The 110,231-nt window shown below is 48.3% G+C and overlaps 2 protein-coding genes across 3 annotated transcripts; one reads left to right on the forward strand and one right to left on the reverse strand.

The window, feature by feature from the left end:
- Nucleotides 1-6,378: 6,378 nt before the first annotated feature.
- Atp5mc1 (ATP synthase membrane subunit c locus 1) lies at nt 6,379-9,069 on the reverse strand. Of its 2 annotated transcripts, none has more exons than XM_051158379.1 (5): nt 9,049-9,069; nt 8,396-8,442; nt 7,355-7,432; nt 6,854-7,032; nt 6,379-6,599 (listed from the first exon to the last, which is right to left on the reverse strand). In XM_051158379.1, exons 2-5 carry the CDS (start codon nt 8,432-8,434, stop codon nt 6,485-6,487), a joined length of 411 nt encoding a protein of 136 aa, XP_051014336.1. In that variant the 5' UTR covers nt 8,435-8,442; nt 9,049-9,069; the 3' UTR covers nt 6,379-6,484. The 2 variants fall into 2 exon arrangements, with proteins under 2 accessions (XP_051014336.1, XP_051014337.1); XM_051158380.1 differs by lacking the exon at nt 9,049-9,069 and adding an exon at nt 8,979-8,995.
- A 48,602-nt stretch (nt 9,070-57,671) lies between these two features.
- Nucleotides 57,672-99,870, forward strand: Ttll6 (tubulin tyrosine ligase like 6). Its single transcript, XM_051158382.1, is given in 16 exon segments — nt 57,672-57,715; nt 67,931-68,146; nt 69,308-69,348; nt 69,963-70,081; nt 70,199-70,329; nt 73,325-73,481; nt 74,353-74,496; nt 75,304-75,389; nt 80,543-80,768; nt 83,330-83,505; nt 84,330-84,518; nt 86,210-86,387; nt 87,658-87,933; nt 89,720-90,035; nt 92,458-92,725; nt 99,660-99,870. Coding segments are annotated over 14 exon segments (2,448 nt in total). The 5' UTR covers nt 57,672-57,715; nt 67,931-67,973; the 3' UTR covers nt 92,694-92,725; nt 99,660-99,870.
- Nucleotides 99,871-110,231: the final 10,361 nt, after the last annotated feature.

Raw genomic sequence — 110,231 nt, forward strand, 5'->3', positions numbered from 1 at the left:
ACAAATGAAAAGCCTGGGGTTTAGACACTTGTGCATTTTCTCAAGTGGTCTGGGTGGCTGGAAATAGCTAATACTTCAATTTTGTTTTGAAGCTGCCACTAATTGAGTGCTTAGGGCCACACACTGCTTTGTCTTATTCCTTTCCCCAGCTCTATGACGTAAGGACTGTTATTAGCCTATTCTAATAGATGGAAAGACAGTAACAGGCAAACAGGTTAGTCACACAACAGACAGCAAGCGGCAGAGCTGCATCTGACTGACTCCAGACAAGCTTAAGCCACTTTGTGCCACTGTCACTCTCCACACTTACATTTTACCCTGTCACTTTACTAATGATGGTCTTTTGGGATGAGTTGCCCTACCCTCTACACCCTAAAACTACACACACAGTGGGGCTTATGTGTTATTTTGAATTCAGCATAGGGCTTACTATAGTTTAGCTTAGGAACTTAGCTTGAAACAAAACTAGTTAGTATATTTTATAGAAGCTCCATGTTTTGTTAGTGTATCTTTGGATTCGATTTTTTGTTTAATGAGATAACATTTTATTAAAAGATTATTTTGCCAGGCAGTGGTGGTGCGTGTCTTTAGTCCCAGTACTCAGGAAGCAAATGCTGGAAGATTTTTTTTTTTTTAAGTTCAAGGCCAGCATGGTCTATACAAGTATGCATGTTTCTCCTGAATGTGTGTCTGTGTACCACGTGTGTGCACGGTGCTCAGGAAGGTGACAGGAGGACTTGTTTTTGTTTTTGTTTTTGATCTCCTGTAACTGGAGCTGTGAACCCCGGTGTGTTCTGGAAACCAACCTGGCTCCAATCACAGAAGCCCAAATCCTGCCTTTGGAGTGGAGGGATTCTTCAGTGTGCACCCTCACTTCCACAGCCCAGTTCTCTCTCCCTCCCTCTAGCTATGTAGAAAGACTGGCCTCAAACTCCCCCTGATCTTAGCACCCCAAGTGCTAGCATTATAAACATGCGCCACCATGCCTAACTAAAACAGCTTTCAAGTTCAAAGTCTTCGAAATTACAAGGCCATAACCGGAAGATTCAGAGGGAAGAGCTTAGGTCTTGGGGGTTAGGTTTTGAGACAGGGTTTCGCCTGTAACACGGGCTGACCTCCACTCTGGCAGGATGCTCTCGCCTTGACCTCCAGTGCTGGGCTCAGGTCTCTGCCACCATGCTTGCCTAGTTTATGAAATCTGAGTTTGCTGGGTGCCGTGGCTACTTAGCCTCTCCAAACCTCGGCTCCTCATAGTAAAGTGAGACAACTGAAGACACTAAAGGCAGAAGCTGTGATCGTGAGTGGGCACGGCGACTGCCCAGGGCCAGTAATAACTAGTAAGTGTTATTGCTACACATCCTTGAAAGCCCGTTGGAATTCCACTCTCTCTGCCAAGCCAGAACATATGTTATTATTGCTATGTATTAGTTTTAATTGCTCCCTCTTCTGGTTCTTATGGTGGCTTATTCATGCCTTTATTACAGCACTTACTACTTTTTTATTTCAGTGGTTTGGTTACTCACGTGGGGCCATTGGCTAGGGCCTCCTCTAGAGCAGGAAGCACAGGGCACTTGGCTCTGGGGCCTGATGCTCACTGGATGCTGCACACAGGTGAGCAGGGCGGAAACGAGGCCCAGCGCCTGGCTGAGGCTCTTCATTCACCTCCCCTTCCTTAGATATGCAGGTCTTCCAAGTGCCTAGTCAAACTTGCACAATGAACCTGCAAGTCAAGGTGGGAAGGACTCCAAAGATGGCAGCTGCTTAAAGGGCCAGCCCACCGCCCACCACTCCCATTGGTACTGTGGAGAGTGGAGACAGGGATGACATAAGGGCACAGAAGGGGAACACAAAGTAAGCTGGCCAACTTCGTCTGGTGTCCATTGATTTTTTTTTTTTTCTTTTTTTTCCGAGACAGGGCTTCTCTGTGTAGCCTTGGCTGTCCTGGACTTGCTTTGTAGACCAGGCTGGCCTCGAACTCACAGAGATCCGCCTGCCTCTGCCTCTCTGAGTGCTGGGATTACAGGCGTGTGCCACCTCACCCAGCTGTCCGTTGGCTTTTTTAAGGTAACATCTGGCTACTTTCCATAGGGAACTTGGCCAGAGGGCAGTAGCATGCTTCCTGGACCGCCTTCTGTTCCCTCTGGGGATGGCTGTGGAGCCAGCTTCCCATGGGAATCCAGTTCCAAATCTCCCTTCCCGCCTCAGCTTCAAGCTTCCTCTCCACTGGGCTAACACGTTGTAAGGGTCATGCTCTGAGGACAGGGGTTGATCCGAGTTCAGATTGCCTTTCGGAAAAGATGCCCCGAGAGGATTCTTCTCCGGCTTCCTAGTGGTGTGTCGCCACTGTGGTCTAGGGCAGCCCCACCTCCCCTCCAGCATATGGGTGCCATGCCAGGGTTACACCAACATTTTCCTACTAGATTATAAAGCTTGAACTAAGAAAGAAACCATAACTTGGGCCAGATATTTTATTTAATGATTGAAAAAATATTTTTTTTTCTCTCTCTCTACACACACACACACACACACACACACACACACACACACACACACACACGAATATATTGTTTTGTTGGTGTTGTTTGAAGCAGGATGTCACATAGCCTGCCTGCCTTAGACCTATAGCAAAGGCTGGCCTTGAATTCCTTAATACCTCTGCCTGCATCCTCCAAGTGCTGGGATTACCTGCATAAGCCACCTTGCTCGTCCCCAATAGCTAACAACATAGTAAAAACATTTATCTTGTGAGCTGAGGAGCGGGTAGAGTGGGTAGAGTGCTTGTGGCCCACGCATAAAAACCTGAGTTTGCCGGGCATGGTGGCGCACGCCTTTAATCCCAGCACTTGGGAGGCAGATGCAGGTGGATCGCTGTGAGTTTGAGGCCAGCCTGGTCTACAAAGTGAGTCTAGGACAGCCAAAGCTATCACAGAGAAACCTTGTCTCGAAAAACCAAAAAAAAAAAAAAAAAAAGAAAAAGAAAAAAGAAAAAAAAGAACCTGAGTTTGGCTATCCAGTAACAGTAGGGTGTAAGGGGCTGGACATTCATGTGGTTCCCAGCATCCACACTGGGCAGCTCACAGCTGCTTGAAACTCCAACTGCAGAGGACATAACACTTCTGCCCTCCTCAGGCACCTACATTCATTCACACATAAGGCACAGACACACATACATACACATAATTAAAAACAAAAGTATTTGAGCTCCAGATTCAGTGAGACTCTGCGTCAGAAAATCAGGTAGACAGGGATAGGGGATAGCTCAGTTGGTTGAATGCTTGCCCAAAGTCCCCAGCAGCACGTAAAACCAGGCGAGTAGACAAAAGCAAAATTTTGTATGTTACCTCCTTTACACATATTCCTGTAATATCTCATTTCATTACCGTCATCAGAAATCAGCCTCATCCACATTGTAGAGATGAAGTCATCACTTGGGAGATAGTAACATCTTATCTAGGATGGGGCAGGACTAAGATTTGCATTTTGTTTATTTGCTTTGTTTTTTGAGACAGGGTTTTTCTGTGTTAACAGCCTTAGCTGACCTGGCTGGCACAGAGATTTGCCTGCCTCTGCCTCCCGAGTGCTGGGATTAAAGGCGTGTGCCACCATGCCCGGCGTTAAGACTTGTATCTCTGTTTGCTTCTCAAGCCCATGCATTTCTCATCTCCTGCCCCTCACTGGGAGCAGAACCCAGGGTTTCAAGCATGCTGGGTAAACAGTCCACCACTGAGCTGTACTGCGAACCTCATCGCAGAGCCCAAGACTGTGGCTCCTATGCTCTTTTCATAAACCCCAAAGATCAAAACATCTCTGTACTCGGTTATGAACATTTTGCACTAAGCAAAATGCTCTCACCCATGCTCATATGCCAGACCCTGAAGAGCCTTAGAAGTTATAATTCTAACCTATAGAGGATGTGAAGACATTTTCACCTGCCACAGTCCCATCCCTGCTCATCTGTTACCTTCAGCCAATTCCAAGGCTCCTTGAAGGCCAGGCTGAGATGGAAGGTGATCCTTACCAGGTTCCTTGCATTTCTTTTTAAAAAAAAAAAAAAGATTTATTTGGGCTGGAGAGATGGCTCAGAGGTTAAGAGCACTGTCTGCTCTTCCAGAGGTCCTGAGTTCAATTCTCAGTACTCACATGGTAGCTGACAACCATCTATGACATGATCTGGTGCCCTCTTCTGCCATGTAGGTGTACATGCAGAGAGAGTACTCACATACATTATGTATGCAGTACTCTGCCTACCATAAGAGGGGATTAGATCACATTATAGATGGGTTTGAGCCTGGGGAACATCCCTGGGGAATGTTCCTTGATTACCTCCAAATAAGTGACCTAGGGAGGTGCCAGCATCATGTCCCCAAGGATTATAGTGTTTCGTTTATGTAACAACATTACCAGTTAATCTACTGCCAGGTCAACCTCCGTCCTTTTCCTTGCCTTTGGCTGACATTCTCAGGCTGTGTTGGGATTTACCATTGGTCAGTAACCCTGAGGGAATTATTTTACAGAAAACTAAGAGGGCATTTGTCAGTGGTCCAAGCTTGAGAATCTGTTGCTACTGATATCTAGAGACTAAGTGGGTATGCTATCATCCAGCGAACAGAAACATCCCTCAAGATAACCACCGGACTACCTGGCCTCATATACAACAAAGCTGTGAAAGGAGTAAATGTGAAATGAACCTGGGACAGAAATGTTGGCTTCCTGTATGACCTTGAGCAAGTCACTGACCTGATACAAACTCTTGATGAGTCAGCCCAGAGATAAGAACAAGTTCCAAGAGTTTGAAGGATAGCTTTACTAACCAGCGACGCGACCTAGGCAGGACGCCACACCTCCTTGAGCTTCCCTCTTGGTTTCTTTACTTATAAAAATGACTTGTTCCAGATGGGAGAGCTGGCTTAATGGTGAAGAGCTCAGACGGTTCTTGCAGATGTGGGTTCAAGTCCCAGTAACACATCTGCCTGTAACTCCAATTCCAGGGGATCTGACAGCCTTTTCTGGCAATTGTGAATGCCAGCATGCACATAAAAACTAACTTATGCCAGTTTACAGACACATGTATGCTTCTGTGTGTGTATGTGTGGGGGTGGCAGCAGTGTCGTCTTCATCTTACGTGGGCTATCAGTGCCACTTTAGCCAAATGAGGGTGAAGAGAGGTGTAGGCATAGGCCACAGACACAGAGCTACATGAAGCTGTCTGAGCAATTCATCAGCCCACACCTTCCAACAGCACTTTCAGTTTCAAGCAAAGATTATAGATTCTCTAAGAGGAAACCGTGTGCTCTGTTTAGTCAACATTTCTAAGCTGGGTGTACTGATGGACACCTTCAATCCCAGCACTCGGGAGGCAGAGGCAGGAGGAGCATTTTGAGTTCGAGGCCAGCTTGGTCTACAAAGTGAGTCCAGGACAGCCAAGGCTACACAGAGAAACTCTGTCTCAAAAAAACCAAAACAAATGAACAAACAAAAAGGCTGGAGAGACGGCTCAGCAGTTAAGAGGCTGCTGTTCCAGAGATCTTGAGTTCAATTCCCAGCAAGCACATGGTAGCTCACAGCCATCTATAATGGACTCTGATTACCTCTTCTGGTGTGCATGAAAACAGAGCACTCATATACATAAACTAAACAAACCAATCTTAAAAAACAAAAAAACATTTCAAGCTGCTCTTCCAGAAGACCTGCGTTCAATTCCCAGCATCTACATGGAAGCTCACAACTGTCTGTCACTCTAGTCCCAGGGGGTCCAGTTCCCTCACACAGACACATGCAGGCAAACACCAATGCACATAAAATAAAAACAATAGATATACACACACGTGTATCTATAATATATGTACATATATATAAAAGAACATTTCACAAGCCTGCAAGGTTGGTGATGAAAATGACACTCACAAGCCCTAGATACAAATGAACTAGCTACAGGTGAGACGCCCACCTCCACCTTCATCTTCCCTGGATCCCGTCAACAGGCTGCTGTGACAAGAACCTTTTCTCAGATGGGAGTGGTGGCACTTGCCTTTACTCCCAGCACTCAAGAGGCAGAGGCAGGTGGACCTCTGTAATTTCAAAGCTAGCCCAGTCTACTAGCAAGTTCTAGACCTGCCAGAGCCACACAGCAAGTCCCTGAGGACTCAACAAAATAAAACACCCCCCCCAAACCCAAAAACCAACAAAATGGTACCTGTCAATATGCTAAACTTGAAAAGGGCAAAGCGCCAACCATTATTACCCAGGCTATTTCACAGTCCTCCTGGGGGACAGTGGGACCCATCCATGCTCTGCCCACTTCCTTATCACCAAGTGTCACTTCTAACCATTTCACAAAAGCTTCCCCCACCCGCAGGTGGAAAGACAGGCACAGGCGTATGGTTTAGAGAAACGTTGTTGTTTAATGGTAAAGCTTAGCACACTCCAGCACCGGGACTGGCATGGAGTCAGAGCAGCAGGGACGGCTGGGTGACCCCATGGAGCCTCACATGGCGAAGAGGATGAGGAAGGCAACCATCAAACAGAAGAGCCCCATGGCCTCAGACAGGGCAAAGCCCAGGATGGCGTAGGAGAAGAGCTGCTGCTTGAGAGACGGGTTCCTGCCAGGGACAGGAAAGGGTGAGGGTACAGGTGGGGGAGGGGAGCAGCTTACTATTCCAAAAGGGACCAGCCTACATCTACCCTGGGGACTTGGACAGGAAAGGCACATTCAACATGTGGGATACTTCAACTCTGACTAGGTCACTAGAGAAACAGGAGGTAAAATAACATCAACTTGAAGGCTCCCATCTTGCTAAGGCTCTGCCCAGACGGGGTGGAACTTATTATATACGACAGGCAGCCCCAAACTTACCTGGCATAGCCAATAATCAGACTCCCAAACACTGTTCCGATGCCAGCCCCTGATCCAGCCACACCAACTGTGGCGGCCCCAGCACCAATAAACTTGGCTGCTGTGTCAATGTCCCGGGAAATAACGCTGGTCTGGAATTCCCGTCTGGCCACCCGGAGAGGGGAGCTGCTGCAGGAAGGCTGGAAGAACAGGGAGTAGGAAGGAAGAGAGCACGGAGACAACCAGGCAGCCGGCTGGTGGCTGGCTCCACTCTCACCCCACCCACCTGAGCTAAGAAGCGGCTGGCAGACAGCCTGACAAGGGCAGAGTACTCTGTGTGCAGGGAGAATGTCTGTCAGTCCTACGGTGTTTTCAGACAGGGCTACATATGTCATTTTGAGACTTGAGAGTTACAAAGGCCTCACAGATCCTAATTCTCCTAAAAGCAACTCAGCTAACTGGAGGGACCATTGCCTAGGGGTTCCTGGGGATGGGGTGTGGGGGGGTGTCTTACTTCCTTACCTGTTTAGATGGGGCCTCTGGTCTACTCAGAAGGGAGGAAGACACAGGCCTGATTAGACCCCTGGTACAGGAGCGGATCTGCAAAACCAGAAAAGATATATCCCTCCAAATCAGGCACAAACAAACAAACAAAAAACCCAAAACCCAACCAAAGTGACAAGCACTTGTCATAAACAGTCCAATAAATTTCAAGGTCAACTAATTTGTTCTTATTTCTCTCAGGTAGGTCTGCACCAGAGACACAGCTGTTCTGATCATCTGTAGCAGGCAGCAGCAGCAGCAGCAATCACCATTTGAAATGATGCACCAGGCTGTAGAGCATTCCCAAGACTCTGGGGTCAATCCTCAAACCCAAACCAAGCCAGGTACAAAGTTCACTTCCAAGGGCACAGAACCTTCATCAGTTTTCCAGAAGAAAAACTCAAAACATCCAATCAGTTACAGGAAGTGTACTGAGATAACAAAAGGCACCAAAGGGAGAAATTTACTGAAAGAAACTCAGAGCTACGAATCCTTCATGTAGCGGGGCCAGAAAGCCGGTTTGGCTCTCAGAACAGCCATCTTAGGACAGGCCCCAGCGATGTGAAATTTCTTGACATATTATTTAGTACAATGACTCTCAAACTTGGCAGAACATTAGAATCACCAGGGAAATTCTGAAAAAAGAAACTGCTTGGGGTTCCACCTCCATTCCCACGGTCTGATGCAAATGGTGTGAGGTGCAGTCTGGGCATCGTGAGTGGTAAGCTTTCCAGATGACCCGAAAATGCGGCCAAGGTTGAGAAAAATTGTTTTCTGGTTGTCTGGCTACCGAGTTATGATAAAAAGGTCAGCTCTAGCCTCTCTGAGGACACTCAGAAAGCCGCGACAGATTGGTTTACAGCCCTGAATAAGCAAAGGTTACCAGCACCACATCCCATAGTTTTCCCCCCAAAAGCCCATCAACACCACGGGGCGCCAGCTCCTCACAGCCCATTCATTAAACAAGACCGCTCTTAAACCACACACGGCTCTATAGGGTAACCCCGAGCCACATCTTACCAGAACTGGAGAAACCAGCAGTGCCTTGGTAGTCTGCATTTTTCAATCTGCAAGAAGAAGGAGGGGGGGGGAAGAAGGGGAGGAAATCTGTAATTCCTATGAAAGCCTGGTGGTCTGCTTATACTGTCGACCTTCTGACGTCCCCCATCCACCCCCAATCGTTCTCCCCACCCCTATCTTCCTATGCCCCAGCTAAGGAGAGCATTAGAGGTCAGAAGGACAGCGCCGATTGCGGGGTCAACCCCTTTCTGCGCAGCGGGTCTGCAGAAGGACAGCAACCGAGTTCGGAAGTAAAAAGGAAGCGGCTCAGGCCCCAGGAGGGAAATGTTGCGAAAAGGAATGGTCTCCTGGGAAGACTGGAGGAGGCCGAAACTGGCAGACGGCCGTGCAGGATCCTGTCCATGTTCCAATTGCTGTCCCCTACTCTCCCCAGTGGCCGTTTATCGCTCATTACCGTTGGTAATTAATATTAATTGATAAGGATTAAAGACTCCTGTCCTCATTCCCATCCTTGGAGGCAAATGCTGCTCCACCTGTCCCACCCCACAGCCTTGCGGACCCCGGGCTCCAGGCCCCAAGTCACCTGCACTCCCACTCCCCTGCAGCCCCTGGTCGGCCCACAGCACTCTCCCTGCTCAAGGTGACTGACTCACCTCCCAGCTTTAGCCCTTGGTCTCAGCGCTCAGCTCCCCCACCCACGTGTCCGGGCTCCCTCCACTCCCATTGGCCGTTATCGCCACGCGTTCCAATTGGTTAGCGTCATCAACTCCTTCTTTCTCATTGGTTTTCTTCAGCTTCTTCTTCTCTCTCCACAGGAGCTTCGTGGCAATTCCCGCCTCCTTGCGGATAAAGGCGGGTTCTTTTTCTGAGGTCGGGGTTACGATTGGTCGAACTCCGAAATGCTGGACCATAGAGTCGACAAGACTCAGAGGTTCTACAACCTTCAACACAAAATGGCGACCAAAGGTGCAAGCGGAAGAAAAAGGCGTGGGAGTGACGACCGGTCACGCCTTTCAGGCGGACACGTGACATGGGCTCGGTGCTCTCATTCGGCCGCTTGGACCTTGGAGCGCGTTGCATGTTGGGCCTTGTAGTCCGGTCCGAGGGTCCAAGGACTACCGAGATCCCGCGAGACGTTGCTTCCCGGCAGGGAGCGCCGACGCCTTTGCGGTATATTCTATCATAGTGATTTGTAAAAATCCCTACTTCCGTCCGAGAATTAAGGCAGGTTGGAAATGTTTCAAGTACTCAGCGTGCTCTTCTGGACCTGTCAATGGTCAGCAGACATGGACTGGTTTTTTTTTTTAAAACATAGTTGAAGCCAGGCTTGGTTGTTTCACATCTGACATTTTAGCACTTGGCAAGTGGACACAGGAAGGTCAGGAGTTCAAGGCCAGACTGAGCTTCATGAGTTTCGGTCAAAAAACCAAGGTGGGGCTACACAATTGTATTGAGAGTTGGGAGAACTCTAAAATGAGAACATAATTGCTAGACAGGAAGCCTCAAAGAAGTCAGGTGGTGTATGCTTGTAATCTCAGACAACAGAATGCTTAGGCAGGAAGACCATGTACGAGTTCCAGGCCAAATCTGGGTTAAGTAGCAAAACTCTGATTTAAAAAAAAAAAAAAAGAAAGAAAGAAAATCACATGTATATACACACAAGCACAAAGTGTAGGGTCGGGAAAATAGGACTGCAGTAACCCCACAACTGTTAAGAATTAGAAAACGTTCCTGGAAAGCGGTTTGGCAGTGTTTTTTTTTTTTTTTTTTTTTTTTTGAATGCTACGAGTGAGCCATCCTCTTTGCCCCAGTAATTCTTGAGTAATTGAGAATCTTTAAATGTTCCATTCTCTTTGACCCAGTATTATCAATTCTAGGAACCTGCACTAAATAAATAATGTTATGCCAAGGTTCTGATGAAAAAGGATGTGCATTTACAGAGCTTTTGGTTTTGATTTTTTTTTTTTTAAAGACAAGGTAACTCTATGGAACCCTGGCTGCCCTGAGCTTGATATGTAGACCAGGCAGCTTCAAGCTCACAAAGATCTCTCAGTCTCCCGATTGCTGGGATTAAAGGTTTATACTACCATGTCTTGTCCAGAACTTACTGAATAGGAAATGTAAATATCACACTGATAGTAAATGCTCAAATAAGCTATATATATTTAAACAAAAATTTAAAGGTATGCAGGTGTTTGCCTGCGTGTGTAGCACATATGTGCCTGGTGCCTCTGAGGCCAAAGAGGGCATTGGATTCCTGGAAAGTGGAATGAGAGATATTTGTGAGTCACCATGTGGGTGCTGAGTGTGAAGACCAGATCCACTGGAAGAACACATCATCATGCCCAGTGTGAGAATATTTCCATCATTCATTAATTTTTTTTCCTTCAGAGGCAAGGCGTTGTTATGTAACCCTGACTGTTGTTGAAGAGTGATCCTCCTGCCTCTGCTTCCCAAGTGCTGGGATTACGGCCATGTACCACCGCTCCCGGCACAGATGTTATTCTATTGAGAAAATTTCCAAGGCTCCAGAGATGGCACAGGGGTTAGGAGCACTAAAGGACCAGAGTTTGGTTCCCAGCAACCATATAGAATTGCTCACATCAGCTTGGAACTGGAGTTCTAGGGGGATTCAATAACCGAAACCCTCTTCTGGATTCTGAGAGCACTTGTACATCTCCCATCCCTCATATACATAATTAAAAAGTAAAAACAGGCCTAGTGAGATGGCTCAGCAGGTAAAGGCACTTGTCACCAAGTCTTACAACTGAAGTTTCATCCCCAGGACCCACGTGGTAGAATGAGAGGACACCAGAAGTCCTCTGCCTACTGGGTTGCTCCCCCTGCCTTACTCACCAAATTTACCTCAAGACACATGATAAATAAACAATTTTAATAAAAATTTAAAGCCAGGCACAGTGTCACATGCCAGTAATCCCAGCACTCAGGAGGCAGAGGCAGAGGCAGGTGGATCTCTGTGAGTTCGAGGCCAGCCTGGTCTACAAAGTGAGTCTAGGGCAGCCAAGGCTACACAGAGAAGCCCTGTTTTGAAAAAAATTAAGACCATTTTTTAATTTATTTACCTTTATTTTGTGTGCATTGGGGTTTTGCCTGTATGCATGTCTGTGAGAATGTCAGATCTTTAAAGTTACAGACAGTTGTGAGCTGCCGTGTGGGTGCTGGGACTTGAAACTGGAACCTCTGGAAGAGTAGTCAGTGCCCTTAACCTCTGAGCCATCTCTCCAGCCCCTGAAACAATTACTTTCTGATACAGGGTCTTTCTGTATAGCCCTGGCTAGCCATATGTAGTCTAGGCTGGCCTTGAATTTACAGAGCTCTACCTGCCTCTGCCTCCTAAGAACTGGGATTAAAGGCATGGTCACCATGTGTGGTTAAAATTATATTTAAAGGCTCCTCATTAGCACAATAAGCAGTGCTTCAGTCTCATAAAATTAAATTTAAAAGAAAAAGAAAAAAATATGGGCCCATAAAGATGGCCCAACAGTTAAGAACACTGGCTGTTCTTCCAAAAGACTCAAATTTGGATCCTACTACCCACAACTCACAGTAGTCTGTAATTTCAGCCTAGGGGATATGACACCCTTGTTCTGGCCTCAAAGGGCACTGCATGCATGTGGTGTACATACATTCATAAACTAAAACACACACAATGTTTTTTTTGAGGCAGGGTTTCTCTGTGTAGCCTTGGCTGTCCTAGACTCACTTTGTAGACCAGGCTGGCCTCGAACTCACAGCGATCCACCTGCCTGCTGTGTCTCCCAAGTGCTGAGATCAAAGATGTGCACCACCATGCGGGTAAGTAAATATATTTTTAAATTGGCAAAATAAAATAGAAAAGTTTCATGATATTAAAAAAATATGAAAGGCTCAAAATGATAAACTGGGTATGCTGGAGTCATCTTACGATCTAAACATCTGGGGAGCTGGAGATAGGAAAGTCACTGCAAGTTGTGTAAGAATCCAAAAATTGTTGAAGGAGCCGGGAGTGGTGGCCCACACTATTAATCCCAGCACTCGGGAGGCAGAGGCAGACGGATCGCTGTGAGTTCGAGGCCAGCCTGGTCTACAAAGCGAGTCCAGGACAGCCAAGGCTACACAGAGAAACCCTGTCTCGAAAAACAAAACAAAACAAAAAGAGCTAACTGTAACACTCAGTGGAAAACTCTTTCCACACCTCAGCCTAGCATATGGGCCTCGCCCTGAGCGCTCTAAGCTGCCTCTGAGCAAGAAAAACAGACCTTGGACCTCCAGGTTCTTCTGTTATTGTCCTGAAGCAAGCCGCACCAGACCTGGCCCAGGCCACTGCTGACCAAGATCATCTTGTTGCAGTCCAGATGAGCACATCCTCTGACTGGTTAAAAGAAAGAAAGGCAGGCCGGGCGTGGTGGCACGCACCTTTAATCCCAGCACTCGGGAGGCAGAGGCAGGCAGATCGCTGTGAGTTCGAGGCCAGCCTGGTCTACAAAGTGAGTCCAGGATGGCCAAGGCTACAAAAAGAAACCCTGTCTCAAAAAACCAAAAAAAAAAAAAAAGAAAGAAAGAAAGAAAGAAAGAAAGAAAAACCAACCAACCAAACAAAAAAATCGTTGAAGGAAAACCCCAGACTAGTATAGTATGTAAAAACCAAGAACATTTATTCTGCAGAAACAACCTGCATGCAGGGGTCAATCATCCCTACAAAAATACAGGCCTTTTATAGGAAACTAGGGGACTTTTTTTTTTTTTTTTTTCGAGACAGGGTTTCTCTGTGTAGCCTTGGCCATCCTGGACTCACTTTGTAGACCAGGCTGGCCTCGAACTCACAGTGATCCCCCTGCCTCTGCCTCCCGAGTGCTGGGATTAAAGTCGTGCGCCACCAGGCCCGGCTTTTTAAATATTTTTTATTTATTTAATTTTTTTTTTTTAAATTTATGTGTGTTGGTGGGAGGGTGTCAGATCTTGGAGTTACAGACAGTTGTGAGCTGCCATGTGGGTGCTGGAGAGATGGCTCAGTGGTTAAGAGCACTGCCTGCTCTTCCAAAGGATCCAGGTTCAACTCCCAGCACCCACATGGCAGCTCACAACTGTCTGTAACTCCAAGATCTGACACCCTCCCACCAACACACATAAATTAAAAAAAAATTTTAAATAAATAAAAAATATTAAAAAAGTCGAGCCTGTCTTCTCTTCTAATTTGATTGGGTGGGCTAAGGTGGGGGAAAAAGCTGATAAGCTGGGGCCAAATGGCAGATCCCTGTAGTTACAGTCCAAAGACATTAGGCCATATATGCTCACATTAGTGGCTGATTGGTTCAGATCTTTTCTGCGAGGTCTTTCTGGGACCAGGAACATATTGTGGGTGCTACGTGACTTGCGATATGGCACCATGGGCCTGGGGCTATGTGACTCTAGCTATGGGACTGTTAACAATGTCTGACCCTCTCAGCTGGAGGGCAGTCTGGTCTACATGGCAAGTTCAACACCAGCCAGGACTATGTAATGAGGCTCAGTTCACAAAAACAGCAGCTAACCAAGCAACAAAAAATCAGATAGATGGCAGGAACCAGAGAAAGAGTTCAGTCATGCAAAGCATGCTTGCAAAGGCTTATACTTGCGTGCTGGAGGTTACAGTTGGGGGTGGGGTTAGGCGTGCATGTAGGGGTGATCTCTGGAGCTCTGTGGCCAGCCAGACCAGTTGGCTTAGCAAGTTCAGGCCAGTGAGAGACCATGTCTTAAAAAAACAAAACAAAACACAGCTGGGCAGTGATGGCATACTCCTTTAATCCCAGCACGCGGGAGGCAGAGGCAGGTGGATCTCTGTAAATTCGAGGCCAGACTGGTCTACAAAGCAAGTCCAGGACAGCCAAGGCTACATAGAGAAACCCTGTCTCGAAAAACAAAACAACAGCAACAAAAACCACCACCACCAACAAAAAGTACCTGATGGGGCTGGAGAAATGGCTCAGAGGTTAAGAGCACTGGCTGCTCTTCCAAAGATCCTGAGTTCAATTCCCAGCACCCACATGGTGGCTCATAACCATCTATGAGATCTGGTGCCCTCTTCTACTGTACATGCAGGCAAAACACTGTATATATGATAAATAAATAAATCTTTAAAAAAAAGTACCTGAGAAAGGATAAATTGTTTTCCGTTTTCTGGCCTACACACACACCCCACACAAACATGAATTGACACACATAAAAATATGTATGATTAAAAGATCAGAAGAGGGCCAGGTGTGGTGGCGCACGCCTTTAGTCTCAGCACTCGGGAGGCAGAAACAGGCGATCACTATAAGTTCGAGGCCAGCCTGGTCTACAAAGCGAGTCCAGGACAGCCAAGGCTACACAGAGAAACCCTGTCTGGAAAAAAACAAAACAAAACAAAAGATCAGAAGAGGATCTTTTAAAATTATATTAATATTGTAATCCTAGCTGGGCATGGTAGTGCATGCCTTTAATCTCAGCACTTGGGAGGCAGATGTAGGAGGATCGCTGTGAGTTCAAGGCCAACCAGGTCTACAAAGTGAGTCCAGATAGCCAAGGCTAACACAGAGAAACCCTGTCTCGAAAAACCAAAAAAAAAGTAATCCTAGTACTTGGAAGCTGAGGTAGGAAGATTGATATGAATTTTAGACTAGCCTGGGCTGCAGAATGGTACCTTGTCTGAAACAAAAACAAAAAGGAGCAAAGTGAATCTGAAAAGTCAAAACTCTGGCTTCCTGTAATGACATTCAAGATGGCTGCTCACAAAGGTCTGTAACTCCAGCCCTTTGGTATCTGATGCCTTCCTCTCACTTAGCGCTGTACAGCTTTGTGTTCAGTCCCAGAATGGCATAGACAGTATGATGGCCAACACCTGTGATGCCACCATTGTGAAACAGGGGCAGGGCACTGGAAGTTACAGCTTCTTGGGCTCAAAGCTTTGCTATGTCGAGTAGATGTAAACATGTTCTTATTTTGATCCCAAGTGTGGAATGTGAAACAGAGTTGTGTGAGGGTGTGCAGTGTTTCTCCACTGAAAACAGACTTGTGAGAGAACAGGTGATGTTTGTTCACTGGAAGAGGAACCGCCTCCTGCGGGGGCGTGGTCTTTGCCAACTGATAAACATTCTAGTACAGGCTCTGAGAGGGTGTATACACACACACACACACACACACACACACACACACACACACACACACACACACACACAGACTCTGAGAGGATATATATATGCCCAAAACAAGAGGTGGGGCTTTTTGGTCTTGGCTGTTCATCACTCTACTTCAAGACGCTCCTAGAGAGAACACTTGGAGGCTCTGTGTTCCAGCTGCTGTGGCAATCACCTCCGCTGAATTGCTGGTGTGCTGTTTAACTGGTCTGTTGGAACCCTGCTGACTATGTCAGTGGAATCGCTCCAAGAAACTGAATCTAAAAAGGCCCACTTCTTCTCTGTCCCTATTAACCTCTTTTCTCTCCTATATAGAGTAGGTGGATTGGAAGGGAGGAGTAAGCATTAAAGAACCACAAATAAAATCGATGTGAAAAAGTTCAAAGCCTACAGGGCTACATCAGTACCTGTCTCAAAAAAGAGGGAGTGAGGGCAGGAGAAAGGAATGGTGGGGTGGAAAAGGCCGGTTTTAAACGTGCACACCAGTCTGAGCTGTATGGTGAAATTTTGTGCTGTCTTGTCCCAGCCCTGCCTCGCCTTGTCCTGGGGGTGAACCTTCCCTTTGTCCAGCTGAGTACAAGCACTCAGCAAGGTACTGAGTAGCTAGGTTATCAGTTCCAGAGTCACAGTTACCAAGTTTCTGTGTACGGGGCTTCAGGCGTCCTCTGGAGTCCTGGAATCCATCCACTGTAGTGGACGTTTTGTTTTGGATTTTTTTGTTTATTTGTTAGTTGTTTGTTTTTCAAGACAGGGTTTCTCTGTGTAGCCTTGGCTGTCCTAGGCTCACTCTGTAGACCAGGCTGGCCTTGAACTCTCAGTGATCTGCCTGCCTCTGCCTCCCGAGTGCTGGGACTAGAGGAGTGCGCCACCACGCCTGGCAACTCATTCTATTTCAATCTGAGCTTGTACACTGTATTATTTTGAGTCTTCTAAGTTTATTGAAGCTCTTTTTTTTTTCTTTTTTGTTTTCGAGACAGGGTTTCTCTGTGTAGCCCTGGCTGTCCTGGACTCACTTTTGTAGACCAGGCTGGCCTTGAACTCATACTGATTCACCTGCCTCTGCCTCTCAAATGCTGGGATTGAAGCTGGCTTTATGATCCAACATACCTGAATATTGATCCCTGTGTGACTGAACAGAACCTGCCCATTTCTGTTCTCTTCTTGCTGATTCTCTAAGTGTGTACTAGCTGACTTTTCTTACTGCTGACACAAAATGCCTGACAGAAACAACTCAAGGGAAGACAAGTTTGCTTGGGCTCACAGTTTGTGGGAATGGCCAGTCATGACAAGGAAGTCATCACCATAGGAGCTGGAGGTAGCTGGTCACATTGTATCCAGTCAAGCAGCAGGGAACAAAAATGCTGACACACCCTTTCTTCTTTTTATTTAGCCCAGGATCCCCACCACCACCACCACATGAATGGTACAGCCAACATTCAAGGTGGGTCTTCCCGCCTAGAAACTTAACCTGGGGAGTCCCTCAAACACACCCAGGGGTTTCTCTTTGTTTCCTAAGTGAGTCTTGATTCTCTCAAGCTGACAATCAATATTAACCATCAAGTAACATGTTAGGTCTTTCCCCTCCTTGTTCGTCTGTGTGAGACAGCTCTGGCTGTCCTAAAACTTGCCTTGTAGCCTGGGCTTGCCTCAAATTTAGAGAGACCCGCTTGCCCCTGTCTCCCAAGTGTTAGAATGGAAGGCATGCACCGCCACATCTGGCTTCTATTGGGTCTGTATGTTTAGTGTTGTTCAAGATTTCTACTCCTTATTCAATGGCCCTCTACTTCTAGTTCTGTAATGCGGTACTGATGTCAAATATAGCTGGGAACGACGGCACACACTCCTAGTTGTAGCTACAAAGAGGCTGAGACAGGAGGATTACATGAGCCTTAAAACTTGTAGCTAGCCTACCCAACACTATGACAATCTTTAAAAGAAAGAACAGCCAGGCGTGGCTACATTTACTACTATCTTTGCACTTGGGAGGCAGAGGCAAGAGAATCACATGGTTCATTTCATTGTTTATTGTTCCGTGTGTGGGTGTTTTGCCTACATTTTTTGTCTGTGTACCTCATAGGTGCAGTATCTACGAAGGCCAGAAAAGGGCACCTGATACCCTGGAAGTAGATTTACAGATGTAGTTAGTGAGTCCGTAGTTTGAGTGCTTGGAATCAACCCAGGGTCCTCTGGAAAAGGAGCCAGTACTACTAACTTGTTATTCCTGTTTCTGCCTCTCCCCTCAGGGTAACCAGGCTTGTTGCACACCGAGCTGCACTGGAGGGAGTGAAGCTTAGCTGGGGTGGGTGGGTATACTGTAGAATCTTGGCTGGTGATGAGTGCATGAGGAACAGCCTTCTCGGGAGATAGCTTCAGTGAGACAGCTCATTTAACTGGAGGGAAGTGGCGGGGGAGAGGGGAACGGGCCAGGAGGGAAGCCAGGCGACAAAGGCTTTTTAAACCTTTGGGGAGTGGGTAGAGGCTTTCAGAGTGAGTGTAACATCTTTGGCTGGGGCCAAGGTGCTGAGAATGCCTCATTTGCATGAAGCTGAATTCCAGGTGCTTGCTGGACATGACCTTATTACTACTACTATTATTATTATTATTATTTGCATTGGTGTTTTGTTTGTATGTATGTCTGTGAGACCGTGTTGGATCCTCTGGAACTGGAGATACAGACAGCTGTGAACTGCCATGCTGGGAATTGAACTCAGGACCTCTGAAAGAGCAGATAGTGCTCTTAACCACTGAGCCATCTCGCCAGCCCCCTGGACATGACCTTATAAGGAGAGAGGAAGTTTAACCTGTAACCTCACCACCAGGTGACTTGACAATCTCAAGGGTAGCAGAGGTAGAGGTTGTTAGGCTGTGTGGACAAGGATGTGCAGGCCCAGGGAAGGGAGGAAAAGGTCCTATTCCTTCTCGCTTTATGTTGTCAGGGTTTGGACAGGCCTCCACCTCACTCTTGCTCCAGGTCAGCACAGCTTCCTGGCCCTACATTAACTGTTAAGCCATCTCTCCAGCCCGGAGGATTGCACCTTTACTTATTTATTTGGTATTTTCAAGATAAGAGTTTCTTGTTTTTGTTTTGTTTTTTGTTTATTTATTTATTTATTTATTTTTATTTATTTATTTTGGTTTTTCGAGACAGGGTCTCTCTGTGTAGCCTTGGCCATCCTGGACTCACAGAGATCCGCCTGCCTCTGCCTCCTGAGTGCTGGGATTAAAGGCGTGTGCCACCACGCCCGGCTTTCATTTTTTGTTTTTAAGACAGGGTTTTTTTTTTGTGTAGCCCTGGCTGTCCTGTAGACCAGGCTGGCTTAAAAAACAACCTATCCTTAAATACTATTATTAAGGAAATTGTTAGGGTCAAAAGGTCAAAGTTCTCCCCTCCCATTGTCCGTTGGCATTCCCTTCCACTGAGTACCCTGCTCCAGCGGCCAGCCCCTTATCTTTACAGCCTTCCTAACCCTGAGACCCCTTAATACCATTCCTCCTGTGCTGGTGTGATCTCCAACCATATTTTATTGCTACTAATAACTGTAATTTTGCTACTGGCATGAATCATAATGTACATATCTGATATGCAGGATATCTGATATGTGACCCCTATGAAAAGGTTGGTTGACTCCCAAAGGGGTGGTGACCCACAGGTTGAGAATCACTGCTTTACAACTCAGCAGTGCTCTTTAGGTCTTGCTTAAAAGCTAGCCTGGTGTCCCTATCTAATAAGGCAAGCACTCAACCTTTATAACCCTTAATCTTATTTTACTTTTATTTATTTATTTATTTATTTATTTATTTATTTATTTATTTATTATAGAAGGTAAGTTTATTTTGGCTGGGGAATGTAGTTCAGTTGGTAGGATGCTTGCCTCATATGCATGAAGTTCTGGATTTCAGTCCTCAACCTCAGGTGGCTGTGTGTGGTGACACGCACCTGGAATTCAGTGGAGGGGAGGATCAGAAAGTTCAAGGCCATCCTGGGCTACTTAGTGATTTTGAGGCCAACTTGGGCTAGAGACCTTATCTCAAAAAGAAAAAGAGGAGCTGGAGGGATGGCTCAATGGTTAAGAGGATTGGCTGCTCTTTCAGAGGACCCAGCAGGCACTCAGTGGCCATGAGAGACCATCGGAATTCCCTGGCACTTGAGTGACAGCGGTTAGAGCTGCAATGATGTGGGTGCTGGGGGCTGAATGGGGTCCTCCAGAAGAACAGCCAGTGCCCTCAGCCACTGTTAGCGTGGCCTCCTGTGGCTGTTAGCGTGGCCTCCTGTAGCTGTTAGCGTGGCCTCCTGAGGCTGTTAGCGTGGCCTCTTGTAGCAAGCAAGCACGATCACTACGGTGTTGCCTTTCTGTCCTCTAGTGCGAGCTTAGGTTTTAAGCTGCTCAAGTGTAGGATTGTTGCCTGTGGTACACACCAGGCTTAAAATAGCTCCTGGCACAGAGAGGTGCGCACTCAGCAAACGCCTCTTGAATGAACAAATCAATGCACTCACTCCAAGAATTAAGATCCTGCAGCTCGGCAATCAGCATTCTGACTTCATCCTTTGGTGTAGGAGAAGTTCCCTTAGGTGGGTTTCCTCATGCTTGACCCTCCCTCCCTCCTCTGTATGGTATGTCTTGGCTGTGAACTGGGTATGTTCTAGTCTCCTCACAGGTCCCTGCAAGCCTGCCATTCATAGAGCTGTTCCTCTCACTCAGAATAGCTTCCCCTCCCTCTCTTCTCTCCCCCGACCTTTCTTCTAAGACAGGGTTTCTTTGTGTAGCCTTGGCTGTCCCTTATGCTCTTTGTAGACCAGCCTGGCCTTGAACTCACAGAGATCCGCCTGCCTCTGCCTCCCGAGTGCTGGGATTAAAGGCGTGCACCACCACTGCCGGGTCCTGTTTTTGGTTTTTCAAGACAAGGCTTCTCTGTATAGAAACTCCTTTCTACTCTTCTTGCAAGTCTGCCATTCTATTGATCTGAGAATATCTATCTATCTATCTATTGGTGTTTTTTGGAGACAAGGCCTGGACTCACTTTGTAGATCAGGCTGGTCTTGAACTCACAGAGGTCCACTTGCCTCTGCCTCCTGGGATGCCTGGAAATGTCAGACACCCTTTTGAGACCCAGTTTGAACGCTACTACCACTGTGATGCCTACTTCTGTGACCTGAGACACTCGGTTTTCCCTGATGCTTCCAGCGGGCTGGGGCGCAAATGCGTTCCAACAGTCATTGCACTGAACTGTACCTACGTGCATAGTGTATTTAACCTCATCTGTTAACAATGAAGGTGAGTGAGGAATGAAGGAGGCGCTCAGTTCCCCACCTGCACCTTCCTGGAGCAACCTCTAGAGGGCAGTCTCACACCGCATTTGGGCGTCTCTACCCCGGGCCCCTCTGACTGGATGAGTTGGTGGGTGGGTGGGTGAATGGACAGGTAACTGGAGTGGGTACAGTCGACTTGGTCTTTGGGTTCGGCAAATTCTGAGAAAGGCAGCTAGCTTTAGCAATGGCGGTACTTATGACCCGTTTCTTAGACTAAAAGTCTGGGAGCCATGATTGAAACTTGGGGAAAAGCCGGGCGTGGTGGCGTACGCCTTTAATCCCAGCATTCGGGAGGCAGAGGCAGGTGGATTGCTGTGAGTTCGAGGCCAGCCTGGTCTACAAAGTGGGTCCAGGACAGCCAAGGCTACACAGAGAAACTCTGTCTCAAACAAACAAAACAAAAAAAAGAAACTTGGGGAAAAATTATTGGCTTCTAAATGAAAAAGAGAAAGCTATACTATGGAATTAAACAAAGATTAAACAAATAACTCTGCTATATTATCTGCTCAGCTGCAATTCACTTTCCATAAAGCTTGGGTATAAGCCACATTCCATGTGGGGGTGTGTGTATTACTTGTTTTGAAGTGTCAAGCCATGCTGGGGTGCCCAGAATGGAGCAGAACTGAGTTAAACTGCAGACTCCAGGCAGAGGGTTTAGGAATTCAGGACAACAGCCAAACCCCCAGCATCAGTGACATAGACTCTCTCTGTCCCGCATCTTACCTCATCTAAAGTGGGACGGGTGTCCACATGGGTTCTAACACCAAGGAGAGATTGAGGGGGAAAGGTTTTGTCCTTTGGCACTCCCAGCTCAGGAGGTGGCTGCACACTGCTCCGCTGTGCACCGCTTTGCTCCTCCACCCTCACTTGTCCTTTCTTCTTCAGCCAGATGCCTGCACCTTGATGTTAGGTCTCTCAGTCTACAGAACTGAAAAATAAAATGCTTTAAAAGTGCTTTCCCTGGTGCAGGCCTGTAATCCCAGCAGAGGCAGGTGGATCTTCATGAGTTCGAGGCAGTTACTGCTCAACACAGTTGCTGGGAATAAAACTTAGGGTCTCCTCAAACCAATAAATAGATACTCTTCATCACCGAGTCACCTCTCCAGCACCCTCACCCTCACATTTCCCCCTTACCACATGAGGCCTGGTCTCTGTCCTCCTCTGCCTGCTGCCACTGTGATACCCAGGGCCGTGTCTCTGCCTCCGACATTATGATTATGAGCTAACGCCCTAAAACTGTAAGCAAGCCCCCAAATAAATACTTCCTTTTATTTAAGTTGCCTTGGTCCAGCCTGGTCTACAAAGTGAGTCTAGGACAGCCAAGGTTACACAGAGAAACCCTGTCTCAAAAAACAAACAAACAAAAAAAGTTGCCTTGGTTGTGGTGTCTCTTTATAGCAGTAGAACAGGAATTAAGATAGCTACTAGTCAAGCCTGGTGAGGTGGCACACCCCACCGGATCTTTGTGAATTTGAAGCTAGCCTGGTGTACAAAGTGAGTCCAGGACGGCCAAGGCTCTATTACACAGAGAAACCCTAACTCAAAAAATGAAACAAAAGAAAAGATAGCTATTATTCTCAGCTACACTGGAACTCAGTGAGCGGGCCCTATCAGGCTGAAGACCCCAGCTACTTACCACAGGACATGAGAAATCAAGCTGATTCAGAGTTGGAAGTGCCCTCCCAGGGCTTAGCATACCTTTAATCCCAGCACTTGGGAGGCAGAGGTGGATTCTCTGTGAGTTCGAGGCCAGCCTGGTCTACAAAGTGAGTCCAGGACATCCAAGGCTAACACATAGAAACCCTGTCTCTGAAGAAAATAAAATCTTGATGTTTTGGTTGTAAGTTATAGCATCTAATGGCTGGGCTATATTTCTAGGCCTAAAGTCAAGTCTTTGTTTTTTAAGTAAGCTGCAAGGTCAGGCCACTGGCAAATAGAGTTACAGAGCACGCTTGTGAGAGAAAGCTTCTGGTCCAGCAGCTCTTATCTTGGATTTTTTTTTTTTTTTTTTTTTTGGTTTTTCGAGACAGGGTTTCTCTGTGTAGCCTTGGCCATCATGAACTCGCTTTGTAGACCAGGCTGGCCTCGAACTCACAGCGATCCGCCTGCCTCTGCCTCCCGAGTGCTGGGATTAAAGGCGTGCGCCACCACGCCCGGCTTTTATCTTGGATTTTTTTTTTGTTTGTTTGTTTTTTTGTTTTTTTGAGACAGAGTCTCTCTGTTAGCCTTAGCGATCCACCTGCCTCTGCCTCCCGAGTGCTGGGATTAAAGGGGTGTGCCACCACGCCTGGCTCAGCAGCTCTTATCTTTAGTGCTGTTTAAGAGCAGTTCCCACTTACAGGGGACTATGAACCCTATTGGCAGAGAAGATGAGAAAGGTTGAGTATGAGGAAGTTAGCCTCAGACTCTGAACCCCCTTCTCTCATGCTTCTACAACTGGGTCCCCCCCCCCTTTCCCTGGATGGTACAGTGCTGAGGCCCCACCCTTTCCCTGGATGGTACAGTGCTGAGGCCCCACCCTTTTCCTGGATGGTACAGTGCTGAGGACCCACATCTCTCAGCCCAGCCTCACCCTAAGCCTCAGCCCTCTCACAACGCTCAATTATTATTTTTTTTAAAAAAATACTTCTTTATTATGTATACAGTGCTCTGCCCACATGTACACCTGCAGGCTAGCAGAGGGCACCAGATCTCATCATAGATGGCTGTGAGCCACCATGTGGTTGCTGGGAATTGAACTCAGGACCTCTGGATGAACAGTCAGTGCTCTTAACCTCTGAGCCATCTCTCCAGGCCCACAACGCTCAACTATGATCAACACTCAACACCCAGCGCATTTAAATAATCAACAGTGAGTCCAAGGCTCAAAGATTGGTACTGAGGAGCAGGAATAACATGCAGAAACAGTCCCTCTTCCTGAAGGGGTTAGAGGAACAAAACGGGCATGTGTCAATAAAGAGTTGGGCATGAGCTGGGTGTGGTGGTGCACACCTGGGAGGCAGAGGCAGGAGGATCGCTGTGAGTTGGAGGACAGCTTGGTCTACAAAGTGAGTCCAGGACAGTCAAGGCTACACAGAGAAACCCTGTCTTGAAAAACAAACAAACCCCAAAATATAGCCGGGCAGTGGTGGCGCACGTCTTTAATCCCAGCATTTGGGAGGCAGAGGCAGGCGGATCTCCATGAGTTCCAGGCCAGGCTGGCCTACAAAGGGAGTCCAGGACAGCCAGGGCTACACAGAGAAACCTTGTCTCAAAAACCAAAAAACCCCCACCCAATATATGTTTACCTGTTGTATACTTTATTACTCTAGGGCTGTAGAGATTGGTCAGTGGTTAGAGCATGGGCTTTTCTTGCAGTGTACCTGAGTTGGATTCCCGGCACCATTGTTGGTGGGTGACTCACAAACACCTGTTAATTCAATTTTAGGGAATCCAGTGCCCTCTTCTGGTCTCCATGGTTCACCTGCACCTACATGCACGTACACATAAATACAAATTAAATTTTTATGTCTGTGCTATATCTGCCACGTGACAGGTGCCTGCGGCAGTTAGAAGAAAGCATCAGAGCCCCCTGGGAGCTGGTGTTACAGACAGCTGTGAATTACTCATCAACATGAGTGCTGGGGGTGGTGGTGGCTGGAGATGATGGCTCAGAGGTTAAGAGCACTGACTGTTCTTCCAGAGGTCATGAGTTAAATTCCCAGCAACCACATGGTGGCTCACAGCCATCTGTAATGGGATCTAATGTGCATTGTATACATAATAAATAAATAAATAAATAAATATTTTTAAAAAGCATGAGTGCTGGGAATCAAATGCAGGCCCTCTGCAAGAACAGTTCATACACTAACCTGGACCTGCATAATATTATCATTATAGCTCCACCGTCAATTAGCTCCTGGACTTCCTTTGTAGACCAGGCTGGCCTCAAACTCACAGAGATCTGCCGGCTTCTGCCTCCTCGAGTGCTGGGATTTAAGGCGTGCACCAACATGCCAGGCTTCTTAGTTTGGGGGTTTTTGCTTGGCTTTTCCCTCATCTGTTGAGAGATGGTGTTTAATCAATGTGCGTCTTCAGAGCTCCACAGGCTGATAGCAGGAAGTAGGTGTCAGCGCAGGGCAAATAGGATGCTGGTTTAGAATGTATTTTGAGTCCACTGCTAGGTTCTAGTGTAGAGTAATGGCTGTTTTGGCAAGCGATCACATCCAAAGACCTTCCAGGTCTTTGTAATCCTGGCTGGCAAGAGATCATTTGCAAAGATCTTCTAGGTCTGTGTGATCCGGCTAGAATACCAGCATGCCTTTAATCCAGCAGACAGAGGCAAACAGATCTGAGCTCAAGGCCCAGCTTGGTATAAAGTATCAGGTAAAGGAAAGCTTAGATCCAGGCTCAGTGATACATGGCTTTAATCCCAAAGTTAGTTTGAACAGGTTTGAAAATGTCTAATTGCGTGGCAGAGATTTGGTAGAATAGGAAACTATTTAAGAGTCAGTTTTATGCCGGGCATGGTGGTGCACGCCTTTAATCCCAGCACTCGGGAGGCAGAAGCAGGTGGATCGCTGTGAGTTTGAGGCCAGCCTGGTCTACAAAGCGAGTCCAGGACAGCCAAGGCTACATAGAGAAACCCTGTCTTGAAAAACCAAAAAAAAAAAAAAAAAAAAAAAGTCAGTTTTACAGAGAGGAGGCAGTTTTCCCCAGGACAGTAAAGGAGAGATAAGTTGCAGAGAGAACTCAGGTGAAGATGTAACAGGCCAGATAATGAGAAGCCAGATTACAGGAGATTGCTGAGATACAGAGTAATTCTGGGTAGAGAGAAAAGCCAGATTGAATAAATCAGCTGGGAGAAGAGTTTGAGCCAGGACAGCTGAGTTGAACCAGCCAGCCCAGAGCTCTGAAAGAACAAAGGTGGCTTCCTAAGCACTAAGTTTCAGAGACTAGATTGTCCAGAGGTTGGACACTCCCAGGGCTAGGCGTAGGTTAGCAGGAGGCAGGAAGCCTCCCAGTTACTTTTACATTCCAGCGAATTGACATGTAATCAGAAAGCATGGTGGTATCAGCCTGTACTCCTGGGATTTGGGGGGGGGGGGGTCTTTAATCCCAGCGCTCGGAGGCAGAGGCAGGTGGATCAGTCTGGTCTATTGAGTGAGTTTCAGGACAGCCAAAGCTACAGAGAAACCCTGTCTGGAAAAAAAAAAAAAAAAAAAAAAGAGGCTAGGAAGCAAGATGAGTCTAGGGCAGAGAAAGCCCTGGGAGGTTCCATGTAGTAGCTGCTCTCCCAGAAGTCCTGGGTTCAAATCCCAGCAACCCTGTGGTGGCTCAGTAAGTCACAGCAAGTAGGAAGGGCCTCAGTTCAAGCAGGATGATTCATCGCCTCCCTACCTCAACATAAGGACAGTCTTTCTTTTTTTTTTTTTTTGTATACAATGTTTTGTCTGCATGTACACCTGCAGGCCAGAAGAGGACACAAGATGTCATTATAGATGGTTGTGAACCACCATGTGGTTGCTGGGAATTGAACTCAGGACCTTTGGAACACCAGGCAGTGCTCTTAACCTCTGAGCCATCTCTCCAGCCCCCATAAGGACAGTCTTAAGTTGGTAGAAGGCAACTGAGGGCAATCACCGGTGGAGTCTGCACTCCCATGGCCTTTTGCACAAATGCACAATATTTTAGATTTACTATGTATACAGCACTCTGCCTGCATGTACACCTGCCTGCCAGAAGAGGGCACCAGATTTCATTATAGATGGTTATGAGCTACCATGTGGATGCTGAAAATTGAACTCAGGACCTCTGGAAGAGCAGACAGTGCTCTTAACCTGAGCCATCTCTCCAGTCCCAAATGCACAAAGATCATAATCAGAATGTCTTCACTTTGTTAGAGGGTGTGTGTACACTCATCTATTTGTGTGGAAGTCAAGAGAAGCTTTTGGGAGTCTGTTCCCCATGTAGGTTCCAGGACTGGAACTCAGGTAACTTTTTTTTTTTAAATTAAAAACATCATCTTTATCGCCTGTATCACCACCCTTCTTAAATTTTTACTATTCACAGCGAGACAGATCAGATTCCCTAGAGCTGGGGTTTGAGATAATTGAGCTGCCATCTCGGGTGCTTGCTCCATCTGAGCCATCAATCCAGCCCTTCAACATTTAAATGTAAGTTGGCTCACAAATTTTATCCCAGAGAGGCAGGCAGGTGGTTCTGTTCCAGGAAAGCCAGGGCTAGGGAAATCAAAACAAAACCATGTCGCTGGGTGTGGTGGTGTCTCGGAAACCAAACCCAAAACCCAAGACCAAACCAAAACCATCTCTTTAAAAGAGTAATTTATTTTATGTTAAAATGATGAACAATAGTCTCATTATTCCATGATTGAGCAGGTTGCAAGCAGCCTGTCCTTCCTACCAATTCCTAATTGTTTTTGAAAAAAAAAAACAAAACAAAACCTCCACGACAATACATTTTACATGCATAAAAAGGAACAGAAAATGCCAATTAGAGGACTCTAGAAAGTCCCCTGTCCCTGCCCCCTCCCCCCACTTCCCTGGGTGGCTTTGAACTCAGCCATCCTCAACCTTCACTTTCGGCCCTTGCGGCTTAGATAAATGATGGTATCAAGAAAATCGAACAAATTTCGGCAGGTGCAGTAGTGGGAGTTGCGAACCGTTGCCCGCAGAACTTGCAATTCGTAGGACACATTCTCTATTTTGTTATTCCTGATTATAGTCATGGCCTGTCAAAACAAAACAAAATCAAAAAGGCTTCTTTTGGAAGCTCACATATCTTTTGAGCCTGCGTTCTCTGCTGCTGTGCTCTTTTTGGATAATTTAATAATACAATCGGCTTTTTAAAAAAGTGGCTACACTCCGGCTTTGCAGGCAGCACTTCTAAGTGACCCGCCCCCCTAATGATTTCCGGCTAGGCCGGCTTCTCTGAGGATAGCTTAGTGCAGCTTAGACCCACAGGGTGGTGGAAAGCCTGCTCTGGCTCCTTTCTCAGTGGGAAGCCCTTGACACAACCAATTCCTTCACACCTCCCACATGACAAACTGAAGAAATGGAGGTCAGTGGCAATGTGAGCTTTTCGGTATATAGCATAATTATAGCTCAGGAAAGGCGCTCAAGGATGATGCCTGGAGCTTTCCTCTCCTCCCATGACTCCAAGCACTCACTACTGCCAAAACAGTCAACAAAGCTCTGGCCTGGAAGGAGACATTAACCAGGGAGGCCTTGCTTGGTGGGCTGCCCCAGGCTACATCTCCTCCCCAGTCACTGCCAACTTGTAGCAGGCAATGCTTGAGGAAAAACGGCTTTTTTCCCCCTCACCTCAGCAGGCTATCCTGGCCCTGGGCCCAGGACAGGTTAGCCAGCTAACCCCTGCAGATATCAAACCGAACTGATCTTTCTCCAATGACTTGGAGCAGGAATGGAGGTTTCTCAGGGATTTTTTTTTTTTAATCTATGAACAAATCTCATGAACCAAATACGTACTGCATTGCGGGTTTCTTGGACAATATCTCCGGGAGCACTTTGGAGACCTAGAAGAACAGCACGTTTTTGCTTAATGAAAAGGCTAGCATACCTAAACACCAGCTGTCTTCTAACCGGATGTGTTGCCGCCCCCTACATTTCACTGTGCAGAGGCCATTCCTGCTTCCTTTCCAAGTACTAGGATTATAGGCACGTGGCACTAGACCTGGTTTCTGGTATGCTAGGGATCAAAACCCGACTCTTGGTGCACCCTGGGCAGGCACTCTACCAACTGAGCTGTATATATACTCAGCCTCTCATCATTCTTATTGCTTTCTGCTCAAGGCAAGTCTTACTAGTAGCATGGCGTCTGGCCTGTGCTCACCATCCTCCTTCCTTAGTCTGCCTTTTTGTGTTTGTGTGCGTGTGCAAGCACCCTGTGTACACTTGCTTACACATGCGTGTATGGAGGAGCCTTCTGCTGCCTGCTACCTTTTTTGTCTCCTGCCCCCCCCTCCCCCAAGTAACCTGTGGCTCACCAGCTAGCTATGATGGCTGGCCAGAGAACTGCTAGGATGCCTGGGTGGTTATATCACACCAGTGGATATGTACTGGTTACAGGCACGTGCCATTGTGCTATTTTATGTGGGTTCTGGGAATCTGAACCCCCAAAGGCTCTCAAAGTGACAAGAGCAAGAACAATCCACTGGGGTTGGGGGGAAACGGCAGCTCAAGAGGTTGACCTATGGGTTTCTGGGAGGCATAATGTGCCTCTAGCATCTCTGTATCTTAATTAGCTTCCTCAGCTCTGTATGCATTTTTTTTTTAAAACAAAGACATTTCTGATTTATATCAGGAAGAGAGCCATGGGACTCAATTTGAGTCTAGTACCTCCAGGCAAATGATCTAACTTGTGTCTTCTGAATTCAGATTTATTTCTCAATTAACACTTCTTTCCTGGCAATCTTTCTTTGTATCGGGTGCTCTTAACAATGCTAGCTTTAATTAGCATCACACACACTAGTGGGGGAAAGGGCCTTCCACTAGTGAGAATATCTGAGTTCTGGTTTCTTTTTAAAAGACAGAAATAAGAATGTTTTCACTTTAATCCCAGGTGTGGAGACACGTGGCTGCTGTGCAGCAGTTGACTATGATTTTGCCTATTGTCCTGGGGCCTGGAGAAGGAACTCAAAGCCTCTAATCAGCAGGAAGAAGTCTGATGTCACCTTTTGTCCCACCCCCCCCCCCCCGACTTAATCTTTTTTTTTACCCGGGACAGGGTTTCTCTGTGTAGCCTTGGCCATCCTGGACTCACTTTGTAGACCAGGCTGGCCTCGAACTCACAGCGATCCGCCTGCCTCTGCCTCCCGAGTGCTGGGATAAAAGGCCTGCGCCACCACACCCGGCTCCGACTTAATCTTTTTAAGAGATTGGGAGGGTGGAGGCAAAGGAGCAGAGGGGTGAACTATAGAGCCAATATAGTTAAAGCCAGCCACACTTCCAGCTACAATGGGAAAGTTGTCTTACAAAGCTGTGAAGCCCTGCTGACGGGGGCTGAACTTTTCTCTGGTTGCTCTTCGTCGTTTGTAAAGTCAGTCAGGCACTTCATCAGCCTCTTGTTCTCCTTCTTCAAGATCTAAGGAGAAAGGAGTTGTGTTGAAAGACAGTAAAGAGCAGCTGTAAGAACTACGTGCATGGTTGGCACTTTGGTTAAAAAAAAAAAAAATCGTTCCACTCCCCCCCTCCCCCCACAGGGTTTTTCTCTGTAGCCATGGCTATCCCGGATTCACTTTGCAGACTAGGCTGGCCTCGAACTCACCGGTGCTGGGATTAAAGGCGCGCACCGCCATGCCTAGCTAAGCTCAGTGTTTGACACCCAGGAAACATTGGGTGCATGAGTAAATGAGTAGCTGCTTCTTGTGACATGACCGCGGGTCTCACCAAGAACTTTGATTTTTCTCTTGTGTTGCCTTGGCTGTCCTGGACTGCCTTCTAGACCAGGCTGGCCTAAAAACTTGAGCCCTCCAAACATGAACCATGTGTGCAGCCCTTCCCTCTGAAATCCCGTGCTTTTCTTCCTCAGACTTACAGAGAGTTCTGCTTTTATTTCCTCTTTCTCGTCCTGTCAAGCAAAGAGACATTAGAATTAGGATCTTATAATGCAATCGGGCCCCAGTGTAGCCTGCAGAGGAGCTGGCTTCCTAAGGGAAGCAGGCTGAGGTTGCGGAGATGGGAAGTAGGGAGGGGTGCTGAGGACTTGTAGCCAAATGCTGAAAGCTCAGGCAGGCACAACAAGGTCAAGGACGGGAGGGAGCTTGACAAAGGTAAGATAACTAGCCTCCTGGAACCCTACCCAGCCGGGACAGTTAGCTTTGAGGCATCTTGCTCTGATGCCTGAGGTACTCAAGACATGGCTTGCTTGGGAGCACTCTTAATGTAAACACAGGGATACTGCGCCTCAGATCCCGCAGGAGACACAGATCACACTCAAGTCTCTCCGGAAGATGGCAGTGATTCAACTGCTTCCATGTTTGCACACATACGTGTGCACACATCTTCATGAACACACCTTCAAGTAATCCTACTGGTTTTTGGTTGCGGGATTTTTTTATTTGAATGCTTGTGTCCAAACTGCTTCTAGCCTGACCCTGAGGGTCAAAAGGGCTACCCCATGACAGTGCTGACTCCCCATCCCCACTGGCTCCTGTTGGCTCTTCTGGTCCTGCTCTACTTCCTCAAGAGGCAGAGGAAATAAGGACCGAGCCTTTGGGAGGCAGAGGCAGAGGCAGGCTCTGAGTTCCAGGGCTGTTAGAGACACCCTGTCTCGAAAAACCAAAAAAACTGAGTCTGCCCCAAACCTCGATCACTACAGAAACTTTCTCCGGAGACTTGAATGGGCTCCTGCCTAAGTTCCCAGGGTCTTTTCCCCCAGAGTTCTTAGTAATAGGGTATATCTTCTGCGCTTGGTGTGTGTGTGTGTGTGTGTGTGTGTGTGTGTGTGTGTGTGTGTGTGTGTGTGTGTGTGTGTATAAGCCCTATCTTTCACATCCCCTACTTTCCTGGGCCCCTTGACTTGGCCACCTACCGTTGTAGCAGCACTGAGTTCCCTGATCTGTTTGTGGAGCTGCTGACACTCTTTGCACTTCTGTAAGTACCAGGCTTTCGCAGCCTCTATCTTGGCCTTTAGGCGGTCCACCTCTTGCACTAACTCCTCCTCCGTCTTTGTTTCTTTCTTTGTAGGCTCCTGAAGTGTAAGATACAGTCCTGGCAGTTAGAGGGCTTTTGAGAAATAAAGATCTATCGTAGGGTTTTTTGGGGGGAAAGATAAGGAAAGCTAGACTGGTCAAAGAGGCTCAAATCCCTATCCAAAACACCTCAGGAACTGGATTAAAGGAAGGAGGTGAAGCCGGGTGTGGTGGCGCACGCCTTTAATCCCAGCACTCCGGAGGCAGAGGCAGGCGGATCTGTGAGTCCAGGACAGCCAAGGCTAACACAGAGAGACCCTGTCTCAAAAATTCCAAAAAAACAAAAAAAGGAAGGAGGTGAGTGAGCAGCAGAGCTGAGGGAGTAGCTCAGTGGAAGAGCAAGTACATGCTTAGCATATGAGACCCTGTGTGTGGTTATGTGCTGCGTAGGCCGCCTTCAGATCCATGCAGGTAAGGAAGAGCCACTGCTCTTACCTCCACCCCCACCTGCAGATGGCAAGGAGGTGCTACAGTATTTTATAGTTGGTTTTTTATTTAAGAGAAAAGGATTCTGTGTAGCCTTGGCTGTCCTGGACTTGCTTTGTAGACCAGGTTGGCCTTGAACTCACAGCAATCCACCTGCCTCTGCCTCCCCAGGGCTGGGATTAAAGACTTGTACCACCATGGTTTTCAAAAACTGACCAAGAGTGACAAGTCCCATCCATTCAGAATCCACACAGCGTTCAGGTACCTGGGAGCAGCATCATGGGGCCTCTTTGTTTTTTTTTTTTATGGTTTTTTGAGACAGGGTTTCTCTGTGTAGCCTTCACTGTCCTGGACTCACTTTGCAGCCTCGAACTCACAGCAATCTGCCTGCCTCTGCCTCTTGAGTGCTGGGATTAAAGGCGTGTGCCACCATGCCCGGCTTCATCCTGGGGCCTCTTTTCCAACAATTTATTGTAGGAAGTCACTAGTTCATTAGGGTCTTGCTTAAAAAAAAAAAAAAAAAAAGACTATGCTACTCAGAATGGTTCACAATTAATGGTGACTGCTAACATTAGTTATAACAATTGGCTTTGGGTGGCTTATTTATTTGTCCCTTGTGTCCTTGGAAACCCTCACATAGTGATGCAAAAAAAAAAACCAAAAATGGTTCACATGCCTTCGGCTCCTGTTGTTTCTCCAGCGTCTGCTCAAGCGTCTTCTCCTGCTCCTCCTGTACAGAGAAGAAACAGACTTTAGTGCCACTGCTGGAAACAGAGGCAGAGACAGGAGAAACTGAGTCCCAAGCCAGCCCGGGGCAGTCATGGAAGGAAAGGCTGCTTCTGAAACTTTCCCGGGCCACTATAGAAAAGCAAAGCGTTTTGTCTTGGGGGTGTTTCCCATCAAGTCTACCTGTTCGGCAAGGCTGAGGGAGAGCAGGCTCTTGAGTGATTTCAGCTGGATGGCCTTTTCTTTATCTTTCCGAGCCAAGGCCAGCATTTCTTGCTGTTGAACTGACAGCTGGTTCTAAAGCAAACAATGAATTTAACAGGACAAAGGAAAATTTGGAACATTCCCTTCTAATGTGTAGGAACAAAGGCCTTTCTCTCCCTAGCAAAGTCCCATTACAAAAACCCCTGAGAACTAACTACTTCCCCCTCAGGGTTTCTCTGTGCAGTCCTGGCTGTCCTGGACTCACTTTGTAGACCAGGTGGCCTCGAACTCACAGGGGTCCACCTGCCTCTGCCTCTCAAGTGCTGAGATTAAAGGCACCTGCAGACCTTTCTAAGGGGGGTAATATAGAAAAGAGCAGAGGTCACATGCCTTCAGAGTCAGTTGTTTCTTCTTCTCAATAATTTCATTCACCCTCATCTTCTCCACGGTCTGCTCAAGCGTCTTCTGCTGCTCCTTCTGTACAGAAGAAACAGACTTTAGTGCCACTGCTGGGAACAGACTCACTCACCCTCGTGTGTGCACACTGTAGACACACCTGCTGAGCTCTTGAGCAGACACAGTGAAGAGGGAGAGGTCAAGTCTTTTAGTTGTTGAAGAAAACCATGCTATAACCTCATAACAAATGGTTTCTTTGAGCTGGTGTGCTGTTATTGCACACTTTTAACTGAGAAGTACACAGAGGCAGACAGGAGAAACTGAGTCCCAAGCCAGCCTGGGCAGCCATTGGTAGGAAAGGCTCCTCCTGAAACTCTCCCGGAGCCGAGCCACTATGGAAAGCAAACCATACTGTCTTGGGGGTGTTTCCCTCCAAGCCTACCTGTTGGGCTAAGCTGAGGGAGAGCTGGCTGTTTTCTTTCTTGAGACATTCCAGCTGCTCCGTCTTTCCTTGGTCTTGTAGACTCGACAGCTGGTTCTAAAGCAACAGTGAAAAACAGGACATAAAGAGGGAAATTAGAGGAACATTACATTCTAGTGTACAGGAATAAATAGCATTCTGGTAGGGTGCCCAATAGGAAGGAACCCTCAGAACTGCTCCCTGCTCAGTGGCTTAGCCTTACAGCAGAAGGCCTGGCTCAATGAGCAATGGCTTGTAATGCTCAGGCTTGTCGCCTTGGTCAGCCTGAAGTGCCCAGGGGCTGAGCACAGCGCCCTTGCCCCTGTAGACATTTCTAAGGGGAATAAGGAGGAGGAGGAGGCAGAGTGAGGTCACATGCCTTCAGCTCCTCTTGTTTCTTCCTCCCAGCACTTTCTTCCTCCCTCATCTTCTGCAGGGTCTGCTCAAGTGTCTTCTGCTGCTCCTTCTGTACAGAAGAAACAGACTTTAGTGCCACTGCTGGGAGCAGTCTCACTCACCCTCGTGTGTGCACACTGTAGACACACCTGCTGAGCTCTTGAGCAGACAGTGAAGAGGGAGAGGTCAAGCCTTTTAGTTGTTGAAGAAAACCATGCTATAACCTCATATAACAAATGGCTTCTTTGAGCTGGTGTGCTGTTATTGCACACTTTTAACTGAGAAGTACACAGAGGCAGACAGGAGAAACTGAGTCCCAAGCCAGCCTGGGCAGCCATTGGTAGGAAAGACTCCTCCTGAAACTCTCCCGGAGCCACTATGGAGAGCAAAGGGTACTGTCTTGGGGGTGTTTCCCTCCAAGCCTACCTGTTGGGCTAAGCTGAGGGAGAGCTGGCTGTTTTCTTTCTTGAGACATTCCAGCTGCTCCGTCTTTCCTTGGTCTTGAAGAACAAGGCTCTCCATTTCTTTTTGTAGACTCGACAGCTGGTTCTAAAAGCAATAGTGAATTCAGCAGAACATAAAGGGAAATTAGAACATTACATAGTCTAATGTACAGTTAGTTGTAAAAGAACCCTCAGAGCTGTATACTGCCTCCCTCCCCATGTGTTAGCCTTACAGCCCAAGGCCTGGCTCAATGAGCAATGGCTTGTAATGCTCAGGCTTGTCGCCTTGGTCAGCCTGAAGTGCCCAGGGGCTGAGCACAGCGCACTTGCCCCTGTAGACATTTCTAAGGGGAATAAGGAGGAGGAAGAGGCAGAGTGAGGTCACATGCCTTCAGCTCCTCTTGTTTCTTCCTCTCAGCGCTTTCTTCCTCCCTCATCTTCTCCAGCGTCTGCTCAAGTGTCTCCTGCTGCTCCTTCTGTACAGAAGAAACAGACTTTAGTGCCACTGCTGGGAACAGACTCACTCACATTCACCCTGTGTGCACACTGTAGACACACCTGCTGAGCTCTTGAGCAGACAAAAATGAGAGGTCAGGTCTTTTAGTTGTTGAAGAAAACCATGCTATAACCTCATAACAAATGGCTTCTTTGAGCTGGTGTGCTGTTATTGCACACTTTTAGCCGAGAAGTATACAGAGGCAGACAGGAGAAACTGAGTCCCAAGCCAGCCTGGGCAGCCATTGGTAGGAAAGATTCCTTCTGAAACTCTCCCGGAGCCACTATGGAGAGCAAAGGGTACTGTCTTGGGGGTGTTTCCCTCCAAGCCTACCTGTTGGGCTAAGCTGAGGGAGAGCTGGCTGTTTTCTTTCTTGAGACATTCCAGCTGCTCCGTCTTTCCTTGGTCTTGCAGAACCAGGCTCTGCATTTCTTCCTGTAGACTTGACAGCTGGTTCTAAAGCAATAGTGAATTCAGCAGAACATAAAGGGAAATTAGAACATTACATGTTGTAATATACAATTGTAAAGAACCTCGGAACTGTCAACTGCCCCAACCCGCAGTGGCTTAGCCTTACAGCCCCCAAGGCCTGGTTCAATGAGCAATGGCTTGTAATGCTCAGGCTTGTCACCTTGGTCAGCCTGAAGTGCCCAGGGGCGGAGCACAGCGCACTTGCCCCTGTAGTCATTTCTAAGGGGAATAAGGAGGAGGAGGAGGAGGCAGAGTGAGGTCACATGCCTTCAGCTCCTCTTGTTTCTTCCTCTCAGCGCTTTCTTCCTCCCTCATCTTCTCCAGGGTCTGCCAAAGCGTTAGCTGCTGCTCCTTCTGTACAGAAGAAACAGACTTTAGTGCCACTGCTGGGAACAGACACATTCATGTTCACCCTGTGTGCACACTGTAGACACACCTGCTGAGCTCTTGAGCAGACAAAAATGAGAGGTCAGGTCTTTTAGTTGTTGAAGAAAACCATGCTATAACCTCATAACAAATGGCTTCTTTGAGCTGGTGTGCTGTTATTGCACACTTTTAGCCGAGAAGTACACAGAGGCAGACAGGAGAAACTGAGTCCCAAGCCAGCCTGGGCAGCCATTGGTAGGAAAGGCTCCTCCTGAAACTCTCCCGGAGCCGAGCCACTATGGAAAGCAAACCATACTGTCTTGGGGGTGTTTCCCTCCAAGCCTACCTGTTGGGCTAAGCTGAGGGAGAGCTGGCTGTTTTCTTTCTTGAGACATTCCAGCTGCTCCGTCTTTCCTTGGTCTTGCAGAACTAGGCTCTCCATTTCTCCCTGTAGACTCAACAGCTGGTTCTAAAGCAACAGTGAAAAACAGGACATAAAGAGTAAAATTAGAGGAACATTACATTCTAGTGTACAGGAATAAATAGCATTCTGGTAGAGTGCCCAATAGGAAGGAACCCTCAGAACTTCTCCCTGCTCAGTGGCTTAGCCTTACAGCAGAAGGCCTGGGTCAATGAGCAATGGCTTGTAATGCTCAGGCTTGTCGCCTTAGTCAGCCTGAAGTGCCCAGGGGCTGAGCACAGCGCCCTTGCCCCTGTAGACATTTCTAAGGGGAATAAGGAGGAGGAAGAGGCAGAGTGAGGTCACATGCCTTCAGCTCCTCTTGTTTCTTCCTCTCAGCACTTTCTTCCTCCCTCATCTTCTGCAGGGTCTGCTCAAGTGTCTTCTGCTGCTCCTTCTGTACAGAGAAACAGACTTTAGTACCACTGCTGGGAGCAGTCTCACTCACCCTCGTGTGTGCACACTGTAGACACACCTGCTGAGCTCTTGAGCAGACAGTGAAGAGGGAGAGGTCAAGTCTTTTAGTTGTTGAAGAAAACCATGCTATAACCTCATAACAAATGGCTTCTTTGAGCTGGTGTGCTGTTATTGCACACTTTTAGCCGAGAAGTATACAGAGGCAGACAGGAGAAACTGAGTCCCAAGCCAGCCTGGGCAGCCATTGGTAGGAAAGGCTCCTCCTGAAACTCTCCCGGAGCCACTATGGAGAGCAAAGGGTACTGTCTTGGGGGTGTTTCCCTCCAAGCCTACCTGTTGGGCTAAGCTGAGGGAGAGCTGGCTGTTTTCTTTCTTGAGACATTCCAGCTGCTCCGTCTTTCCTTGGTCTTGCAGAACCAGGCTCTGCATTTCTTCCTGTAGACTTGACAGCTGGTTCTAAAGCAATAGTGAATTCAGCAGAACATAAAGGGAAATTAGAACATTAAATATTGTAATATACAATTGTAAAGAACCTCAGAACTGTCAACTGCCCCAACCCGCAGTGGCTTAATCTTACAGCCCCCAAGGCCTGGCTCAATGAGCAATGGCTTGTAATGCTCAGGCTTGTCGCCTTGGTCAGCCTGAAGTGCCCAGGGGCTGAGCACAGCGCACTTGCCCCTGTAGACATTTCTAAGGGGGATAAGGAGGAGGAGGCAGAGTGAGGTCACATGCCTTCAGCTCCTGTTGTTTCTTCCTCTCAGCGCTTTCTTCCTCCCTCATCTTCTCCAGCGTCTGCTCAAGTGTCTTCTGCTGCTCCTTCTGTACAGAAGAAACAGACTTTAGTGCCACTGCTGGGAACAGACACACTTACACTCACTGTCTGTGTGCACACTGTAGACACACCTGCTAAGCTCTTGAGCAGACAAAAATGAGAGAGGTCAAGTCTTTTAGTTGAAGAAAACCATGCTATTACCTCATAACAAATGGCTTCTTTGAGCTGGTGTGCTGTTATTGCACACTTTTAACTGAGAAGTATACAGAGGCAGACAGGAGAAACTGAGTCCCAAGCCAGCCTGGGCAGCCATTGGTAGGAAAGATTCCTCCTGAAACTCTCCCGGAGCCACTATGGAAAGCAAAGGGTACTGTCTTGGGGGTGTTTCCCTCCAAGCCTACCTGTTGGGCTAAGCTGAGGGAGAGCTGGCTGTTTTCTTTCTTGAGACATTCCAGCTGCTCCGTCTTTCCTTGGTCTTGCAGAACTAGGCTCTGCATTTCTTCCTGTAGACTTGACAGCTGGTTCTAAAGCAATAGTGAATTCAGCAGAACATAAAGGGAAATTAGAACATTACATGTTGTAATATACAATTGTAAAGAACCTCGGAACTGTCAACTGCCCCAACCCACAGTGGCTTAATCTTACAGCCCCCAAGGCCTGGCTCAATGAGCAATGGCTTGTAATGCTCAGGCTTGTCGCCTTGGTCAGCCTGAAGTGCCCAGGGGCTGAGCACAGCGCCCTTGCCCCTGTAGACATTTCTAAGGGGGATAAGGAGGAGGAGGCAGAGTGAGGTCACATGCCTTCAGCTCCTCTTGTTTCTTCCTCTCAGCGCTTTCTTCCTCCCTCATCTTCTCCAGGGTCTGCCAAAGCGTTAGCTGCTGCTCCTTCTGTACAGAAGAAACAGACTTTAGTGCCACCGCTGGGAACAGACTCACTCACATTCACCCTGTGTGCACACTGTAGACACACCTGCTGAGGTCTTGAGCAGACAAAAATGAGAGAGGTCAAATCTTTTAGTTGAAGAAAACCCATGATATAACTTCATAACAAATGGCTTCTTTGAGCTGGTGTGCTGTTATTGCACACTTTTAACTGAGAAGTATACAGAGGCAGACAGGAGAAACTGAGTCCCAAGCCAGCCTGGGCAGCCATTGGTAGGAAAGGCTCCTTCTGAAACTCTCCCGGAGCCACTATGGAGAGCAAAGGGTACTGTCTTGGGGGTGTTTCCCTCCAAGCCTACCTGTTGGGCTAAGCTGAGGGAGAGCTGGCTGTTTTCTTTCTTGAGACATTCCAGCTGCTCCGTCTTTCCTTGGTCTTGCAGAACTAGGCTCTCCATTTCTTCCTGTAGACTTGACAGCTGGTTCTAAAGCAACAGTGAAAAACAGGACATAAAGAGGAAAATTAGAGGAACATTACATTCTAGTGTACAGGAATAAATAGCATTCTGGTAGGGTGCCCAATTGGAAGGAACCCTCAGAACTGCTCCCTGCTCAGTGGCTTAGCCTTACAGCAGAAGGCCTGGGTCAATGAGCAATGGCTTGTAATGCTCAGGCTTGTCACCTTGGTCAGCCTGAAGTGCCCAGGGGCTGAGCACAGCGCCCTTGCCCCTGTAGACATTTCTAAGGGGAATAAGGAGGAGGAAGAGGCAGAGTGAGGTCACATGCCTTCAGCTCCTCTTGTTTCTTCTTCTCAGTGCTTTCTTCCTCCCTCATCTTCTCCAGGGTCTGCTCAAGTGTCTTCTGCTGCTCCTTCTGTACAGAGACAGATTTAGTGCTACTGCTGGTAACACACACTCACACTTAGCCAAGTATGCTCACACCCTAAACACACCTGCTGTGCTCAAAAGAGGCAGAGTGAAGAGGGAGAGGTTAAGACTTTTAGTTGAAAAAAACCACGATATAACCTCACATACAAACGGCTTCTTTGAGCTGGTGTGCTATTATTCCCTTAATCCCAGAACTATATATATACAGAGACAGAGACAGGAAAAACTGAGTCCCAAGGCAGGCGCAGTGAGGCGAGTGGTATGGAAGACTCCGCCTGAAACTCTCCCAGAGCCACTATGAGGAAAGCAAAGGGTACTGTCTTGGGGGTGTTTCCCTCCAAGCCTACCTGTTGGGCTAAGCAGAGGGAGAGCTGGCTGTTTTCTTTCTTGAGACATTCCAGCTGCTCCGTCTTTCCTTGATCTTGTGGAACAAGACTCCCCATTTCTTCCTGTAGGCTCGCCAGCTCGTTCTAAAGCAACAGGGAATTTAACAGGACATAAAATTACAGGAGCATTACATTCTAATACACAAGGAACTTCCCAGAGGAGGGCCCAATTAATTGCAAAGAACCCTCAGAAGTACTGTACCCTAGTAAGTGGCTCTTGGACTTAACAGCGGAAGACCAGACTCAATCACTGAGCAAAACTGAACCGATGAGCAATGTGCCAAAGACTAATTTGTCATGTTTAGTCTTGTCAATTTGATCAGACTGGGTAGTGCCCAGATGAGAGCAGAGCTCACTTTCTACCTGCAGATGTTTCTAAGGGGGATAATAAAAAGAAGCCATTCTTCTAGGGCCTGGGGTAGAATACATGGGACAAGCTAGCCAGCCCTCGCACTTTTTGCTTTCCTGGATGCTGTCGTGTATGTGAGCAACTCACTGTTACACCCCTTTGCACCACTGTAGGCACTGTGAAGTTTTGTACATCAGTCTGTCATAGCATAAGATCTTACTGTCCTAGCCTTGCTGTGAAGCACTCACTGCAGCAAACCTGCGTCTTTCTGGGCTGCTGACTATAGGCAAAGCTAAGAAACGGCCATTTGCACTGCATCACCTACCTGAAGCCTGTTTATTTGCATCTCCAGGTGTGTCTTATCTGCGGTTAGCCTCTGGTTGTTTTCGTTCGTCCTAGGAAGTGGGAAGAAAATGATTGTCTTCTGGTTCCAGTTCAATATTATCCCAGGACATAAGACTGAAGACTGCCTTAGCCTAAGTCTATAGTTAACCACCCCTAAACTCCAACAGAAAGTATTTCTAATTTTTGTTTTTCTGGAGATCATCATGTGGCCTAGACTGGCCTCGCTGTGTAGCTGAGGATGAGCTTAAACTTTCTAAGCCATGGTGGTCTGGGATGTACACTAGCGGGCATTGTTTAACAGCAGCCCCCACTAAGAATGGCAGGCTAGGCAAGCGTGGTGGTAACACATGCCACCTTTAATCCTGGCACTTGGGAGGCAGAGGCAGATGAATCTGAATTCGAGGCCAGCCTAGTCTACAGAGTGAGTTCCAGGACAGCTAAGGCTATACAGAAAAACCCTGTCTGGTGGCGGGTGGTGGGGGTGGGGAGGAAGGGTAGGGGCAGGGTAGGGGGGGCGGTAGTTGGGGACAGGCATACTCACCGGATCAGCTCCTTCTCCCAGAAGTCTTTCTCCTCCTCCATGCCCTTTTCCAAGGCTGCCACTGCCTCCTGGACACAAAGAGATTGCTTTAAAGGTAAGCTCTGGTATATCAGACAGAGGGAAAACCCATTCACTGAGCACTATGGTGGCATTTCATGGGCATTTGAATGCTGTCCTCAGCAGGTGGAGTAGCATTGCTGGAAGTGCATTCTCTGCACTGGGGGGCAGAGTTTGGGACTTTAAAGCCTTGGTTTTCTTGTATTTCTGATTCATTCTTGTAAAAGGTGTGGTCTGAGCTTCCTGTTCCTGCCCCCATTCTTGCAGTGTGCCAAGGTGGACTCACCACTAAGAACTAACTGTAAATAATAAATAAATAAATAATAAATAAATAAACCCTCTTCCCTGTATTACCTCTCCTTGGCTGGGGCACTATCCCTGCAACAGGAAAGTAACTACTAATGTTTAAACAACACAGCAGAGACTGACAAATCTAAGGTGATTCGCACTAACTATTTTACTGATGTTCGTTGTTTAAAGATGTAGCACTCTCCTTTAGTCCCAGCACTTGGGAGGCAGAGGCAGATGGATATTTGTGAGTTCTGAGGCCAGCCTGGTCTACAAAATGAGTCTAGGACAGTCAAGGCTACAGAGAAACCCTGTCTCAAAGGGGGGAAAAAAAACCCAGAAAGTGATTCAAACCTCCCTCCCAAGTGTTAGGATTAAAGATGTGCACCACCATGCCCAGCTCAGAAAGTTTAAGATATGTACTTTCCATATATGCATTTGTTGCTGTTTTTGTGAAGCCTCACACATGCCAGGCAAACACTTGGCTGCTGAGCTGTCAAAAGGCATCTTAGGACTAGGGCAAACCGCACTTGCTGCTCTTGCAGAGGATATTTATTCAGTTTCCAGTTTCAGGCAAACACACTTAACATTTTAAATGGCTTCAAACTCAAGAGACCTGCCTGCCTCTGCCTTCCAAGTGCTGGGCGTTTGCGGCCACATTCAGCTCAAAATGGTATTTTTAAAAATTGCATCTAACTCCAGTTACTGCGATGCTTGATAGCTTTCCTAACTAACACTCGGAGGTAGAGGTGGCCGGATCTCCAGTTCCAGGCCATCTTGGTCTACATAGCAAGCTCCATGTTAGTCAGAGCCGCATAATGAGACTATCTAAAGCCAAACGAAAACAAAAAACAACCAAAAAACCATGCCAGTGGGTGTGGTGTGGTAGTGACACCAGCCTGTAACCCCAGCATTTGAAAAGCTAAGGCTGGAGTTCAAGTCAAGACTCAGCTACATATTAAGATCCCCACTTAAAAAGGGCGGAGGGTGGGGCAGAGAGACAGCCCAGAAGTTAAGAGCACTGGCTGCTCTTCCAAAGGTCCTGACTTCAAGTCCCAACAACCACATGGTGGCTCACAACCATCTATGAAATCTGGTGCCCTCTTCTGGCGTGCAGGTGTACATTCAATTAGAGCACTGTATACATATTTAAGTCTTAAGAAAAGCATATTAAGTATGGTGGCACACGCCTTTAATCCCAGCCTGGTCTAGGACAGCCAAGGGTACAGAGCCACCCTGTCTCCAAAACGAAAACAAAACACCTCCCCCCAAAGCATCTTTCCTTACCAGGGCATTGTAAAAACAGCGTGTGCCTGGGACATAGCAGACACAGCTTTCCTGTGGATTAAAAAAGCCAAGCCATGCCAGGTGGTAGTGGCGCATGTCTTTAATCCCAACACTTGGGAAGCAGACGTAGGCGGATCTCCATGAGTTCGAGGCCAGGCTGGTCTAACAAAGGGAGCCCAGGACAGCCAAGGCTAGAGAAACCCTGTCTCAAAAAAATAAGCCAAGCCACTTTCTAGTTCTGTCCCATAAATTGATAAGTGCCACATATATGTCATTTTAAGAACTGGCCAACATCCCAGGTGGTGGCTGCATGCCTTTAGTCCCAGGACTCCAGAGGTAGAGGCCAGGCTCAAAACACAAACATAAAATCAGCCACACTAAAAACAATTTTAAAAGGGGTGTGATGCAGCGGTTATCCATCTCTTTTGGCAAACCTGCGTGCCTGCCTCTAAGTTTGCCTCTAAGTACATTAGGATCACAGGAATTTCATGGTGGGGGGGGGGGTCACCACAACAGGAACTGTGTTAATAATAAAGGGCTGTAGCCTTAGCAAAGTTGAGGAAGCACTAGTGTAAAGGAGGGTGACCTGATCACAAGCCAGAGATCATTAACTCTGGGTTAATTACTAGAGGGTTCCATTGTGTCCTACATGCTCCAAGAACACCTGCGGCTGTGACCGGCATCCGTACCTGCTGCAGTTGGAGATTGGTCTTGACCTCTGAGAGTTCCTGCTGGAGGCAGGTGCAGCACTCTCTCAGTTCCTGGTTTTCTTGGCAGAGCTCCTCATTAAGCTGGTCCATCTCCTCTACCCTTCCCTGGAAGAGAACAATGGCACCTTCTCCGTCCAATCCCTTCCCTCCAGCTGGTGGGGAGCTGATGGTGTGCCCACTAACTGACCCTGGCCTACATGCCAGGGAGAGCTCTGAAGTCTGTGGGAAAGGATAGAATGTAGCCGGGCTGTGGTGGTGGCGCATGCCTTTCATCCCAGCACTGGGGCAGCACTGGGGCAGGTGGATCGCTATGAGTTCGAGGTCAGCCTGGTCTACAAAGTGAGTCTAGAACAGCCAAGGCTACATAAGGAAACCTCTCTCTCGGAAAAAAAAAAAAAAGAAAGAAATGAGTATGTACACATCTTTTAGTCCAACATTTGAGAGGTTCTAGGACAGCCAAGGTTAGAAATTAATGAGGAACACTGGACACAGCTGCACATTCCTGCAGAGGCTGAGGCACAAGTGCTGCCCTGAATTCTATCTATGTCAGCCCTGGCCATAGTAGTGAGATACTAGCCAGGTGAGGTGGAGCATGCTTGTAATCTCAGCTGGCAGAGGATGGTGGACCTGAGTTTGGGGCCAGCCTGGTTTCCCTGTCTTCAAGGAAAAAAACCAATAAAAGCATTCCCAAAGTCATCCCTGCCTGGGTTAGAGTGGCACCCGAGGCTACTGACCCTAGCAAGGCTTGAGGGAAGATGGCTACAGACCTTCATGGAGACAACCACTATGTCGTTCTCGGTTTCTGCACGGAATTGGAAAGGGATGCTTGTTCCTTGGAGAACGCCATCCTGATCCACATAGCAGAACTGGTAATGTTCGTCATCCTTAGGCAGATAATAAGCTGAAAGTGGAATGTGGCATTTGAATATAAAGAGCTCTTCCATTTCAAACAAAACCAAACACTGTGTCAGAAGACTCGGGGGGAGTTAGCTGTAGCCAGGGTTCTCAGCACCTTTGACCTAGTGTACTTTCCTACCTTTGAAGAGGACTTCCTGCAGCCTGGGTGATTCCTCGTTTAGGTCCCTGGGCAAGGAGACCCACATGAACGTGTAATACTCCCGGGTTGTCTTCCATCCCACCTGCAAGGACAAAAGGCTCCAATTCAGCAGACAGAACTTTATGAGAAAGCCTTGTTACTGGGGATGATTTCCCTAAAATGCACTCGACCTGTAGATACTGGAAATACGCAAAGAATTCTAAGATCTGTGATTTCCCCCCCCCCCCAGACAGGGTTTCTCTGTGGTAGTCTTGGCTGTCCTGAACTCACTTTGTAGACCAGGCTGGCCTTGAACTCAGTGATCCTCACACCTTTAATCCCAGCACTCTTAGGAGGCAGAGGCAGGTGGACCACTGTGAGTTCCAGGCCAGTTTGGTCTACAAAGAGCACAGGACAGCCAAGGCTAAACAGAGAAACTTTGTCTCAAATAATATTAAAAAAAAAAAAAAAAAAAGACTGCTGAGTTTGAGGCCAGCCTGGGCTACATAGTGAGTTCCAGGATAGTTGTATTGTCCAAATATGCACGGAGAAGCTGTAGTCCCAGTGCAGAGGGAGGCCTGTGTCTGAGTTTTAGGCCAAACTTGTCTACAAAGAGAATCTAGGACAGCCAAGGCTACACAGATAGAAAATAAAAGAATGGGGTGGTAGAGCACACCTTTAATCCCATCACTCCAGAGGCTGGAGCCAGAGGCAGGCAGATTGCTGTGAGTTTGAGGCCAGCCTGATCTACAAAGCAAGCCCAGGACTGCCAAGGCTACAGAAACCCTGTCTCAAAAAACAAAAAACAAAACAAAACAAAGCAGCCAGGTATGGTAGGGTACACCTGTAATTCCAGCACTCGGGAGGCAGAGGAAGGCAGATCGTTCAAGGCCAGACTGATCTACAAAGCTAGTCCAGGGCAGCCAAAGCTACAGAGAAACCCTGTCTCAAAAACCCAAACAAAACCAAAGAAACGGTCAGAAGGCAGTGGTGGCACAGGCCTTTAATCCCAGCACTCAGGAGGCAGAGGCAGGAGAGTCTCAGAACTCCAGGCCAGCCTGGTCTACAAAGTGAGCCCAGAACAGCCAGGGTTACACAGAGGAACAAAAAAACCCAAGGCTCTTCTCAACTGTGTGTGATGACGGAACACTAGAAACTGCAAAAATAACATCCAAGGTAACTAACGTCACTTGGTATTAATGCTCACTTTAAAGATGCCGATCCAATCCCTGCGACGAGGGCTGAACTGCTGGGCGAAGGTATAATAGCAAACGACATCTGCTCCGGGTACGTAGAATTCCTCCACACTGCTAAATGTGACCTGCGAGAAACTGCCTTCTGGCGAGGTAGCCGATACGGGGGTTGTCTCTTCCATGGCGGACTCTTGTCAGGAGCTTTGGAACAGTTGATGTGAGAACTTGCCTGGGTAAAAAGAAAAAAAAATTTTTTTTTTGATTTTTTCGGCGACAGGGTTTCTCTGTCGCGAAACAACAACAACAAAAAGGCAATATACCCTGAGGTCCAAGGAGGAGAGAGACAGAGCTGGGGAGATGCCTCCTTGGGTATAAAAGTGCCACGGGGAGCCCCAGAGACAGGGCCATTCGCCAGGCTGGATACTGGCTCCTGTCAGGGGCGACAGTCCTCCCACGGGGTCACATGCACTACAATCTCAATCCAGCAGTCCCACCTAACTCTGGAGAAACCATCCCTGGCCTCTCAGGATGTACCCCTAGCCCTCCCAGAGTCACCCTCGGTGGAACCGACCCTCCAACACAGCCTGAGGGGAAGCCGGAACCTGGACACCATGCCCTGCCTGCAAGCACCCTACCGAAGGCCCAGAAATCTGAATTTGAGGTTTCCCAAAGGCCCAACCACATCCTTCACTTAAGGCACTCACCGGGGACAACTGCCAGCAGTGGCAAGAGCAGCAAGGCACCCAAAGCCCTGGTGGGAGAGGTTTTAAAGGCCGAGTAGACCGCAGGGCGTGCCCAGGGCGGTACAGCAGTCAAAAGCCTCACCCCTGCAGGAGGGAGGATACCTGGGACCTTTACTGCCTTGGTGACCCTCTGGGGTTTACTTTTTCTTTCTTTCTTTCTTTCTTTCTTTCTTTCTTTCTTTCTTTCTTTCTTTTTTTTTCAATTTCCCCTAGAGCAAACTGGTGTTTTTTGTTTTCGTTGGTTTTGTTTGTTTTTGGTTTTTCGAGACAGGGTCTCTCTGTATTGCCTTGACTATCCTGGACTCACTTTGTAGACCAGGCTGGCCTCGAACTCACAGAGATCCACCTGCTTGCGCCTCCCAAGTGCTGGGATCAAAGGCATGCCCCACCACCGCCCGGCTGTTTGGTTGGTTTTTAATTTGCTCAATGTAGTGGATACCTGTAATTCCAGTATATAGGAGGTAGAGAAAGGAAGGTCAACTTTTCAAGGCCAGTTTTGGCTGTAAACCAAATTTGAGGGTAGCTTGGACTATCTGAGACCTTGTCTCAAAAAAAAAAAAAAAAAAAAATCATGCCTCATTCCTGTACTAAAAGGAAATCTATACACCCCCCCCCTTTTTTTGGTCTCTTGTGACTGGACTCAAATGTTTGTTTTTGTTTTTGCACTTTTATTTTATATGTATGGGGTGGTTTTGTGTGCACATATATTTGTATGTCCACCACTTGTGTGCCTGGTGTCCAGGAGGGTCACAAGAGAACTTTGGATCCTCTAGAACTGGAACCCAACTCAGACCCTCAGAGTGTTGTTATGGCCGCAACCTTAGTATCCTTGCTGTGGTTTTGAGACAGGACCTCTTTTAGGGTAGCCTTGAATTCACTACTATCATTATTACCATTATTATTATTATTTGTGGATTTTGTTTTGTTTTGTTTTTTTGTAACACGGTTTCCCTGTGTAGCCCTGGCTGCTTGGTTTTCTTGGACTAGGTTTGTAGACCAGGCTGGCCTCGAACTCACGGTGGTCCTCTTGCGTCTGCCTCCCGAGTGCTGGGATTAAAGGCGTGCACCACTATTATTTGCTTTTTAAGACAGGGTTTCACTGTGTAGTCCTGGTTGTCCCGGAATTCACTCTGTAGTCCAGGCTGTCCTTGAACTGGAGACCCACCTGCCTCCGCCTCCGGAGTGCTGGGATTAAAGGCGTGCCCCACCACCTCCCAGTTTAGCCTTGAATTTATTTTGTAAACAAGATCTGGTATTCCAGATCCTCCTGCTGCCCTCAAATCCTGAGGCGATAAGCATGTGACTTCAGTTTGTCTCTATCTTAGTCACACATTGAGTAGACTCTCTCCCTTTGAGTCTTTATTTGTTCATTTATTATTATTATTATTAATTACTATTGATTTTTTCCCCCAAGACAGGGTTTCTCTGTGTAGCCTTAGCTGTCCTGGACTAGCTGGATAGACGAGGCTGGCCTCAAATTCACAGAGGTCCACCAGCCTCTGTCTCCCAAGTGCTAGGGTTATGGGTGTGCACCAACACCGTGGTTTGCTTTTCCTTTCAGTCTAGTCTAAAGTCTTAACTGTTTTAACAGTGTCTCTAAGCGACTCTGTCACTTATGGCCTTGCACTCAGAGATCCTCCTGCCTCGGCCTCTCAGGGATTACAGGTGTAATCAGGTGTAAAGAGCAACCAGGATGGCTGCTATTTATTTATTTATTTGGTTTTTTTGTTTTGTTTTGTTTTGTTTTGTTTTTTGAGACAGGGTTTCTCTGTGTAACCTTGGGTGTCCTGGACTCGCTTTGTAGACCAGGCTGGCCTCGAACTCACAGGGATCCGCCTGCCTCTGCCTCCCGAGTGCTGGGATATTTATTTATTTTATTTCATTTTATTTTTTTGTTTTTCCGAGACAGGGTTTCTTTGTGTAGCCTTGGCTGTCCTAGACTCACTTTGTAGACCAGGCTGGCCTCAAACTCACAGTGATACCTGCCTGTCTCCCGAGTGCTGGGATTAAAGGTGTGGGCCACCATGCCTGGCCTGGCTGGTTTTTTTTTTTTTTTTTTTTTTTTTTTTTAATTGCGCGTAAGATACTAAATGCATGCTGCCTATGGAAGGTCAGGGTTAGGAGTGTCCCTTCTCAAAGGAGTCCAGTAGTCTGGACCTGGAGAAAAATGTTCTGTAATGCCTAAGCAGGACATTTGGGTCTGACAGGGAAGGAGACACTCTGATTCCGCCTCCTAGGAGCATCTTGGGTGTCCTCCTGCACAATCTCTGAGTGCCTCCTCTAAAACCCGAGGCAGTCAGACTGGCAAGATGGTGCTTTTGGAGAATCAGTTTCTGCACAATCCTGGAGGCCTACATCCTACCCCAAAGTCTAAGAAAAGGCAGAAGGAAGGAAACCCAACTCCTCCTAGCAGCCTGCTGACCTGCATGGGCACAGTGGTACTAATGCCCGCCACCGTCAACCCATGGGCATACACAATAATAACTAAACATTTTAATTTCTTTGTTTTGTTTTTTGAGACAGGGGTCCTCTGTGTAGCCTTGACTGTCCTGGACTCACTTTGTAGCCTCCCGAGAGCTGGTATTAAAGGCGTGCAATATCTCAGCGGTATTAGGAGACAGAGGCAACAAGATCTTGGAAAGTTTGAAGTAGCCTGGTCTATATTTTAGAAGAGCCAGTGTACATGGCATTTCCTCCTGAGTGATGGCCACTTAACCTTGAGATAGTTGTAAAGCATCTTTACTGGGAGTGTCACATAGCTTTATCTCAGTCACAAGACAGCCCTGACAAAGCAGGAATTTTAATAGAGACCCTGTTTGCTTAGGTAAAGGTTCCCTAAAACTCTGCCTAGATCTGATAAGAGGTTTTGGTATTATGGAATTGACTTGCTGAAAGGCCTTTTGTGTAACAATCAGTAAAAAAAAAAAAAAAAAAAAAAAAAAAAAAAAAAAAATAGCCTGCCTCTGAGAAGTCTAAATTAATGCTACAGTGTTCCTCTTCCTTCCATTGTCTTGCATATTCCAGAACATGGACACTACATAGTCAGTTCTGGGCCAACCACAGCTACATAAGGAGTCCTTGGCCCAAAACAGAAGCAGAGCATGAGGCTGGAGAGACGGCTCAGCCGCTCAGTGCACTCGCTGCTCTTGTGAGAACCTGGTTGTGATACCCAGCACCCACTAGCTCAAGACCATCAGTACCTCCAGGTCTAGTGAATGCCTTCTTCTCACTTAATTGACACTTTCTTGTGAATTTCTTGGAGAACAGGCATGTGCCACCATGCCCGGCAAGCTCAAAAATTTTAACCGCCCCCGCACCCCCCCAAAAAACTGCTCTTAATTACTGGCATGAGGAAATGTAGACCTACTTTTCCACAAGAAATGGAGATCAATGCTTTTTGGTTTTTTGTTTTTATAAGATCTGGGAGGTTGTGGTGCACACCTTTGACCCTAGCACTCAAGAGGCAGTTCTCTCTCAGTTCAAGGACAGCCTGGTCTACAAAGCAAGTCCAAGACAGCCAGGGTTGCACATAGAAATCCTGTCTTGATATAAATAAATAAATAAATAAACAGATATTTTAAGTACTTTGAAGACAAACTAAAAAGGCAGATTTGCTGAGGGCCCTTTTTTGTTGTTTTGTTTGTTTGTTTGTTTTGTTTTTTGAGGCAGGGTTTCACTTCACTGAGGGCCTTTTTGTTTTATTCTTTACTTTATTTATTTATTTATTTTTGGTTTTTCAAGACAGGGTTTCTCTGTGTAACAGCTCTGGCTGTCCTGGAACTCACTCTGTAGTTCAGGCCAGCCTCGAACTCACAGAGATCCGCCTGTCTCTGCCTCCCAAGTGCTCGGATTAAAGGTGTACACCACCACACCCAGCTTATTTTTGCATTTTTTAAGACTGGGCTGTCCTGAGTTGGACAGCCAGGATAGAGAAACCCTGTCTAGAAAAACCTTAAGAAAAAAAAAAGGGGGGGGGGGGGGGGGGATAAAATAAAACAAAATAAAAGAATATGCCAAGTATTTTTCCCTTAAGGTGAGGTGCTTCTGTGGAATGTGTTTAAGAGAACCACCCACACCATGAAAAAGATGCCTAAAACCTGGCAGGACAGGCCTGTAATCCCAGCGCTTGGGAGGCAGAGGCAGACAGATCCATCGATGCCAGTTTGAGGCCAGCCTGGTCTACAAACCCAGTCCACAACAGCAAAGGCTACACAGAGAAACCTTGTCTCAGAAAAAATGTAAAAACTTAAAAAAAAAAAAAAAAAAAAAGGCACTCAGGAGACAGAGGCAGGCAGATCGCTGTGAGTTCGAGGGCAGCCTAGTCTACAGAATCCAGGACAGCCAAGGCTACACAGAGAGACCCTGTCTCCAAAAGCCAAAAAACAAAAACAGAAAAACCTCATTCATGACTGTTCTTTCACCTTTCTGCATTGAGACAGGGCTTCTCTTTCTCCCAGTCAAACCCAGAGCTCACTGACATAGTCAGTCTTGCTGCTCAGTTTGTTCTGAGGAATCCCCGTCTCCACTCTGGGGCCAGAATTACAGACAAGCAGCTGTGCTTATGTAGTTTTGAAGTGGGTTTCTGAGGACCAGAATGCTGGTTTTCAGACTTGTTTGTTTGTATGTTTTGTTTTTGGTTTTTTTTTTTGTTTGATTGTTTTTGGTTTGGTTTTTCAAGACAGGGTTTCTCTGTGTAGCTTTGGCTGCCCTGGACACGCTTTGTAGACCAGGCTGGTCTCGAACTCACAGTGATCCGCCTGCCTCTGCCTCCCGAGTGCTGGGATTAAAGGTGTGCGCCACCACGCCCGGCTTGGTCTTCAGACTTGTGCAGCAAGCATTTTGACCTCCCTAGCCCATCTCAACCTTATTATTATGTTTTAACTTTGATTTACTGCTGGAGGAACACAGGCTAATCTCCAGACTGCAGACCCAATGTCCACACTGGGAGCAATGACCGTACTGGGTCGCTTTAAAGCACTTGATGTTTCCATGATGTGGTTTGAATGGGATTCCCCCCCCACCCCCCCCCCCACCTGTAGTCTCAGGCCTTTGGACACTTGATTCCCAGTTGAAAGGTTTAGCAAGTGTGTGACCTTCCTGGAGGAAAGATGTCACTGGAAGCATGTTTTGAGAGATTAGACTGACACCATTTCTGGTTTGTTCTCTCTGCTTCAAGCTTGTGGTGCATGACTTGAGCTCTCAGCTCTCCCTCCAGCAGCCTCTCCTGCTCCCTGCACTCTGCTACCATGGATGCTCTCTATAACTCTAAGACCAAAAAAACTCTTTCTTTTTTATTTTTTTGTTTTGTTTTTGTTTTTGAAACAGGGTTTCCCTGTGTTAGCCTTGGGCTGTCCTGGACTTACTTTGTAGACCAATCTGGACTGTGCTCTCCTCCCCCCACAAGCCCCCAGTGCTGGGATTAAACACATGCGCCACCACCACACCCGGCTATTACTCTTTCTCTTTTAAATGTCCTTGGCCGAGATGTTTTGTCACAGCAACAGAAAAGTAACTGATCCTTTAGTCCCAGCACTCGGGAGGCAGAGGCAGATGGATCTCTGCGAGTTCGAGGCCAACCTGGTCTACAAAGCAAGTCCAGGACAGTCAAGGCTACACAGAGAAACCCTGTCTGGGGGAAAAAAAAAAAAAAAGAGGAGAGAAAGAAAGAAAAGAAAAGTAACTGAAGCCGGGCGTGGTGGCTCATGCCTATAATCCCAGCACTCGGGAGGCAGAAGCAGGTGGATCGCCGTGAGTTCGAGGCCAGCCTGGTCTACAAAGTGGATCCAGGACAGCCAAGGCTACACAGAGAGACCCTGTCTCGAAAAACCAAAAAAAAAAAAAAAAAAAAAAAAAAAAAAAAAAGTAACTGATATGTCTGACCTCAGGACCAAGTTGGGCAAATCTCTGAGGAGAAAATCCATGTTATCACAGCCCTCCGCCTGGCTAGTGAGAGGCTCTGTAACTGAATCTCCCACTCACACGTCTGAGAAGACGAGCTATGCATCAAGCTCTGGACTCCCTGCTGTCTCTGCCTCCCAGTGTTAGGGTTACAGGCACATCCTACACCGTGACTGGCTATCTACATGGGTGCTGGGAGTCTGAACGTACACTTGTGCTACAGGGACATGCCCCAGCCCAGTTGCACACATTCCTACGACAGCCTCACAAGAGTGGACAGACTTGGGGCTGGAGAGATGGCTCAGAGGTTAAGAGCACTATGTGCTCTTCCAGAGGTCCTGAGTTCAATTCCCAGCAACCACATGGAGGCTTGCAACCATCTATAGTGAGAGATCTGGTGCCGTCTTCTGGCGTGCATACATGTATACATGCAGACAGAACACTGTATACGTAAATTAATAAATAAATCTTGGAAAAGGAAAAAAAAGAATGACAGACTTAGAGGCAGTTGGATCTCTGTGAGTTCAAGGCCAGCCTGGTCTACAAAGCTAGTCCAGGGCAGCTAGGGCTATCCAGAGAAGCCCTGTCTTGAAATAATAATAATAATGATAATAATAATAATAACAGCAGCAACAACAGACTTAAAGAAATACATCTACTGTATGCAGAGTTTCAGCTCCCTCCCACCCTTATCTCTTCTCCCGTGTGCCTTGAGTAGAGTGGCTTTATTTTGACCATCCGGGAAGAAAGAGTTGCCAGGGATGGACTTTGATTTGGGCATCAGAATAGAGATCTTTTTTTTCCCCTAATGGATTACTGGAAAGGATTCCAAGCATGGGAAAGAGCCTGTATGTCAGCTGCAAATGAAGTTTCCAAGGTTCTTTGTTGTTCCACTGTGTTTAATTGAGCCAGGTAGGTGCAATGGAGGAAGCTTGGGACCTGCTCTTGCCTGCCGCGGCCCCCTCCCCTCCCCCGACATCCCTAATTTGCAGTTCTCAGGTGGGACCCAGTCCAAATATTTTGACAGCTGGAAAGACCCTCTGACACTCTGTTTCAACCTCTCACACCTCAGGATGCCTTCGAAGCTCTGATTACCCTGCTTCTGTGATTACAGGAGTGCCCCACACACCCTCTTTCTTTCTTTTTTCGAGACAGGGTTTCTCTGTGTAGCCTTGGCTGTCCTAGACTCACTTTGTGGACCAGGCTGGCCTCAAACTCACAGCAATCCACCTGCCTCTGCCTCCGGAGTGCTGGGATTAAAGGCGTGTGCTACCACATCCGGCATCACATCCTGTTTCTGAGGGTAGGTGAGGGTAGGCGAGCACTCTCCCAGGTAAGCTGCATCTCCAGGCCTCTTGTCCTTTTCTTCTTCTCTTCCTTCATCCCTCTCTTGTTTCATTCTGTCTCTCCTTTCCTGATTTATTTATTTCTTTACTTTCTTCTCCAAGGGGAATGGTGCATGCAGTCTCCCACTATGTGCAGTCAAGGTTCCCACATTTGGGGAAATCACAGGGAACAGTCTCGAGTGCAACGCATGAAAGTATATTTTGAGCCAGGAGTCATGGCTGAGAGCCTTTAATGCCAGCACTCGGGAGGCAGAGGCATGAGGATCGTTGTGAGTGCCAGGCCAGTCTGGTCTACAAAGTGAGTCCAGGACAGCTAAGGCTACACAGAGAGACCCTATCTCAAACCTCCTTCCCCCTCCCCCCAAAAAAAGTATATTTTGGGTCTCACTCTATTATTCAGGCTAGTTTAGAACTCACTATGTAGCCCAGGCTGGCCTCAAACTTTCAGCAGTTCTTCTATTTGTATGTTCTGAGTGCTCGGATGACAGGTACATAAAACCAATATCTGCTTTTTTTTTTCTTCTTGTCTTCGAGTCAGCATCTCCCTCTGTAGCCTATAGCTGGCCTTGAGTTTTCTACATAATCCAGGATATTGGACTCCCAAACCAGGTTTCTAGTTTTATAGGCCTGCGACACTGCATCCGGCTGGTTTTCTGGTCTCTGGTTTACCTACCTAGCACAGGTCACCAATTTCTCTGACTCCTTGGCCCTTGGTCTCCGGCCTGTGGTTATGGCTGACTGTTGAAGCCTGCTTTGGCCTACAGTTGGGGTAGCTCCACCTTGCTTATTTCTGTCATCGCCCTGAAAGGACAGCCGTGCCAGACATTGGCCTAGTAGCTCCCATTGCTGACAATTCTCTTGCAAATAACCAGTTATCAGGGATTTTATGGAGATTTTCTGTAAACATTGGCTGTTCCCTCCTGTATCTTCTTCTTCAGTTCCACCACAAGATCGCTGGACTCCAGAGGGGTGGGGAGGGGCAGGGTGTGGTGTGGTGGGGTGGGTGTGGGTAGGTGGGATACCATTTCTGGGAAACCAAAGCCACTGCCCAGAAGAACAGATTGGTCAAAGACCAAAGAAAGATGGCTGGCGGGGGAGAAGGGAGCTGGAGCAATTGGTCTTAGGGAAAACAACTGCTGGGTGGTCAAGTGACAGCGGTCATCATACGGGCCTGTAGGACATTAGAGAGGAGACAGGAGAAAGGAAAGGGTGGTGTGTGTGTGTGTGTGTGTGTGTGTGTGTGTGTGTGTGTGTGTGTGTGTTATAGAGGTTTCTTTCTTTTTTTCTTTTGGTTTTTGCAGACAGGGTTTCTCTGTGTAAACAGCCCTGGCTGTCCTGGACTCTGTAGACCAGGCTGGCTTCGAACTCACAGCGATCCACCTGCCTCTGCCTCCAGCGTGCCATGATTAAAGGTGTGCGCCACCATATTATAGAGGTTTCCTGAAGCATAACAGACGATGTTGATTTTACCTTGATCTCTTTATTCGCTCCAAGATGAACGTAAACACCAGGTCACAGGCTGTCACTGTCCTCAAGGCCAAGTTAAATCTTTGCCTCTAGCCTCCTGCTTGTGTAGATTAGCAGGTAAGAAGCAAACCTCCAACTTCGGCTACCAGCTTGGGAGCCTAGCTCCCCATCTAGCTGGGAGTGAAGGGTTATTGGTAGCTGTCGCAACCCCAGCACCTCTGGTGGCTTAACGACCAAACCCAGGGCACTGCACACCAAGTTACCACCATTAGGTAAGGTACACCTCATTGCTGGGCAGCGGTGGGGCACACCCTCAGTCCCGGCATTTGGGAGGCAGAGGCAGGTGGATCACTGAGTTTGAGGCCAGCCTGGTCTATAGAGTGAGTTCCAGGACAACCAAGGCTACACAGAGAAACTCTATTTCCTTAAGGGGAGGGGGTGAAGCCTTGTCTCAACACTTTTTCTAGGGTACCCTAGAACAAAGTTCTCTGATAGAGTCAGCCATCTCAGGTTTATGGAGGCTAATTTATTCAGAAAAGAGAATTTCTGATATAACTTCTTTGTGCATGTAGTATAGCTCAAACATTTTCACTTTGAAATGATTTTATGCTATGTTAGTGGGGTTTTGTTCTTTTCTCTATTTATTTTTCTAGACAGGGTCTCTCTGTGTAGCCTTGGCTGTTGTGGCCTTGCTTTGTAGACCAGGCTGGCCTCGAACTCACAGAGACCTGTCTGCCTCTGCCTCCCGAGTGATGGTATTAAAGGCGTGTGCCACCACCGCTCCTCTTCTTTTTCTTTTTTTCCCTTTGTTTTCAGAGACAGGGTTTTTCTGTGTAGCTCTGCCTGTTCAAGAACACACTCTGCAGACTAGTTCTGGTAGCCTAGAACTCACAGAGATCTACCTGCCTCTGCTTCCCCAAGTGCTGGGATGAAAGGCGTGTACCACCACTGCCCTGCCAGTTGTTTCTGACTTAATAAACTTTGCCTTTGGCCGGCACAGTGGCACATGCCTATAATGCCAGCACTCTGGGAGGCAGAGGCAAGTGGATCTCTTGGAGTTCCAGGCCAGCCTGGTCTACAAAGCAAGTCCAAGATAGACAAGGCTGCACAGAGAAGCCCTGTCTTAAAAAAAAAAAAAAAACAAAAAACAAAAAACCAAACCCAAAATCACACCAAACAAACAAAAATAAAACAAAACTTTTGTTGCTTGGAACCTTTCCTCTCTGGGCAATGGCAGAAAGCATCTTTTGGGGACAGAACTATAGTCAGATTTGGTGACGGTCCTGTCTGTTAGGAGGCAGTTAGGAGTTAGTGGGGCCTCCTAGCACCCTTCACATGACATTCACGGGCAAGGCTCACGGGCTAACACAAGGCAGATAAAGTCAACCAGAAGTGGGGATGTGAGGCCTTATCTCCTCTTGGCCTCAGGTTTCATTGGTGAAATTTGTTTGTTTTGGCCTTTGTCCTGCCTTTAATCCCAGCACCCAGGAGGCTGAGGCAGGTGGAGCTCTGAGTTCAAGGCCAGCCTGGTCTATAGCGTGAGTTCGTTCCATGACAGCCAGGGCTACACAGAGAAATCTGGTTTCAAAAAACCAAACCAAAGCAACAATAACAAAAGTAAGATAGAGCCGGGCGTGGTGGTGCATGCCTTTTAATCCTAGCACTTGGGAGACAGAAGCAGGTAGATTGCTGTGAGTTCAAGACCAGCGTGGTCTACAAAGCGAGTCCAGGACAGCCAAGGCTACACAGAGACCCTGTCTTGAAAAACAAAACAAAACAAAAACCCCAGAAAGGTAAGATAGAAGGAAATGAAAACAGTTTGAATCCAGTCACTACCAAGGTTTACCACCATAAATACAATCAAATGATTGCTGAGAGACCCCCGCCTCCTGCCTAAGTCTTACAGACTCCTCCGTCGCTGTGGGCAGCCTTCTTTTCACTGGTCAGCTCATTGTAAAACATGACCCTCCAAATTCTGGAGGCGACGTCATGATTCAATAAGCTTGAACAGCTCATTATAGGTTTGCAATACTCACTGTACTGCGAAAGAAGCCAACCCCTCGGAAAACCTATGGCCCTCACAGGTATACATATGCCTGATTTGTATTCTACTGATTTCATTCTTTCAGTCCACTGCTCTCTCATCGAGCATCTGGGATAAACACCGGCTCTAGAGAATCTAAAACCAAAGTAGACCTCTTTTGCCTCTGACCTAAAAAGAGCAGAAACTTTGGACTGCAGCGTTAGGCCCGCGCCTATATAAGGGGGAGTGCCCAAACGTCCAGACCCGGGGGAGACCCCCCTCAGGGATGCGGGCTGGGAGGGTTGGGGCGGGGTCCAGCGGAGGCCAGCGGTCACCCAGCTCCTCGCGCTGGGCGCCCTAGCCCGAGCGTCCTCCGCGTCTCCAGGGACAACCTTGACGCTACCCTCTGTGGGCGCGGCGACGGTTAAGCAGATTCCCGACCGAGGGGGCATGGCCGCCTGCTGCAGGGGCCAATCGAAAGCCTGGGAGGCCCTAAATACAAAAATGAGGGCCGGGCGGACCCGAGGTTAGGAGGGGCGCAGGTTGGGGGTCGCCGTACCCGGAGTGTGGCAGCCAATGGGGGCATGGCTCCTTGCTCAGAGAAGGAGTGGGCCGGCTAGGATGATTGCAGGAGATCGGAGCCGCCCAGCCTGGGCCAGCCGGGGCAGTAGCAACCGCGGGTAAGGAAGCTTGGAAGCTGGGTGCTGGCCCTAGATCGCCGCCCCCTAGTGCGGGCTCCCTAAAATCCTGGGTCTACACAGGGGCCACCTCTCTGCCTTCCTCAATGGCGTTCCAAGACACCAGCCTCTCACCCTCACGAACCATAGGCTCGGTAGTACATCACTTCTCTGTCCCTGGTGCTAACTGACGCTCATTTCCCGCCCTTGCCGGTTTCCATACCTAACGCAGTCTCTTAGATAGCAAGCGTCTTTAGGCACCACCCCGCCAAATCTCTTCATTTTTCTTCCTTTGTCTGAAGAGTCATTTCAGAAAGAGAAGTTTGTTTTTCATGTCTGAAATAACCCTAAGACTCCATGGATGACTCCCATCTGCTTCCAATCCCGCACCCCCCACCCCCATTTTATTATTTTTTTCAAGACAGGATTTCTCTGTGTAGTCCCGACTGGAACTGGATCTGTAGACTAGGCTGGCCTCGAACACAGAGAGATCCTTCTGCCTCTGTCTCTGCCTCTCAAGTGCTAGGATTAAAGACACTACTGCTCAGCTTCCAGTTCTTTCTTTTGTCTTTTACTTTTTCACACCTCCCCCTATCCCCCTCTTACCCCAACTGGGCTCCCCACCCCCAGCTCCCACCCCCAGCCCCCACCCCTTCGTCCTGAATGAATACTCTTCTCAGTCTTGACAATCTAGAATTTGTGCCCTAGGAAAAAATATACCCTTTACATTCGGCAATAAAGTGAAAGGGAGCTAAATGTTCACAAGCTGCTGTTATGTGCCAGGCGTTCCAAACGTTTTATTTAGTGTTTGTACCATTTCTAGCATCATCATCGTTGTCTTTATTTTGGGTTGCTGAGGATCGAACCCAGAGACTTGGGCAAGTGTGTCAACGCTGAGCCACCTCTTCCCCCCTTCTTCCTCGACAGTATGGTACTTATTTGAACCAAGTACTGTTTGAAGAGCATTAGAAATACTAGCTTGGTCTTTAGAACTACCTAGTGAGGTGAGTTTTATTGTTATCCACAAGGAAAGTGAGGCACAAAGAGGCCACTGCCCAGTGCCACCGATGTAGACATCCAGAGAGTGCGAGGCACAGTGTCACTCTGCTGCCACCCAGCTTCTTGGGATGCCGAGGCAAGAGAATTTCAGATTTGAGGTGAGCCAGGGCTGAAGAGTGAGGCTAATAGTTTCCTGAGTGTTGTGGAGGAAACAGCTGGCTATGACCCTGACCTGAAAACTGAATCTCTCTCTCTCTTTTTTTTTCTTCTCCATTTATGTATTTAATCACTTTATTTTATTTATTTATTTTTCCGAGACAGGGTTTCTCTGTGTAGCCTTGGCCATCCTGGACTCACTTTGTAGACCAGGCTGGCCTCGAACTCACAGTGATCCGCCTGCCTCTGCCTCCCGAGTGCTGGGATTATAGGCGTGCGCCTCCACGCCTGGCTATTTAATCACTTTACAGCCTGATCCCAGACTCTCTTTACTTTCAGTACCACCCTCAGGGCCCTTCCTCCCAGTCTCCCTCTTTTTCTTCTTAGAGAGGGGGAGGCCCCAAGGGGTATGGACTCAAGCCTGTACTTCAAGTCACAGCAGGACTAAACTCACGCTCTCCCAATGGGGCCTCCTAAGGCAAACCAGCTAGGGAAAAGGGATCCGGTGGCAGCCAGCAGATTCAGAGATGGCCCCTACTCCCATCGTTATAAGACCTGCATGTGGCCAGGCATGGTGGCACACACCTTTAATCCCAGCACTCGGGAGGCAGAGGCAGGAAGATCGCGGTGAGTTCGAGGCCAGCCTGGTCTAAAAAGCAAGTCCAGGACAGCCAAGGCTACACAGAGAGGCCCTGTCTCGGGGGGGTGGGGTGGGGGGAAAGACCTGCATGTGCATCACGTTGTACATTTGCTAAATGTGTGTGTGTGTGTGTGTGTGTGTGTGTGTGTGTGTGTGGTGTCTAGGCTCAGTCCATGGTATTTCAGTCTCGGTGAGCCGCCATGGGCCCAGGTTCATTGTCCCTGTAGGCTGGTTTGCCACACTTGAAGCCATCTCCATAAAATGCTCATCATCTTCGAGACTGGCCAATATGTGTAAGATTATGAAACCCAACCCCAGCCAATAGGAAAAAAGCACAACTACACCCCTGAATAAGAATAAACAAATACACTCCCTGTCTCCCATTGGCTTGCTTTTCTGAACCTTGAATACACAGAGATCTGCCTGCCTCTGCCACCCTAGGGCTGGTAGATTACCCTAGGGCTGGTAGATTAAAGACAGGAGTATAGCGTATGTGTCTTCTGAGAGCCTTCATCCAGCAGCTGATGGAACCCAAACATATGCAGGGACCCACAGCCAAAGAATAGGCTGAGTTCATGGGATTCTGTGGAAGGGTGAGAAGAAAGAGAGACGGAGCTGTAAGGTTGAAGGACACCACTGGGGTGCGGTGGCGCACACCTCTAATCTCAGCACTCGGGAGGCAGAGGCAGGAGGATCACTGTGAGTTCGAGGCCAGCCTGGTCTACAAAGTGAGCCTAGGACAGCCAAGGCTAACACAGAGAAATCCTGTCTCAAAAAAACAAAAACAAAAACAAAAACAAACAAAAAAGATTGAAGGACACCACATGAAAGCTTCATCTTAAAAAGAAAAGTAAACTAGGCAGCGATGATGTGACGCAGGCCTTTAATCCCAACACTCGGGAGGCAGAGGCAGGCGGATCGCTGTGAGTTCGAGGCCAGCCTCGTCTACAGAGTGAGTCCAGGACAGCCAAGGCTACACAGAGAAACTTTGTCTTGAAAAATGTAAAAAAAAAAAAAAAAAAAAAAAAAAAAAAAAAAAAAAAAGAAGAAGAAGAAGAAGAAAGAAAGAAAGAAAAAAGAAAGAACCTAGTCACCAGCTAGTCTCATTGCCTCCCCCTGGTGGCCAACACAAGACACTTTCATGTCTGCCTAGGACTTGGTTGGTTATTGGAGAAGTCAAGAATGGGACTGGTTGGAAGGCAAGAGTAAGCATCAGTGTACAGTGTTGTAAAGTCTTCTAGTTGGAAAGGTGGAAGGGATATTTCTTATGCCATTAGGAGAAAACAAAGACTCTGCTGTTTGTTAAGACATTAACAGTACAACTTCTGGTCTTTTGTTTGTTTGTTTGTTTATTTGTTTTGGTTTTTCGAGACAGGGTTTCTCTGTGTAGCCTTGGCTGTCCTAGACTAGCTTTATAGACCAGGCTGGCCTCCAACTCACATCGATCCACCTGCCTCTGCCTCCCAAGAGCTGGGATTTATTTGTTTGTTTTCGAGAAGGGGTGGGGGTGGTGGCTGGTGGCTCATAAAGCTGTGCCTCTTCTTGCTTGGCTTTTTTCTTAATATATAATTTTTTGGAGACTGGGTCTTGCTTGTAAGCCAGGCTGGCCAGGAACTCTCTGTTTTTTGAGACAGGGTTTCTCTGTTTTAGCCCTGGCTGTCCTGGACTCACTTTGTAGACCAGGCTGGCCTCGAACTCACAGTGATCCACCTGCCTCTGCCTCCCGAGTGCTGGGATTAAAGGCGTGCACCACCACTGCCTGTCTTTGGCCTAGAACTCTTGTCAACCCTCCCTTCTCAGCCTCCCATGTGCTTAGATTGTAGGCACACATACCCATGCTGGACTTTAATTCTCTCCTTAGCTCTCCAAAGGACTTGGTCCGTTTTTATCTTCTGCTGTCCTTGCTTAAGGGGATTTTGGGCTTGGTTTTCATGACTTGGTCTCTAGTGATGGCTCACCTCCCCTAGTTCAGCTTAATGTAAGTATGTGCATGTACTTGGCCTGAGTGAAAGCTCTTCTGAAAGAAAATGGGTGATTGAGGGCTGGAGGGATGGCTCAGCGGTTAAGAGCACTGTCTGCATTTCCAGAGGTCCTGAGTTCAATTCCCAGCAACTGCATGGTGGCTCACAACCATCTATAATGTGATCTAGTGCCCTCTTCTGTACAAGCAGATACAGCACTCATATATATAAAATTTAAAAGTAAGTTGGAAAAAAAAATAAATAAAAGTAAGTTGGGCATGGTGGCGCACACCTTTAATCCCAGCACTTGGGAGGCAGAGGCAGGCGGATCATTGAGTTCGAGGCCAGCCTGCTCTACAAAGCGAGTCCAGGACAGCCAAGGCTACACAGAGAAACTTTGTCTCGGAAAAACAAAACAAAAAAAAATTTTTTTAAGTAATTAAAAAAAATAAATGGGTGATTGAATCAGACCTTTTTTTTTTTTTTTTTTTTTTTTGAGACAGGATTTCCCTCTGTGTAGCCTTGGCTATCCCGGACTCACTTTGTAGACCAGGCTGACCTCAAACTTACAGAGATCTGCCAGCCTCTGCCTCCTGAGAGCTGGGACTAAAGGCATGCGCCACCAACGCCTGGCGAATCAGACCTTTTTCAAGGTCTCTTCCCTGCTGTAATATTGGGTAATTCCTTTAATCCCAGCACTCGGGAGGCCGAGGCAAGCAGATTACTGTGAGTTCAAGGCCAGCCTGGTCTACAAAGTTGAGTCCAGGACAGCCACAGCTACACAGAGAAGTCCTGTTTCAAAAAACAAAACAACAACAAAAATATTGGGGAATTCCTTGAGTGTTTAGAAAACATTCTAAGTCCATTCCTGAATTTGATTCCCTGCATCCCATAAACTGGGTGTGGTGGTGCATGTCTGAAATGCCAGAAATTGGGAGGCAGAAGCAGGAGGATGAGAAATTTAAGTTCATTGTCAAATGTTTAGCAAGCTTGAGTCCAGCCTGGGTTTAGCTGGGCTAATTCTAAATTTTTTTTTTTTTTTCTGAGACAGGGTTTCTCTGTGAAGGCCTGGATATCACTGAAATCTCTTTGTAGACCAGGCTAGTCTGGAATGTACAGAGATCTGTCTGCCTCTGCCTCCTGAGTGCTGGGATTAAAGGTGTGCACCACTGTGCCTATTGTAATTTTTTCCTTTGACATCAGAAAATTAAAATGCTTTTGGTCAGGACTATGGAGTATGGGTTGATGGTAGAGCATATGCCTAGCTTTTTTTTTTTTTTTTTTTAAAGGGCCCTAGGTTCAATCCCTGTGCAACAAAAATGAACAGGTAGATAATTTTTAATTCAGCGGATGAATTAAAGCTGCTGAGTTAGGGGGGGAGGAATGGGAGGATACAAGGGATGGGATAAACATTGAGATGTAACAAGAATAAATTAATAATAAAAAAACAAAAAAATAAAGCTGCTGAGTTAAACAGCTTTTTATTCTAACTCAGAGTTGTTTGAAGGAAAAGCAAAACCCAAAGCAACCCTAAAACCGGCAGTGACACTAATGTCGGGTTCAGAAGGAGCAGAGTACTCACCCATCCTCCTGTCCCACGTGAGGTCTGGGCTCAGTCCCCAGTATTGCAAAAGAAATCAAAGCAACAGATGCCTGCTTATAGGCTAATCATATGCAGAAACAAAACTGCTATGTTCTGAAGTGCATGTGGCCAGGCACATCACTGAGAGAAGTGGGCTGCATGAAAGAAACCAGGCCAGGCAAGGTGGCTCAGTTTATTTTATTTATTTATTTGGTGTTTTTTTGAGACAAGGTTTCTCTGTGTAGCCTTGGTTGTCCTGGACTCACTTTGTAGACCAGGCTGGCTTTGAACTCACAGCAATCGGCCTGCCTCTGCCTCTCGAGTGCTGGGATTAAAGGTGTGCGCCACCACCTCGGTTTATAATTACAGCACTTAGGAGCCAGAGGCAGGAGGTTTGTTTTGAGTTCAAGGCCACTTACTGCTACATAGAGAATCCCAGGCCTACTCACCCATGGTCAAGGAAGAAAGAGGAGTGGGTGGGTGGAGGCCCAGAAGGTAAAAGGATCAGCCACCAAGCTTAAAGACCCAAGTTCAATTCCTGGAACCCGCATGGTGGAAGGAGAGAACCATTTTCAGCAAGTTGCACATGGGGGTGGTGGAGGACAAAGGATTATATGGGCATGCACATGCACACATACACATGCCATAAAAATAATGCATCCCGGCTCTGGTGGTGCACGTCTTTAATCCCAGCACTCGGGAGGCAGAGGCAGGCGAATCCCTGTGAGTTCCAGGCCAGCCTGGTCTACAAAGCGAGTCTAGGACAGTCAAGGGTACACAGAGAAACCCTGGCTTGAAAAATCAAACCAAACAAAGCAATTTAATTTAAAAGTTTAGTTTTTTTTTTGTTGTTTGTTTGTTTTTGTCTATAACCCCAGCACTGCCCAGGCTGCCCAGCTAAGATGGCAAAGCCCAGGTTCAGTGAGACTTCTTGTTTCAACAAATGAAGTGGTGAGCAACGGAAGACCGAACATTGACCTCTGACCTCTACACATGCATTCCTGAGCAAATGCACCTGCACAAGTGTACACACGCGTACACACACACTAAAAAACTGCCAATTCTCTCAATGCTACTTTAAACACAAAGCTGGTTTCTGTGTTACTGGCATTAACGAACGTGAAGGGAATATTAAGAAGAGGTTCTTTAGCCAGGCAGTGGTGGTGGCACACACCTTTAATCCAAGCACTCAGGAGGCAGAGGCATCCCAGTCTACCGGAGTGAGTTCCATCACAGCCAGGGCTACACAGAGAAACCCTGTCTCAAAAAACCAAAATCAAACCTAAACAACAACCCCTCCCCCCAAAAAAAGCCGCTTTTAATTATTGGCATGAAGGAATGTAGACCTACTTTTCAAAAAGAAATATAAATCAAGTTTTGTTTGTTTGTTTGTTTGTTTTTCATAAGAAATGTCCATTTCCTACTTCTGAGCAACTATTTCTATTTACTGAGGACCATGGCAACAGCCACACTTTCCCGTAGGCTAGGGGATGTTTCTGCAGGCTAGATTCGGGGTGCAAGTCCACGGAAGGTAGTGGTTTAAGGAGACGCTCTTTCGGGAGCATTCGGAGAGAAGGCGTTAGGACTCAGGCTTCGGAATAAAATGTGTTGCAGAGTATGAGGGGAGAGAGAAAGCAAGTGTGTGTGTGTGTCTGTGTGTCTGTGTCTGTGAGAGAGAGAGAGGAGAGAGAGAGATGTAGTGGCCCACACCTCTTGGGAGCTGGAGGCGGGAAACAGCAACCATGGCAACCTTGGGCTGGTGGACAGGGCTGGGGTTTGGTTTCTAGCAGGCACACTCCCAACCATGCATAAGTTCACTTCCCGAGGATCTGCTGCCCTCCATAGGTACTGCACCTACACAGTACACAAACAGATGCAAACAAAACACCCACACACATAAAACGAAAACAGATCTGAAGAAAGAAAGGGACCAACACCACGCTGCTTACAGCTATCAAAGGCTGTTGCTTGCCATTTTGTAACTGTTTCGGGTCCCGTCTAGGTGGAGGCAGGATGGAGGCAAGAAGACCATGTGAACCAGCTCTACCTTGAGAAGCACACGGGTTTGGACTCTTGCTCTATGTGATCCGTCACACAGGAGCGAACAGTTTGACTTTGTTTTCAACAGGGTCTTAGTCTTGTATAACTTACACTGGCTTAGAATTTGTGATTCTGCTGCCTCAGCCCCATAACAACTTTGCTCCTCTCTCCCTCCCTCCCTCTCTCCCTCCCTCCCCCCGTCTCTCCCTCCCTCCCTCCCTCCCTCCCTCTCTCTCTCTCTCTTTCGGCAGACATGATTTACTCTTAAACTTGGGCAAGGCCCTAAAAAAGGTAAAGACAACCCAAGTTCCAGAGTTCAAATTCAGGGTCAGTTTCTCCCCAAGTTAACATTAACCTTTAGGTAAACGAGCCACTCCTGTGGCAGGGCTTGGTAAAGAGGAGCATTGTTGAAGGCCTGGGGTGGGGGGGGGGGGGGGGGGGATGAGACTGGTCATTTATGGTTGAGGAAGGGAGCAGCCCAAGGCCAAGACTTGGTGTTCCCCAGTTCTCTCAAACCTTGCCAAGCGAGTGCCTGTTCACTTGGGAACGTTGACTCCTAAGGCTGAGGTTTCCTCTCTCGGTTGCCATGTTTTCCAAGAAGGGCCTTGGCCAGTACCACAGTTCTGCCCTCTTTCCCAGGCCTGGTGGCCAGCATTTATTCGGGACGTGCATGTAGGTTGCCTTTGTGGTTAGAAGTGAGCAGTCTGAACCAGGTTAGGTTCAGGCAAAGGGCAGAGGGGAGCATAAGGGTGCCCTGGTGTCATCAAAGACATGGCTGCAGGGTACAGATGTTGTCTACAATTATTAGCAAGTTTGGGTGGAGATGGGAGAGGATTCCTAAGAGATCTTGAGGCTCTCTCTGCTGGGGCTGCTATAATTGCTCGTTGCTGGATGCTAGTTAGCTAAATTGTTAAAATTCTCCTGGGATGTAACGTGGTGAACACACACACACACACACACACACACACACACACACACACACACACCGGAAGCTAGATAATCTTCTGAGTCATTCAATCCCTGAATATTGTCTTTTATTTGTTTTGAAGACAGAGTCTCCTATAGTCCAGCCTGGCCTCCAACTCCAGATTCACTGAGGATGACCTTGAACCCCTGACCCTCTTGTGTTCACCTCCCACGTGCTGGGAATTACAGGTGCATGCCACCATGCCTGGCCCTGGCTGTTATCTTAAGAGAAGACTCACCCACAGACAAAATGTAGATGGAGGGGGACACACCCGTAGCTCTCGAGTTTGGGGGGTAGGGATGAAAAAGGAGAATTGGCAGAAGTTTGAGGCCAGCCTGGGCTACATAGTGAAACACTGTCTCAAACCAAACAGACAAACAAGAGACAAAAATAAATCCCTAAAGAAGCAAAAGACCATCTATACAGAAATGCGTGTTTCTTGTCTTGTGCGTGTTTCTTGTCTTGCTTCTTCAAGAGACATGGGCTCAAGGATCCTCCTGCCTCAGCCTCCCTGGTAGCCAGACCCTAGCCACCACTCCCAGCTTGAAGTGTGCTTATAGGCAAGGGTTGGTGTAATTTAGGCACCTTCCTTCTGTGGAGTGTTACATAGCTATTAAAAACTCGGAACATGCAGCAGGATGCAGTGGCTCACACCTTTAATTATTCCCAACACTCAGGGAGGCAGAGGCAGGCACCTGTGAGTTCGAGGCCAGCCTGGTCTACAGGGAGTATGCTGGTCATCAAGATGGCCGTGGGTGATGTCTACCCTCCCATTGTTAGGGCCTCCTTCTTTTTTTTTTTTTCTTCTTCAAGACAGGATCTCTCTGTGTAGCCTTGACTGTCCTGGACTCACTTTGTAGACCAGACTGTCCTCAGACTCCCAGGGATCTGCCTGCCTCTGCCTCCCGAGTGCCAGGATTAAAGGCACGCGCCACCATGCCCGACTGTTAAGGCCTTCTTTACCATGATTTCAATAATAATCTGAAAGATAAAGATATTTATTTGTAATAATTTAATGCAAAGGGGGTGTGTGGGCAGGACAGGTAGTAAGCAGCAAAAAGCCTGCAGACAATCAAAGGCTGGAGAGATGAGGTTGGTGAGAGTTGGGAGAACGGAAGTGGAGCACTGTGAAATGGGCCTCATGGGCCATAAGAGCCTTGAGAATGAGGGATGGGGATTGGGGTGGGGTGGGGGGTGGGGGGTGAGGGGGCGAGGTAATGGAGCCAGGAAGACCTGGGTTGCATAGAGAACACACTTATATACATAAATAATATACATACATAATACATATGTAGTATGGCAGCTGGAAAGATGTCTCAGCAGCTAAAAGCATGTAGTAGTTTTCCAAAAGACCTAAATTCCATTCCCAGAAGTGTTGGGAATGGACGTCTGTCGATTTACAACCATCTTGTGTCTCAATTCATGCCTGCATCTTGCTGTGTGGGCGTTGAATGAGGCACTGCAACAGTTAACAGACCTCAGCCCATCTCAGCTTCACCCTCGGGACTCAGTCCCTCAGCTAGGAAGGCTTGAAGCTTGGTTCTGAGGCCGTCTCCAGGCACGCACTCGCTTTAATAATGAGATTGTTTACAGGGTGGCACCACACATAGCAGCTCGGCCTCTTTCTGAAAAGCCCAGAAGGTCAAAACCAAGGCCCGGGTTAGCTAAGTGAGTCCCCAAGGTCAGAGTCCTTGGCAAAGGTGGAATTAGTTCTCTGAGCGTGCCCCAAGGGTGCAGTTGGAAGGGGGGGGGGGTGCATTTTTATAAGCTACATCCAGTTTGGAACCCAGGTCGTCCACCCACATGAGCAAGGGAATGAGTGCCCCCTGCAGGTGGACCCACGTAACTGCTGTTCGCTCTGCCCTCTCTCCAGGGAGGGCTGGTGTTTCCCCAGAGCCTCCTCCGGAGCTAGGAAGATGCTACAGGGCCTGACTTCGGGAAGTGAGGAAGAGGTGGATGAGAGGGAGAGTTCCATAGAAGATCCAGAAGACCTAAAAGAACTTGTCACCCTGGCTTTTGTGAGAGAGAACACACAAAAGAGGCTTCAGAACGCCCAGCAGCATGGCAAAAAGAAGAGGAAGAAAAAAAGGTTAGGATTGAAAAAACGAGGATTTGAGGGCATGGAGGGGGGAGGGGCGGGCGCGGGGTGGGGGGTGGGGCGGAGGGGAATCCGTGTTGAGAAGAGCAGGAAGGACCTAGAGGAAAGAGAGCCTTGGTTGACCAGAGGGAAAAAGGAGACACCGAGCTTGTCCAGTCTAGATCACATCGCTTTCAGTTCACATAAAAGAAGCCACTTTTTTTTTTAGTGTTCTGTTTTATGGAATCCCATAATAGTGCATATATATATATATATATATAAATAACCTGGAGTCACACCTTGTTCTAATTTTCGTTCTATTTGTGTTTACAATGTTCTTTAAAGACTGGGTGGGGAGGGAGCTCCTTACTGAAGGAGTTAGAAAAAATTCCCTTCATAAATGCAAGCTCCCGTGTGTATCCTGGGGATTTTACATACTTGTGGTGTAACTGGACCATGGTGGCTTGCCAGCCCCGGCAGCAGTGTGTGCCTTTGAGTTCTGGGTTAATATTCTGCTGTGTCTTGGGGGAAAGCCTGCCTACTTTCTCAGTAGCTTCCTTTAGTGGGGAGAAGGAGAAGGCAATATTTTAGCCAAAAATATGCGATTATTTAAAAATTCCTGTCCTCGATGGGCTGATGGTGTAAAAGCACAGGGGGCCACTGGGAATACGGCCTAGCATTAGGAGTGCCTAACTTTCAGGTGGGAGGCCCTGGGTTCAAGTCCCTTTACAGACAAAATTATAAAGGGGTTAAGGCAACAGTTTTTTTTGTTGGTTTTTGTTTGCTTGTTTTGTTTTGTATTGTTTTTTGTTTTTTTGAGACAGGGTTTCCCTGTGTAGCCTTGGCTGTCCTGGACTCGCTTTGTAGAACTCACAGCAATCTACCTGCCTCTGCCTCCCATGTGCTGGGATTAATGGTGTGTGCCACCATGCCCACCTGAGGTAATGATATTTAATATGAAGCCGCAAGCAAAATTAACCCTAACTGTAATAAATAAAGTATTGGAGCTGTAAGCTCCTGCCACTCTGCATCCTTTGCACCACTCCCCATCCTTATGGGTGGGCAGGCCCTGGAGGCTTAGTGTGGCAGTGAGGGCTTGCGTGTCTGGTCCCAGCCCTGTGTTCTGGCCAGGGCATCTGTCTGTCTTGCTGTGTGCCCTTTTCTCTTTTCCAGATGATTGGCGATCAATCTATCCAACTGCCGGTATGACAGCGGTGAGCATCCGTGTTGAAGGGATCTGTGACGGGGACCGGAGGATGAGGATGGGTCACTCCTATGCATGGCCGAGGGTGACAGGCAGGGTCTCCAAATCCTTGGTTCTCCTGGCTCTCATAAACTGTTAGAGGAGACTGGAGGTTCCGTCGTAAAAATCAAAGGCTTGGGCCACAGTGGCGCCCACGACGTGTAGCCTTGCTTATTTACATGTGTATTTGTGGCGGGGCCTTCACTGTGTAGCTCAGGCTAGCTCGAGAAATGTTGCTTCCCACTCCCCCACTAGTCTACCTCACTGATTAAGCCTGGCTCTAGATTATGGCTAAGGACTGACTGACGTTCAGGGTTAGTGTTTGGAGGCAAGCCAGAGGCCTGCTTCCTGGGAAAGGGGGGCCGGATTAGCTCTAACATTAATCCCATATAGCCCATTCCAGTAGCCTGCACTCTTTCTTTGCCCTGTCCGCAAGGCAAGATGGCTTCCAGTCCCAAGGAGCCAGCTCTCCTGTCCCAGTACCTGATCTGGGAAAGCATAGGAAAGGGACCTCAGAACGAGCTCAGAGCTCTTCCAGGCTTCTGCCCCTCAGACGTTTTTTTTTTCTCTTCGACTCCTTCCCAGTGCGCAGGGCCGCTCAGCAGTATGGCCTGCAAGAGGCGGGTGACAATGATGACTGGACCGTCTACTGGACCGACTACTCCGTGTCGCTAGAGCGCGTGATGGAGATGAAGAGCTACCAGGTGTGTCCCTCCCTGGACACCTTCTGGCCCGAGGTGGCTCTGAAGGGAGCTCACAGACGGCGCTCCCGTCTCGGCCGGGGGAATTAATTGCTCACGGAATTGTGGCTTCCTTTGCAGAAAATCAATCACTTTCCTGGCATGAGTGAGATCTGCCGCAAGGACTTGCTGGCCCGGAACATGAGCCGCATGCTAAAGCTGTTTCCTAAGGACTTCCATTTTTTCCCTAGGACCTGGTGTCTTCCTGCCGAGTGAGTGACCACCTACTTCCATCTCTTCTTCACCTCCTATTGTTTTTTTTTTTTCCTTCTTCCCTCCCTCTCTCTTTTGCCCTGGCTTCCCAGCTGGCCCCTTTCCCTTTACATACGACCTTCTATATTTTCCTCTATGGTTCAGGAAGAAAAAGAGTAAGGGTGTGTCCAAGGTTGAGAAAACACAGGCTCTGCCTGTAAAATGAGATGACAGTAGGGGCTGGGTGCCTTGGAGGTTGGACCCACAGTTAGGATGAAAGTTTGTTCTAAACCCTGAAAGCTGTTGGATTTGAACTAGTTCCAAGCACTTGCCTGTGGAGTTCCTAAAGAGAAAAGTGGGATTGTGGGTGGCCCCAGGGCAAGAACAAAGTGACCTCCTACCCTGTCCCATTCACTGGCATGGACAGCCACCAACCCTCCTTTTCAAAAGTAGACATCCGCTCCCGGTTATGTGCAAGTTCTCTAGATCCTGGCCCAAGGAGCAGGGTTGGGGTGGGGGTGGGGGTGGGGAGTGGCATGGCATCAGTGTGACCTGGAGTACAGTGAGGGCTTGTGAAAGGATGGTGGCAGTGAAGTATCACCATAATTGTTTTCTTTCTTTCTTTTTAATAATTAATTTTATTTTATTTTATGTGCATTGGTATGGGGACAAGGGTGTCAGATCCCTTGGAACCGGAATTACAGACAATTGTGAGCTGCCATGTGGGTGCTGGGAATTGAACCCGGGTCCTTTGGAAGAGCAGACAGTGCTCTTAACCACTGAGCCATCTCTCCAGCCCCAGAATTGTTTTCAAATGGACTGGAGAGATGAGTCAGCAGCTAAGGTGGCTTGCTGCTCCTGCAGAGGACCCAGGTTTGGTTCCTAGCACCAGCACTGTGCGCATACATACTTCCAGGCAGAACTCACGTATGAGGTGCTTTAAAACCCAAAAAGGTGTTTTAAAAGGATTATACTCACACTGCAAGGAATCCCATATTCTCTTTTCCAGCCAGTCTTCCCCAGACCAAGAGCCCTGGGGCTTACAAACGCCTTGCAAACACCTGGAACAGCCTTCAGGGCTAAAGCATCAACTTCAAAGGAAATGTGTTTTAGCTGGGCAGTGGTGCAGGCCTTTAATCTCAGCACTCAGGAGGCAGAGGCAGGGGGATCTCTGAGTTTGAGGCCAGCCTGGTCTACAAGAGAGTGCCAGGACAGCCAGGGCTATTACACAGAGAGACCCTGTATTGAAAAACCAAAAAAAAAAAAAAAAAAAAAAAAAAAAACAAACAAAAACAAAAACCGGAAGCATGTTTACTATTTGGATTTCCAGGCCATTCTGGAGCTGTGGAGTGTGGTACTTCACTGACTTGTCTCAGTGCATAGAGGGTTCCCCTGAGTTAAAGCATAAGGCAAGATGCATAGCAAGGCTGAGACACATGTAATCTATTAATTCAGATTCTTTACTTTCTCCCCTATTTTATTTCTTGAGAGAAGAGATCACTATATATCCAAGGCTAGCCCAAACTCTCAGTCCACCTGCTTCAGCCTCCTAAGTGCTAGGAGTATAAGCACATACCACTAATTCAGTTTTTTTTTTTTAATTAATATATACTGTGTCTCCTGCAGGCCAGAAGAAGGCATCAGATCTCATTATAGATGGTTGTGAGCCACCACGTGGTTGCTGAGAATTGAACTCAGGGCCTTTGGAAGAGCAGCCAGTGTTCTTAACCTTTGTGCCATCTCTCCAGCCCCACTAATTCAGTTTTAATTTGGTTTTCTTCTTTCTTCTTCTAAGTACATTAAAAAAAATTATTATTATTATTATTATTATTTTTTTTTGAGACAGGCTTTCTCTGTAGAACCCTGGCTGTCCTGGACTCACTTAGTAGAGCAGGCTGGCCCCGAACTCACAGAGAACTGCCTGCCTCTTGCTCCCACAACTTCCATTCAAGGGTGTTGTTTGCCTTCTTGTAGTCCTGGTGTAAATGAAGGTGTCACAATGAGACACTGAAGTGCAGGCGAGTAAGAACGTGGGTCCAGGTTAATGCTATTCTCAGGGTTCAAGCCAGGAGCTAAACTTCAAATCTCCTGTGTGTAAATCCAAGTCCAACTACCTGGGTGCTTCATTTTCCTCAGCCTAATTTTTCTTTTATTATTTATTTATTGTGGTCTTTTTTTTTTTCTTTTCTTTTTTTTTTTGAGATAGGGCTTCTCTACATGACAGCTCCGGCTGTCCCGGAACTCACTCTGTAGACCAGGCTGGCCCTGAACTCACAGCAACCCACCTGCCTCTGCCTCCCGAGTGCTGGGATTAAAGGCGTGCGCCACGGCGCGCCCAGCCTCACTGTGCCCAATTTACATCACGTAGCAAAGGAACACATGAGCCAGGCCTCACTCAGGTGGTATATATAGATGGTAGAAATGAGGGAGAGAAGCCAATAAATATATAAATATATAGCTGGAAGTGGTGCCGCCTGGGTTTGAGTCCAGTGTGAATTTCCTTTAAGGCTCGATGTCTCTTTCCACATCAGGACTTTGTCCCATTGGTAGCGTCTATTTTCTGTTGTGCTTTCATAAAGAACCTCCTGGGGTTAGTGAAACGGCTAAGAAATGGTTAAGGGTACTAACTGGTCGCTACACAGACAGACCCTGTCTTGAAAAAACCAAAAATAAATAAATAAATAAATTAATTAATTAAAAAAAAACAAAAAGAGTACTAACTGGTCTTCCAGAGGACCCAGGTTTGATTCCCAGCACCCACGTATATATGGTGCCTCACAGCTGTCTGTAACTCCAGTCCCAGGGGTTCTACACCCTCTTCTGGACTCCTCTGGCACCAGGCATAGTCACGGCTCACACACACACACACACACACACACACACACACACACACACACACACACACACAAACGCAAACAAAAACACCCATACACATGAAATAAATGAAAGTGTTAAGTTTCCCTTGTCGTTGCTCCCAAGCTAAAGATGTGCCTTGTCTCCTCCCCGCTGTGACAGCTGGGGAGATTTGCAGACTTACGGCAGGTCAAGAAAAAATAGGACTTACATTTGTAAGCCGGACTCGGGCTGCCAAGGGAGAGGCATATTCATTACCCGGACAGTGAAAGAGATCAAGCCAGGGGAGGATATGATCTGCCAGCTTTATATTTCAAAGGTACTTCCTCCCCGCGTGTTTATCGGCCACAGCGGCCGCAGGCTCTGTGGCAACAGATTGTGAAATGAAGTCAGGGGAAAACAGAGGTGGAGACGAAACCGAGCCCGTGGTGTGTCCTCGATTTGATCAGATCCAGACCTTTCTGAGTCACAGTGTCCCTTGCCCTGGCAGTTTCCACCATTGATCTGGCCTCCCCAGCCCAACCCCCTCAGCTCATTTAGGAGAAAGGAAAGCATCTAGGAGAGCTGGCGTTTCTCTCTGACTGGAGTAGGGAGTGTCATGGACCACAGTGATATAGCCCACTGCAGGGAGGGGTCCTTCTAGAAGGCCCCTTGCAAGAAGGCTCTTAGAGAAGTGAAGCATCCCTGGTAAACCATGGTAACCATGAATCCTGTTCTGGAAGCAACACCCCCCCCCCCCCGAATTACTTGGTTCAGTGGCCAAGATATCTCTTAGAGGGGGTTGCTTGCAGCATTCCATAGCTCAAGAATCCAAGGCACAGCCCCGGGGGTGTGGGGTGTAGGGTGTGCACGCCTTTAATCCCAGCACTCGAGAGGCAGAGGCGCGCGGATTGCTATGAGCTCGAGGCCAGCCTGGTCTACAAAGTAAGTCCAGGACAGCCAAGGCTACACAGAGAAACCTTGTCTCGAAAAAAAGAATCCAAGGCACAGTGTGGATTGGTGTCATCCCCAAGGTCACCAGTCAGGTCCTAGAGCCCATACCTCTTTCTCCTGTCCCCACCCTGGACACGCCTGCTCTTGACAGCACTAGGCAGTGCTGGAGCTGGCTCTCCGAGAATGAGGTGGGAGCGCCTCACCTGTGCTTGTTACCGCCAACGCTCACTTGTGTGACTTCTCTCCTCCCCATCCAGCCCTTCATCATCGACGGGTTCAAGTTTGACCTGCGGGTTTACGTACTGGTGACCTCTTGTGACCCTCTCCGGGTTTTTGTGTACAAGGAAGGACTGGCTCGTTTTGCCACGACCTCTTACTCCCACCCCTGCACAGACAACCTGGTGAGCTGAGGGGACATGTTGCCTTCCTTTTCCCCTTAGTGTGATAGCATCCTCAGGCACTGTGGAACTGGCAGACATCGGATGAATACGTACTGTGCTCCAAATAGCACAGGTTTCTCATTTACTCCTCCCAGGAGCCCTCCAAGACAGGGGCTATTACTCCCATCTTACAGATGGGATGAAAACTTGCAGAGCATAGGGGACTTGTCTGGGGTCACTCAGCTAGCAAGTGGTGAATCTAGGACTCGTGGCCAGGCCATCCTAACTGCAACACCGGAACTACAGCGCCATGGTGTTTCCTCTTGGCTTTTGGGCTTTGGAGACAGGGTTTCTCTGTGTAGCCTTGGCTATCTTGGACTCACTTTGTAGACCAGGCTGGCCTCGAACTCAGAGATCCGTGTACCCCTGCCTCCCGAGTGCTGGGATTATAGGCGTGCGCCACCACGCCCCACTTATCTTTCGGTTTTTCCAAGACAGTATTTCTCTATGTAATAGCCCTGGCTGTCCTGGACTCACTTTGGAGACAAGGCTGGCCTCGAACTCAAGAGATCATCCTGCCTCTGCCTCTTGAGTGCTGGGATTAAAGGGGAGCGCCACCACGCCCGGTGTGGAGTTGGAGTCTCTCACTCCAGCCTATGGGGTATCTTTGACCTCCTGTTTGCCCCTTTACATGTCTATAAATCCCCCTTTTCCTTATCCCTTTAAACCCCAAGGACTATGGGCATGGGGTGAGGGGGCAGCGCATGGAGAGGACACAGGGGCCTGTGCCTCGTCAGCCTGACCCACCATCTTGGGTCTCTTTCCCAGGATGAGATCTGCATGCATCTGACTAACTATTCTATCAATAAGCACAGTTCCAACTTCGTTCAAGATGCTCACTCTGGCAGCAAGAGGTAAGAGGGCCGCTTCGCTCCTCTTTCCCGGATCCCACCCAGACCCACTCACTCAGTCCCTGACAGTGTTTCCATCTTGGGTCACAGGATCTCTGCAAAGCCAGCTTTGCCTCTCAGCCTAGAACAGACTCTTCAAGTGAGCTCTCAGGGCTGTTAATCATTAAAAGGAGGCCATGCTGTAAACCCTGGGAGGCTGGGAGGCGAGAGATAAACGCGAACCGTTTCCCCCAGCAGAACACATACACACACCAAAACGTACGTTGTTACAGTTGCCCTCCTGACATTTCCAGATCAGCAGACTTTATTGATTGCTAGGCTGCCAAACGAGGCCTTGCCAGCTGTGATTCCTTGGTCTGTGGTTCCCTGGGGTGTTGCTCCATTAGATTTCCAACTGATGTGTCACCTGACCCCGTGGCCAGGCAGCCTTTTTCAGATTGGAGAAAAGAAGAGATTCCTAAGGGCCTCTCCCAGCCCCCGTGCCGCCCCACCCCCCAATAAGAGGCGTTTCTACTCATGTCATTGCTTCATCAGCTTGCGTTTGAGAGAAAGGTAGACCAAGAAATATGAGTGTGGCTGGGCAGAGATGGGGAGGGCAGAGGGAGTCTCCGTGCTGGGGCATTGTAGGGTTTTTACCACCACACCGTGGCCAAAGGCACAGCACCCAGGACCTGGGGTGGAGAGTGGTGTTGACGCCTATGTCCGCTTCACAGATGAGGAAGTTGGGTCTCAGAAATGGGTTAAGTCGCCCAAGGTCGTACAGCGCCGAGTGATAGAGTTGGGTTGAGCAGCTCTGTGCACTCTGCCAGCCCACGGGGTGCATGAGTCAGGGAGGCGTGGAGCATCTCAGCGCATGGGCTATTACTAGTAGAGCCTGCATGGAAGGAGAGGGTCCATATGGCTGGAGAGATGGTCTGTCTTTGTGTGTTTGTATGTTTGTGTGTATATATGCGTGTGTGCATGTGTGTATATATGTGTGTGTGTGTGTTGTGTACCAATGAGTGTATAGTAGATGGGTGTGTGTATGTGTGGCCTGTGTTATACCTGTATGTGTAGAATATGCATATGTGTGTATGTGTGTGTAGTGCATGAATAAGTGTGTGGGTATATGTGTAGTGTGTGCACGTGTGTAGGAATAAGTGTGTGTCTATATGTATGTATGTGTAGTGTGTGCATGTGTGTGTGTTGTATACCAGAGCTGACCTCTGACTTGCTTGTCATGGAAGATGCTTTTTTGTTTGTTTGTTTGTTTTTTGAGACAGGGTTTCTCCGTGTAGCCTTGGGTGTCCTGGACTTGCTTTGTAGACCAGGCTGGCCTCGAACTCACAGGGATCCGCCTGCCTCTGCCTCCCGAGTGCTGGGATTAAAGGCGTGTGTCACTATGCCCAGCAGAAGATGCTTTTACCTCCTGGTCTTCTTGCTCTACTTCCCTAAAGGTTTTTTGAGATAAGTCTTTTTGGTTTTTGTTTTGTTTTGTTTTTTTGAGACAGGGTTTCTCTGTGTAGTCTTGGCTGTCCTGGACTCGAACTCACAGCAATCCGCCTGCCTCTGCCTCCCGAGCGCTGGGATTAAAGACATGTACTACCATGCCCGGCTGAGACAAGTCTAGATATGTAACTAAGGCTGGCCTAGAACTCACTTTGTACCCAGGGTAGCCCCAAATTCCCAGTTGTCCTGCCTCAAGTGCTGAGAATACCAGTCCCATGCTGTCTGAAACTATTGTCACTTCTTCCTACCCAGATTGTGAATGCCATGGAGTCTCTTGCACTGGTGTGTATTCAGTATCCCTGGTCAGGGAGGCCTGGCATGTCACCCCCTCTTTGACGTTTGTCCACTGAGTAAGCCTCAACAAGCTGTGTTGTCTCTGAGCCTCCATTCCTGGGTTTTAAGGCACAGCCAACGAGATAACCTGCCCTTCCCTGTCCTCTTCACAGGGTCCCTGTGAGACTCAAATGACCCACACTGCAGACCAACATTTTACTACTATTAGTTTTCTTTAGTCTAAGGGCTTTCTTTCTTTCTTTCTTTCTTTCTTTTTTCTTTTTCCTTTTTCCTTTGAGACAGGGTTTCTCTGTGTAGCCCTGGCTGTTCTGGAACTTCCTTTGTAGACCGCCAGGGCTATTGCACAGAGAAACCCTGTCTGGAAAAAAAATCAAACCAACCAAACAAAAACATTGAAATCATAACATGCTTCAGGCCCTCAGACTCTGATGGACAGAGTGTTGTGGGGGCAACCTGATCAAAATAAAATGTGGATGGACACTTCTGGGAATATTTCCCCCTCTGGCAGGACTGAATTCAACCCAAGGCCTTGCACATGCTAAGCAAGTGTCCTAGCGCAGAGCCTATACCTCCTGCCAACCCTCAGATGACACCCGCCAGCTCGTCAACTTGCCCTGCTCTGACCTCTCTGCTCTTGCTTGGGCCCCCCCTCCATTGGAGCAGTCCTCTGGCCCGAGGGTCTCCGCCCTGGCCTCTCTTGGCTCAGCCTCTCTCCCCTAGAGACCCATCTCTCAGTCAGTTCAGCAAGTGTGCCAGGGAGAGCCTGATTTTATGATCGAGCCACACCCACAAGCCTTTCAGCCATGCACAGATTAATCCATTTAAGAGGGCAGAGGCCTCCCAGAGGTCAGGTCTCCCAACACTACAGCACTGGGGGGCAGGGGCTAAGCTTCTAACACATGAGCTTGGAGGGACATGTTCACCCCATAATATGTCCTGACCTTCACTGTGCTTCTCACATTGCTCCTTCCCCTCTTCCTTCCTCCCCCCCCCCCCCCCCCCCCCACCTCCTCATCTGCTGAGACACGAGCCAATTTTTTTCATGTTAACCCTCTTGCCTCCTCAAAGTTGGCACCTGGGCCCAAGCCCACCCCTGGCTTGGCCCCCACCTTCCCACTGGGGTTCCAGGTCAGTAGGAGGAACAGGACTCCAGTTGGAGAGGAAAAAGATAGAGAAACCATGAGCTTGGAGGGTGTCCGGGCAGACACTAGGCATCTTCATCTGCATTGTGCCAGGTGCACAACTGGTGTTCAAGCGAGCTGTGTCACCCCTGGGCATCGGGAAATGGCCACGCAGAGTATATTCATGGTGACGGGCCCCGAGTCACCAAGAAAAGGTTATGTTGTGTTTTGTAACACGTGGTACAAGAAGTCAGGGAAGTGTGTAGTCTATTCCAGGAAATTTTATTTCCCAATTAGGCAAATTAAATGCTTCCTCCGCCCTCCCCTCACTAGAAAGGCTTGGCTTCCAACAATCTGGAAAACACACTTGTGCACATTTTGACCTGACAAAGGCCGGTAGAGAAATGGCCTTTAGGTTTAGAGGCCTTTGCTTATCTGCCTTTGTATAGACCCACCCTGGTGTTGACTCCTTGCAAGGTCCTTAGGCTTCCTGTGCCAGAGGTGGCAGCTGCACAGACTGTCAGTTGCCAGGCAGTCCCTCCATACAAGCTCCTTGGCTGGCAAGCATGCTCCTTCCTTTTTGACTCTTTGCTGGAGCCCAATGAAAATGGTTTTGGGTTTTTTTTTGTTTTTGTTTTTGTTTTTTCGAGACAGGGTTTCTCTGCGTAGCCTTGGCTGTCCTGGACCCGCTTTGTAGACCAGGCTGGCCTCGAACTCACAGCGATCCACCTGCCTCTGCCTCCTGAGTGCTGGGATTAAAGGCATGCGCCACCATGCCCTGCTAAAATTTATTTTTAAAAAACCATTTTCAGCCGGGCATGGCAGCGCACACCTTTAATCCCAGCACTCGGGAGGAGAGGCAGGCGGGATCGCTGTGAGTTCGAGGCCAGCCTGGTCTACAAAGCGGGTCCAGGACAGCCAAGGCTACGCAGAGAAACCCTGTCTCAAAAAAACAAAAAAATAAAAATAAATAAATAAATAAATAAAATTTAAGGCCGGGTGATGGAGGCACATACTTTAAGCCCAGCACTAGGGAGGCAGAGAGGCAGGTGGATCTCTTGAGTTCGAGGCCAGCCTGGTCTACAGAGCGGGTTCCAGAACAGCCAGGGCTACGCAGAGAAACCCTGTCTTGAAAACAGAACAAAACAAAAAAAAAAAGAAACAACAACAACAACAACAAAAAGACAAAACAAAATTTAACTAGAATTAATAATAATAATAATAATAATAATAATTATTATTATTATTATTATTATTATTATTATTATGCTGTAATGCCACAGTGCATACGTGGTGGTCAGAGGACAACCTACAAAAATCAGTTCTTTCTGCCCCGTATGTTGGAGGTCAAACTCTGGTCATGAGGCTTGGCAGTGGACTCTCTCTGACCTGGCACCTCAGGGTTCCCAAGACAGAGGTTTCCTGGGATGTGGGGCTTTATGTTTAAATACTTTGCTTGGGACAGCTGGTAACTCTAGGTGTGGGAATGCCTTGGGGCCTCTGTCCTCTGTGGGCAGCCCTAAAGCGGGACTTTGCTTTTAATGTCCCCAGAATATCTCTTCAGACGACTGAAGTGTGACCAAGGATCCTGTTTCTAACGGTCACCAAAGGCTGAGAAACCATTGCTAAGGAAGGTGAAGCAAACCAGTAATGTGAGGAGCGTGTGTATGTCTGTGTGTGTCTACGTGTGTGTCTGCATGTCTGTGTGTGTGTCTGCATGTCTGTGTGTGTGTCTGCATGTCTGTGTGCATGTCTGCATGTCTGTGTGTGTGTATCTCTGTGTCTGTGTGTGTGTGTGTATGTATGTCTGCATGTCTGTGTCTGCTTGCATGTGTGTGTGCGTGCCTGTGTGTGTGTCTGCATGTCTGTATGTCTACATGTCTGTGTGTGTGTCTGCATGTCTGTGTGTGTGTGTCTGTGTCTGCGTGTCTGTGTGCATGTTTCGTTCTTGAAACTCTCCATCCAACACCCAGCCAGCTCTTTCTTCAGCCCACAGGTGTTTTTTTGTTTTTTTTGTTTTTTTTTAGCAAGTTCCTAGGCTGTGTATCTGTGCCTACCTGGAGGTTCTGGAGGCTCTGAGCCTGTGATTCCTACAGGACCCCTACCATTTTGATCCAGCCTCTGTGTCACTCTGCCTTCTGGGCGTTGGTCCCCATTGCGTCTGGAGCCTTATCATCTCCAGAGTCTCTGGCTTTCACCATGCCATGGTGTTGGCTGATAACTCCCCACCCTCACGTGCTGTCCCTTTCTCAGGAAGCTCTCCACCTTCAACTCATACATGAAGACCCACGGCTATGATGTGGAGCAGCTCTGGATGTCCATAGAGGATGTCATCATCAAGACCCTCATCTCGGCTCACCCAGTAATCAAACACAACTACCACACCTGCTTCCCCAGCCACACACTCAACAGCGCCTGCTTTGAAATCCTGGGCTTTGACATCTTGTTAGATCGGAAACTCAAACCCTGGCTGCTAGAGGTAGGAAAGCTGGCTGTATGATCTGTCCAGGTCCTGGGGTCTGCCAGCTTCGGGGCCTCTGCCTTCCGGGTTCACCTGGATTGTTTGTTTTTTGTTTCTTTCTTTTTTTCTTTTTTTCCTTTGGTTTTGTTTTTCGAGACAGGATCTCTCTATGTAGCCTTGACTGTCCTGGACTCACTGTTGTAGACCAGGTTGGCCTCGAACTCGTAGCGATCCACCTGCCTCTGCCTCTGCCTCCTGAGTGCTGGGATTAAAGGCGTGCACCATCACCACCCAGCTTGTTTTTTTTTTCTTCTTTCTTTCTTTCTTGTTCACCTGGATTGTTTCAATCGACTTCTTTCCTTTCCAGTGTGCTTGCTGCCCACGTTTAGCTGAGAAGTGGCCACCAGAGGGGGGTAGACGGCTGAGAATTAGAGAATTCCTTGTGCCTTCTTGAGGTCCAACCAGATTTACAGGGGCCACCGGCTCCCAGGCACAGACTGCTCTGGTTCTCCATGTGTTTCCAAGAGGGCTGTTCCGCCTTAAAACTTGGTTCAAATGGAAGCTGCTTGGCCTGGGCCTCAAGGACCCGAGGTACCCAGTTCCAAACACCAGCAGAGAGGATTCCATTGTCACAGAGTAGGGAAGCCCATGCCAAACTGTAGGTAGGAAAAGGAAGAGACTTCCGCGAGGCTTCCCTTCCTGATTAAATCTGTCCTCCACAGCCCTCTCAGGCCGCCCTTCACGGAGGATACAGAGTTGTAGCTGGAGTTCCGGGGCTCTGCCCTCCCTCAGGTCTGTGAAGTGGGCATTGCTTGGAGCTCCCACTCCAAGGACAGAACGAGGTGGCGGCAGCAAGCCTCCAGAAGCTGCTGGGAGTCCATAAATGTCACACAGCACCTCTGAGCACTACGGAAATTTCTTTTGGCAGGAACTAGGTTTTCCAGCCTTCTTCATCTGTTTTGCCTTCAGCTCTGATTGGCTTCTAGAAAGAATCACTATGCTAATGTTTTTTCATCTATTCCCCTCCCCCACCTCATCTCCCCCCCCACCCCCCACCCCCGCTCTGTAGCACTGGCTGGTCTGGAGCTCTCTTTGTAGAGTAGCAGGCTGGCCCTGAACTCACAGAGATCCGCCTGCCTCTACTTTCTGAGTGCTGGGATTAAAGCTTGTGCCACTTCCTCTGGTGTCCTTTTCCCATTTTTCTCTCCTCGCCCCTCCCTGCCTCTTCCACTTCTCTCTTCTTCCCTTCCTCCCTTTTCCCTTCCCCTTGTTCCCTCCGATCTTTCTTCTTTCTTACTTTTTGGTTTTACTTGTTTGTTTGAAATAGGGTGCTGCTTTACACCACAAGCTGTTCTGGAACTTACTGCATTGCCTAGGTTAGCCTCCAACTTGTGACAATGCTCTTGCCTCAGCCTTCTGAGGTGGATTTACAGGCATGAGCCACTTATGCCTGGCTAAAACTTGTCACTTGGACCTCTTTCTCCTATGCTGGTGTGCAGAGAGCACAGCACTTGTAAGAGAACACACACCCACACCCATGAGACAGGGCCTATAGAGAGGGAGCTCTTACTTTCAGAGGAGTAAGGGTTGAAATAAAGAGCTGGCACTGTGAGTTCGAGGCCAGCCTGGTCTACAAAGTGAATCCAGGACAGCCAAGGCTACACAGAGAAGCCCTATCTCGAAAAACAAAACAAAACAAAACAAAAAAGAAAGAAAGGAAGAGCTGATGACAATGGTGGTGCAGCCTTTAATCCCATCTCTCAGGGATTCACTGTGAGTTCCAGGTTAGCCTAGTCTACAGAGCTCCAGGCCACCTAAGGCTATAAAGAGAGACCTTGTCTCAAAAACCAACCAGTCGACCCCCACCTGGTTACCCTAGAGGGAATTCTACTTCCTGCTCTCCCTGCCTTTTGTTTGTTTGCTTTTGTTTGTCTGTTTGTTTTGGTTTTTTCAGACAGGCTTTCTCTGTGTAGCCTTGGCTGTCCTGGACTCACTTTGTAGACCAGGCTGGCCTCAAACTCACAGAGATCCTCCTGCCTCTGTCTCCCTGGGATTAAAGGCATGTGCCCAGCTCTCCCTGCTTTCTTTCTTTTCCTTTTGGTTTTTCGAGACAAGGTCTCTCTGTGTTAGCCTTGGCTGTCCTGGACTCACTTTGTAGACCAGGCTGCCCTCGAACTCACAGCGATCCGCCTGCCTATGACTCCCGAGTGCTGGGATTACAGGCATGCGCCACCACTCCCGGCTCTTTCTTTTTTATTTTTTAAAGATTATTTATTATGTGTACAAAGTTCTGTGGGCATGTGTGCCTGCCCACCAGAAGAGGGCACCAGATCTCATTATAGATGGTTGTGAACCACCATGTGGTTGCTGGGAATTGAACTCAGGACCTCTGAAAGTGCTCTTAACCTCTGAGCCATCTCTCTGGCTCTCCCTGCTCTCTTAACAGTGGTTCCAGTCTCTCAGCTCCCTCCCACTCATATGACCGTGGCTGTGAGGTGGGTGGGCCTTGTCAGTACCTGGCCTCACCGCAGCTGTCACACTGGTCAGCCCCATCCCAGACCACTGTCTTATCGTCACAGGTCAACCATTCTCCAAGCTTCTCCACTGACTCCAAGTTGGATAAAGAGGTAAAAGACAGTCTGCTTTACGATGCGTTGGTCCTCATCAACCTGGAAAGCTGTGACAAAAAGAAAGTCTTAGAGGAAGAGAAACAGCGGGGACGATTCCTTCAGCAGTGTCCTTCTCGGGAGATGAGGTACAGCAGTACCTCTGGCTCTAGGCAGCCCATTTGCTTACTGCCCTGCCCTCAGTAAAACTGCCTGTGGTCCCATTGTGACTGAAGACTACCAGTTGTGTAGCCCTTTTGTCACCTTCCTTGAGGCTTGGGGACCTTTTTTGGGAAGGGGAGCTATGTATTCATAAAGGGGGATTGAATGACGTCATTCATATGAAGTCTTACTTAGTACCGGGCACCGTAATTTGTTAGAAGTGGTTAAGGTTCTTGACTGTTTGGCAGTGAGATGCTGCTGATCCTCAGGAAGATAGGCATCCCTTGTGTTAGTTGGGCTGGACAGCTCAGTGGCTCTTGGCGTCTCTGCTGTATAGGAAGCTTAGCCTGCTACCTTACCTGATCTCTTCCTTCCGGGGGGCGTGGTAAGGAAAAGTGAGGTCATCACGGCTCATAAAGGCGTATTAAGTCCATCCAAGGAGCCCACAAATGTAGCAAAAATATGAGCTGTTGTTCTCCAGAGAAGGGTTATGAGGACAGTGAATGGGGAGGGGGGGGGGGGGGAGGCGGCGACAGTCGGCCTGGTGAGACTAAACGTTGTACTCATAAAAGGAGAGAATTTGGTTGAGCTGTCAGACCCTTGTAACCAGCTCCTCTGTGCATCGTGACGCTGACTGTCCCCGGAGTGCTAGAACCCCCTCCCAGAAACAGTCTTGTTTTTATTTAACAATCACTGACCAACCACTATTATGTGCAAGGCCCTTATGTGACACCCAGCTTGGACATGTCCCCTCCCAGGAAAACGTAAATGTAAACGTGGGCCCCTGGCCCCGTGTTTTGTTCCCTAACAGAATGGAGGAAGTCAAGGGTTTCCAGGCAGTGAGGTTACAGAAAACAGAGGAATATGAGAAGAAAAACTGTGGCGGGTTCCGGCTCATCTACCCTGGTCTGAATCTGGAGAAGTACGAGAAGTTCTTCCAGGACAACAGCTCCCTCTTCCAGAAGACTGTTGCTTCCAGAGCCCGGGAGCTGTATGCCCGGTAGGAAGTCGTCCTGTCGGGCTGAGGTGGGCAGGGTGTGCCAGATCTGCTCCTCTGGGTGACGCAAGGTGGCAGGGAGAGCATCTGTGTCTCGGTTCATGACCTCGCCGCTGACGGAACATTCGGTCTGGTCTGAGTCTCACAAAGACGGGGAACCAGAAGAATCCGCTGATTTCATTTAAGAGCCGAGCTGCTGTTTTATTTAGACCCTCGCTCTTGAGACAGACGCCCGCCCCACCACCTCAGAAGTGTGTTGTGTAGCCAGGTTTATAGCAAACCCAAGAGCTGGGAGAGAGCCATCCTATTAGGGCCAGTCCCCAACAAATATTTCCTCATTTATGAGAGGGGACGTCAGAGCACAGAGCATGCCACATGAAAGGACTCGAACTGCCCTGTTCCCGACTCGTGAGACCGAGTGACCTCATCTGGTGTACCACCTTTGGTGCAGTCCCAGGATTCACTGGCCAGCGAGCCCAGCATATGAAGAGGCCCAACATGGGAGCCCCTTGCCTTAGTCCCCTATTTGGTCCCTCTTTCAAGGGAGGGGGCAAGTGATGGGAGCACTGTGGTATAAGAAGGGACTGTCACCTTCCCTGGAAAGGTGCTATTCTTTTTTTTCGAGACAGGGTTTCTCTGTATAGCCTTGGCTGTCCTAGGCTCGCTTTGTAGACCAAGCTGGCCTTGAACTCATAGAGATCCACTTGCCTCTGCCTCCTGAGTGCTGGGGTTAAAGGCGTGCGCCACTGCACTGGCAGGAAGGATGACTCTTAACCTACTCTGTCCCTTGGCCTTCAGTCACTCATGTGCAGGCACTCTATCGCTCCATATATTTAAAAATATATATTTAATTTGTTATTATTATTGTTGTTACTATTTTGGTTTTTCGAGACAAGGTTTCTCTGTGTAGCCTTGACTGTCCTGGATTCACTTTGTAGACCAGGCTGGCCTCGAACTCACAGCGATCTGCTTGCCTCTGCCTCCCAAGTGCTAGGATTAAAGGTGTGTGCCGCTACCACCTGGCTTAATTAATTTTTATGTATGTGAGTGCTCTGTTTTCTTTCTTCTTCTTTTTTTTTTTTTCTTTTTCTTTTTTGGCTTTTCAAGACAGGGTTTCTCTGTGTAGCCGTGGTTGTCCTGGACTCACTTTGTAGACCAGGCTGGCCTCGAACTCACAGTGATTCGCCTGCCTCTGCCTCCCGAGTGCTGGGATTAAAGGCGTGCACCACCACACCCAGCTCCTGAGTGCTCTGTTTTCACACACACCAGAAGAGGGCATCAGATCCCCTGGAACTGGAGTTACAGGCAGTTGTGGACTGCCGTGTAGGTGCTGGGAATGGATCCTGTGTCCCATGGAAAGAGTAGCTGGTGCTTGGGCTGCATGGCAAAGCCAGGCCCTTTCCCACTCCATCTTTTTTTTTTTTTTTTTTTTTTTTTTTTTTTTTTTTTTTTTTTTGGTTTTTCGAGACAGGGTTTCTCTCTGTATAGCCTTGGCCATCCCGAACTCACTTTGTAGACCAGGCTGGCCTCGAACTCACAGCGATCCGCCTGCCTCTGCCTCCCGAGTGCTGGGATTAAAGGCGTGCGCCACGACGCCCGGCTCTCCCACTCCATCTTATCCACTCCACCCTACCCCAAGAAGAACACCTGCTCCCTAGCCCGAGACATTCACTCACGTGTTCTTCTATCGATAGGCAGCTGATCCGGGAGCTGAAGGAGAAACAGGAAAACAAATTCTCCCTAAAGACAGAGAAGAAAGCAGAGACGCAGGGCGAGTCTGCGGGCGAGCAGGCAAGAGACAAGGCCCTGAGGACGCAGCAGCGACAGAGACAACAGCAGAAGTGCAAGACGGTCACCCATCCCCCCAAACAAGTAAACTCAGATGAGGGGGGAAGGTGTAAAACCGGCACCCTACCCCGGCTTGGGCCCATCCGTGGGAGGGTGTCCCGGAGACCTCTGCTCCGAGCGCAGACACACTGATTGCAGCCCAGAACCCCCCGGACTACAGGAAGGGGATCTAGAAGGCTCACAGAGCTTGGCATCTGTTAAGAGGATCCATCTGTTTTAGTAGTAGAGGATGCTCACTGGTCTGTCCTCTGTGCCTCTGGGAGTAAGTGCAGCCTGGCTGTGCTAAGGGGCTGAGCATGAGGTCACACGGTGTGTGTGTGTGTGTGTGTGTGTGTGTGTGTGATTCACGACTATGTATCCTGTCCTCATCTCCAATTTGGATGGGAATGGCCCCTCCAGCAGGCTCCTGGAGACAAGACCCTTGGGACACTACATGGGGGTGATTGAAAAGGGCTGGGTGCCGCCTGCATGCTCTCTGCACAGCGTGGCCCAGCCCCTGGTGAGGTGCCTTCGTCATCCCGGGCTTGAAGTCTTTGGTTTCTGATACCTCCTGTTCTCCTCTACCTCAGCGGACACAGATGACTTTGCAGCACATCGTATCATATTTGGGTCTTGAGTCTTGTTTGTTTCTTAGAGATGGGGGTCTCATGTAGCACTGGGTGACCCCAAACTTGCCATGCAGCCCAAGCTAATGTAGAAGTTTTGATCCTCCTGCCTCCGCCTCCTGAGGGCTGGGATTACAGGCGTGAGGCACATAGGCCTGGTTAACACAGCGCTAGAGACTGAAGCAGAGCCTCATGCAAACGAGACCACAAATTGAGCTACATATTGCCAGCCCCTCTCTAATCTTTTAGTTTTTTCAAATGTCTTAACTCTCATCGTGGAGGCCTGCTTGCTGGCCTGGAACTCACTACGTACATAGACCACGCTCTAACCCATGGCCATCCTCCTGCTTCTGCCACTGGGGTGCTGGGGTTGCAGGGGTGTGCCGCCATGCCTGCCTTCCTGGGTTGGGAACTATTTTCAACTTCGTTGGGGGTCACAGCCTCTTGAGGGGTCTGGTGAAAGCCATGGGATGCTTTTCCATCGTGTATACACTGTCCTGTTTGTCATCTGAGTTTCAAGTGGCTGAAGCCATCCCTCCCCTCACAATCCACATGGGGCTGTCTCTGGTTTCTCCTCCTGTTGCCTTCCTCCTCATCTCTCTTGCACCTTCCCTGGGGTGCAGATGGATCCAGTGGTGGGCAGGACTGCGTTCCCCCATGGGCTGTGTGTTTGGTTTCGTCCTCCCCAGTCCTACCAACCCATGGCTTTAGTGTCCTGCACGCCTGGCCTGTTCCTGAATATCAGAGGCATAAGGAAAAATGAAACTGCCGGCAGCCTCTACCAGAAAGGCCCCAAGGAGGTCAGCCTCACTCCCTGGAAGTCCACGTCCACCAGACACCACAGTTCCGTCCCTGACCTGAGGAGTTCAAACTTCAACTGCTTTGGGACAGAGCTCCATAAGTCTAGTCCCAAAGCCAAGGAAGTCAAATCAGCCTTCGTGGTGAACATAATCAGCAGTGCCCTGGTAAGTGCAGCTCTGGGAGGGAATGGTGAGAGTCTTGCTTTCTGGTCCTCTTTCTGTCCCAAACTTGTGGCTCTTTGAGGACCCACCGCTGCTGCCTGAGCCTCAGCTCCTCCAATTGTGAAGACCAAACAGTGGACTGGCATGCCTGCTGGGAGGGTAGGCCTGATGCTCCTACCCCATACCTCCTTTTCTTTTTCTTTCTTCCTTTTTTCTTTCTTTTTTTTTTTGTTTTTGTTTTTGTTTTTGTTTTTTGTTTTTTGTTTTTCGAGGCAGGGTTTCTCTGTGTTAGCCTTGGCTGTCCTAGACTCGCTTTGTAGACCAGACTGGCCTCGAATTCACAGAGATCTGCCTGCCTCTGCTCCCCGAGGGCTGGGCTTAAAGGCGTGTGCCACCACGCCCGCCTCTTTTCTTAGGCAGGTTGCTCTTAGCGCCAGCTAGTTTCCTCCAGTGCAGTGTGTCAAGTCTAGATGCTTAAAGCAGCACCATGTGTCCTCTCACGGTTCTAGAAACTACAGTGTGGGCATGGCCAGGTTTCTTCAGAAGTCTCTGGAAAGAAGAGTCTTCTTTGCATCATCATATCCTTTTTGTTATTGTTTTTGTTTCATTTTTCAAGACAGGGTTTCTATGTGTAGCTCTGGCTGTCATGGGACTTGCTCTGTGTAGACCAGGCTGGCCTCAAACAGGGATCCACCTGGGAGTAAAGGCACGTGCTGCCACCGCCACCCAACATGTCATCATGTCATCATATTCTTATGGCTGCTGGCAAGCATTGCTCGATGACAACACTGACTGCCTATGTTGTCACGCGGCCTTTTCCCTATATTTTTCCTTTGTTGTTGTTGTTGTTGTTGGTTTTTGTTTTTTTGTTTTGAGGCAAGGTTGGCCTCTTGCACTCTGGGAGTAAAGGCATGTGCCACTACACCTAATGATAAACTCATTTTGGTGAGATAAGTGTAGTGACATGAGCCAGTGTGGTCCCAGCTACCTGGAAGGATGCTGAAGCAGGAAGGGTGTTCAGGCTCCAGAATTGAGGGCTAGCCTGGTCCATCTTAAATACTTATTTTATGAATATGCATGCACCTGACTGTAGGTGTATGGGCCCCTTCAATGCAATGGTAGCAAGTCAGAAGAGGCCATTAAACCCCCTCGACCTGGAGTTACAGGCGGTTGTGAGCTACCATGTGTGTGCTGGGAACTGAACCTGGGTCCTCTGTGAAAGCAGCAAGTGCTGTCAGCTGCTGAATCTTCTCTCCAGCCCCAAGTCTGTCCCATCTTTAAAAGTATATGTAATACGTAATAAATGTACACAAACACAGGGCCAGATATGAAATTTGTTTTTGGGTTGTTTGTTTTTTTTTCAAGACAGGGTTTCTCTGTGTAGCCTTGGCTGGCCTAGACTCACTTTGTAGACCACATTGGCCTCAAACTCGCAGTGATCCACCTGCCTCTGCCTCCCGAGTGCTGGGATTAAAAGCATGCGCCACCACACCCGGCTTATAGATCTTTCCTGTTCCAGGACCAAGCCCAAGAAACACCAACAATAAAATGTTTAGCATTTATTATACATGTGTATGTGGCTGTCTGCATTGTGCATCACGTATGTCAGGTGTTCATAGAGACCTGAGAGGCCACTGGTCTTAAGGAGCAGCCAGTGCTCTTAACCACCAAGATACCTCTGTGGTCCCAGAGGGCACTCTTCATTCACCAGCGTGACTGTTCCTGCTGTTTCTTTCAGGAGGGATCCCTCTGCCTCCTGCAATCTCATTCCAGCTGTTCTCTCTTTCAGCCCTTAACATCTGTAGGAATCTCCCCAGAAGCCACCGCCCAGCTCGCCACCTCTCTAGACTCCCTGTCCACCAGCGCTGAGTGCAGCAGCCCCGACAGCATCCACATGATCTCCTCTAAGTACATGCAGCAGAAGGCCTCCCAAAAGCTGGCCCAGGAGAAAAAACCCAAGCCCCCCACGGCTTCCAAACCCGAGCCTTTGGAGCGCAGCTGGACCTTGCTAAGGAACGACATGAAGAGGCAGCGGCTGATGTCAGACATACTGCGGACGGTTCAGATGAGGAAGAAACGCTCCTTGTTTCTGGCTCCCAAGTCACGTGAGTGCTGGGGCAGGCAGGGGTGTGCCAGGAGCTCGGGCACCAGAATCAGCTTTGTCTTACGGTGACAAGATGACTCAGGTCACTAACTTTTAAAGAGAGTGTGATTGTTTGGGGCTCAGGGCTTTCCGAGTCTTAGTTAATGGCCGGGCAGACCCACTGCTTTGGGTCTTAGGTGTGAGCGTGACTCCCTGGCAGTGGTGGAAGGGAAGGGTGGATGAAACTCACTTCCTAGGGAGTCACCATAGGATCCATACCTTCTCAGGACCATCAGGGGACAAACTTTACCTTCAGGCCTTTAGAAGACTTTCAGCGTCCAAACTGTAGCACTGGGGCTAAAGTCTGGTGGCATCTGCCTGAAATCTCAGCAGTCAGGAGCTGAGATTGTAGCTAGCCGGAGATACACAGCAAGACACTTTCTCTAGATAGATAGGTAGATAGATAGATAGATAGATAGATAGACAGACAGATAGACAGACAGATAGACAGATAGACAAGTGGGAGTGGTGGTGGCGGTGGTGGTGGTGCACGCCTTTAATCCCAGCATTGGGGAGGCAGAGGCAGGTGTATCTCTGTGAGTTTGAGGCCAGCCTGGTCTACAAAGCCAGTTCCAGGACAGCCAGAGTTACATCGTGAGACCCTATTTCAAACAAACAAACAAGCAAGCAAACAAACAAACAAGGGCCGGGCCAGCATCTGTATTGGACAGTTCACCACTGTCTGTGTGACTCCAGCTTTATAATATCCCATGTCCTTTTCTGGCCTCCTTGGGCACCTGTACCCATGTGGTTCACATACAGGCAAGTAGGCACATACACATCAATAAAAGCAAATGCATTTATGTATTTTGTGTCTAGGCATACCACGTGTGTGCCTGATGCCATTGGAAGGCAGAACGGGGAGTTGGATTCCCTGGGATTAGAATTTCAGACAACTGTAAGCCACTCTGTAGGTACTGGGATTTGAACCTAGGTCCTCTGGAAGAACAGCCAGTGTTTTGTTTTGTTATTTTTTCCTCCCAAGACAGGGTTTCTCTGTGTAGCCTTGGCTGTCTTGGACTTGCTTCGTAGACTGGGCTAGCCTCGAACTCCCAGCGATCTGCCTGCCTCTGCCTCCCGAGTGCTAGGATTAAAGGTGTGCGCCACCACTGCCCTGCTGTGTTTTATTTTTAATGTTTATGAGTGCTCTATCTGCATGTGTGCCTACATGCCAGAAGAGGGCATCAGATCACATTATAGATGGTTGTGAGCCACCACGTGGTTGCTGGGAATTGAACTCAGGACCTTTGGAAGTGCATACAGTGCTCTTAACTGATGAGCCATCTTTCCAGCACCCAAATAAAAATTCAAGAAATATATATAAATATAAATCAGTAGGGCTTGTGAGATGGCCTAGTGAGTGAAAGGGCAATTGCCACATAACTTTGGTGATCTGAACTTGATCACTGGGATCCACATAAAAGTGGGTGGGGAGAACTGATTGCACAAAAAATTGTTCTTTGACTTCCTATGTGTGTGCTGTGGTACACACACCCACACATATGCACATATACACAATAATAATAAAATAGTTTACGTTACGCAACTAGAAGTTGGAGAGACAGCTCAGTAGTTAAGAGCACTGGCTTTTTTCTCTTTTTTTTCTTTTGACCCAGGTTGAGTTTCTAGCACCCACATGGCTGCTCACAACTGTCTGTAACCCCAGGCAATCCAATGCCCTCCTCTAGCCTCCATGGGCATCCGGCACACATGTGGCACATAGACAGACATATAGGCAGAACACCCATAAAATTAAAGTAAAAATCATTACATAAAAATCCCCAATTCGCCGGGCGGGCGGTGGTAACTCACGCCTTTAATCTCAGCACTCAGGAGGCAGTGGCAGATGGATTGCTGTGAGTTCGAGGCCAGCCTGGTCTACAAAATGAGTCTAGGGCAGCCAAGGCTACACAGAGAGACCCTGTCTTGAAAAAACAAAAACAAATAAACAAACAAAAGTACCTAAACCAAAACTAACAATGACAAGAAGATTAAAGCTATATAGCATTAGAGGGGGGACTAGTTGGAACAGACCCCAGGTCTCGGGATTCCCAGGTCAAGGAAAGTATTAGACCCATCGCTCTGTCCAGTGATAGAGACACAGCCTGTGCTCTTAGACAGTCTCTATCCCCACTGAGCAAAAGAGCCAATAAAGTTCTGATATTTAACATCCCCAGCTCTCGGTTCACACGAGCCCCATTGTCTGTGCCAATCTTGGGCTGTAAAACCTGTGTGGAGGGAAGGAGCAATGGCCGCTGACTTTGATTCCAAGACCTTTAGCCAGTTTGTGGGCATGGGAACCTGGCAGGAGGTGGCCTTCACCAGGAATCTGTGCTGACTATAGCAGCACAAACCGGTGATGCCAAATGACTTTGCCTTTCCAGAAAACCGGCCCTTGTCCAAGGAGTGGTACCCCAACAGCCGCAGCTCTGGCAGGAAGAGAGAGAGGGACACGCCCTCCATCATCCTCCTGCAGGCTTCTCACAGCCATGCTGAATCTCTGAATGACCTTCTGGTAGTCGCCACTCAGGCCCGTCTGGACCCTCGGCCTAGCAGAAGCCACTCAGGTACTAGAAGGGACCCGGGAGCACAGGACCCGAAGCACACAGCCAATGCCTGATCGTTGATCAGAAAAGACGTGAGAGGAGTCAGGTAGGGACCTACTCTCCCTCCACAGATGGGCTGGTGCACTGTCAGTTCCTCTCCTGATCTTTTTGGAGCGTTGAGTACATAGGAGGGTGGATGGGTTGATGAAGACCTACAGGTAAAGCCGGGCGTGGTGGCGCACGCCTTTAATCCCAGCACTCGGGGACAGGCAGATGGATCGCTGTGAGTTTGAGGCCAGCCTGGTATACAAAGTGAGTCCAGGACAGCTAAGGCTACACAGAGAAACCCTGTCTCGAAAAACAAACAAAAATCAGAACACGAACAGACACACACACACACACACACACACACACACACACACACACACACACACACACGAAGGGTGTAGTTTACATTGGGCCAATGTGATAGCCAAGCATGGTAGCAAAACACTAGGGAGAGTCTAGGACAGCCAAGGCTACACAGAGGAGAAACCCTGTCTCTCAACAAAACAAAACAAAACAAAACAAAAAATACAAAAAAACCCCCACAAACATATAAACAAACAAAATATGCCTACAGGTAAGTCAACAGCTGGCACTCTGCTCAAAATGTGACCCTTGGCGTATGGTGTTGAACTGCCTTTACTGCAAGGCGCACTTTGCCTTCTGCCTATGGCTAAAGTCAGGACAGTCATAAACATAGATGACAGAACCAGAAAGAACCTTGCCAACGTCAAGTTGACGCTCATGTCTTTCAAGCTGTGCAGGCTTGGCCCCAGCCTACATCACTGCCCATCAAAGGCTGGCCCTGCCATGAGAAGGGACAGAATGACAGGACAGAGGAACTGTGTGGAAGGGCCAGAGGGACCTCAAGGAGTGCTCTTTCAGAGTCTCGGCGCCTCTGAAAAAGGTTGTGTACACGAGAAGAGACTGGCGCTGCTCAGAACCTCATCGTCACCCTTACTCCTGCTGTGGAAAGCAGATCGCTACCAGATATGGTGATCTGGCTCCCTGGTTACCAGTGTCTCACCGTATGGTAGGGATTTGAGTAATCGTAGCCCACAGGCCTCTACCGAGAGTTTGTGCTAATACGTATTCTCGAGCCGGTGAGATGGCTTAGTGGATAAATGTGCCTGCTGCCAAGCCTGACGGCCTGAGTTCGATCCATGGGGCTCACATGGTAGAAAGAAAAAGAATTGGTTCCTGCAAGTTGTGCTTTGACCTCCACAAAGGTTTCCCTGACGTTATTGTAATAGAAATGTTTAGCGGGTATCTCAGCATGGATAATGGCTTATGCCTGTATCTCCAGTACTCAGGGTGCCGAGGTGTGAAGATCAGCAGCTTCATGTATCCTGAGCGAGTGAGAACAGCCACAGCAAAACCCTGCCAAATGGATCTTAAAATGGGAGCCAGGTGTTGGCAGTATATACTAGTAATCTCAGCACTTGGGAAGCAAGAGGCAGGAGGATCATCACCACAAGTTGAAAGCCAGCTTAGTCCACATAGCAAGTTTCAGATCAGCTAGGGCTATAGAGTGAATAGAGAACGGGCTTGGTAGTTCACAGCTGTGCTCCACGCATTAGGAGAGCCTGAAAAGCCATGACTTTAAGGGATCCACGGGGTCGACACCAGCCTAGGCTCCATGAGACTGTCTCGAGAAAAGAAGAAAGTGGGGAGTAATGACATTACAGAGTCCCCTGAAAGCTTTTATTCATGCTCAGGTCCAGTGAGGGGCCTTCCAGATCCCAGAAGGTAACAGGAGAGAACAGATTCAGGAAGCTGTCCTCTGACCTCCACACATGTGCCATGGCATTAGCAGGCACATAGCACACAAAAAATGTTAAAAAATAATTTGATTTCTATTATTTAAAATGTTTAACCTTTATTTTTATGTGTAGTGGTGTGTTTTGCTTGTATGTATATCTAGGCTCTATGTGCATGTGCAGTGCCCTTGGAGGCCAGAAGAGGGCATCAGATCCCCTGGAGCTGGTTATGAGCCACCTTGTGGGTGCTGGGAACTGAACCTGGGTCCTCTCTGAAAGAGCAGCCAGTGCTCTTTTTTTTTTTTTTTTTTTTAAAGACTTATTTATTTATTATGTATACATGGTCTGCCTACATGTACATCTGCAGGCCAGAAGAGGGCATCAGATCACATTAAAGATGGTTGTGAGCCACCATGTGGTTGCTGGGAATTGAACTCAGGACCTTTGGAAGAACAGACAGTGTTCTTAACCTCTGAGCCATCTCTCCAGCCCCCAGCAGCCAGTGCTCTTAACTGGTGACCCATCTCTTCTGGTCTCTTTTAATCATTTGAATTATGTGTATGTGTCTGCATGTGGATATGTGCGTGTGAGTGCATGTGGCCACAGAGGCCAGAGGCAATGTATCCGCTGGAGCTGAAGCCAGTGCCTTATGTGGATGCTAGGCATTAAACTTCTGTCCTCTAGACAAGTAATGAGTACTGCTAACCACTGAGCTATCTCTCTAGTCCAAAAAACTTTTACTTAATAAGACCATCAGTGTTGAATTAATAATAGAGGTTGGGGATGAAGCTCTGGTGTAGAACACATTGCCTAGACTGCATGAGGACTGAGTTCTGTCCCCAGTAACAAAAATCAGAAGCCAGCTGGCCATGGTAGTGCACACCTTTAATCCTGGGAGTTGGGAGGCAGAGGTAGGGGGATCTCTGTGAGTTCAAGGCCATCCTGGTCTACAGAGAGAGTCCAGGACAGCCAAGGCTACACAGAGAAACCCTGTCTCGAAAAACAAACAAAAATCATAACACACACACACATACACACACACACGAGAAGGGTGTGGTTTACATTGGGCCAACATGACAGCCAAGCGTGGTAGCAAAACACTAGGGAGACTGAAGCAAACAGATCATCTCAAGTTTGAGCCCAGCCTAGGATACTGAGTGAGGCTTTGTCTCAAAAGCAAAACAAAGAAGTGTGAAGAGCAGGTAGGGTAAAAGAATGTCTGCATAGACTGTAGAATAAAACCTTGACCCTTAACAGAAAAGAGTAAGCAGAGCATTGCTCTTTTTTTCTCAACCACAGAAGTGACTCCCCAAGAGCAGAAACCATCTTCACCATTTGGCCAGAGTCGTTCTTTTTTCTCTTAGTCATCTCTTTTTGCTGTCTATCTAAAGGTTTTGTATTTTGGGGGCTGGAGAGATGGCTCAGAGGTTAGGAGTGCCGCCTGCTCTTCCAAAGGTCCTGAGTTCAATTCCCAGCAACCACATGGTGGCTCACAACCATCTATAATGTGATCTGATGCCCTCTTCTAGAGTGCAGGTGTACATGAAGGCAAAACACTGTATAATAAATAAATAAATAAATAAATCTAAAAAAAAAAAAAGATTTATGTATTTTGCCGAGTGTGTTGGCACACGCCTTTAATCCCAGCACTCAGTAGGCAGAGGCAGGCGGATCACTCTGAGTTCAAGGCCAGCCAGGTCTACAAAGCAGCCAAGGCTACACAGAGAGACCCTGTCTCTGGAAAAAAAAAAAAAAAAAAAAAAAAAGATTTTTATGTATTTCATCCAGATGCGATAGTGCACTCCTTGGAAGGCAGAGGCAGGTGAATCTTTGTGAATTCCAGGACCAGGCCAACCTAGTCTACACAGTGAGTTCCAGGACAGCTAGGGCTTTGTAAAGATTTATGTGTGTTTTTCTAAGTGTGTACAAGTGTTTTGGCTGCATTTATGTATGTGCACTATGTGGATGTCTGCTGCTCCTAGAGGCCAGGAAAGGGCATGGGATGCCCTTGAGCTAGAGTTGTGAGCTGCCTTTGTGAGCTTTGCCAGTTGTGAGCTGAGATTTGAACAAGAGCAAGAGGGGTAAGGTACTCATAGGCTCTGAGCCATCTCTTGAGCCCTTTAAAAATTTTTGTTTTGTTTTGTTTTTGAGACAGCGTTTAAATTTGTTAATTATGTATATATGTGTGTATCTGTGTGGGGTTTGTGTACATGAGGGCAGTAGTCAGAGCCAGAAGAAGGCATCTGACCCACAGCAGCTGGGGTGACAGTGGTTGTAGGCTGCATGGTGTGGGTGCTGAGGACCAAACTCAAGTCCTCTCCCAAGAGCAGGGCGTGGTCCTGGCTGCTGGTGAGTAAACCATCTCTACTTCCTCTTTCCTCCCTTCCTTCCTTTCCTTTTCATCCTCCTCCTCCTGCCCTCAGTCTGGCCCCAGCCTGTCACTCGCTTGTATTATAGTGTAAGTCACCATTACTGGCTTTGAGTCAAATATTTCTGATGCCCAAGTCCCATTTTTCTTTCCTTCCTTCCTTTCCTTCTTTCTTTCTTTCTCCCCACCTCTCTCCCTTCCTTATCCGCCCCCTCTTTTTTTCTGAAACAGAGTTTCTCTATGTAAGAGCCCAGGGTTGCCTCTGCCTCCCCAGTGTTAGGATTAAAGGTGTGCACCACCACATCTGGCTCCAGCTCCATTTTTCAACATCTTTGTTGTTGTTGTTGTTTTGTTTTGTTTTGAGACAGGGTTTCTCTGTGTAGTCCTGGCTGTCCTGGACTAGCTTTGTGGACCAGGCTGTTTTTGAACTCACAGAGATCCACCTGCCTCTGCCTCCCAAGTGCAGAGATTAAAGGCATGTGCCATCATGCCTGGCTTTTTCATTATTATTCTTGATATAACCAATGACTCTCCAGGGAAGGCATTTCTGCAGGATACTGGGCGGTGGAGAGGGTGGGGCGAGCAAAGGCTGAGAGAGCTCTGAGAATATTAGGAGGAGTGACTAGGTGGCAGATCTAGCCCTCTGGTTTTAGGGCACATATTGGATTCTAAAATTGTTTCCAAAATTAGCAGACCACAATTGGCAAATAAGAAAACAAGCTTGGGCCAGAGAGGTGGCTCAGCAGTTAAGAGCACTGTTTGCTCTTCCAGAGGTCCTGAGTTCAATTCCCAGCAACCACATGGTGGCTCACAACCATCTATGCCCTCTAATGTCCTCTTCTGGCCTGCAGGTGTTCATGCAGATAGAGCTCTCATACATAAAATAAATAAATAAATCTTAAAAAAAAAAAAACAAAACAAAAAACTTGCCGGGCGGTGGTGGTGCACGGCTTTAATCCCAGAACTTGGGAGACAGAGGCAGGGAATTGCTGTGAGTTTGAGGCCAGCCTGGTCTACAAAGTGAGTCCAGGACAGTCAAGGATACACAGAGAGACCCTGTCTGGAAAAACCAAACAACAAAAACAACAACAAAAACCCCCTTATATTCAGCAGAATGCCTAGCTATCTCATGTACTGATTTAAAAATGAGAGGGCTAGTGTAAGAAAGGGCTTTGCATAATAAATGACATCTGAGAGAGGGAGGAATAACATAGGTGTCCCTGTGGTGGACAAGGCCTTGTCCAGTAAATATAGCAACAATATATTTTCCACATAGAAAATTCATGTACCATTGCTCCTGGAATCCTCATGGCAGTACTATAAAGTTGGAAAGACAAGTTTTACTTAATCCAAAATTTGTAGGTTTAAAAAAAAAAAACCAAGGTTTGCTAGGTGGTAATGCTACACACCTTTGATTCTAGCATTTGGTGGGCAGAGACAGGCAGACCTCTGAGTTTGAGACCAGCCTGGTCTTTAGAGAGTTTCAGGACAGCCAGGGCTACGCAGAGAAATGAAACCCTGTGGTTGTTTTGTTTGGTTTTGTTTTGTCTTGGAAAACAAAAACAAAACAAAGGAAAACTAAAAGAAAGAGAAAAAGAAAATGAAGGTTTGAGGGTGTCTTATACCTTGATCAATCTTACTTGTGATAGACTCAAGACAGACAGGCAGACAGACAGGCAGACAGACAGACAGCTTTTCTTTCCTTTTACTGCTCTGCTATGAACTTAAAGCCGGTCCAGACCATTGAGAGAAACAATCCCTGGCAGTTTCTCCCATTTGTCAGCAGAAGTCCCCACAGTCTGTTCCAGACGCACATATACAGTGAATGGCCCAGCCACCGAGACCGGGTGTGCAGTGGTAGTGACCCAGGGCTTATAGAATCCGTTTAGTAAGGTTGCAAGGATGATTACAGCTTGACCATGTGGGTGGCCTCAATGCTGGTGACCGTGGTGACCACGGTTATGTGCTGTTGCCGCTGCTAACCCTTGCATGGATTAGACACACACGCACTTAATTTTGGTGTTATAAAAGCTTCGCACAAGCCGGGCGGTGGTGGCACACGCCTTTAATCTCAGCACTGAGGAGGCAGAGGCAGGCAGATCTCCGAGTTCGAGGCTACCCTGGTCTACAGAGCCAGTTCCAGGACAGCCAAGGCTACACAGAGAAACTCTGTCTTGGAGACAAAAGACCAATAGACCAAAATAAGTATGTACATACATACATACATACAACCCAGCCAAAACAAAGCAAAATCTAAAAGTCCACAAAAGATAGCATTAAGTTTGTTTCATGTTGGCCATCTCCTGAGCATTGGCCTGTCCTGCAGTGTGGTTTATATACCCAGGGACACTGCATTGGAGAAAACTGATCTCTCTTTGCCAGTGGGCATCAATTGCAAACGGCTTCTTGGTGAGGGGTGGGGCCCCGTGTCCCCTTGCTGCCCTCAGGCACACCGCTTTTTAACCACTGCTGTATGCCATCCGCAGCCGCTTTTAAGGATCCACATCAGGTGTCTGTGATGTAAGAGGCAGGAAATGAGTGTCATACAGGTGAAATGAATTTCTGGGGACCGTGGCTGCTGACACTCCTAAGCACCTCCTGATCTCCTTGTGGAGAAGATGCTGATGATTTTAGGGCTGGGATGCATGTGGCTCAGTGGCAGAGCGGTTGGCCTGCTCACTCCACAGCATCACCAAGAGGGGCGGAAAAAGAAACTAACTGACTTTACCATTCCCGAGGCCTTTGTGAAAGATAATCTAAGAAAAACCTATTGGTTTTTTTCACCCCCTTTCTAGAATCAGACTGGATCTTTGCCATTTTTCCTTTCCTACCTCTTATTCCAGGAAATGATTTGTATCTTCCTCCAGGGTCTACAATGTCTACAGAATGGACCGGAAGTTTCATTTCCTCATCTGGAAATTCTGCTCTGATAAACACGTCTCACTGGCACCTCTGAGGACAGTGGCCTTCTGTTGTTCTGTGCCCTCCCAGTTAGTTCACAGTGCTGTGTGTGGGACCAGGACTTTTGTGGGGATTGAGGGGTACTTCTTAGGACAAGGTCCAATAGTCGCCTCAGCTGTGGCGCTCCCCTGGGTCCCTCACACAACTTGGCCACTGTCATCTGGAGCACTCCCCCAGGCTAAACAACTTGAGGGAGGAGCGAGGGGGAGGAGTCCCGATTTCCAGGAGTCCAGAGCCCTCAATCCACCTGCAGGCCTGTGCGAGTCCCGGCCTCTTCTCTAAAGAAAAAGAAGGCAGACTTAGGACTAATTGTGGCAGAATTCTGCGTCTCTGTGAAAAGAATCCAGACAGTTGCAAATTCACCAGCAAAAGAGAGATCTTCTCCCACCCGAGCCAGCCCAAAGGCCTGCCACCTCAGTAACCCGGGCTGCCTCTTGCTCCTACCTCTCCTTCAGTCTTGCTGGCAAAGACAGGTAATGTGCGAGTACCTAGCCTGCAGGTGTCTCTTCCGCTGACCTGCAGAAATTATATGTCTTCCCTCATGTGTACATTAATAAAATAAATTGCCATGCATAATACAAGCCAAGAGCCTGGTTAGAATGGGAGGTGGGATGGTAGTTCCCCCGAATTAACACCCCCCACCCCCATCTTTGGAAGTATGTCAGGAGCTTTTGAAGAATTTCTCGGGTTGGATGGTCGACAGGAAGCCCTGCCCTTTTTGGTGAGGATCCAAACTTCCCGGAATGACCTTGTTTGGGGCATTGCCACCAACCTTTCTAGACTTCCAGCCGCATCTAATGTCTCATCCTGCCAGTTCATCCTGTGCTGCCTCCTCTCCTCTTCTGGGATTGGAGCTCTAGGGGTGGGGGGTGGGGGCGCGGAAGGCTTTGTAGAGAAAGTATGGGGAGGGTAGAATGAGGTCTAATGGTGAGTGCTGCTTCATGGTGTTTGTGTATTTCCAGTGGAACAGGGTGGGGGGGGGCGTTTAACCCCCCTACAGTGCTTCCCAAGCAGAAGACTGCTTACCCAAGACATTGAAGCCTGCTGATGCGGCAAAGTCAGATTTATTTCCCTAACAGACATCTTGCTCCTAGACCCTTGCTTCTAGAGCCCCGGTCGCTTCACACAGGTGTGTGGAATCAGTGCAGTCACCCAGGGCCCTGTATACAGAAGGGCTCTGCCCTCTTCTAAACGTGCTGTGGTCCCCGCCCTGCAAAGCTGAGTGCTTTCTGGACAGTGAGTCTTGTGTTAGCATCCCGCACTTGGCCATCCGTGTTATTTAACAGGTTCTGTCTAGAATGTTTAAGAGGAAAATTCAGGCTGTCTCCGTGATTCCACCTACCCATAGGCTGTAGAAAGTGACAGTCTACTGAATGCTTACAGGGGTGAGGGGAGATGGGGACTGAGCATGCCTTGGTCCTGTGGAGTGTCCTAGAATGCCCGAATAAAGCTCCAGGATCTGTGGATGATCCTCACATCCTTCTGAGCCAAGTCCACTTCTATTCAGGGTGTCAGGAAAGGATAAAAATGTTAAGGTCGGGGTGGTGATGGTACAATCCCAGCACTCAGGAGGCAGAGGCAGGCATATCTCATGAGTTCGAGGCCAGCCTGGTCTACAGAGTGAGTTCCAGGACAGTCAGGGATGCACACAGAAACTCTGTCTCAAAACAAAACAAAATAAAACAAAAACAAAAACAAAAACAAAAACAAACATGAGGCTTTTAAGACAATTGGTATGAGGGCTGGAGAGATGGCTCAGTGGTTTAGAGCACTGACTGCTCTTCCAAAGGACCAGCGTTCAATTCCCAGCACCCACGTGGCAGCTCACAACTGTCTATAACTCCAAGATTGGACACCTTCACACAGATATACATGCAGGCAAAACTCCAATGCCCATGAAATAAGAATAAATAATAATTTAAAAAATTGATACAGGATGTGGACTGCAGTATAGAAGCCTAGGAGAAAATAACAACCGCAAACATAATAACTATGTACGGTCTAGCGCAACTTGGCTGAATCAGCAAGGAATATTGGGAGAGGAATATGGAAAGACAGTTGGAGAGACCACACTGGGGACCCCAGGGACCCTTTGCTCCTTCCATGGCCACATTACTGCATCCCTCATGGCAGTGAATTGTTTGTGCAGTTGGGACCACATAATGCGTTCACATCGTTTAAGTGCATCTATGTTTGCATGCTTTGAGTCACCTGGAACTGGGTTTGTGGGTGGTTGTGAGCTACCTAACACCACATGGGTGTTAGGAATCGAACAGAGGTGCTCTGGAAGGGGAGCCAGTGCTCCTAGCCACTGAGCCATCTCTCCCAGCCCCTTACTCCTCACTTTTAACCCAAAGTAATGAGGATTTCATAGGGGTTCCATAAATGTTTGCTCCGTGAGTTAGTGTCCTGGGAAGTGTTTAATGGCGAGTGTACTCGCCGACAACCCTGAAAATCCTGAGTTCAGTCTCTTGAATCCATGTGGTAGAGAGAAGTGACTCCCACCGGTTGCCCTCTGATGGCTACATACGTGCTGTAGCACACGTGGCCCCACACACATCCTCACACAGACACAAATGCAGGGGCTTGAGAGGCTTGGTGGTTGAGTGTACTTAACCGCTCTTGCAGAAGACCCGGATTAGGTTCCCAGCACCCAGGTGGCTGTTCCCAACCACCTGTGAGTTCAGTTCCAGACTATTCAGTGATGCTTTCTGGCTTCCTTTGGTACTGAATGTTTGGACACACACACACACACACACACACACACACACACACACACACACACACACACAGGCTGTCTTTGCTCAGTGTTAGGGGTCCTGGGTTCAGCCCTCAGTATCGCACACAGAAAGACCTGGGTAGTTTATGCATGTTATTCGTCCTAGACTGAATGAGTCCAGTCTGATTGAGAGAGACGTTGATTTGAACTTTAAAAGCTGTCCTAGGGTCTGAGAAGACAGACAGCAACTGTGCTTGCTGTACAAGAATGAAGACCTGAGTTTGAATCACCAACACACACACACACACACACACACACACACACACACACACACAGAGCCATGGCTGCTCACACAGCCAACTTTCAGTGGGCAGGAACATGCAGATCCTGAGAGCTGATTGGTCCGCCAGCCAAACCAAAATGGTGACAAGTTTCTGGTTCAGGGGGAGACCCTGTCTCAAGGGAATAAGGCAGTGAGAATGGGGGGAGTGACAGGAGAGAGAAGAAGGGAGACTCCCACGAACTCATAAATATCACACACACACACACACACACACACACACACACACACACACACACACACACCCCGTTCACTGGTAGTAATGGGTAAGAATGGAGCCCCAACTCAATCCTTAGCTGATCAATAATCAGCATCCCTCCCCCAGGTGGGGTAGGGGGGAGTGGAGGGGAGAGGGTTTTGATGGTCATTTGGCTCACGCTGAGCCTGGATTGCCCCTGTTCCCTCCAGTCCAAGTGATCCTGCTGGCCTCAAATGCTTGACTTCTGGTTCCAGTTCTCCTTCCACCCTGGCAGGGAGTGTAAGTCAGGCAGTTTGGCAGCTGTTCCAGCCCCCCACCCCCACCCCCAACTCTAAGCCAGCTGATTGCATGAGCCAAATGTAGTGATCACAACCCTGTCTTTACAGCTGGCGTGTCACTTAACGTAATTACGGCACACAGTGGTATTTCAACACGAGGAGTCTAAAAAAGCAATAAAATGGGTTTCGCAAATTGTTAGGAAGGCAACGAAGGCCTTGAAACTGCAATTTGCCGAGCATTGCTTTCAATTATTTTGCTTTCTCCAGCCATGACTCTTACATTATTAACTAGCAGCCTGGGAAAGCCAGAGGCAGCGTGTCATGTAGAGGGTATTTCATCTCTCTTGTGAGCACACTGTGTGCTCTGGGGGTGGCTGGAAGCTCTAGGAGTCACTTTGGAGCGGGAGGAGATGAGATTATTGTGAGTACAAATTCTTCCCATCTGGTCAGACACCTGCTAATCATGCTCCCTCCACCCTGCTACCCAGCTGAGCCCTGCATTCCGACTGGTCCAGCATGGCTGGGGTGGGGTTGGGGGGCGGGGGTGGAGGGGGATGGAGGCACCTTTGCTTCCTTGCTCCTCAATACCTCTCCAATATTAACGGCTGCCCTCAGAAAATATAAAGACATGTTGGAAAGCAAAGCTTTCGTCTCTCTTACTCATTTATTTTGCTTGCTTACTTCCCAGTGCCTTTCAGTCTTTGGGTCTGTACCTTCTGGGCAGCTAGCTATTTTACAGGGGAAAGACGGGGCTGTGGTCTTTTGGAGACCTAGCAGTCTTGGTAGTGATGAGGATCCAACGAGACCCATCCACCCGAGAGGGGCAGATGCATCGGGGCCACAGACAACAGCCTAGAGACAGATTTCACTTGCCTGGGGCAACATTAGTTAGTCAGCATGATTATCAAAAGCAGAATGCCAGCTGCCTCAAGCAGCCATGCCAGGCGGGACAGCAAACACCCAAATCCTGTTGGCAAAGCCAGCAAGACCATCACAACGTGGCCAAAGCAAACAGGGGCTGAGATAGGCTTGCTGCAACTGACTCTCATTTCCCCTTGGATGTGGCAGAGGAAGAGGATGAACCAGCTGAGCTCACATGGCAGAACATTCAGCAACCATAGGGATGCTTGCTTGCACCCATTCCCCAGGGCACACGGCCCAAGCTGGATTCCCATACCCTCCTTTTAGTTTTTTTCCTGGATGGAGCAAGGGCTGATGGGGATAAAAAATGGTTCAGTGCGTTGTTGTGCTCTTCCCAGTGGTCCTGGGAGCCTTTTATTCTTCTTCTTCTTTTTTTTTTTTTTTTAAGATTTATTTATTATATGTACAATGCTCTGCCTGCATGTACACCTGCACACCAGAAGAGGGCATCAGATCACATTCTAGATGGTTATGAGCTACCATGTGGTTGCTGGGACTTGAACTCAGGACCTCTGGAAGCATAGTCAGTGCTCTTAACCTCTGAGCCATCTCTCCAGCCCCCAAGCCTTTTATTCTTTCCATGCTATAGAGGTGGAAACAGGCTGAGGACAGCCAGATCACAGAGCCAGGTCTTCAGTCAGTCTTCGGACTCAGTGTACTGATTTCATTTCTCCTCCACTCCACCCATGTCTCCATTCCAAATTCCATGTCGATTCCCATAGTCCATCATCATCATCATCATCACTTTGGCTTTGGGTTTTTCATGACAGGGTTTCTCTATGTACCCCTGGCTGTCTTGGACTCACTTTGTAGACCAGGCTGGCCTCCAATTTATGAGATTATGCATGCCTCTACCTCTGCTGGGATTAAAGGCATCTGCCATCATCACTCAACAAGCCCTAACATTCTTTTTTTTTTTAATATTTAATTTTAATTTATATGTGAGGAAGTCACAGACAGTTGTGAGCTACCATGTAGGTGCTGGGAATTGAACCCAGGTCCTTTGGAAGACCAGGCAGTGCTCTTAACCACTGAGCCATCTCTCCAGCCCTAAGCCCTAACATTCTTGTTTGTTTGTTTGTTTTCATGAACTCACAGAGATCTACCTCCTTCTGCCTCCCAATTGCTGGGGTTAAAGGCATGCACCACCACAGCCCATCCTTTCTTTCTTTCCCTCTTTCTTTCTTTCTTTCTTTCTTTCTTTCTTTCTTTCTTTTTTGAGACAGGGCTTTGCTGTGTTAGCCTTGGCTATCCTGGACTCACTTTGTAGATCAGGCTGGCCTTGAACTCACAGGGATCCGCCTGCCTCTGCCTCCCTGGCTGGGATTAAAGGCATGTGTCACCACATCCAGCTTTTTTAAACTTTTAAATTTTTATCTTTTGGTTTTTGGAAACAGGGTTACTCTGTGTAATAGCCCTGGCTGTCCTGGACCTCTCTTTGTAGACCAGGTCGGCCTTGAACTCACAGAGATTGGCCTGCCTCTGCTTCCTGAGTACTGAGTACTGGGATTAAAGGCCTGCACCATCAGCCCTACTCTCCACAACCCAGGTTTTTTGTTTGTTTGGTTTTGGTTTTTAGAGACAGGGTTTCTCTGTGTAGCTTTGGCTGTCCTGGTCTCGCTTTGTAGACCAGGCTGGCCTCGAACTCACAGTGATCCACCTGCTTCTGCCTCTCGAGTGCGCCATCACCACCCTGGCTCACAGCCCGGGTTTTAAGCCCCAACATTCTAAGAGTCAATTTGCAATCGCCCCCTTCCATTTAGTAGATAAAAAGCAAAAACACAGAAAGAGGCAGTTATTCAGCTTTTTACAGCAGTTAATTGACACTCCCTGCCATTTTGTCTATGGTACAGAATACAAATGGAATCCTAGGGAAGAAAAAGATGCTTTTGTGCATTTATTCAGATATTTCTGCAGTATTTTCCTGCATTTATTTAAATGTGAGAAGTCTAAATCATGACCAGCGGAGCTTGAGACATCATTTGATCCTGTTTGGGCAGAGCCTGAATGGGTTCCTTATGACTTGCAGCCTTTTTGACGTCTCTAGGGTCCAATGTAGTCATGAAAAGCCACCCGGTTGGAATTTTCTATTTCACGGACAGAAACACAGTAGTGATATTCATATCTAATGAAAGGCTGGTTCCTATAGGAAGAAGGGAAGAGGTGTGCCTTAGGGTCTTCATTTGCTCAGCAGATTTACTAATTATTTGCTTCTAAAGAAATGGCCAGAGCATGTCATTCTCACAAGGGCCCTGGATAGAGGACCGGACCTTGTGAGTGAGGTTGAAGTTTGATAGGACTCTTCTCCACCCCTCCCCCACCCTCGCCACCCCATCTCTGCAGAGGAGGATTAGGGGGTCGTTTGCAGCCATCCCTGTTCCAGAGAGGGAGGCCTGTGAGAGGCTGGGCGTTCTAGTTGAGAATGAATGCTTAGGAAAGACTGCTTCAGACGAATTTGCTCGGAATTGGACTTTTAGACTGCACCGCTTAGTTCTCACCTAAGCCAGGATCGCTGTTGCAAGCGACCTAGGTAGGACCAAGAGTCCAAAGGCAGCTATTCCCCGACTCTGCTGCGGAGTCACTGGCGGCTTCCAGCCTTCGGTGCCCTGGCTCCGCCTAGCGCGGGCAGCCCAGGCCCAGAGAGTTCCCAGCAAAGCCAGGCCTTCGCCCCAGCGGGGTGGGAGGAGGATCCTCTCCAGATGGGTAGGAAAAGGACGTGTATTCCGGTGGAAATACTATGGGCTGGGCCGGATCGCCTTGCTCCCAAACCCTCCTGGCCCCTCGGCTTGCTTCCTCCTTGGTAAAGCGGCCCAGCGTTTGAATTGGCCTCCACGCGCTCCCCTTCAAGGCTGCCCGGCAAACCTGGGCAAGTGAACCCCGGATACCGACCGCCTCCGTCTACAGCCGGCTCCGTTGTAAACCAAAGTCTGCGGTGTCTAGAAGGAATTTGGTGGTCACTCCCGGTTCCAGTGCCCCCAACCACAAATGAGTTGTTTGATTGCTCACACACTTTGACTTGCTTTCACTCGGGCACAGGCTGAAAGTTCTAGCGCGGTCACCCCAACTCTGCCACGGCTCCTATTGCGTCTTCACACTGTTATTCCAATTTTACAGTGTGGAAAATTTCCCAACTCAGTCTATCGGAGAGCTTCAAGGGGAGTCTTCTGATGTCCCCAAATCAGAAAGGCCCGATTTTCCTGCCAAGCTGCCCTTTTGAAATTTTTTTCGTGTTCAGGCAAAGGAGGGACCTGAAGCCAGGCTGCAGGTACCCCCCCCCCACCCCGGTTTCAGCCGCTTCACTGCGCTGTGGTTAAACCTACAGCAGCTCAGAGCTTCCGAACCTCCCACAGTGTAGCGCTGCGGTGACAGGCAGGGAAAGGGACTGGAGAGCTTTCCCACCCTTTCCTTTCGCTCAGGAAGGCAGAGAGACTTCTCAGCATCCCTGGGTGCTCTCTTTTCATTCTATCCTTGTCGCTTGTTTTGAACCGCGTGGAGGAGAGTAAGCAGCCACGGTTTCTGTGAGTTACGTGAAGCTGCAACACTGGCAAAGTCAGAGAGAAAGCCTAGGCATAATTTTTTTTTTTTTTTTTTGAGTCAGTAAGTTCTGGGCTGGGCTGCGTGCTCACCACTAACAATGGATTTGGCTCCAGCATCGACACTGAAATTGAGTGTACCAGAGAGGATACACCGAGGGTGATAGAATGCTTCCTGGGGCCTGAAACTGGGAGGAGAAGCGAACTTGGGCTCTAGGCTGGGCTTATTTGACCTCAGCTTCTCCCTGCCTGCTGGGCCAAGAATGGAGAGGAAATAAGAGTTATACTGGCCCCCAACCATCTCCAACTCTGGGAACAGCCACAGCCACTGTTACCTTTGAGTTTCCTGAGTCCCTTTCTAAAAGCGAGGATCTACCATCTTGTCCTGGGGAAAGTTGACTGTTCTCTCAAAAGTTGGCTGTTCTCGCCCTTAACTCTCCCCATAAGGGTGGAAATCTGCTCTCCCCCCCCCCGCCCACTCCCTCAACCTCCTAACTTGTGACGTTCCTGTGACCCCTCTATAGATGGCAGACAAATACCCACCCATCAAAACACACTATTTTCCGCTTCAAGCAGGCGGGCAGTACTGTCTCCGTGGAAGGCCACTGGCAACATCGGAGCATTTCCAGGCCTTTCTCTCTCTTAGAACCTAGATCTTTCCTTCCTTCCTTCTTGTCACCCACTGGACTTTCTTGCCCCACCAGCTTCCAAAGTATAGAGGATGTCTACCCTGTTAGAGGGAGGCCCTGGATGGCGCTGAGGTCAGAAGACTGATTCACTGGCTGGCTGGGAGACACCCGAGCCCAGTCCGCACCCAGCTCTACAGTGGAGGGTGGGAATGGAGGTCGAAAAACCCAACCCTGCTCAGCCAAGAAATGTCCTGTGCGCACCCCCACCCTCGCTCCTGTGACGAACAGTGGGAGGACTTCAGGGGACACTGAGCTTTTCTCATACCCCACTGGACCCATGTCACCCATTGCCCAGGATTTGAGGCTCAGTCTTGGTAGGAGAAGTGTCCCAGAATGCACTCCACCCCTCCTACGCTTAATTCCCTTTCCGGCTTGTGTGAGCCGGCCTAAGGCATTCCCTGCCCCAATAAAAGAGGGTTCCCTTAACCCATCCCTCTGTCCCCCACCTGAGTCACTCTTCCTTCTTTGCTCTGAGGGATTGGATACTTTAAGGGTTTAGAAGCCGAATGTGCGGTGAAGGAAACGAAAGACTCAGTCCGGCTTCCTGTATTGTTTGGCAAATACCCTCCCCCATCTTCAGGACCCAGAAAGGGTTAATCATTCACCAGCCACCCTCTTCTCTTTCCTTTCACCTGCGAGCTCCAGAAAGGCACATCCCAAGACCCAAGTCTCTGGACTGTCGCCGCCGCCGCCACCAGGGTCAGTGAGGGTGACTGGGCAGCCCCTCCTCACCTGTGCAGCCCCAACACCGGCAGGCGTCTAACCTCCTCTCGCGTCGCCTCGGCCGCCGCCTGACCCCAGCGGCGCTGATAAGCCCCCAGACGGCCAAACATCGTTAACTTCTTTGCCTTTCTAGGCTGCTCTGCCTGTCCTTTCTCCGACCCCTGGGCTGAGGCCCCCCCCCCAAAGAGATGTGTCTACCTCCTTAGTCTGCGGGGACTCCAGTACAGGATCTCACCTCAGGAATAAGCTTTCCGTAGCATCCCATGTTCCCCTCGCCCTCCTCCACCACGACTGACTTTGCCTACGTGGACGCTGCCCCGCAGGAGAGTTCCAGGAAACAGTAAAAGCTAAGAGGGAAAGGGGGGAATTGATGCCAGTGACCGTCAGCAATGATTTCAGAAATGAGCTCAAAGCCCTTCTCAGCCCATCCCGGAGTCTTGCAGGGGATTGGGCTGTCTGCTTAGACTTAACGACCAAACTCCTTTTTTTGATTTCCTGTGCTGTATTTCCCTTTGTTTGTTTCTTTTCTTTTCTTTTTAAATTTTTTTTGGTTCCCCCCCGCCCCTCCCCCCGAGACAGGGTTTCACTGTTTAAGCCTTGACTGTCCTGGACTCACTTTGTAGACCCGGCTGGCCTCGAACTCACAGAGATCCACCTGCCTCTGCCTCCCAAGTGCTGGGATTAAAGGCGTGCGCAGCCACCACCACCACCGCACTACCCGCCTTCCCTTTGTTTCTTTAGACCTTGTGCACAACGAAATGGGCTTGACTGACAGGATAGATAGTGTCTACCCTGAGATAAACTGGCTGGTGAGAAACATTATGGTGGGTTCTCATGATATACTGGAGGACAGACAAAAATCCATGTTGGTCAAGGCCTCAAGTTCAAAGAGCAGCAGGCGGCCGAGATGGAGGGAGCTGCCATTAGAAGGCTAGTCTTGGGGCTGGAGAGGTAGAGGACTGAAGTTCTAGTCTCACAACCACCTGCACCTCGGGTCCCAAGGGATCTGACACTTTCTTTAGGTCTTTGAGATCACTTACATTCTCATGACACCACACACACACACACACACACAC

Source organism: Acomys russatus, chromosome 16 (genome assembly GCF_903995435.1).
Source record: "Acomys russatus chromosome 16, mAcoRus1.1, whole genome shotgun sequence".
In the NCBI taxonomy this organism is placed as follows: Eukaryota; Metazoa; Chordata; class Mammalia; order Rodentia; family Muridae; genus Acomys; species Acomys russatus.

Excerpts from the sequence above, each read along its gene's own strand:
- Atp5mc1 (XM_051158379.1), bottom strand. The coding sequence starts at position 8,434 with ATGCAGACTACCAAGGCACTGCTGGTTTCTCCAGTTCTG. Across the intron at positions 7,033-7,354 it reads CAGAGGCCCCATCTAAACAG|CCTTCCTGCAGCAGCTCCCC; the intron begins GTAAGGAAGTAA and ends CTGTTCTTCCAG. Across the intron at positions 6,600-6,853 it reads CTGATTATTGGCTATGCCAG|GAACCCGTCTCTCAAGCAGC; the intron begins GTAAGTTTGGGG and ends TGTCCCTGGCAG.